Here is a 144,179-nt window from a genome sequence, read left to right as displayed (position 1 = left end):
AAGCGGACATCTAAGGGCCTTTTCAGTTCTGAAGTCAATTAAGTTTGTGAAAATAGTTATATTAAACTATTGTTTCCATTGTTTCTCTAACAAGCTTCCATCTTGTGAGGAAAAAACAGAAAAATGGAAATAAAACAATTTGGAAGTATCTAAAGAGCTGGATTATGCTCTTATACCTGGTCTTTTTGAAGGCCTTTTCTGAGATGTGGATCCCTGTGTGTTGATGTCCCTCTAGTATTAGATCAACTGCATCTGTTCAATTGACCTTCTCCATATTGCCTAAATTTCCTGCATTCATATCAGAATTTCTGTGCATTAAAAAATATATGAGTTTGAATTTTATTATTGTCACAGATATTCAGAAATGTATTAATTTATCATGTTTACAGCACCAAGCATTCTGTGCTGCTTCATGCATTCTGTTGGCATATTCACAACAATTATAACCCATTTAAACATCAAGCACTTAAAAGAAATAGTTTTCTAAAGAAATGATTTATCTTAAATCATTTTTTGTTCAGATAATTCATAGTGTGATCTCATTTGATTGAATTTATATATTTCTGCAGTTATAAAACTGTGCTCTTTAACACTATTTATGTGTATAAGTTATTTCTATATTATAGCAAAGATTGCATGAAATGGAACAATTTTCTAATACAACTAACTGCTCAGTCTTTGGGGAAAAAAAAGTATGTCAGTTTGCCAGTTTTAAAGACAACAACTGGATTCATTTGAAGAATGCATAATTCTAATATCAAATGAATTCCTAAAAAACACTCAATTTGTAGTAGACTATATTTTTTTTTTTAAAAAAAGGAATATAGGTTATTTATTTCTTTGAGATATTTATATATTGGTGTCTTTCAATAATTCTGTCCTTGGATATCATGTCATTGGTTTATGTCAAAAAATAATCTCTCAGGTACTTCAGGTGCTAGACCCCTCAGTTAAACCTAGAAGAAATTACTATCCCTAACCATGTTTTTTCTATAGTGTTATGAGAGTAATAAATGTACGAGTGTGTAAGATAAGTTCTCCCAGATCACAAAAGAGCAAAACCCTCTGTTTCAATGTAATGTCTTGAGGAAACATAACAATACAAGTATCTGATAGTCAATTAAACATTTTGTTTTCTCAATCTATTTACGTGAAAATTAATTATTTATAGGTAAATTATTTCCTCTCCTTTAGATTTCTTACTGGAGTTACAGATTTCCTTATGATGTTTTGAAGAAGGAAATTAAACTATTCACTAATTAAATTAATCTCATTGTAGAATAACATTTTGTAATAAGGAACTACAGATTCTATTTTTTTTTGGCAATGAACCTTTATTTATGATGGTATCTTGCCCTAGTCTATGGGGAAAATGGGTAGCAGCTGTGCTGGATAAACCACACATAATTATCACATAGGATCTCCTTGCCAATGATATCGCTGGTTATGTAAAATATACATTCTTGGTGTGTATTTTATAAATGTGTCATATTTCATATTACTTTTAATTGTATTTATGTACATGGAAACAGCCTCAATATTATTAGCCCTATTTATACAAGTATAGAGAAAAATCATGTGATTCAAGGTACTTGAGGCTTATGTGATTCCTCTCCTTCTTTCCTTTGTAAGACTCAATTTTAAGAGATTTTACTTAATATTCTTTCTGTCTTTTCTACTTTATTTTTATAATTTTATGATGCCTGAAAAAATACTTTTCTTTTGGGGGAATATTCAGTTTTAAGACCATAAGTTAAGTACTGCCTATAATATGTCAATGTTAATAAGTCAATATCAGACACAGTTAAATTTACATCTTAACATATTGTACAATTCATATGTGAAATCGATCCATTAATGAAATCAAGCTACCTAGCACAATACTTCAGCTCCCTCTTTTGGTTGGCCCAGATTGTAATATGAAAATACAAGGAAATGCCCTAACATGCTTTCATTTCTACTGGCATTTTATGGTATTTGAGGCAGTATTTATTTCATTATTACTGCATAAAATTAATCATCTAAATCACTTTTCTAATAAAAATAAGTCAAATCTACATCTGGACTTTTTTTACCAGTTGAATGCTAAATTATTGAACACTTCATTTTAAAGTTAAAGATGTATTTTGACACAGTTTAACTACATATTATTTAAAATAAATTAGTATTTACTTAATTTTATGAGGATTTTCAAATATGATTTCTCCAAATAAAGTACGAGCATATATGTCACATATATCTGTTTCTCACACTCTATCAATATCTGTATCTCTAGATCTATATTCTCAACTGTAGTAGCAGATTTTTCCAGCCTAATTTTTCCAGTCTTCAAATTTGTTCTTTCCTTTTGTAACCAAATATTTAACTCTAGTTCCAGTTTGCATGATAAAACACACTGAGTCCACCCCTCCAAATATTTCGTTAAAATTTCTAGGAGTGTTTCCAAAATTCTGGATTTCACCTGTTACTACTTGCTTAGGATTCCTCTGCAAGTTTCTCAATTGATCTCAATGCTCAACCTTAATAGGTTCCTGCTTGTTTCCCTGAGCCCTACTAATTCTAGGACAGAATGACAATTAATAATAATAATTACATTGAACACCCTTTACAGAAGGATAAAATAAAAATGATGTTAGGGAACAGAAGACATCAGGAAAGAAATTTACAATACAGTATTTCACTGCGAAATCCAAATAGTCCAGGCAGTTTCCCAGGACTTAACTCTCGGATATTTCCATCCTTTTCTCTCAGCTTTGCTGCCATGAAGCTGCAGGGCTCCTCTCTAACCAACAGGTGTTATACCTTGACACTAATTGTTACTTGGGAGCCCAGAATCCTCAATTTTTCTCAGACTATTGGAAGAGATTAACAAAAAATAAAATAATTTACTCTGATAACATTATCCCAGAGATGCCAACATTTTAAAAAATTTACATTATTAAAGAGTAAGCTTAATATACCTGCATAACACATGAGCACTTGGATTTTTCCATTAGAAATCACAAGACCATTACTTAACCTATATCTACATGATTTATAGGGCCCCTGAGAACAGAAAGCGCTTTCATGAGGACAAATCACACCTTCTAATTATAGAATCTAAAATATAATTCTATTAACTTTGTCAATAATATTTTGTCACTAATAACTACCCATGGGTCAGAAATATTTTATACTATCTTTCTCTTCTAATTTTGGGTAGATATAAAACTACTTAACTTTTTTTATGTTTAATATGTAGTTCAGTGAAGGTGATACATATCTGATGAATTTTCTGTGTATAATATGTGAAAACCAAATTTCTTTTGCTCTTCCTATAAATAAACAAAAGCCCAAATCAGTCTGAATGGCTTCCCTTTTTTTCGGTTACCCCTGTTTATGAAATATTCCACTTGTAACATAGGAATTGGTTCAAATAATTTTGAGAAAGATAATGGGCCTTAAACTGTTTCTTTTAAAAAATGAATATAAATTAGAATGAATGTCTTTCGGCTTATTATGAAAACCAAAGATAATATGATCTCTCTCACATGCATGTCATAATTGGAAAAGAGCATGTGTTAAGAAAGAGTGGATCCCGAGGTTGAAATGGTAGCATGGGTTAGATAATGGAATTCTGCAAAGTAAGCAAAGGAACTTGAACCTGATGTAGGTGGCAGCACCAGAGACTAGTCTAGCAAGTAAATGAGAATTTACAAGACTGCGCTCTGAAATGAGATCATGGAATATGGTTTCATATTCCAACCTAGTCATGTTCTAACTCCAGTCCTAGAGGAATGATTTGATCCTTCTGAGCCCTAATTTATTTCTCTATAAGAGACCCATACTAATTTTTCATATATGTTCATTTGTGAGGCTCAATGAAATATACCTAAAAAGTGTCTATTATGATAAAAGAAATATTAGGCAGAAAAATATTTTAAGAAAAGTACTTTGACATATGTATGTCAGAAATCAAAGAAAAAAGGAATAGAAAGAAGACATGAACAGTTTTGAGGTAATGAGTTCCTGTATTTATCAAGCTTGAAGCTTCTCATGTTGAAGAAGAGGAGACAAAGAAAAAAAAAATAATGAAAGAACTTGATAACACCCTGGTACTGAAACTCCAAATGATCTTAATGCAACCCTTTCAAAAACTATCAGGGATTAATTTAAATGAATAAAAATATGTCTTTTCTCTCCGTGGATTAAGGAATGGTGTGTTCTTTGTAACTTTCTGCTTCCTTAATTTTCTCTCAATTTCACCAAAAATTTCATAAATAAAAGTTATCATATCCTAAGTTTTATACTCTTAAAAGCATTTTTAACAGTCGGTTGAAGAAAACAGAATTTTATTTCATGAGTAATTTCCACATTGGACTTAATTTACTCTTGGATTTAAAACTACTACTCAGGAGAAAATTATGTGGCCAATCATGACACATAAACTTTCTCCCAAAATGGATAGAACCAAATCCTCAGATTTTTTAATGCAACCACTGAAACATTCAAAGTTCATAAATAGCTAAACCTTAGATAAGCATTATTATAAGGTAAATAGCATATAGTTTTTAAGTCTCCTGGCCAAATGAATTCCCCTTCTGAATTGATGGCAGACTCAAAAAATGCACAATGATTATACTTTTTGTATACAAATCCTCTAATTGTTTGTGTTCACATAGTGGCATTTTGTGATGAGTACTGTATTTTTTCATCGAACAACGATCTTTCTCACCTGCATCTCTCTCCTCAGCCTAGTACAGTCTATTGATTTCAGCACTGTATTGCAGAAATGACTTGTGAACGCATGGCCAAAACCCATACTTGATATTCCATCAGTGTTCTGGAAAGTCCAAGATAAAGTTTGTAAATAATGGGTATTCATATGCCAGTACTGTCTGTTAGAGATATATTGAAATGTTACAGTATCAATTTCTGAGGATGGTTATAATTAAGGAAAAATTAAACTGTTCAAAACCAGTAAGATATGTAGAAATGTTAAAGGGTAGATTATCTCACTAATAAAAATTATATAAAATGTCAGTACACATTGCATTTGTCTTTATCTATTCAGTCCCTCTATTTACCTACATTAGTTCTGATGATGATGATGTCTTGTTAGATCAGGATGACAAAATCATGAACTAGAAATAGTTGTTGACTAAGTTATTATTAGGAGCTAATAACATACTGGATGTTCTGAGTTGCAGTGTTGACACAGGTGACCCTTATATGCTTAATGAGCAGAATCCTTTTAGAAAAGACATCTGTGTCAAGTGTTTGGCAGGGTATATGGTTATAATATTATGCAATGGAAACATGAATTAAAGAATTCCGGGAATCACTATTAATGTTCAGGAAACCAGAGCATATATTCTAGAATTTATATGTGTAATAGGTATCTTCCTAAGAAGCAAACATTTGAGGGTTTTTTGGCTTTAATATATTACATTTAGTATTTTGTATCTCTGATGCTTAATGATGCCATTTAAGCAGCAATCATCTGTTCCCTTGGCAAATATATAGAGAAAAAAATTAAAATTAACTGATCTTATCCTACTGCAGACTTAAAAGAGTTTCCTACAGAGAAGGATCCATAGCAAGAGGTGTAAGGAACCTCAATAAGGCCTGATTTTAGAAGGTTAATTATGATGCATTTTTACTTCTTAGATTTCCTCTTATAGCAAAGAAGAGATAGCCTAATGGGGATTAATAGTGAGAGCATGATAATTTAAAATGAAAATAGTAAATACTCTCCTTTGGAATTCAGTGGGTTAATAGAGATATTTCAAACCTTTATTAATCTCGTTGGCTGTGCAGTATTTCTAACTAAATTTTAAGCATTTTTAATGTTACAGTGCCTTAAAAAAGAGATCCAATTATGTGCAATATGTGTAAAGTGAAAGATAACATGTTCAAATTTTTGAAACTGTCTGCTACACTTAGGTGTTCCCATCTTTTAATGCACAGACAGTGTATTGAGTCCTTTGATCTCTTGGTCCATTAGTCCTCCTCCAAATCAGACCATAATTCTATACTAACCTCTAGGTACATGATGCAGATAATTAATTTTATTGTAAAACACTTTTGATTCACAGGTACTTATTTATTGAAATATCCTTAGGAAAACTGGGGGACCTGAGAGTGGCGGATGGGGATAAAATAAAAATAAATCAAGAAACAAGAGACGGTCCTTGTATGACCCAACTATTATTACAGCCCATGAGCTGGGAGTATAATTGATTCAACCCTCTACACATGATGTTGGGCAGTGGGGTGGGAACTGAGTCTATTCCTTAACAAATTTCCTTATAAATTCATAAGTGTGTGTTCACACAGACACACACACTCACACACACACACCAATAAGTCATATCAGTGCCAATTTTACTACAGTTCTTTGACATATTGTTTAAATCATATCCCTTGTTTTGTTCAGTAAAAATTGTCTATCATGGAATTACTTTAAGAAAGGAACTAATTTATGTTAACTAATCTTATTAATTCTCAAAATTCACACTGCTTTATTTAGATTACAGCATAGTGGTTGTATTATCACTGAAAAAGCCCAATGCCCAAAAGATGACCAAGAAAAAAGTTTTAGTCGAAGTTAGGTGTATTAACTTCCTGCAACAAGGCATGTTGCCCATCATGGGGAAATTGGAGATATTTTGGTTGGAGAGAGTTCAGATAGGTTTATTATAGAGTTTGGGAATATGCTGGGGCATTTGGGAAGTGCTTCTAAAAGCAGGAATCAGCACTTGATTGGGTAATATCAGGAAACTGGGGCAATTCTGTACAGGTATGTTAATTTCTATATGGAAGCTGGAAAAACAGTTTGAAGTTGTCTTTGATAAAGACATAGTAAGAGAGGAAGATATTTGGTCACTTTGGGGGTGCCTAGTGGCCATGATTTTTGCCTTGTTCACTCATAGAGGGAGCTCGTCTAATGATGATATTCTGTTAAATTGTTTGTGCTCATCAGAAGAAACAATAACCTAGCTCTTAGTTGCCAGGCCAGGTACCAGCTGTCAGCTCTCAGAGCTGATTTTTATTTTCTCCCTTATCACCTAATGGATGTTTAACTTGGGCAATTTATTTAAGCACTCAAAACTTTCTTTTTTTTTTTTTTTTTGTATAAATGGGAACAATATAGCACTTCATCAAGAGGATGTTGACACTGTTATATGATTTAAGGTAGATACATCAGTCCTAAAGGACTAGGGTGTTCAGGGAGCTTAAAACAAACAAAAAGTTTAATTTCCTCTCCCCCTATATTTTCATTACAGGAGCCTAGTGGGGGTATCAGGGAGCTTCTTGTGGTCTTCATTTTGGGTCTTTGGGAAGACTTGATACTTGCTATGGCAAAGGGAAAAAGATAGTGGCAGGATTATTTAGCAGTTTGTAAATCTTCTTCCCCAAAAGAGCATAGATCACATCCACTCAAACTTCACTGGCTAAATAGCTAAATAGATGGCAGTGAAGCACAATCCTAGTGGGCTAGAAGAGGGATACATGGGCTGTTTGTGAACAGAACAGATGATAACCAAAACTGCAAGGAACTTAGAACAGTGCTTGGTCTGTAAGATGTGCTTCATAAATGCTAGATATAGCAATAATAAATGACATTATTATCATCTCCATTTCCTTTCCCTCCATAAAATTTAATAATAATGACTTATCTATCATATGTGAGCTTATTTGCAAATGAACTTTCCAGATGAAATAAACACTGGATTTTTAATATCTGTTAATGAGATATGAAGCGATTTCTTTGTAACTGTGTTGTGTTTGAATAGGTGATTTGCAGAGGAAACCATGCTAATATATTCTTACACTAGACTATTTGTAAAGTTTAGATAGAGAGTATTTGAAATTTAAAACTAAGAATAGTTCATGGTTGATGCTTTTTTCATTTTGGGGGCCAGTTTAGATTTTATTTGACTGGTGAAATTAAATAATCTGTAGATCCATTATGAAATTGCCAAATGGTATACTAGACTCACATGCTGTGACTGTGAACACTAATTGAAAGCATTACCATGGTGATTGCTATAGTAACATTTAAATTGGCATCAGTGCCAAGAAATCTTTATTATTGATCTGACAGAGATTTTTTCACAATAAATTTCAAGAATACAAATGAAAATTTGCTGGTATTTTCATTTGTATAGACTGAAAAAAGGAGCAAGTATATATGTTTTAAAGTAAAAATAGATTTTTAATAAAAAATCATTAAATGCAAATGTTCATGCTTTATATACGATTTTATATTTTAATGATATCAGAGTACCTCATGCAGTTTTCTTCCATATCACATTATATTTTCAGCTTGAATTCTAAAAGAAATTAAGATATATACTATGTAATTCAATATACTAAATATTAAGTATTTAAGTCTATTAAGTTATTTAGTCCCTCAACGCATATTTCTAATCTGCTCTGTGCAAGATGATTTAATATAAAGATAAAAAAAAAGCTTATTCTGATTTTGAATAATAGTCTGGAAAAGAGAGAGTCATAAGTAATTTAAAGATAGCTAACCTTAATTGAGCATTTTTGTAAGCCTTTTATGAGAATTAGCAAGAAGCTCATGAATATTATTATTTTAAGTTTTACAAATTAAGAAACTGAGAAATAGAGAGAGGTTAGTGTCTTGCCCAAAGTTATACAACTAGTAGAGAGCACAGCTTTCTGAAACATTTCCAAGTTTGTGGTCTTAAAAATGCTTCATGTTAACTTCCTGACCTAAATATTATGTAGTCAATGATGCTGAAGCATGAAAAAGAATCTTTTACCTTTACCAGGTACAGTCAAGAAAATATTACAAATTGGTAATAAATATTAATATTTAATTAGCACTGTATTAGTTTCCTAGGGCTGCTATAACAAAGTACAGTAAACTGGGTGGCTTAAAACAACTGAAATTTATTATCTTACAGTTATGGAGGCTAGCTGTCTGAAATCAAGGTGTTGGCAGGTTGCTACTCTCCATAGACTCTTCCAGCTTCTGGGAGGTTAATTTGTGGCAGCATAACTCCAGACTGTACATCCGCCTTCACATGGCTGTCTTCACTCTACATTTGTTTCTTTTCTTCTTATAATCCAGTAATATCAGATTAAGGCCCACACTAATTCAGAATTACTTCATCTTAACCTGATTACATCTTCCCAGACCCTATCTCCAAATGAACTCACATTCATATGTACCAGGGGTGAGGAGTTCAATATATCTTTTTGGGGACACAATTCAACACATAACAAGTACTCTCATATACTAATTAAGCAATCATCCAAACTGTTGACTGAATATTTCTGGATTTCTTTCTTCCAAATATATCATAAGACTGTTTATCCTTCTTCCCAACATCTGAATTTAGACATAACCATGGGATGTGTTTTGCACACTGAAATATGAGTGCAAATGAGTATGTCTCTTCTGTGTGGACAGCATAAGGGCCAGCACGAGGTGCTCCATGTTCCTTCTGTCTTCTCTTGGCAATCCTGGGACACAGAGATGGGACTTAACTTGCCTTGGGTTCCTGGTGATAAGATTTATCACAGCCTCCCAGGAAAACCACAGTGATTATATACCCTGAGCAAGAATAAGCATTTGTTTCCAAAGCCACTGAGAATTTGAGAGTTTTATGTTACCATGGAACAATGTGACTGGTGCATAAATATCTATTAGGAGTCATATGCTGTCCTAACAACAACAACAACAACAAAACCCATAAAATTTGTAGCACTGACTTAAGGCCTGGCCATCCAGCAGTCAAGAAAGCCTTGTCAGAATCTCAAAAGATGGAAATTCATTTCATACAGGGGTGTAATATTTGGTAAAACTATCACCTGTGATAACTTGGAAGGCAGATTCTGGGACCAATGAGCTTGTAGGGGAAAATGTGGAAAAACAGACTATCAGTAGGGTGTACTTGTCACTATGGCTGTGTCATCAAAGTACTATAAAAAAGAGATAAATGTAGAGAGCTATTGCCAGTTTGTTAGCAGGAATATAAGGAAAAGGAGATGGCATGAGTGGGGTACCAGCAGGGTGAGAGGAAGAGGCAACTTTTTTGATGCTTTCTCATAAAAGAGAAATAGTATTTGGCGTGAAAATGGCTGATTAAAACTTTTGTAGCAAAAAGCAAATCAAGAGAATGGCCATCACTTCTATTTTTAAACTTCTGAATGGATTATATCAGCAAGTGTTGGGCTACACCCTGCAGGCCTACAAGGCCTGTACATGCCCAGCTTCAACCCCAAAGAAAGAGCCCGGAGTCAGCAACAGAGACATCGATGGTTTAATGGATGAGGGATCTTACATGTCTGAAGCAAGGTCCTGGAGGACACCTCACCACATGTTGCAGAAGGCGGGCAGGACCTGGTGGCAGTCTTCGCTCCAGGGTGGGAAGGGGAGATTGCCAGTTACAAGGGGAATTGAGGGCAGGTTGGCTCATGGGTTACCAGGGAAAACAGCAGAGAGGGATGCCCCTCACTGCCCCTTTGATAAGCTATCATAGTAGAGATGTTATGATCTAAAGCTAGAACAATCATTAGCTGGGGCCTGGAGCTAATATGTATGAAGTTCAGTAATGTGAGTAGGGTATAAGTGAAGCAGGCACTGGTCTAGCAAGGAATGTACAGAGAGCAAGTGAACAGGCATCTTGCGTGGTCTGCAAATAATTCAGGACCCAGTTAAGTGTTCCCAATAAATCCTTTTACTTGGACAAAATTTCTCATGTTAAAGACACTAAAGCTGTGGTTTGTCCTGTAAAGCCCAATAAGACTAAGGAACCTAAAATCAAGTTAATATAGCAAGACCTGTGGAGCAGTGGTAAGAAAATAAGTACAGAAAATCTAAGTATGTATCAGTAGAAAATATTCTATGGAGTGTCTCTTGACACATGAAACTGAAAAGAGAAAAAGAGGATTTAGTTTTTAAGAGTAGTACTGCCAAAAAACCACGAGCCCAGACCAAAAAACCTGGGTCTCATTGTTAAAATGATCTTTGAGCCATCAATTTCCACAGCCAGTAAACTGGCTAAGAATTTTTTTCAACTCTCAAGGAGTCATACGGCCTTCTTCAGCTGTGGTCAGAGAGATCAATGAATATGAAAGAATTCCAGAAGGTGAAGAGCTACAAAGAACAGTGGACAAGGGAGACCCTCTCAGGAACCAGACTTGAAGAATAAGGTCTAATTATGGCCTAATTCTCCACTGCCAGGATAGTAGGATATGCAAACATGATTTCAAAATTGCCATGGATTTCAGAAGAAAAGCATTATGTTTATATTGCCCGTCTCAACCTATTTGTTGTATGTGTGGGGAACAGATAATACTATTTTAGTTCATAGGTCTCAGGTCATGTGAAGCTTCATCTGGACTAGATGTACAGACTACTGCACGCTATCCCCTTTGTACAATCCCTCAATTTGAACTTCATGACAAGTCTGCATGTGACCTGTGAGTTGTATTTTGGTATATTTTTCTCCAGGAGGAAGAATCAGCCTTATATTTGGTAGCTAGGGCTTTAATTATAATGATCATCCTTGTTATTTACCAAATATTTCTGAGTGTTTTGTAGGAAGGTACTTCACCAATACCTTTGAAGTTAGGCAAAGCAACCTGATTTGGTCAATGAAAAGTTAATGGAATTGACCAAATGCCAAAGTTATTTTTTTCCTGCCTTGGCAAAGGTAGAAGCAGAGATTGGAGCATGTCTCCCTCAGCCTGAAATTCTGATAAAGATGAGGTAGAACGACCTTCACTAGCTGACCTATGATAAACTTGCTGTGTGTGTGAGAAATATACATTATTGTTTTAATATAATGTTATCATTGTATTAACTAACCCATTCAAACTTGTATAGTCAGGCACTATTCCATTTAGTTTATGTGTATCAACCAGTTTAACTCAAAACACTAAAAAAAGCAACAATACTACAGGCACATCAAGGCAACCAGGGAACCAATGATTAAATAACACGTTCAGGGTCACCTAGCTAGGACTTGAAAGAGCCAGAGGTCATGCCTTAAACAGTGACCTGTAAGAATCCGAATCTTAATATTTGAACAGTTTTCAAGGCTTACTCTACAGAAAAATGAAATCATGACAGATATTAGAACATTTGCAAATATATTTGTCACTAAGAGAGATTGTGGCATCTTCTAGGAATTAAAAGCTAGACCATTTGATTTTTTGAACATTTAGAAACCACTTGAATAATCCAAGTAAAAGACAGTCTATATTTGTTCATAAAAGCATTGCAATGTATTAATTACATAGTGAAGGTTATGGTTTCAATTCAATGGTCAACTTCCAGTCCCCACAGTTTTGATCACTTGGTTTGATGTCACTACCTCCTCCTTCATACACTTTCCTCTCTGGGGTACAAGAACCCTCTCCACCCACCACTCCTTCAGTTGCTCTGTCCTGCTTCTCCTATACTCTCTCCCTCACTTCTATCAGATAGACACAACTGCAACAAACCAGGCACTCTATTGCTGTAGGACCCTTGATCTAGCTTTTACTATGACTGAAAGAACATCCCTCACATATCTAATTGGATGGCTCTCCTTTCTTCAAGTATTTACTCAACGCTTTCTCAATGAGACCAACCTGGGATTTCACTTCCCTTCCCCTGCCCAGCCCCTATATTCACATCCCACTGTATTGCTCTAAGTTTTTTTTTCAATAGCACTGAATACTTTCTACTATATGTTTTTCATATTTATTGTGTTTATTGTAGTGTTTCTCTTTCTGCATGCTTTGTTTGCATCCCAAGCACCTAAAGTGTGCTATATGCCTGGCAATAGTAGGCACCAGACAAATATTTGAAGAATAGGTGAATGGCTCCCTTCTAACAGACCCAATGCTCATTCAGACCATATAGATAATCTTAGGTAATTCTCTAGAATCAGTCTGAGACTTGGATTTGAGTACAGGTGATTGACTGAAAACGTGCTTCTCAGGAGGAAACTGTAAATCGGGAATGAATCAGGAGAGAGAAAGCGGAAGAAAACACCCTAGTTTAGTGGTTCTCATCAGTCCAGAAAAATTCTCAGAAGAAGGGAGAGGCTATAGGCACTTAGCAGGCAAACCTCAGAGCAGCTGGCTGGTAAGTAGATTAACATGGTAAATGAGATCAGCATGGAACACAATAGAGTCTACTACTACAGATTCCAGATTAGGATTTAGGGTAAACCACGGATGTGCTTATGCCTGTAAAATGGTTAATGTAATAGTTACAACCCTCTCAAATCTCATTATAGTTTTCTAGGCAAATGCATAATGTTTTATTCCACAGTAATAGAATATAATTATATAACGACCTAATCAATAGGTTACTTTGAAGGAAAGGAAGACTTTAATTATGTGTCATGGATGTACTATATTTCAAATTCTTTTTATACACATGATTTTATTTAATTATTATATCTCCTGTTAAGGTAAGCTTATGATTCCCATTCTAGATATGATGAAAATAAAGTCTAGTTAATAAACTCACCTAAGCTCATTAAAACAGTGACACACTCAGGATATTGACCCCTATCCCTCTCTCCATATTTACTATTCATTCCACTCTTCTGCCTACATCTACGATGTCAACGTAAATACATTTTTTTTTCAAATTTTAAGTTCCTTTTATTTTGAAACATGGAGTCCATAAATTTAAACTGAGAAACATTACATTAATATCTGTACTAATCTCTAATTGAAGTTTAACATATCCCCAAATTATGTTTATGGGTATCCATCTACAGAAGTATTAGAGCTATCTGTGACTTTATCATTAGCAGAAATAAAATATCATACTAAATATCTTGTTTGCTCATTTTTTCTTTGCAATTTTGGAACTAATCAGATCTGCTACTAGGTCTTGTTATTTATTGCATTACTTAAGAAGCATAGGTATTATTTTATAACAACCAGTTTCTAAAAATAATTTGATAGCTATATTTTAATAAAATTGATTTCCTTTTTAATACTATATATCTTATTTCTTAATTCATGCATTAAAAATATTATTCTGTCATCAGACTGACAGATTCATGAAACAAAAAAGTTAAAATTCTTGTTTAAAATCCGTAATACTCTCTTGATTTTTGATAATAATATTAACTTGTCATCTGTACTGTGGTAATTATTATAAATGCTTGCGTATTTGTTTTGTAATTTGCCCTTTCATAGCTATTTAATTTACCCTCCTCTCCTCTGTACTGCCAAACACATCCTACAACCCACCCACTTGTTCCCATGCTCTCCTGCTCCACCCTAAGACATAAGCTGGCCAACAGTTTGGTCTGAACTATTGCTTTTTAGAGCTAACTCAGGAAAAAAGCTATGTCAAATCAAATACAGTTTTAAATATGGACAATTTTTAGCACTATGTGCTCTCTGTTAAATGAGAAACAGTGTAGGCTGATGCATGTGGGACATTCATTAACTTGCATCTGACAGGCTCTGATGCTCATTTTTGACACTGAAAGCTGACATGAAACCACAGGTAGAAAATCCATTTACACCTTTCTCCACTGATTAAAAATTTGAAATATAAATTTTTCTTTCATTTTCCTGATTAAGTATTATTCAATAAATGACTTATAATGTCAGTAACCTATTCAGGGATGTGGCATAAACACTCTCTTGTTATACATGTAGAACACATTCCTAGAATATAAACTCCTTAAAGAAACTGCTATTCTGTTCAACTAGAAAAATGTCTAGAAAAAGAGTAGGCACTTTATATATATCTGGTGAAAGAATTACTACATGAATTTTTTTGTTGACTTCATGATATGTCCTCATATTACATATAAATTGCATGATTTATTTACCATTTTCCTAGTCTTAGACATTTAGTTCATTTTTACATTTTCCCCAGTGTTTCTGTCAGGATATTTTCAGTAAACAGATGACATACTGAATGATTGGGAAGGACTTAATGGAGAGTGTGGGCAGGGTTAAAGGGATGGTGTAGTGTTTTAGGGGTGTGTGTGTATGTGTGTGTGTGTGTGTGTGTGTGTGTGTTAAGCACTGCTTCACTGCTTCTGGCACTATAAGATGCTACTGCCTCATCTTGTATACTTCCTGCTCTAGTCCTAGAATCAGACATTTCTCCAAGGAACCCTGTTCCTTTAATTAGAAAATGGTATTAGAAACAAAGATCTGGATGCTAGGTGAGTTCACTGGTACTGGATGGTATTGCTGCTAGCCCATCTCAGCTAACAGAGCAAGGAAAACATATGTGTGTAGACTACCTTGTACGTATACACATACCTATAAATATTTCAATATATAGCCATCTGTAATTATATTAAAGTACATGAGTTTTCATTGACTTCTCCAACTCTAATCCATTACCACATGGATCAGGCTGTCTTCCTCCCCTTGCTTATCTGTAAATTCTCACAACAACAGCAAGAAATGTAACTCCCAATATCTGTCATCCATTTACTTATTCAATTTCAGTATAAATGTAGAACAGCATAATTGTTAACCTATACCCTCAGAAGAAACAACTTTATTAACTAGAATGCAGTGCATACATGTAATTTCTTTCCATTTAGTCTTAGAGACTTGACTCATTTCCAGAGTTATTTAGGGCAGTACCTTTCCCTCCTCCTCCTTTCACTCAGGTTGTGTCATACAATTTTAAAGTTAGATTATCTTGTAAGTAGTCTGCATTCCTTCTTGGACCTCACCTCTCCAGTCTCCAATTCCTAAATGATTTTTTTTTAGTGTGCATATATTAAAGTTTATTCTGTGCTGTAACACTATATGGGTTTTGGCTAATGTATAATGTCATGTAACCAGTATCATACAGAATTCACTGCTTCAAAGTTCACCTTTGTTCACCTATTCATCCCTACTATCTTCCTCTCAAACCACTGCAACCACTGATCTTTCTATTGTCTCTATACTTTTGCCTTTTCAAGATTGTCATAGTGTTTGAATCATTATCTAGCTTTATCGAACTTGAAATGTGCATTTTAGTTTTTCACTTAGCACTATGCATTTTACTTTCCTCGTTTTTGTGTGTGTGTGTGACTTGATAGCTCATTTCTTTTTATCACTGAATAATATTATATAGGTATACCACAATTTGTTTACCCATTGATCTACATTTTGTGCTAGTCTGAGCCTACTGATAAGCAATGTCGTGGCTAGACAAGTCCTTGTGTTTCTTATGATTGCAAAACACCCTCAGCAATAACCATCAGAAAACTCTGGAGAAAAAAACCAGAAGGTTTATTACTCACAACTCCTGGAAAGCACATGGCACACCTAGGAGCACACATGTAGGTCCTGGGGAGGAGGAGCTGGAGAGAGAGAGAGAGAGAGAGAGAGAGAGAGAGAGAGAGAGAGAGAGAGAGAGAGAGAGATAGTGCATGGGTCTGGGATTCTATTTTTACTGGGGTTGAGAGTGGGGGCCTAGGGTTTCTCACTCTTTACTGGTGAATTTAAAAAGTAAGAGCAGAAATTTAAGGTGCAGGAAGAGAAAAACAAGTGGCTCACAGACTGCGAGAAGTGTTGAGACTGGGAAACTTTAACTTCTGTACTAGCTTAATTATTTTTTCCTGTGGAAAGCCTTCTCTTTATCTGATTTCCTACATCTTCATAGACTCTCTGTTGTGCTTTGTTTTTTCCCTCAGATGAAAGTGTAACTGCATGTGCTTATGCTAATAAAATGGTGTGCAGTCCCCTTAGTTTTATTATAGCCCAATTTCATGTTGCATATTATGTCATTTTGCCACACCAACTTGAAAAACTTTTTGTCCAGTTTCCAGAGTTTCAGAACACACAGACTAAAAATATCCCCATTTGTGATAATATCAAATTCCACTTGTTCCCTACATCAATAATGCCTTGATAGCCAACCTTCTTAAAGAAATTGTGAACATAGCTCTCTCCTAATAGTTTTTCCATAGCTGACCCTAAGATGATTCACTTATAAGGCATATCTCCAAATTAAAATATGTCCAAAATAATACCCCCTAATGTGTCCCATTTTTTCTTTGTCCTGTTGTATTATAGGGGGTGCCTTAATTGAATAGATATAGTAGTATCTTGGCCAACTACAAAGGGGGCATCTTTGTAATAGAGGGTCTTATGGAAGTTTTGACCCCTTGATTCCCATTCAGGGGACTGATACTGGGAAAAAACCTGCTTTGCCTAACTCCTTGTGTTTGAAAGTGATATGTTTTCCATAAATCATAGAGAATCATCCACCATTATTTATTGTTTAATCTAGCTCCACTTTTCTTACAGTGTTTATTTTTCTCAGATGCTGGCAATAAGTTGTTTACATGTCTTTATATTCTATAATCTTATATGTATATATTTATATTGTTATGTATAATGTTATTATTGTTATTTTGGTAGGATATTGGCAAAACCTGTTGTAGAGCTTCTCTGCTGACACCGGTTGACACTCTCAGATTTCTAGAGAAGACCTTAAGCTAAATTTTTGAAGTTTAGTTTAGTGGTGGAAACTATTAAGGATGCTTATAGAAAGCTGGCAGCTCATATTTATTCCATTAATGTCTGTTTTTCTTGAAATAGTTTTATCACATTTAGTTAGATAAAGATAGAATCCCAAATTATAATGTGATAATAATTGGACATGAAATTCTTCCAAAAATATCAGTAAATTATTTTAGCAAACTTATATATAAATTAAATAAATATAACAAAAAATGATCAATTTCATATATATACACATATATTTATATAATAAATGTAAGAATTATCAATTACTATGAAAAATAGATATGTTAAAACATATATCCCTAAATAGTTCCTTGATTACAAGACTTAAAAGACTTGTAATTTTGGTGTCTGTTCATATTCACAGAATTGATTCTTTGTATATGTGTCATTTAACTTGCTGAAATTTCAGACTTATCTCACCAAACAGTATAAAAAAATACAATAGTGTGTTGGAAAGATCAAACAACATATGTATGCGTTTTGCCAAATCCACAAAATAACTGCGTAATCACAAATAGCTTTCTTTATCTCTCCAAACCTTATGTATCTCATCTGGAAAAGGATTCAGAAAATATGCCTATAGCCCAGAAGTTTTTTTTTTTTTGATAAATACGTTAATGTATGTGGAAGTACTTTGCTGACTACAAATCTTAAAATGATAATATACTAAAATCAATCACATACACATGTTTTGTATGTACATTTTATCTGAGAAACTTTGCCTGAAAAACATGATTGGGATAATGAAAATACTTTATCTGAGTTTAAACTATAGTGATAAGAAATAATGATATAATTCAATTTCAGATGTGGATTTTATATGCTGAACATCCTACTTAATTACAATAATTTACATTTTTTCTTGGTTCACAAATAGCCAACAGCCATTTTTTATAAATGCAATTGAAATATAATTAAGAGAACAAGGGAATTATAATAAAATAATTTTCAGTTTTTAAAGTTAACAAGATTCAAGTGAATTCCCTGATTACAAAATCAAAATTAAACCAAACTTGAAATATTACACTTCATAATGCATCTGATGGTATTTATTTATCAACAAAAAATGTGATTAAAATGCAGAGCATTTAAGGCTGATAGAGATAATTAACCATAGAAAAATTTAGTAATCAGCTTGTTGCTACTGAATTAATAAAGGATATGAAGAATTTTTAATAAACCCTATGGGATAAGAGCTTGCTAACTTTAAAAACAAATGCAACAAAAATCCTTTATAATGTGCACTTTTGTCTAAGAGCTGAGGAATGTATAGGTGTTAAATTGGCCCGGGAGGGATACACTCATTTTTCCTAAAGGTGAAAGAATTATGCCTAGAATTATGAGGAAAATGAAGGTATTTAATAAAAGGGCTTCACTGTTAAAACACTGTATAATTTATACCAATCACTTTGTGAAGTTCATACTTAATCCCATGTTATGCAAACTTTTATGATTATTACTCTTACTTCACTGCAGACTGTATTTCATTTGGTAGAAAAAACACCAGAACTCTTTTAAAAGGCACATTTCCTCCCAGTTAAACTCTTTCCATATCTCTAACAGCTTGCTTTTGCAATTGAATATTGTCAATCTCATATGTGATCCTAGGCTCAAATTAGGATTATCCATTTTAGGCATGAATTAACTAACCAATTAATTTTACAAATACATTTTTAATTACTTATGGCATGTCAATAATTGTTTCATGTAGGACACAGTGATTTACAAAATATCTCACCACCATACAAGTTACATTATAATTAAAGGAAACAGTCAACAAACATAATCCACTAAATGAAAGGTATAATTAAAATCATTGTAAATTATATGAAGGAAATAAATGGATGGTATGAAAGAAATCAGTAGAGACTGAAGTTGGGTAAGCTCTTTTTGAAAACGTTGTTATGGAAGACTTTGCAAGAAAGCAAAATATGATATAGAAACTGAAAATAATGAGGAGTTGACTATGGATGAGCCAGGTAAGATTGTTCAAGGTCAGAGTATAAGTAAGGCAAAAAACTTGATCTGGGCAAGCACGTAAAGCTCCTGAAGGAGGGTTCCAGGTGGGTGAATATGGAGGAATATTACTTAACAGCAGTACAATTAATATCAGGAGCACTGACATCAGTCTGACAGAATTCAAATCCTGGATGCCTTCCACTTTCCCACAGGTGCCTGCCATTCTGTGATTTTAGCAAGTTACTTCAACCCCAGTTTACCCCTCTAATATGGTCATACGTTCCTTATAATATTGTTACAAGGAGTGTTAAAGAAACGGTGTCTGAAAAAAGACTTAGCACAGTGCCTACAACACAGAAGGCAAGTTAGAATAAATGTTGGTTGCCAGCATCACAGATGTTAGTAGGCTATTTCTAGAGTAGTAGAGCCCAAGTGCAAGGGAGTGCCTAGATTTAATTTTCAATCTTTCTGTTGCTATTTATATGAACTTGTGCAGTCATTTAACCTCTCTGTGCCTCAGTTTCCTTATAATAATATGAGGTATATGAAGGATTATAAAAGGATCTATTTTAAAAGGTTGCCATAAATATATAAATTAAATTACATAAAATCAGTAGACCAGTGAATCACTGTGCTTCCTATTGTTAATTATCTGAAATGTTAGTAGTAGCAGTATAAAAATGACTTCATTTTGACCAAAAACAAGAAGAAAAATGATTATTTTTCTAATAGATTTTCTTTTCCCCTGATATAAATGACAACTCAAAAATAACTCAATCGGGCTTCCCTGGTGGCACAGTGGTTGGGAGTCCACCTGCCGATGCAGGGGACACGGGTTCGTGCCCTGGTCCGGGAAGATCCCACATGCCACGGAGCGGCTGGGCCCGTGAGCCATGGCCGCTGGGCCTGCGCATCCGGAGCCTGTGCTCCGCAACGGGAGAGGCCACAACAGTGAGAGGCCTGCGTACCGCAAAAAAAAGTAAATAAAATAAAAAATAACTCAATCATCTACCTAGTTCACAAACTAATAATCTAGGAGTTATATTTTATTTCTCCTTTATTTAACCCTTTATAATCAATACATGAGAAAGTAGTATTTCCTTTTCTGAATACTGACTATGAAGATCTTACTCCGGTCTTAGGTCTGGTTCCTCAGAAACAGACCTTGAGGCAAGGATTTGGGTGCCAGTGATAAGTTAACAGATTGCTTCTAGGTCAGGAAGTGAGGGAGAGAGTGGGAAAGCAAGACAGGAAGAAGAATCCAAGTGAGAGTATAATTTCAGTCAGTTCCAGCCTCAGCATGATTCTTTTTTTCTTTTATTTTATAAATTTGTTTACTTATTTATTTTATTTTTGGCTGCATTGAGTCTTCGTTGCTGCACGTGGGCTTTCTCTAGTTGCGGAGAGCAGGGGCTACTCTTCGTTGCCGTGCACGGGCTTCTCATTGTGGTGGCTTCTCTTGTTGAGAAGCATGGGCTCTAGGTGTGCAGGCTTCAGCATTTGTGGCACATGGCCTCAGCAGTTGTGGCTTGCAGGCTCTAGAGTGCAGGCTCAGTAGTTGTGGTACACGGGCTTAGTGGCTCTGCGGCATGTGGGATCTTCCCGGACCAGGGATCAAATCCATGTCCCCTGCATTGGCAGGCGGATTCTCAATCACTGTGCCACCAGGGAAGCCCAGCACGATTCTTTAGGGGAGCTCTGGGATGCAAATAACATGTTGGTTTTAATACTTCTATTCCTGTTAGACAATGGCTCAGGGATTCCAAAGGAGACAATTGTAAACTTGCAGGCATTTAGGCTCTCTGTGCCTGTGAGCAAAGTGGCTCCAGTAGCCAAGGGAAGGCCTTCAAAGAGTTGCAGGTGCAGGCCATTAGAAGCAAAGCATACAAAAATTGTAGTGCATGCAGTGTGTGTGTGTGTGTGTGTGTTGCCCATATTAAAGAATCAAAGGAAACCTGAGTAGAATAACAGTGTCCACTTCAAACTTCTCTATGAGCCATCATCATCTCTTTCTGCCCTACAGTGATGACTTTAACTGTCTCCCCCTTAACCAAAGCCTTTCCTATCCTCTAACCTATTTTCTGATCTGTAGCCAGATTGACCTTTTCTAAACATGGCATGTTAAAGTCTTCCAACTGCTTGCACTGGAAATGAAAACAAATTTCTTACTATAGCTTATAGTGGCCTATGGGATCCTGGTCTCTGCCTAAGTCTCTGGCTCCATCTAATATACAGCTAAACTTTTCACTTAAAGGCTTACATTCTACCCAAAGTGGACATCATAGAACAGGCCACAGGAAATGAAGAATGCTCTTCAATTTCTCTTGCAAGTGTCATCAGCAAGGACGATGGCCAAAGGAAATTTCCCAGTGGGAAGAAACCAGGTTACCCAGTGTAGTCAACTAAGGAACTTGTTGTATTTCATTAAAGTGAATTAACAGTTATTCTTGAGATTCTCTGGCTGCTCATTTTCTACTGCACCATCCCTGATCAATAAAATGCAGGCATATTCTAATCTACTGGGCATTAGATATTACTTTTCCATTACACTTTTTGTAAGCATTATTTGACATTGTAGTGTTCTGACATTTATTTCAGAGTTTTACAGGTTGTGGTTAAATTTACCAGTTTCCAGTAGTTTACAGGATTGGTAATAGCCACATAAAATTGATGGAAATAATCAATAAACAATCTAAAATAAGGATGTTGATGGAAAAATCAATAAACAATCTATAATAAGAATAAAAAGAGTTTTATTTGGGCCAAGCTGAGGACTTTAGCCCGAAAGACATAGATTCAAGAACTTGAATTGTGTTCCGCCAGACTATGAAATGAAGGAGGATTACAAGGGCAAAAACCTTTATACATTAAAAAATTACATAAGCTGTTTGTCAAGAATTAGGATTGGAGCTAGCAAGAACAACAATCCTTGTTAATCAAGGATTGGTTGGGGTCCAAAATGGTTGCATAATTTCAAGGGGAGACCTTGACATCATAATGTTGCAGCTGCTAGGAGATGTTGTTTAGAGAATGCGGGTGGTGTCCTTGAGTCTGATACAATTTAGGAAATTCAAGTTCTCAGTGATGCAGGAAAGTGTCTAAAACCATGTCCTCAATGGCCACGCATCTCCAGTTTGGATGACTGAACCACAATTACTCCATTTTGGTTTTTAAATGCACTCTTTTCTTAAATGGTTAAAGCAGATGTACAATGCATGTTCAATAAGCCATGGATATACTCTTTTAATTAGCATAAAGTTCAAGTTAAACAATGTATAAGCCAGAATGACTTCCTCATATCTCAATATGTGAAAATTTCTCCCATCAAGAATAATTACCATTGCCCAAGATTTCAGAGTAAAAGACAATAACGTGACTTTGATTTCTCTCATTCCGAATGAGAGATTTGTGGCCACATATGTGTATTTTGTTAAGTAAGAACATTTTTTTAAATAATAGGTATGGAAACTAGGGTACATATAGCTGGACAAGCTAATAGCTCTGTACCAATAGCAAGCATCTATTCTTTACTGTTATGTTGGTGATAGATTAGTACATATATATGACTATATTGGAAGCAAACATGGCTGATAATGGCGATGATGATGTTGCTAATGAAAACACTAACATGTTGAGAATTTGTATGCTAGCACTATGCTAACGTACTATAAGCTACATGTATTATCTTATGTAAAAAATATTGTTTAAAGCTGTGGATCTAAAAACTAGCTCCAACACTTACTATCTGTATGATCTTTGTCAAATTACTTAAATTCCTCACACCTCAGTTTTCTCACAGGTATATGCTGCTGTAAAAATTAAATAAATCTTTGTATTACAAATAACTATGACTTTGTGATAAAAGTTCAAGTAAAATTAATAACAATACCTTGTGAATCAGGTATTGATTATTCTCTTTTTATACAAGAAGTAGTTGAAACATAGTGATGTGGGTAAATATCCAAAAGTCTCAGATAATAAGGGATAAAGCCAAGCTAGATGCTTATATTTGACCTTTATGACTTGATAACTGCAACTGAATCCACAGATATATGGTCTAGCATTGGACATCTGGCCTAAGCCATGTAAATTAGAGTCCATTTCCAGACTTTTTTAAACTCAAGACAGAAAAGACTATCAGTTGCTTTTTGGATTGGATGATGTTAAATCTGAATTTCATGTATTTGTATATTTCATCAGGTTGAGAAGGCTTAGGTCAAAGCCATAGAGAAAAGAGAGAGAGACAGAGCTCAAGTACTCAAGCCCCTAATTCTAGTTTTCATAAGCAGGAAATGCCCAGTTGCTTCTATACTCCTTTCATTCTTTCCTTTCCACAACTTGATATTATAATCCAATGAATTCTTTTTTTTTTGCCTACACTAGTTGGAGATGGGTTTTTATCAAATCATTAACATCAGCAGCAATATCTCACATCTTCTAGATTAAATCCCTTACTAATTAAACAAATTAATAAATAAAATTAAATTTGAAATACCCAATGAATTATTTTTACTTCAAGAAGAATCAACTTACTATCTCAATAGAAAAACATTGTTTATTTCAAAATTCTGGATCAATTATCCCATAGGTAAGACCTCATATCTAATTTTGCAATACCAATTTTGTGTGCTCTGTTTTTTTTTATTATTTTAGGAACTATATGTGATGTTGTTTTTAATTATCAGGTAAAATGTTCCTGAACATGAGGAGAGCATGTTCTCCTCAGTCTCAAATAAATTTGAGTGACTTACTCAACTGATTTTTGGGAAAAAATGTTATTGATTGTAAAGGATCAACATGGTACAGTGCTAGGTAATGCTAGACACAATCCAAAGTATATTTGGTATCATTTAATTTGCCTTGAGGCAACAATCTCAACGTATTAGAGAAGAATAAGGAGGAGGAGAAGAGGAAGAGGTGGAGAACAGCTTGCAAATGTTGGTAGATTGTGAACAGAAAACAGTGTTCTTATTCATATATATGTATATATTAATAAATATTCTACTTTTATTAGTCTTGAGGACTTTAGGAACACTTGATATGATCTTTGGTGTATTTTGGAGCTTATCTTTTCAAAATAATGAACATTTAAATTACTAATATATTCACATTTACATGCTGTAATACAGTGGTAGTAAAGTCAGCTGTTAAAATCCTATTTAATTTATTTGTATTATATATGTCTCCCTACTTATCTGTATGATATATGAGTTTTTAATGACAGTTCACTGATGTAACATGGAAAAATAATGTATTAATGATATATTATTTATAACATTTAAATAACATTCAGAAAAGTTTTATAGTTTACAAGTTATGTGAAAATGAAACACAACCTAATAAACCATTTTTCTCACGCTACTTTTCAGGGGAAACAGACAGTACACTGAATTTGATTTCCTGCTGAAGCCGCAGATAATGAGGACTTATCATTGCCTACCACTATTCATCTGGACCTATATGTTTCATACAATTGATGCTATCCCATTTCAAGAAAAAGCTAACAGTGATTTACCAAGTGAAAGGATAGTGGGTCTGACACAAGATGATGGTAAAACGCTACATCGCACCAAGCGTGGCTGGATGTGGAATCAATTCTTCTTGTTGGAAGAGTACACAGGTACAGACACACAATATGTAGGCAAGGTAAGAATTTTTATATAAGTCTAGAAGCTGAAAGTGACAGTTATTTTTTACAGCAGCTTTCCACATCACTAATGATTATTTTAAAATATTTGACAAATGGCGATGTGCACAAGGCATCATGTAAATTCTTTCGGTAGGATAGTGTGGGGAATGTGATTTATTCAGGTAGTTAGTTTAGGTCAGTAACCATAGTAAGCCTCAAAATAAAAAAACTAATTTGTGGACTTAATTCCTTATTAATCAGCTAGATATGATTTAATATTATGCGTGTGCACCTAAATGATTAAAAAAAACTTTCTTTGAAATTTAAAGTTATGGGTAAATAATAACTGTGTTATATGAAGCAAAGCAAAATGCAATTGCAATATACCAAAAGTTACCAAAACGTATTGGTCTCTGCTGATGAATTTATCAAAAAAGTTAAATTAAAATGTCATTAAGATTTCTTAACTCCAAATTTCTGATATTTTCTAGGATTGTGGAGGGAGCTGGGTCTGTAGGTAGGAAGTGCTAGTAAAAAAATTAAAAATTGCACGTGGATAAATCCAAGGTGGTGGGATTACATATGGCCAGAGAAAAGAAACACAAATATACATGCGCACACACACGCACACATCTACACAAATGTTAGTCTAATGGGATGAAGTCAGACCCCTACTACGAAACACCCAAACATGCTGAGATGTTTTTACACACAGCATGGGATGTGAATCTGTGTTAAACTCTCTTGTACAAATTCACTGTGGGTGGAGCACAAATCTGGGATGATCAATTTGCTTTCAGTGTCAGGGTGTACCAAAGGACCAAGAGGATGAATTATCAGGATTTTTTATAAGGAAATACTGTAGAATATTTTATGTCATTTCAGATGTTTGCAATATAAGAGAGAAAAGTCAGAAGTGTTGAAATTAAGAGCAATTTTTGTTTTCACAATAATGCAAACTGAAGTTTACTAATTCTGTTTTCTATAATAAGGGACACCTTTGGTTCTTACTCAGGAAGATTACAAAGTAATAACAATTGCCATGTAGTTTCACAGTAATTTGAACAGACACATGTGACTGAATTACTTGGGCAGAATAGTAATACTGCTCAAGAGAAGAATTAAATTTAATAAGAAGCATAGCAAAGTCTCCTACTATTCTGTTAGAGAAACTTCATATGCAATTGATTTTTTACACATTAGATATAGATCTTGAAAAATCCATAGCTATCATGGATTAATAATCGATTGCTCACATGTCTATAATTATTGAGAACTGAGCAGATTTAAGTATTTTAATATCTGGTTGTTAAAACATATTTATTACATGAAGAGATAAACTTACAGAGATAGTATTTATTAATTCTAAAGGAAACAGTATTCATACAATAATTCTGAAATATCAACTTAACTGAACAATACATTTTAGTTAAAAGACATGTATTTTTTAAAAATTATTTGGCCACTTCACGTGTCACGTGGGATCTTAGTTCCCTGACCAGGGATCAAACCCGCACCCCCTGCTTTGGAAGCACAGACTCTTAACCACTGGACCACGAGGGAAGTCCCAGAGGTATGTATTTGTACTTGATTTGCTAAGTACAATTGTCGAACTGCCTATAAATAGTCACCATCTAAATTCAATAAGGTATCTTTTTTACAGAATTAGCTCTCATTTTTTCATAGTTTTAATTCCAAAACGTTTACTATTCCATAGCTGAAATTATCCAAAGTATAATCACAGAATTCTGAACTGGAAGAGAATTCTAACATTCATGAAACTCTTGGTTACAACTGGATATTACTGGTGTAGGTGTTAACTAAAATGATGAGAAACAGAAACACCAGTTGCCAAATCGTTAGGAATCTGGTTTATATTTGATTATCAAATGGTGGGATGACTCTCTCTCTTGAACTTTCATATGTTGATGTGTGCACTAAATATGGATATTTTCCCCAAGCATATATAAAATGATGTTCTTGGATAAGTGATTTTCTCTTAGGCTTTTAGAGTATGGCAGTATGATTTGTACAGAGATAGAAATAAAGTCTGAAATTTCCTGAAGGATATTTAATAAGTTTTTATAGCACATTATAGTATTTTTCAGAATCTAAATAAATGATCTTTATAAAGGTTTTAGAATGTCATTACTTATGGTACAGTACATGTACCAGCTGCTTCTGATTTATGGGCACACTGTACCCCAAAATGCTCTTTACAGTTTCATTGTTTAAAACTAAGAACATATGAGAAAAATATTAAGCATTAAGGCTAGGTGCTCAGGACAGTCTACAAAAGCTTATTTCATACTGAATTCTACAAAATCTACTTTTACAATAGAGTGTTATCATTTCATTCTTTCTGCCAATCCCCTCACTGCCAGTACTGTAATACCACATCTCTGCACCATTGCATCAGCACACTAAATACAGTCTTTTCACTTGACTTTATTTAATTTTTAATTCTCAAAAATATATTATACACTGTTTCTTGAATGATATCAATCTCTTGGACAAAATGTATATAGAAAAATAACCTAAATTTACTTAGGTAGATTTCAGCGTTCAGTATCATTGTGTATTCCTGCCTATGTTCTATATTCCCATAATTAAGTAGCCTTGGCTCCTAAAACAGTGAAAGCTTTCCTTTTCCAAATACTTGACCTCTATCTGATCATGTTCACAGGTACTTTTCCACAGAGTATCTAACAACCTTTTCCATAATCTCATCTCTTCTCTGCTTTAAGTCCTACATCAAGTATATCCTCCTACATTAAGCCCATCTTCATTCTCCCCAGCTAGAATTTCCTGTCAAAGTTATAAAATCATCTATCAAAACCTTATTTATGGCACAATTTTAATTATCTTGGTCTAGTAATTTATCTCCTAGAATCTGTGACATTTGGGATTTGAATCAGTGTTAGATTTAAGGTTTTTTTCTTATTTTCTCAAAATATTTGACATATTTACTCAAAATTAATATTCAGTTGATATCTCAATAGATCTTTACTGGGTATTTATTAATCTGGGTCCTGAGAGATCGACACTATAAAGCACAGAAAGAGCAAAATTAAAAGAAATATATTTCCTGTTCCTGACACGTTACACCAAAGTTGATTCCCTTTCTATATTTCTGTTATACTTGAGGGCCCTAATTGTAACCAAGCCCCTCCCATTTTGCTCTAGGACCTCAAAACAGCACATACAGTTTAGAATCATTTCACCCCAAAATAACTACCACAAGTATTTAGAATTAAAAGTTAAATAAGTTCTGATGGAATTAGGAATTATAACTACTTGTAGGAAAATTTTCATTTAAAATATATTAGTGAGCATATTTTTTCTGGAATATAAGTTAAAAAACATTCAAAAAATATTAGAATGTGGTAGAAAATGTTTATTAGTATGATTCCCAATTATATGTGTGACTTTTCCTGATATCTTCTACCAATTTCGCTGCTTTTGAACTGTTTCTAATACTCCAACATTCTCTTCCTCTACTTCCAAACTTTCAGAAAATCAAATGCACCCTTACATACACATCAGTGTTAAAAAAAGAAGAAAACAAAAGAAAAAAGAAAGAAATAGAAGTAGTAGATTCTTCAGGAGGGTACAGAGAGAGCGATAGGGGAAAGTATTTAAACACAAGCATCATTATTATTAGTAGTAGTAATTATCATTATTATCATTATAATAAAAGGAATTTGTGCTACCTACAAAAAACAGGTCTAGAAAATTAAAAATTAATTAAAAAAAATCAAAGATAACTATAAGCATACCACCAAGACAAGGTAAATTGTTTACATATTTCTACTTATTTACTAGTTGTATTTTCTTAACATTCTTGATTTTCTATTGTTTATGAATATTTTATTTTGCCTTTCTCATTCGATGTTGTGTTTTTGGATATTGTTAAAATGTCAATATTAGCCATGTCATATTATGTCGTATACATAATCATAATCATTTAAAAAATTTCCAAATGTTCTATTTAGACTGTCTGGTTTTATACATGTGTGTGCGCACGCACACACATACACACACACACTCACAGCTCTCTGTGATAAAAATTTTGTACCTGATAATTTTTAGTGTGTTTTAAACTATCTTTAGGATGAATTGGGAGATTGGGGTTGACATATATACACTAATATGTATAAAATGGATAACTAATAAGAACCTGCTGTATAAAAAAATAAAATAGAATTCAAAAATTCAAAAAAAATTATCTTTATTTAGGATAAATTATTGAAAGTGAATTTCGCAGAATCAAAGATATGAATGAGTTTAAAGTTCTGGATGTATATTAGTCAACTGCATTTCAGAAAATTTATACAACTTCTCTTTCAACAACATAGGATATTTGTATGTTGGATATTTATTTGTAAATTTATCACTGTATTTTAATATGGATGTTAACCCTGTGCATTACTGTTCAATTAGCTTGAAAAACTGAACACCTACAATGTGGGACGCTATGCTGAGTCCTAAAAATAGGAGTCAATAAGATGAACTGGTCCTTATATTCGAAAGAGATAGAAATAGCTTATTGTAGATAGGAAATTCTCTATCTATAATAAGCAAAATGCTATTATTGCTGGCCTGCTAGGAGAAAGACCCAATAGAAGTCTCAGTTTAGGGGAAAGATGACACATTGTTTTTCTTATCCAATGGACTGAATTCCTAATACCTAAACTTTCACCTAAACTGGAATCATTCTCTAAATTAATAATGTTTGTTTATTCATTACTTTAGGAACTGCCATATTTCCCTGTTCCAGTGAACACAGACATTTTTACCAGATAATCACAAATATTCAAACTTTCCTCGTGCAAACATTTTGTAATTTGTCTACAATAAATCCTAATAACTCACGTTAAGGATCTTATAGCTATGATGGTGGTGTTCATGGGAAAGGTGTTAGAAAGTTATTCTAAAAACTGTCTAGCCTTCTTTACACTGATTTTAATCATAAAGTAATTGTGGTCACTCTAGATATGCTATTAAATTTATAATTAGTGGAATTTCCTCAGTATATATTCTGTTTCTCAGTCAGAATTTCCTAGTGATGTGATTGCTATAAATCATCATAATTAGAAGTATAAACTAAAAATTAGAGGCAAAAACAAGGGTTCAAGGTTAATGAATAAGTAACTTGGCAAATCTAAGGGGAAAGAGGCCTTCTTCTACAGTGGGAAGGGATATGTTTGTTATTTTGTGAAGTTTCAACTCCCTCAGTACTTTCTAACAACAAAAAAAATTTTTTTAATTAAAATTACATTCTCCCCCAGTGTATATTCTATTTTTCCTCTATGAATACAATCAAGATTTGTTGCTATTGTGTGTTATTGATTTTAGAAAAAAACTTCATTTTAAAAACTATTTTGGTAAATGTGTCTTAATACTTGAAAAAAATGTGCATTGCTTAGTTACAGAGTATAGTATTCTGCAATCTTAGGTAAAGATGATGACGGTATTTTTCAGTTCTCTGTCATTACAATTTGTGTATCTCCTTTGTCCAATTCTTACTGTTAGAAGAATATTAAACAGTTCCATTTAAAAAGTTCTCTTCTTACGTTTGTCGATTTTTTCATTTATTTCTATGCAAGTATTAGGTGCATGGCCAATTATCTGTTTCTGATTAATTGATGTTTCATTATTATGAAATATCACCTTTATCTTTGATAATACTACTTGCTTGAAGTTTACTTTGCCTGATCCAAATTTATCCATGCCAACTCACTTATGTTTGTGTTTTTGTTTTTATCTTTTTCCACACTTTTGTTTTCAGTCTTTCTGTGTAATTATAGTAAAAATGCAGCTCTTATAAACAGCTCAGAGTTGGTTTACGCTTTTTTATCCAGTCTGATAATATTTAACATTTAATTGGAATGATAAGTCCATTCATATAAAATGCAATTATTGATATACTTGGATTCGAGTCTGCCATTTTCTTATTTTCTTTTGTCCCATTTATTTTCATACCTTTGTTTCTGCTTTCCTACCATCTTTTTTGTTAATTGCATAATTTTAAATATCTGAATTTATGTCCTTTATAATTCATCCTTAACCTATTATACTGTGAAGTGAATTAATATTATATATTTTATAATTGTTTATAACATGTTTACAATTATTACAGTAAACTTTCAATAATATAATTTCTCTTGCCTGTAGGACTTCATCCTATTTTTGTCATATATTTTCCTTCTGTATATATTATAAACTGCATCATACATTGCTAATGTTTATTATTTAGGCATTTTATTTATTTAAAAGCAAAAAATTAAAAAAAAAATTATGTTATATTACATGATTACCACTTCCAGTCATGCTTTTCATTCTTTCATGTAGATCTTAATTTCTGTATGCTATCATTTCCCTTCAAACTGAAGACTTCCTTTAGCATCACTTGTAGTGTGAGTTTGCTGGAAGCAAATTTTCTTACCTCTTTTTAATGTGAAAATATCACTATTTGACTTTTAATTTTGAAAAATATTTTAATAGGTTATAGAAATACATACTGATTTGACAGTTTTTATTTATTTTTTCCTTTCAGCACTTTAAATTTTTGTTACATTGCATTGTGGATTCTATTACTTTTAATAAGTCAGTCATTATTCTTACCATTGTTGCTCTGTATATAATTAGTATTTGTCTCTGGTTGCTTTTAAAGTTCTCAATAGTTTGTCTTAGCAAGTATCTTACTTTGATACTAAATGTGTTTTATTAATCCTGCTTGGTATTCACTGGCCTTCTTAGACCAGCAGATCTTTTTGCACCAAATTTTAAAATGTACGATCATTTTATTTTTGTGGCCAGTTCTACAAAATTAATAAACAGCATGGACATGTAGATTTAAACCACTCAAACACCAGAATGACCAAGAGTAAAATGACAGAAAATCCCAAGTGAATGTGATATGAACAAGCTGGAACTCTCATGAATTCAAGTTGAACAATGAATGCTAGAAACATTAGAGGAGACCAAAATGGAGAAATACAATATGCTTAGGGATTAGAAGATTAAAAAATAATCTAAAGATTAAATGCCATCATAATCAATATCCCCATGTATTTCTTTTAACTTTATTTTGAATTAATTTCAAACATTTTGAGGGTCATTCAAATTGTACAAAGAACTATACAGCATTCAGCAAGATTTACCAGTTATCAACTTCTCACCCATTTTGTTTTATCACTGTTTTTATTTATACAGATTTTATATTGTGGCTGAACCATTTCAGTTTTGTCATTACTTCTAGGACTTGTCTCTTTCTGAGCTCTATAGGAGTAGTTGCAAACCCACAATAACTTGGCAAGATTGAACTCTAATTTCTGTTTCCTGCTGATGAAATTCATAACTCCTTAGCCTTCTTGCTGACATTTTCTACTAAGTTTCTTGGCATTGGATATTGTGCATGTGAAGTTTAGACATCAACTTGGAGATGTTAACAGAGACTTGACGGTTCCATTCTCTGTGACCCTCTCCTCCCTAAGATTTTGCTCTCCAGTTTCTATCTACCCTGGCAAACCCAAACTCCAATCAGTGTCTCCTCAGCCCAGTAATACTGCTTCTTCCTGCTTGGGCTCTAATTATATGTTCCTAACTGTATCAGGAAAGTACCCTTAGAGGAAAAGTCTGGTAATGATATTAGGCCACAAAAATTTAACTCAAGGTCATAGGCTTTGCAACACCACCTCTTTTGATTGGTGTTTCGTGTCATCAAGCAGTTTTGTCTGTCTGTATATCCTTTATTTGGGTCATGCTTCCATAATTATTCTCAGTGGATATATTTGTCCAGTGAAATTACCTGTGAGGATAAAAACCTAAACGTTAAGACTGCTTTTGAGAAAACACATCATGATGTGACTATGCACATTTCATGAACCAGTAAGGCTTATTACAATATTGTAAGATTTAAAAATGTTTCAAATGTGCTAAGTCAAAATAAGCTCTATTTTTTCCCCAAAGGTATACTTATTATTTCTGTTTCATGGTTTATTATATCAGGTAGGACTTTCAGAGCGTTTTATATCATAAGTGGTAGTGAGAATTAGTTCCTTACTGTGATATGTTACTCTAAACAATACGATCCTTGGTATTTTAAGGTTCTCTGGCATGTTAAGAAACATTATGGCGCACTGTTTTCTTCCTAACAAAGAACTCAAGACCTTCAAATGGAAATTTGCTGTGGCCATTTGTAAATGTTTTCTATTCACTTATTGTCTGGACCAGCAAGCCTATTTTAGAGTCACATTTCTGCTTTTCCATTCCTATCTCAAATGCCCACTGAGAACAATGATAGATGTCCCTTCTTTCCAGGGCAGTTTTGAACACCACCACTCAATCTACCAGTACATCAGTGAGAGCATGAGGGCAGAAGTCAGGTGTCACTAGTTAGCCTGCCTCTTTTGAACTATCTACTCTTCTACTATGTACATAATAGGGTTATATAAAATAAACATAAAGAGCATTTCATAAAAATACTTCCATTATATCCATCCAGACTGGCTTATTCTTTGAAAATATAGATTATTCCCCCTAGTTCAGTGTCTGGCATTTATTAGCACTCAATTCAATGTTGAAAGTAATCTAGGTTTTTGAACACAAGAGTGTGATGTTATCATCACTATTATAATCACTGCACTGATTAAGCACAAGATAGAACTGAAAATGAACAGGCGGATGTCTTCCAAACTCACTGAACTGCTTTAATGGAGTTTTGCAAAAGGAAAGAAATATCACATATCGTGATGTTTTACGTATTAATTTTCATAAGTACAAAAATCATTATTTTGCTCATTAAAGATGGCCTTTCTTTAACATCAAGACGATTTTAACAAAATGGAGCAGAAGAGGGAAAAATTGTCTTAAAATATATTATGCAAAATAAGTTGGTAAAATTGAGCCACATTAAATATTATAAGCAATACATGTTACTTTGTTAATTTGTAATGAGATTTAAAAAGTAAAGATGCATTATAAACACTGTTTTAACCTTAAATTCATTCATGATATTAAAGCAGAGAATGAAATCACAGTACAAAAATGAAAGTCCATACAAAGAAATATTTATTGACACGTTTCTGAAGATACATTACGCTAGAGAGACACACACTCAAATCAGTGCAACTTCTTGCTGTTGGTTTTGTTGTTAGAATTACTTGAAAAGCCTTGGTCATGGAAGGAGTTGAAATTGGATATTGTTTTACAGTTATATGTTTGTGATAAATTTAAACTCAGTCTCAAATGTATATCAATAGTTAATATGATTTGCACTGCTAATCTGCAAGGAAACTTTGAAGTAAAGAATACAAACAAAAATAGAGGCTATAAAGGTGACTGCAAGCTAAAGTACAAAAGCAAGTGATATAATTATGTAATCAGATATCTAGCAGGACTTTCCACAGGCTACACTGAACTTCGTAACTTAGGTTTTCCAATTTCTTAGGCCATTAACTGAAGTCACAGTATAGAACTAATATGGAAAGCACATCAATTAATTTTAAAGCCCCATCTCATTATTAGGTATCACTTCAATGATAAAAATATAAACTTTTTTTAACTTAAAAAAATTTTTTAACATCTTTATTGTAGTATAATTGCTTTACAATGATGTGTTAGCTTCCACTGTATAACAAAGTGAATCAGCTACATGTATACATATATCCCCATATCCCCTCCATCTTGCATCTCCCTCCCACCCTCCCTATCCCACCCCTCTGGGTGGTCACAAAGCAATGAGCTGATCGCCCTGTGCTATGTAGCTGCTTCCCACTAGCTAGCTATTTTACATTTGGTAGTGTATATATGTCAAAGCTACTCTCTCACTTCATCCCAGCTTACCCTTCCCCCTCCCCGTGTCCTCAAGACCATTCTCTACATCTGTGTCTTTATTCCTGTTCTGCCACTAGGTACATCAGAAACTATTTTTTTTTTTTTAGGATTCCATATATATGTATTAGCATACGGTATTTGTTTTTCCCTTTCTGACTTACTTCACTCTGTATGGCAGACTCTAGGTCCATCCACCAAACTACAAATAACTCAATTTCATTTCTTTTTACGACTGAGTAATATTCCATTGTATATATGTAACACATCTTCTTTATCCATTCATCTGTTGATGGACACATAGGTTGCTTCCATGTCCTGGCTATTGTAAACAGAGCTGCAATGAACATTGTGTGACATGACTCTTTTTGAATTATGGTCTTCTCAGGGTATATGCCCAGTAGTGGGATTGCTGGGTCATATGGTAGTAATATTTTTAGTTTTTTAAGGAGTCTCCATACTGTTCTCCATGGTGGCTGTATCAACTTACATTCCCAAGAGAGTTCTCTTTCCTCCACACCCTCTCCAGCATTTATTGTTTCTAGATTTTTTGATGACGGCCATTCTGACTGGTGTGAGGTGATACCTCATTGTAGTTTTGATTTGCCTTTCTCTAATGATTTGTGATGTTGAGCATCCTTTCCTGTGTTTGTTGGTAATCTGTATATCTTCTTTGGAGAAATGTCTACTCTTTGGCCCATTTTCGGATGGGTTGTTTGTTTTTGGATATTGAGCTGCATGAGCTGCTTGTATATTTTGGAGATTAACCCTTTGTCAGTTGCTTCATTTGCAAATATTTTCTCCCATTCTGAGGGCTGTATTTTCGTCTTTTTAATGGCTTCCTTTTCTGTGCAAAAGCTTTTAAGTTTCATTAGGTCCCATTTGTTTATTTCTGTTTTTATTTCCATTTTTCTAGGAGGTGGGTCAAAAAGGATCTTACTGTGATTTATGACAAAGAGTGTTCTTCCTATGTTTTCCGCTAAGAGTTTTACAGTGTCCAGTCTTACATTTAGGTCTTTAATCCATATTGAGTTTATATTTGTATACAGTGTTAGGGAGTGTTCTAGTTTCATTTTTTACATGTAGCTGTCCAGTTTTCCCAGCACCACTTACTGAAGAGACTGTATTTTCTCCATTGTATATCCTTGCCTCCTTTGTCATAGATTAGTTGACAATAGTTGCATGGGTTTATCTCTGGAGTTCCTATCCTGTTCCATTGATCTATATTTCTGTTTGTGCCAGCACCATATTGTCTTGATTACTGTAGCTTTGTACTATAGTCTGAAGTCAGGGAGTCTGATTCTTCCAGCTCTGTTTTTTTATCTCAATTTTGCTTTGGCTATTTGGGGTCTTTTGTGTCTCATACAAATTTTAAGACTTTTTGTCCTACCTCTGTAAAAAATGCTACTGGTAACTTGATAGGGGTTGCATTTAACCTGTAGATTGCTTTGGATAGTATAGTCATTTTGACAGTAATGAGTCTTCCAATCCAAAAACATGCTATATCCCTCCATCTGTTGTGTTACCTTTGATTTCTTTCATCAGTGTCTTATAGTTTTCTGAGTACAGGTCTTTTACCTCCTTAGGTAGTTTTATTCCTAGGTATTTTATTCTTTTTGTTCCAGTAGTGAATGGGATTGTTTCCTTAATTTTTCTTTCTGATATTTTGTTGTTAGTGTATAGGAATGCAAGAGATTTCTGTGCATTAATTTTGTATCCTGCAACTTTACCAAATTCACTGATTAGCTCTAGCAGTTTTCTGGTGGCATCTTTAGGATTATGTATGTATAGTATCATGTCATCTGCAAACAGTGACAGTTTTACTTCTTTTCCAATTTGTACTCATTCCATTTCTTTTTCTTCTCTGATTGCCGTGGCTAGGATTTCCAAAACTATGTTGAAAAATAGTGGCGAGAGTGGACATCTTTGTCTTATTCCTGATCTTAGAGGAATGCTTTCAGTTTTTCACCATTGAGAATGATGTTTGCTGTGGGTTTGTCCTATATGGGCTTTATTATGTTGAGGTATGGTCCCTCTATGCCCACTTTCTGGAGAGTTTTTATCATAAATGGGTGCTAATTTTTTTCAAAGGCTTTTTCTGCATCTATTAAGATGATCATATGGTTTGTATTCTTCAATTTGTTAATATGGTGTATCACATTGATTGATTTGCATATGTTGAAGAATCCTTGCATCCCTGGGATAAATCCCACTTGATCATGGTGTATGATCCTTTTATGTTGGATTCTGTTTGTTATTATTTTGTTCAGAATTTTTGCATCTATGTTTTTCAGTGATATTGGTCTGTAATTTTCTTTTTTTGTAATATCTATGTCTGGTTTTGGTATCAGGGTGATGGTGGCCTCGTGGAATGAGTTTGGGAGTTTTCCTTCCCCTGCAATTTTTTGGAAGAGTTTAAGAAGGATAGGTGTTACCTCTTCTCTAAATGTTTGATAGAATTCACCTGTGAAGCCATCAGGTTCTGGACTTTTGTTTGTTGGAAAATTTTTAATCACAGTTTCAATTTCAGTGCTTGTGATTTGTCTGTTCATATTTTCTTTCTGCCTGGTTCAGTCTTGGAAAGTTATACCTTTCTAAGTATTTGTCCATTTCTTCCAGGTTGTCCAATTTATTGGCATAGAGTTTCTTGTAGTAGTCTCTTATGATACTTTGTATTTCTGCAGTGTCCATTGTAACTTTTCATTTTTCATTTCTAATTTTATTGATTTGAGTCCTCTTCCTCTTTTTCTTGATGAGTCTGCCTAATTGTTTATCAATCTCTTTTAACTTCTCAAAGAACCAGCTTTTAGTTTTATTGATCTTTGCTATTGTTTGTTTCTATTTCAGTTATTTCTGCTCTGATCTTTATCATTTCTTTCCTTCTGCTAACTTTGGGTTTTGTTTGTTCTTCTTTCTCTAGTTCCTTTAGGTGTAAGGTTAGATTGTTTATTTGAGATGTTTCTTGTTTCCTGAGGTAGGCTTGTATTGCTATAAACTTCCCTCTTAGAACTGCTTTTGCTGCATCCCATAGGTTTTGTATCATCATGTTTTCATTGTCATTTGTCTCTAGGTATTTTTTGATTTCCTCTTTGATTTCTTCAGTGATGTCTTGATTATTTAGTAATGTATTATTTAGCCTCCATGTGTTTGTGGTTTTTACATTTTTTTCCCTGTAATTGATTTCTAATCTCATAGGACTGTGGTCGGAAAAGATGTTTGATATCATTTCAGTTTTCTTAAATTTACAGAGGCTTAATTTGTGACCCAAGATGTGATCTACCCTGGAGAACATTCCATGTGCACTTGTGAACAAAGTGTAATCTGCTGTTTTCAGATGGAATGTCCTATAAATATCAATTCAATCTATCTGGTCTATTGTGTCATTTAAAGCTTGTGTTTCTTTATTAATTTTCTGTCTGGATGATCTGTCCATTGGTGTAAGTGAGGTGTTAAAGTACCCCACTGTTATTGTGTTACTGTTGATTTTCTCTTTTATAGCTGTTAGCATTTGCCTTATGTATTGAGGTGTTCCTATGCTGGGTGCATATATATTTATAATTGTTATATCTTCTTCTTGGATCAATCCCTTGATAATTATGTAGTGTTCTTCCTTGTCCCTTGTAACATTCTTTATTTAAAGTCTGTTTTATCTGATATGAGTATTGCTACTCCAGCTTTCTTTTGATTTCCATTTGCATGGGATATTTTTTTCCATCCCCTCACTTTCAGTCTGTGTGTGTCTCTAGGTCTCAAGTGGGTCTATTGTAGACAGCATATATATGGGTCTTGGTTTTGTATCCATTTAGTGAGCCTGTGTCTTTTGGTTGGAACATTTAATCCATTCACATTTAAGGTAATTATCAATATGTGTGTTCCTATTACCATTTTCTTAATTGTTTTGGGTTTGTTTTTGTAGATCTTTTCCTTCTCTTGTGTATCCTACCTAGAAAAGTTGCTTTAGCATTTGTTGTACAGCTCGTTTGTTGGGGCTGAATTCTTTTAGCTTTTGCTTGTCTTTATAGCTTTGATTTCTCCGTCAAATCTGAACGAGATTACAATTCTTTTAAAACTGTTAACAGTTGAATATTCACTATTATTCACAGCATAATCACACTATATTGAAAGTGCCCTTTAACCCCCATCTCTTCACAGTTTATATCCTCTCCAATCAATTCTCTATTAGATCTTGTTCAATTTAAAAGGTCTACATTTAATATCACTCTTTACGATTCATTTATCCATCTGCCAGTTAGCAGTTGCTGTTTTCTCTGTGATGTTACTGTATATTTTATAGGGTTTTTAAATGTTCTTATCACACAGTTGTATCTGTGTGTGTATGCAGTTATATGCATGCTGTGAATAAAAACAAAGTCCTTTTCAAATTCAATGCCCCTAGTACAGTGCAGGCATATGCACACACACACACATCAGAGCAATAAGAATAGCTTTCTTTGTAAGGAGATTAAACTTTGCAAGCAAATATTCTAAGACAAATACTGTTGTTAAAGTACATTTCAACCATGTAGTTGATTTTAGCAACATATACAAATACTATGATGCATGATAATGATTCACTCTAAACTCCCTTCTTTTTGACTTGCAGGTTTTTATATTTAATGAATTTTGTGTATTGAGATCATAATGGATAATACTATTTAAAGTTGTTCCTACTAAACAGTTATTTCTCTAAAGTTGGAATAAAATAGTGAGAGTGATAATACATTGCCAAAGTTAGCACTCCCCAGAGTATAAAAATTGACTTTTTAAAATGATGTGTTGAAGGCTATAACCTTCATTTCTATTCTATGAGATATAATATGACTGATAAATGAATCCTAATTTTCTCTCATGTCATTTCACTCCTTGTAATATGTGCTTCATCTTGACCATTTTTATGGTGAACAATGCTGGAATCATACAGTACACATTGTCTTTTCTGACTTTTGGTCAAAGCTAGAAATAGAAGCTCCCTTTTTTAGCTTTGCATAAAGCTGAAAAGAAGCAGAGTTGGCATTTATGTTACAAGGAATTTCATAGAATAAAAGGTAGCTGAAATGTGTGAATTGTGATAAGAATGGCCTCTTCTGTGTCAGAAGCCTTTTTGAACTTTTTACTGCTAACATTCTTTTCCTCACTATGGATCAGAAAAGTTAGAGGAAATGAAAGTTTATGTTGGTATTCAATTTGAATTATATGTGAAGATCCCAGGACTGTTCTTACTGTATTCACAGTAGACATCTGAATTACTGTAGGACTTGCAACATTTATGAGAAATATCATCTTATTTATATGTATACTAGTATACAAGACAAGGGCAACTTTGCAAAGTGAGTTTGTTCTCAAATAAATAAGATGTAGTCTATGTAAATATATGGAAAAATTCAGTGAAGGCAGAGAAATGAAGATTACTAATGAAAAACCTTCAAGGTATACTCAATTATTCTGTCATACTTCTTTGGATTGTAATGACTTAGTTATTTTCTATGTTTATTTTAGCTAACTAGCCAAGTAAATATGACATAACTTGAAAAGTGAAGCTTGGTCATAAATATCCAAGCAACACAATGTTGGGAAGATTATTTATATGACATGTGGAGCCACGTACATCATGTATATGTATATATATTGATACAGTGAGTTTGTTTTTTCTCATATATTTCTAAGGTTAGGTAATTTGTTAGAAAAACTATAAATAAATCTATAAAGATTATTATTTACAGTAAAATAATGTGCCTTATGGTCACTCACCTAGCTACTTGAAAAAGTTTAACTGATTACACAGAAGAGTAATTTAAGGTCAGTAACTACATAATTTCAATTTTATGTATAAAGAAAAAGTCAATGACTATTTAATTTTGTGACATTTCCATAAAAACAAAAACCTCACATCACTCAAAATATTAGAATTCAGGATTTACTACTATATTTTAAACATTCATTTTAATTTAAAAATCCAAAGTGTCATTAAAAATGCTCAAGAACTTAAAATTGGTTTTGTTATGAAGAAAGTTTTAGACCCATGACTTACCTTGAAAAAGATACATATATATATAACTTCACATATATATATATATATATATATACATATAAATTTTTAACCCACCCATCAGTAGAAGAAAAATAAAAATATAGAATTGTTCAGGTCAGTTAGCAATAAAACAAGAAAAAGGGAATTAAAAGAAATAATAAGCATATATATCAGGCAAAGGAAATTTTGAATTTTAAAGTATTAATACAGTATAATTAAATGCTACAACTATGTATTGTTAGTTCTAGGCACTATGCTATATGACATCTAAGGTTTACAATGAATGTTTACAAAAATCTTATAGCCCAGTGTCATGGGGATCAGGAGCATATACCCAAGGGAAAAAGCTAAATTTATTTTAACAACCCACTTAATTGGAATCTCTGCTTTTGCTTACTTCCATGCTCTAATTTATCACAATGTTATTTCCAAAATTTTAAATGATAATCATCCCGAAAATCTTTTTCTGGCCAATTTACATAAGAACAGATTCTCTACTTCACTCACAATAACAAAAATAATATCCAAACAATTATTAAATGTAGTTCTTTTCCAATGAGCCTTGTAAAAATGAAAAAGTTTGAGACTTGGCAAGGGATTTTGAAGTGTATTTTAGCTATAAGTATCCAAAAATGACAAAGATAAAATAATAGTTAATAGTTGATACTGTGACTCTCCCACCAGAAATGTTCCCATTAGATACAAGCTCAGAAATATCTGAAGCTATATGTATGTATTTATTATTCAATATATCACTCTATATTATAACCAACAACAACAACAAAAACGATTTAAACATCCATTCACTGAAAATTGCTTAAATAAGAATGAACAATACCTTCACAGAGAAAAATGAGTATAGGAAACTACTGAAAATGATATGAGAAGCTCTCCGAGGAAAATTATTTAGTAAAAAAAAAAAGAAAACAAAAACAAAAGTATAGGACACCAAATTTTAGGAGGACAGACAACACCAGTTAATATTGCATATTTATACCTCTGATATATTAGACTGTATTTCAGGTCAATGAGGTAAGACATATGGGATCTTTATATACAGTTTGTAGGATATCTTAATTCTTTATCATTGTCACATATTGCTTTCATAGTAAGGAAAAGTACTAACACTTAAATTCAACTTTCCCTGGCATGAGATCCTGTCCAGACTTGGCCCCATCATTCTCTTTAAATACTAGGCTCTTCCCCTACCAAAGGTTAGACTGCCTAATCATACCAAAATCATTATTGTCTTTAGATTGGATTATGCTTCTTATACCTCCAGCATTTTATAAATGGTTTGTTCTTTTTTAAGTGTCCTGAACCATCTCTCACCTCTTTTGTTTGCCATCAACTGGATATAACACCTATTCATCTTTCAAAATTTACCTCATATATCACCAATTCCAGAAAAGTTACCCTCAAATCTTCCCTGGGTTTCCTCTTCTCTGAACATATTTCTATGTATACTTTAATAACACCATTTTATATTTCCTTTGTTTGGATGTTTTGCATTCCACTAAAATGTAAATCTATTAAATTTATGTTTTTTACCTCTGCAGATACAATGTAGTGCATAGTTCCTGGTACAGAGTAGGGTCTATAATTTGCATCTAATGAAAAAGTAAAAGAAGACTATAAGAAATAACAAATAGAGGTTTAAACGGCTGGGTGTAATTTCAAAAAGATAGTGTGAGTACCTTTCACTGTTTCACCATTTCTCTCTATAGAATGTAAACTCAATTCAGCAGGCATTTTCACTCATGTATTTCATTGTTATATTCCTAACGCCTAAAAAGGTGCCTGATTTTATATATATATATATTCCAGTGATCTTTGGGGAACACTTCACAATGTCCAGTGAAATACTGTATTATTTTAAAAAGGAATAATTACCAATCTGCACTAATGTTCATATGATATATGGTTAAGGTCAACTTGCATTTGTACCCATCACTCTAGAGTAATATCTACAATAATGAAGTAAAAGCTCCTGGGTGTTTCTATTCCAGGAACTTTTAGAAGAAGGCTAATGGTGGCTATTGATTGATTGATGATTGACTTGGTGCTCATTTCACATCTTGGTAGCAAGCTATAAAGTATTAATCTGTAATGCTCTTGTTGGGCTCAAATGTCAGCAATGAACAGTTGCTGTCACCACAAACAAGGAAAGATAGAACTGACATTCTTTGTACTTAGCCTTATTTTCTCTATATATTTTGAGGGAGTCTAAGACCTAAATGGCTTATCCAAAATAGATTTAAAAGTAGTCTAGCAGGGAGCACCCCAAAGTGGATTGGAGCCAGAAGCTCGATTAGCTGCTATCCTACAAAGGAATGTAAATTACTTGGGTACTGTTTTATGTTCTACATTTTCCTCTAGACAAAAGAAGCACTATTCCTTTAAAAGGAAAAAAGTCTAAATGCTGTAGATTGAAGATTATATAATTACCAGTAGTTCTAAATGATCAATTCTAATATGATTTAGTGAGTTCTGATCAATTATTATTCAGTACTCACATGTATCACAGTAACTATATTTGCAAATAATAGTAACATGAGTAGTTTTTTAACTTTTATATCCTCATGAAATCACTGCAGATTAACTTGTTGAAAGAGAATAGATTTTTTTTGTAGGAAAATATAATGTCTTAGTTTTTAGGAAGGTTATTTATATTAAGAAAATAATTCTTAGTTAGAAAAAAATTGTTAAACAGATTAGAGAGTGAGATCTTTAGAGCAAAATCAAACCCAACACAAAATATAGTAAAATGAGAAAGTTTAGGGCTTTTTGCTCCTATTGGTGGGTAGTACAACAAAAGAGGACAGAGGTAAGGAGACTACTGGCGACAGGAGGCTAACTGCTTTGATGAAAGGTCAATAAAAGTTAGTAATAACACCATGCATTTGACAGCAGAAATGGCTCTAAGATAATGAACACATAGTGCTAAATTTCTGTATAGTGGTCAAGGTGACACTGTGCTAGGGCTTTCATATAATAAAATCTCCTACAACAAAATTAAAATTATGTATGGATCCATTAGTAGTTATGTTGGTTGGTTCATTGATTGGCTTGGATAGAAATTGTCAATTAATTTTTTTTCTCATTTTATTTACTTAAAAATATTATAAATGGGATGTTCAGCTAGATGGAGAGGACTCTGCATTTTAGTAGAACATTAAAAGAGGTTAGTGCAGTTCTATCTAAAATTTCAAAAGGTCAGAATATGCCAAATGATACACCAGTTTACAACTGGGAGCTATAATGTATGTTTGAAAATTAGTGTCACTTAAATGACAAATGAAAATACACAAAGCTTCAAGATCATATGAATTTTCTCCTCAATATCTACTAGTCATTAAAATCATGCTACTCTTTAGTTTGTTTCTTAATTGAACTATTGATACTTTACAGAGAATTGATTTTTTTGTGGTAACTGATTAGTCTTTTTTATGTTGACAAAATGTATGAATACCATTCTCAACAGGAAACCTCCAGTGCCACAACAATATGATTAATTGGAAAGTCTAATGTGATGTCTAACTCTTCAGTTGTTTGATAATGGCATATGGAAGGTAAACTGTGTCCATGAATGAACTGTCTTGATTTTATTCTCACGTTTAACTAATAACTTTACTGAGTATAGAATTAATTTTCAAAATTACTTCAACATGAACATGAGTAGCATTGATCACTCCTTTGTCTTTTAATGTCCAAAGCTGTTCATAAGAATATTCCTGGGCTGGTGATCTCCTCATTGGAAGCCTAGGATGCCTTCTCTTTATGTAGTGTTGTAAAACTTCATGATAACAGAAGAGAAAGAAATTCAAAAGTAAAAGGATCCAAATTCTTATGTTTCATCACTTTATCATTTTTTAAACTTTTATGGAAATATTACTAATATAAAATTAATCATTTTGAAGTATATAATTCAATGGAATTTCATACATTTTCAGTGTGCAACCATCACTCCTAGTTCCAAAACATTTTATCACCCCTCATATAAACCCTATATTCACTAAGCAATCATTACTCAGTCCCCCTACCTCCAGCCCTGTCAACTACTAACTTTTTTTCTATCTTTAAGTATTTACCTATTTTGGATATTTCATATAAATGGAATCTATACAATATCATCTTTTATTTCTAGCTTCTTTAACTTAGCATAATATTTCTAATGTTCATACACACTGTAGCACATATCTGTCCTTTGTTTCTTTTTATAGTTGAGTAATATTCATTATATGAATACACATTTTGTTTATCTATTCATCCAGTAATGGATCTCTGGTTCCACTTTTTTGCTATTGTGAAAAGTGCTGCTATGAACATTCAGGTATAAGTATTTGTTTCAATACATGTTTTTAATTTTGGAGGGTATACAATTAGGAGTGAAAATGCTGGGGCATATGATAATTATATTTTTCACTTATTGATGTTACAAAAACCTTTTCATGTTTTATTGATATTTTGTGTATCATCTTTGGGAAAAAACTATTCAAGTCCTTTAACCATTTTTTAATTGTATTGTCTTTTGGTGTTAAATTGTAAGAATTCTTTATGTATTCTAGATACTGGACACTTATCAGATATGTGTTTTGAAAATATTTCCTCCCATTATGTAGGTTTCTTTTTCACTTTCCTGATAGTGTCTTTTGATGCACAACAGTTTTTGTTTGTTTGTTTTTGTTATTTCTATGACATCCAATTTATCTAAGTCTTCTTCTGTTGCTTGTAAGTTTGGTGTCATATGTAAGAATCCACTGCCAAATCCAAGGTCATAGAGATTTACCTTTATGTTTTCTTCTAAGAATTTTATATTTTTTAGCTCTTAAACTTAGGTCATTGATCTATCTTAATTTTTGACACCATGTTATTTTTATCCTTACTTTTGACCAGTCACTCTTATTAATATTTTTGTAGAGGTTCTTATTATATAGATTCCTTCTGGATTTCTAACTGCCCTTCTTTTAGAGTGAAATATTTTACTAGGGTGAATTATGTTCTTCCTGGATATAATAAACATACAATTTAGAATTTTTTTAAAGTAAATTTGTCTTCACTGTACTGATGCACTATCTTCTGGGTGCAGTTTTTTAATTTTAATTTACTTACCTTCAAGTCACCAGTTTTCTTCAAACCAATCATAAGCATTTTTGTCTGTTCATATCTATGTCTATTATTATACCCCCTATTCCATAATTTGTAGGTGACCTTTCCCTTTGTGCATATGAGAGATCTCTACAGAATAACAGACTTTATCTCAGGAGGCACATATGGGAATCACGCAGGCAAACAAGGAGGACATTCTTTCCTTAAATAAACAAGGGAGACTAGTGTAAGAAAGATTTCTGAGTTTTTAGAGAGCCTTGTTTCAATCTCTTGTTTAGATCTCCTGTTTCAATCTGAAGGTAAACTGCCTCTTTCCCCCATGTTGGTTAGGGAAAAAGGGTACCAAAACTCAATCAACCAATGATGCAATTGCTTAAACCATTCTTGGATTAACTTCTTCAATTTTCATCTTTCTTCTCATTTTCACTTTCCTTTTCTGTTAATCTCAGGATTTGGTATGTAAAAAATAAACAAAACAAACTTCTCCATTCCTCTCTAGAGTATTCTTCGTTGTTGCTCTCTAAGTTTTGTGTCTCTTTTCTCAGAATCACGTGTTAGTAAATCCTCCCACCCATTTGCTCCACTCCAGGAATTGGCTAGAATTAATTACTGTATTCATCTTTGTTCTCAACATTATTCTAAATTCATTCACTTGAGTATTTTTTTCATATTTCATTTGGCTTGTGAGAAAGAACAGAAAACTAAATGTTTCCTTAATCTGTCTTTTTAAATTAGAAGTCTCAATGACTTTGAGGTAAGCTTTAAATAGAATTCACATATAAAATACTGGTAATTTGTTTAAAATAAGAGAAGTGCCAGAATGTATTCATTAATTTAAAGAAAGCATAAAGTTGTATAGCATGGAATCTGCAGCATGCCTATTGTTGTGCATCAAATTTGCCAGCACCAAACCTGATTATAAATTTCAAAGAGACGTTTATTTAATATTTGATATGTGATATTTAAATCCACTAAATATAAATAATGCAATATTAAAATTCAACTAAATAAATGGATATTTTTGAAGGAACAAGTTAATGAAATTTAAAAATCAGATGTACAGAAATTATTCAATTAATCCCACTATAATATTTTAAGGAAATATTAAAAGCTAAGTACTAAGGATAGAAACGTAGTTAAATGTCTTCAGATAAGTGAAAAAAGCACATGGAAGGACAACTTCATTGAATTATGCTAATGATCATGTCTAATGTTCATAGAGCACTAACCATGGTCTAGGAATTTTTCTAAGTTTTTTATATATTTTAACGAATTTATTCCTCAATTCTAACAATGACTGCTATTGTTAGGATGATTTTATGGAGGTACAAAAAAGTTAAATCACTTGCTCAGGTCACATAATATCAATTTGCAGACCTAGGATTTGGATCCAGTCAGTCTGCCTCTAAGAAACATATTTTAAACCACTACATTATACTGATGCTCAGTTTAGCTTAGTGTATGGTATATAACTAGTATATCTGCTAACTGTAGAACAATTAGTGTAAGGAACTGTACCTGAAAATATGAGATAAGCAGAATGATGGTCCCAAATATGCCTATATTCTAATACCCAGAATCTGTGACTTTGGTACATTATATGGCAAAAGAAAATGGAGGTTGCTAATCAGCTAATCCCTCTGATGGCCAGAGGGAGAGGGAGAGACAAAGAGAGAGAGAGAGAGAGATGTAACCACAAAAGAAATTTCAGAGAGATACCATATGAAAATCATTTGACTTGCTGTTGCTGGTTTTGAAGGTGGAGGAAGGGGTTTACGAGCCAAGGAATCAGGCAGTCCTTAGAAACTTAAAAAGGCAAGAAAGTGGATTCTCCCTTAGAGCTTCCAGAAAGGAAAGCACCCCTGATGAAATCTTGATTTTAGCCTAGTTAGACCTGTCAGACTTCTGACCTAGAGAACTGTAAGGACTGGAAGATAGTTAATTTGTGTCACTTTAGGCCATTAAAATTGTGGTAAATTGTTACAGCAGCAACAGAAAACGAATACAGGGTATAACTATGGGCTTCTCAATAGTGTAACATTTAACCTGAGCCTTGAAAAACAGTCAGAAGTTAACGCTTCAGGGAAGTGGGGAGAAGACATTCCAGAGAGTGGAAGCTAATGTCTGTAAAGAGAGAGCTAACAGCTAAAAAGGAACAGAATAATTGTGGAATGATAGACTAGTGATGTTTGGTTTTAGTTTACAGTGACTGTTTAACAGCTTGTTATGATAATATTCTAACAGCCCATTTTAAGTTGTTATTTAAATTGAAGTTTATAATGACATACATAACAGTCAGCATTTGATTTTATGAAGCTTTGTCAAAGTTATTATAATTTGAAAACTGTCATTTTTTTTCTAAATTATCATTGTATTTTTCTACCTTCACCTCAGGAGGTGGGTTTTTAAGATGCAAAGAGTGGTGATTTAGTTTTTCAAGAATGGGAAAAATTGGGTAGTTACCAAAAAGAAAACGCTCTAAATTTCTAGAAATCTAGTTAGGTAGAGAATTAATGTTCATTGATAATTAATCAGGAATGAAGGAAGCTGTGGAAAGTGTTGTTGTTAATTGGAATTTACATATTTATAAAAAGGCGTGAACAATGATGAGTCAGGAAATCTTGGTTTAAATACATTTCTGCAATAAAATGCTAGCATGACCTTGGACACAGTAATTCATCTGTCACTCTCAATTGAAGGGGCTGTGCTCAATTATATAGAGATCCATGGTGAATAAAGCAAGCTAATACGGTTATAGTTTAGTGAGCAAGGAGGAAAATAATGTCTAGATAAATTTGGAGAGGTAAAAGGAGTCAAGGCCATGGGGGTTCTTGGAAGCCATGGTAAGCTTTCGCCTTCGTGTGTGCATGTATGTGTGTGTGTGTGTATATGTGTGTGATTTAGCACAATGAAAATATAAGCCATGGATGTGTTTTAACCAAGCGACTTTTACATAAATTGATCCTATTTTGGAAAGAATCAGTCTGGTTGTTGTGTGGAACATGGTTTCTAAAAGTGACAGATTCAGGGAGACTGATTAGGAGTCCACTGATTACTTATAGGCGATCAACAGTGGTGGCTGGAACTAAGATGTTAACAGAAAAAGTGTGATGATAGGACTACTTGCAGATAGACTGGATAAAGGGGATGAGAAAAAGAGAGGAAATACTTTTGATGTGATCAGTTGAACAATGGGTAGCACTACTGGCCACAATGGAGTCTACTGGAAAAGGCAAGGTGAGGGGATGAGCAGTGGATGGCTTAGAGAATTCTTTTGGGACTATATAAAGTTTTAAATGGCTTATTTGACAAACTGATGGGTATGAAAGGCAGGCATTTAAATGTTAGGTTTGAAAAGGCAGTGGAAAAATTAGCATGGAGATGTCACATGTGGTATCATTCACAAAAAATTTGTATGTAGACATCTGAATAGGTGAACTGCTTAGAGACAAAGTATAAATAGAAGACAGGGATAAGGGCTTTTCTTATTGTGTAATAATAAATTCTTTAAGGCAGTATCCATGGAAAAGTCTAGGAGAAAATGCTTTATGAGCACACTTGCAGTGCACGAGGTGCATAAGTTTTATTTTAAAAAATATTCTTGAAATATAATAAAGAAAAATTTAATAGAATGATAGTCAAATTTTCAAATTCCCTCTGTAATAATTTAATCAAAGTTATGTATTGTCTGTATATGTCAAATTACTGTCTCATTAGGTTTTTTAAGGAAGAATGATATATTACTAAGTATGAACTTTGTTTTCCAATAAAAATGAGGAAATGTGTAGCTTCTATAAACACTGAGGTTACACTGAAGTTGGTGTGAAGAATCCACCGCAGGCAGTCTGTTTTATGCTGATACCACATAGAATATTAATTATATAACATGCTTCCTAATTACATATTTATTTTAGTTTCCTTTACTGTTTTGAAAACAGCCTCACTGTTCAACTTTGACTATTTTTTCTTAAACTGTTTGTTCCTTAAGGAATGGAAACATTTTGGATTAATTCCATGAACATTAGTTTTAGCACAGCAAAATTCCTAAGGAGAATTGTTTTCTTGTGTTTTTTTTTTTACTGGACCTATGTGTTGAAGATGGAAGTTTCGTAGGCACATTTGAATCAATAAAAGTGGAATCTGTGAGAACAGCATTGTGATGTCACTGATTAAGAAATGAAAAATGATTGTCCTTTCCTTCCAAGCTAAGACAAATGATAGAGAATTGTCAGATCAGACTCACATAAATCAGAGATTATTGCCCAGCAGTAAGCTTTACTAATGGTTTCAAGGACACATACAATCTATGGAAAAATAGGAAGGAGGGAGAGGTGCAGGATATTTAATGTGGCTTCCCAGATCCCTACTTGGTGCATCTCAAGCCCACATCTAAAGAATAGGTCTAAGTAAGAAGGGCACTCACTTGCTTTTTTTGTATTTAGATTATGAAGCATCTCCATTTTATACTCATATAACTTAACATGGTATTTTCCAGACAGCATGCCTCATTAATCACAGATTCTTGATTTAATTACCAAAGGCAACCCTAAACAAGGTATAGTCTACTAAAGCATTTTGAAGGTAAGTATTTTCCTCCTACTAAACACCATTAGTTTCTTTTTAGGACATCTATTCTTAGCATGTTTGCAATGAGATTAGATCATGTTCACCTCTCTTCTTTCAACCTAAGGAGTGTCTCATCAGTAATGCAAAGAAAACATTTTATAGGTGAACTATTTCCTAGTTTATCCTCTGTCCTCAGTCAGTATTCCATACTGTATGCTTCACAGACACATTTTCATTTTCTGTCTTATATTTTGTGTTATATTTTCTACAAAGTTTAATCTTACTAACGTGATGACAATGAACTGGAGTTTTCAGTCATACACTAATAAGAATTTCCTTTGCAAAACTTGTTGTACATGATGATATGTCTTCAGAGTTGTTTTAGTCTTCTTTTGTCAGTGCAATTACTCTTATTCCTTCAGTGACCAAAATCATGTGAACTTTTTATATGTGTTAATGTAAGCATTTACTGAATGTTTAATTTTCATAAGGCCAACTTTACTTCCTTTTCTGGACAGTTTTCAGAGGGCTTTCATCAAGTGGCAGCTTCAATTCAGATCATAAAATATTTTCTCATCCTGATGAATTATCATTTACAGAAGTCTGGTTTTAATTTAATTCTATAAATCAATTTTCAAAGCATTTGTTCATTGTATAGCTTTGTCAGAGAGGTTAATGTAGAAATATCCCTATGTATCATACTTTTTGACTGAGATGGTAACCGAAGAACATTATACTGTGACTTCTGGGTTTCACTTCGTTTGTGAACATAACATATTCCAGTGATAATAGGAAAAGGTTTAGGACACTGGAGCCCAAGTGTTAGTGTGTTACACAGTCCATCTATATATACCCAGTAGTGATGACACAGTTTTGCTCCTCTATTTATTCAAACCCAATGAATTGAATTGTTGCAATTTTTTAATTTATGATATTCAGGCCATTAGAAAACAATGATAAAAGCCACATATTTTTGCAATGATCCACTATTCGTTTAAGTTTAATATGGTATTCATACAATTGAACTTCCTTTGCTTGGCTCTCTAAGACACACAGTTACTGACCTTTAAAGCCATCAGGGATTATATCTGATTCCCTATGCTTGTAATGAATAAGCCCTCTGTCACCATTGTTGACAGCTATGCTAAAGTTATTATTAAATTAATCCACATAATTAGAGCTTTGTTTTCTTGTAAGACCAATTTCCAGCCATTCCCAGTCTCCTGGAAAATAGCTTTTCTAATGCCTTTATTTGTGTAAAGACTTTTTCATCATCTTGACAACATTCTAGGAATATTATTTCAATCCTACTGAGAATCTCCAGACAAGCTCCTAACATACCCACAGTATATTTGAAACAATGGGGCTGGTGCTTATCAAGCCACCACATATGTTGTTGCCATGGAATAATGAGCAGGAGTTCAATATTCTGTGGCGATAACAAGTCCTGTGGTTTCTCCCTTTACTTGCCATTGGTCATCATTAGATATGAGGGGAATAACTAAGAGTATTACTCTCTTGTGCTGAGATGCTCATTTGGAAATTGCATAGTTGCACCCTCCCTAGTATTTAAATCCTTTTATGAGTATCTTTTTCGTTTGTTATGTCTCCCATTTCTATTTATTGCTTTTTTTTCCACCCAAGAATGACTTTTAAGCTTAGCAGGCTTACGTACACATAGAGCTGGTAATAAAAGCAGCCTTATTAATACTTGACTTCTCCCACCCTTATCTCTAGGCAGATGAGGGATTTGAATAGGACAAGCCCTGCTGCTTGGTAATGGAACCACATTTTATAGGTAGGCATAAGTAGGCCACAAGGATTGATATTATGACTCATCCCTAAATACCTTCAGAAATATGCACAGTAAATTTAATGACATCTAAATCAAGCCTTAGGCATTCTTTAGATATACAACATTGTTAAATGGGTCTGGCATCACTGGAGAAGGAATAATGGAAGAAAAATGTTCTTAGATGGAAAGATGGAGTGTTTCATAATTGCATTCCTCCACTCCTCAATTCCTACCTCTAGATTCTATAAACAATTCCAGGGAGGATCTCACATTACTTCCTCTCATACTCAAACTTAGGACATATTCATTTAAATGATTAAGACAAACCAGTCTTTTTAGCCACACATTTTTAATAACAACTGTTTCTATTGTCTATTGAATAGAGCAGTTCTCTACGTGTAATAAGTGTTGTGATATGTTCAAAAATTTTGTTTCCCTGATTCTTTCAGTATGGCAATAACAATGTAAAAAAATGTGTAACTTGAATAGAAGAATTATACCCATGTAGGCCACATTGACAGAAAACTGCCGTTCTAAACCTCTCTGTGTATTTTTTGACGTACATCTACTACGTGATTAGCAAAACTGAAATAAGAATTGGTGTCAGGCCTGGATAACACATATTTGTAATCCTTAGGGCTACCAGTAGAGGTCATGTGTTATGAGCTATATCATGTCCTAGTTCTTAGGAACTTTAGCCACAGCCATTTTCAAGCAATTCCTTTTCTGTTGATACTGGATGAACTTCTGGACACATAAGATATTTTGCAGGGTACTAGGAGAATTTGTTATCTCTCAACCCATCAGTGATTGGCTGAGCCCCAACATGTCCTTTCATTTCATTAATGAATGAAATAGCTAGCTCTATAAATCTAACTAGGGTACTGCCCTAGCATTCTATTGCCTTTCTGAGCTGTCATCTGTTTTTAATGTTGTTCAAAGAACATCATTTTATAGTGACTTAAGTCACAATTTACATACAACAATAAACTATTCAACTATTCTTAAGAACTTGATGTCATCATATATGTTTGCATGTACTCACACACACACATACACACACATTTGTGACCACTTCTCAGAACAAGGTATAGAGTCTCCATCATTTCTGACCTTTCCAATCGATATACTGATATTGTGATTTATTATCCTCTAAATAAGTTTTGCTTGTTTTTGACCTTTATATAAATAAAATCATACAGGATGTTCATTTGTATGTTTGATTTATTTTAGTCACTGTACTGTATTTGAAATGCATACATGTTGCTGAATGCATCAGCATTTTTTTTTTTTTTTTTTTTTTTTGCGGTACGCGGGCCTCTCACTGTTGTGGCCTCTCCTGTTGCGGAGCACAGGCTCCGGACGCGCAGCCTCAGCGGCCATGGCTCACGTGCCCAGCCGCTCCGCGGCATGTGGGATCTTCCTGGACCGGGGCACAAACTCGTGTCCCCTGCATCGGCAGGCGGACTCTCAAGCACTGCGCCACCAGGAAAGCCCCAGCATTTTGTTTTTTGATGCTGAGTAGTGTTTAATTGTATGGATATACATAATTTGTTTATCAATTTTATTGTCAGGTTATTTTGCATAAAATTTATATGAAAAATTTGATACAATAAAAATTAATATGAATAATACAATATAAAATTTTTATACAGGTGTTTAAGTGTGCATTGTCATATATGGGTACATACTAAGGAGTGCTTATAGTTGGTCTTTGGGTAAGTAGTATATAATTGATTTTATTAAAAACTGCAAAATAGTGTATCAGATCTGTAAAATAAGTTACCCTTCAAACTGGACAGTGTTTTGCACAGCCTATCTTTGTCAATTTAGTTTTCAATTTCAGGTATTCTGGAAGATGTGTAGTATTTCCCATTGAGCTTTCAAGGTTGAAGCATTTTGATGAATAGCATTGTTGAGAACGTTTTTATGTTTATTGACTATTCAAGTAGCTACTTCTATGAAATGCTTGTTGTTCTTTTACCCATCTTGTATTGGTTGGATTCTTTTTCTTTGGTTTACTGATTTGTCATATTTTCATATTTATAGAGATGAGGCCTGTCCTAATATGTGTACTCTGCGAATATTTTATTCCAGTCTATGGCTTGATTTTCACTCTCTTTACACTGATTTTTTTGTGATTTTGCATTTTTTGTTTTGTTTTTAATTAACAGCCTTTATTTTTTAAAGCAGTTTTATATTTACCAAAAAATGGATCCAAAAGAAGAGTTCCCTCTCCATATAGCTTCTCCTATTATTAACAACATGCAATAATGCCATACATTCGTTAAAATTGATGTAACAAATATTGTAACATTGTAATTAAAGTTCATAGTTTACATTAGAGTTTACTCTGTGTCATACAGTCCTACGGGTTTTGAAAAGTGGATAATGTCTTGGATCCACCATTACTGTGTCATACAGTGTAGTGGGCCCTAAAAATCCCATGTGCTCCCTCTGTTCATCTTTCCCTTACTCCCCCCAAGGCCCTGGCACCATTGATATATTTTTATCTCTTAAGTTTTGCCTTTTCCAGAATATATATTTAAATCATACAGTGTATAGTCTTTTCAGACTAGCTTCTTTCACTTAGTAATATGAATTTAAATTTCTTTTATGTCTCTTTTTTTTTAAAGAATTATAATTTATTTGCCAAGAGTAGGCAGAAAATGTAATCTAGAAAATGTTTAATAAAACCAGAAAAGGCAGAAAAAGATTAAACAAATAAGAAAAGAAACAAAGAACCAGGGTGATGAATAAAAATAATTACAAATATGGTAGATATTAAACCAACTATCTCAATAAAGCCTTTAAGTGTGAATGGTTTAAATACACCAATGATAGAGAATGGATAAATAATGTAAAACTTCACTACATGTTGTCTAAATGGACTGACTTTAAATATAAAGATACAGGAAGATTAAAAGTGAAGAGATAAAGATATTCCAGGCTAGGAGTAGTCGAATGTTGAAGGATCTACATTAATTTCAGTCACAGCCAATATCAGATCAAAAACACTTATCAGGAATAAATAGGTACAATACATAATGATAAAAAGGTCTGTTCTCCAAAGAGGCAAAACAGCACTTAATGTGTATGCACCAAACCATATAACATCAAAATTCCTTGTCGTTTGATGAGTATATTTTAATTTTTATTAAATCAAAAATATTGTTTCATTTTCTTTATTGTTAGTGCTTACTGGTTTTGTATAAGAAATATTTGCCTACCTTTGTATCATGAAGTCATTTTTTTTCCAAAATGTTTTGTTCCTGCTATCACATTTAAGTCGGTAATACATCTCAAATTAATTTTTGTGGATGATGTGAGGTATGGTTGAAGTTTCTTCATTTTTAAAATACTGATATCAAGTTGCTTCAGCAGGATTTACTGAGAATTCTTTCAAAATGAAATTGTATTGGCACTTTTTTCTAAACTCAAGTGACTGTATACCTGTGAGTTTATTTCTAGATTTTCTGTTTGTCCTTGTTTGTGTTTCTAATACCTCACTGGCTTCATTATTGTAGGCATACAATAAGTTTTGGAATACAGAATATAAGTTCTCTTACTTTGTTTTTCTTCGAGATTGTCTAGGCTACTCTAGGCCATTTGTATTTTCATGTTAATTTTAATTTTAGGTTGTCAATGTATTATTAAAAATACTTCCTGGAATTCTGATAGAGTTTGCATTGACTCCATATATGATATAAACTGTTAAGTATATATTTTGGGGAAGGGAGAGGAAAGACGTAATACAGATCATATGTAAACAGGCTGTGGGCCAGAATTTTGGTCAATCCCAGCCCAGTTTAGTACAGAGCACATTGTGGTGAATGTTTCATGTGTAACTGAAAAAAATATGTGTTGTGCAGATGTTAGTTTTTGTGCTATAGAAATATTATTGGGATTGATTTGGTTAATAGCATTGTGCAAATATTTTATAACTTTACTAGTATTTGTCTTTTTGTTCTATAATTATTAAAATTAGTATATTAAAATATCCAAGCATAAATATAGAATGAACTTTATATTGATACAGCTACTTTCATATAGATATATGTATATACCTGGATTAGTATACACCCACATATAATTTCATTGTTCTATCAATGAACTGCTGAGCAGTTCTAAAGGCAATACTCCAGTAGAAATTCCTAGTAGCAACCTAGCATCCAGATCTTGGTTTCTAATGCCATGCTTCAGTAAAAGGAACCAAGGCTTACTGAATAAATGGCTGATTCTAGGACTTGGAAAGGAAATACACAAGATGGTTCTGGAATATCTTGTATTGCTAGAAACTGAGAAAATGCACACACACAGAAACACATAGTGAAGATGAGGGTGTGTCAAAAGGACACAAGAACTGACTGTGAGGGTTCCCAAAGGGCAAAGATGGAAACATTGGAGTAATAAAATAAAAATCCAAAGAGACCATACTGATATTAATACATAATCATAAATAAGTAAATGGAAGAGAATAAACAAATCTTCCACGTAGAGCAAATCCAAATAATTTAGGAAGATACTCCTCCTTCAAGGAGGTGAAGCATAACTCCTCACTCCTTAAATGTTGGTAGAACACAGTGACTTCCTTACAAGAATATACTAAGGGAAGGGAGAAAACAGAGTAACTTTACAATGGAGACACTGGGCAAACACTAAATCAACTAAGTTAGCATCAACCATAATACATCATGTTGAAAATAAATACCCTTGATATGATGTAATGAAATGGCACTTGACCCCTGTGGTCTTTCTTCCCCAAACACATAATCCTAGTATAATCCTGAGAAAAATAATCAGATAAATCCTATTTGAAGGACGTATTACTAAATACATGACATGCACACCTAAAAACTTTGGAGGTAATAAAAAAACACAGAGAGTCTGAGAAACCATCACAGTATAGAGAAGCCTAAGGAATATGAGGACTAAACGTAATGTAGAAGAGATAAAAGATATTAGGCTAAAAGTAAAGGACTCCAAATAAAATACAGACTTTAGTTAATAATAATATTTGTCAATATTGGCTCATTAATTGTAGGAAATATGCTATAATAACGTAAGAGATTAATAAAAGAGAAACTGGGTGTGAGGTGTGTGGGAACTAACTGTAGTATCTTTGTATTTTTCCTGTAAATCAAAAAATATTCTAAAAACATTATTAATATGCACATACAATATTAAGTGAACCTATCTGCTTTTTGTACTTAAATTGTTAATTTGCTGTTTTAATTATATGTGGATAGTATAATGACTCACTGTGATCTATTCTAAAATCTCATAATTTCAGTTATATATCTTAATGTATTAGTTTCTTATAAGAAATAAAAGCTAATCATCTCCATAATAAAATTCAACTGTGATTTGGATTTGTCTACTATAGTTTTATGAAATGTGCTTCATGTATTTTAAAATTTATCATTGTTCCATCCACAATAATATCAATAATTGTTATATCTTTCTGAGATAATGCCCCTTTTTTCTTTATAAAACATTCCTCTTTATAATTTCTCAAAGTTTATTTTGTCTGATATTAATATAGCCCCATATGCTTCCTTACAATTATTATTTCCTGTGTTTTTTATTTCTTTACTTCAGATGTATTTGTGTTCTTGGCTATATTTAAATCATGGCTCTTGTAATCTACATGTAGTTAATTATTTTTTAGTATATTCTCAAAATCTCTTTATTACTTGAGGTTTTAGTCCATTAATATGTACTGGACTATTTACTTGTATTACATTTGTTCTATTTATTTTTTTAGTCCTTTTTTTATTTCTTGCCTTTCTTTATGGAACAGTGTTTCAATTTCCCCATCTTTCTTTCTCCCCTAATTAGTATTGCATTTTACTCTATGATCTTTTCAGCTTTATCTTCTTGTAATATTTACCAGCTGTGCTAAGGATTATGGAAGGATTATAAAGATAAATATCCATCCTTAATTTACGTAAGTCCAACTGGAATATGATGCCATATTGCAAAATGTTATACCTTTGCAAAAAGTACAATCCATTTACCTTTTACACACTTGGCGATAATTGCTATACCATTTACTTTTACTATGTTGTATAAACCTCATAATATATTGATATTATCCTAGATTTAAACAGTCAATTGTCTTTAAGAAATATTTTTAAAGTCTCATATTTAGCAACTGTTTTGCCCTTTCCATGGCTCCTCATTTCTTTCTTTATGTCAAGGATTCAATCTAGGATTATTTCTATGCAGCCTAAAGATATTCATTTAGTATTTTTTGAAATGAAAGTCCTATTACAGTGGATTCTCTCGTCATTCTTTTTCTCAAAATGTTATTATTTCTTCATTTTTGAAGGTTATTTTACTGAACAATTCTGGGTTTTATTACTTCTAATGTGAATTCAGCTGTCTTTATTGTTATATTTTTTCCCTGAATATATGTTTATTCCTTGGATGCTTTAAAGATCTCTTTGTTCACAATAGAATCAGATTTAAAACTGATCAAAAAATAACTAGAAAACATTAAAATTTTGGAAAATTAATAGTACACTTCTAGATAATCAAAGAGGAAATCACAAAAAATGAAGAAATATGAATATTTTCTCTAAATCATAGTTTTCATCGATTTGACAATGATGTGCCCAGATTTACATTTTTTCTAATTATTTTGATTGAAATTCACTGAAATTGGATATATGCCCAGCAGAATCACTAATCTCTGTATAGGCTCCACTTCCCTGCAGTAAAACTCTTCACAGGCAGGATGCTAGGCTAGAGTGAATTTATAGTTCATCTTGTTGCTTGCCCTCTGCTGTTCAGTTCTTGAAAACATTGGCTCCATATATTTTGTCCAGATTTGTAGTTGCTTACTATGAGAGGGTAAGCCCACTTAACCCAGGTTAGCCCAAACTGGAAATCTTTATGGTGTAAATATATTGCATATCAGTGGCCTTCTATTTAGGTTTTATCATAAAACTCGATATTAATAGAACAGTCATGAAACCCATACCTAATATAAGTAAACTTAAAGATAATAAATTGTTTTATCTGAAACAAACACAAAAAATATACTGTTAAGACTGACACAGAATATATTTCCAAATATATTGGAAATGCATTTTAACATTACTAAAACATCAGAAATATATTGTAATTGTTATTAATGGTTATTTTTAGCAACTGTCAGCAACAGCTCTATGGCTTTCCTCATTAAAAATTGAGCAAGATGTTAGAAAATTCCAAATATAATTTTAAGGATGTGTATTGATTGTTCATAATAAGAGTTGGGCAATATGGCATACTTTTGCAATTAAAAACACTTTAAACAAAAATTAAAATAAGCAAAAAAAGACCCTTATTTCTAATTTTTAAAGGAAGATTGATTAGAGATGAATTTACTTTGATTTTGCAAACTTTACTCTGAGTTCTTCAGAGAAACAGAACACATATAACATGTTGAATAGGTTATATATATGTTAACATATTTATATATTTATGTACACACACACGTATATATACATGCACTGCTTAAAGTTCTGTCCACTGAGAGGATTTCTCTTCAGCGCTGTCCTTCAAGGATGTCCCAGAAAGGGACTGTAGTATTGTAGTCCAGTTTTGAGTGATGCCTGAAAATCATGCAGAACTCTTTTTAAACCAGACCCAAGACTTTTCTTCTTCCGTCACCTGAAGAAGAAACTCCTCATGAGGCTACAGGTGCAGACTGGGGAGAGAGAGCAGTGTAGCAGGAGTGGGGACCATGGGCATTTGGGCCACTACTTCCTGTAACTTGTGTTTTCAGGGCATGTCCAGGCCTGATCACATATGAACCAGTTCCATTTGATGATGGAATGCTGTTGTGCACACTCAACTTTATGGCTTGATAGGTCAGATAACATGCAGTTCATGATGAGCATCTCAGATTGCATGGTAACTTGGTACCCACGGTTAAGCAATCAGTTTGTAGGCCAAGAGGTTTTTCTCAAAAGGAGATTAGTTATCCACAGAGGATATCAGGGCTTTGCTCCAAAATTAGGAGGGTCTGCACTGCAATTCACCTATAGGGGCCTGTCACAGGCTCCAACCAGCATCTCTATCTGCCACTGACACTTTAAGCACCTCTGGATCTGTTGGATTATATGGTCAAAGTGATAGAGTAGCTCACATACCAGTCCAGACTTGTTGCAGAGACTTCTCAAGTTCTTAAAGCCAGAAGCTTTTCAGGTGACTTGGTAAATGGATAGGGATGAAACACCCAAATGAGGAATATGCTGCCTCCAAAGTCCAAAGAGGCCCACTAGCCATTGTGCCTCTTTTTTGGTTGTAGTATGGGCCAGAAGTGACAATTTATTATTTACCACAGGATGGGTTTAGGGACCCTCTGAGCCCAGTATGAGATGAACCTCAGGTAAAACTCCATCCGTCACCTGACTTTCATATGCCTCTACTTGAGTAGGCAGATCACACTGATATTTTAGATCTCCTGGAATCAATATTAGTTCAGAGTCAGTGTCCAGTAATACCAAAATGTCCAATTATTTTATTTTCCTCACTGCACAGTTATCCTGGTAAAAGGCATAGGTTTTTTAGGGAAGGCTGGGAAAAAGACTAAGAGTACAAATTTTTGGTGGGTACTGGGGTCCTTCCTCAAGAAGACTTGGCATCCTCTTTATTCAAGAGATTCTGAGTCTGTAAACTGGCTCAGGCCTGGGAACTGACTGACTCTTTTTATGATTTATGTTGGTGTTTTGCTCTCTTGACCTTGAACTTTTCTGCTTTTACGGGTTAAGTACGGATTTAGTAGCCTTCCTATCTACTTCTAGGAACACTGTAATCAATTAGCCAATGCCATACGTCTGTGCGAGTCAGACTATTCTGACTGCTGCTTTGACTCTGCTGTCCATTATGATAATCCTGCCACCTATCTTTTGGCAGGTGAGTGCTGAACTTAGCCTCTGTCACTCTGGGATCCAATTACTCCCATTGCATACAGGTTTCCCAATTCATTGATAGCAGTTCTCACTATAAGATCTGGCCTACAGAAAAGAGTGATCACAAAGCTCTTCAAGGATGCCTGGGCTCTCTCACTATTTGTTTCTCACCATAGTGGTGAAAGATGTCTTCTGGACCCTCTCAGTGTGGGTGAGTAGATCTTAAATGACAAAGCTACTCTCCTTAAAGACTATTGGTTTTCTTTCTCTGGAAAACCCAGACTAATACAGATTTTTTTTTAATAAATGGTAATTATATATATATTTATATATACATTATGTATATATATTATAAATACACACAAAATTAATTGTTTCTCTGGAAAAATATATAAATACATATCCATTACATTATTATATACCAATACACATTTATATTATATTATTATATAAACATATATATGTAAAGAATTGGCTCCCATGATTATGGAGCCTGGAAAGTCCTAAGATCTGCAGTTGGCAAGCTGGAGACCCAGAATGCTGATGGAATAATTCAAGTCCAAGTCCAAATGCTTGAGAACCGGAGACTCAGTGGTGTAACTTCCAGTCTGAACCACAGACAGCAGGCAGAAAGAGTGAATTCTCCCATTTTCAGTCTTTTTGTATTCTGGCCTTTAAAGGATTAGATGAGGCCTACCCACTTTAGGAAAGGACAATCTACTTCACACAGTCTACAGATTGAGTTGTGAATCTCTTCCAGAAGTATCCCCATAGACACATTCAGAATAACATTTAACCAAATATTTGGACATTCTGTGGCCCAGTTAAATTGACATATAAAATTAACCATCACAGTTTAAATTCTTAGCCTATTTTGCATGTACATATTTACTTTTTCAAATTTTCTAAAAACAAAAATATTGTAGCAGAGCAAAACTAAAAATGTAATGTTGGAAAATAATAGTTAGCATTTAAAATATTTACCCATGATTTATTTTGCTTTCAGTGTATTAATTCAAGTTCAGAAGAGGCAACTAAGTTATGACCAGGAAACGAAGACTATTTGGTTTATTGATGTCTGAAGAAAATAATTACTTTTTGCTACTCTTATTTCTTAAGGGATTTTATGTGGGCTTTGTTCTATAATAGATAAACAATATTTTCAAGATTTCTATTTTTTTATGATACTACAAAATGCTGAATTTTGGGTTTATTTTTTAAGACTTTCGTTTATATTTAAGTTATTGTATAATAGGTTTTACTATCAGTTCTAAATGTATAATTCAAAATTAATAATGTACATAATAGAGAAATTCAGTATTTTAAGCTAGTAGTTTTCATTTTTGTTATATTGCACCAGAAAATAACTATTGGGAGCTTTTGTTCTTAAAATGAAATTGTGAATTAAAGACAATGCTTTAAAATGTGTTTGACTTTGTGTAAAATAGTACTTTTAAAATGGCATTTTAAATTAACAGAATAAGGAATATATATGAAATATTGGGACAGGGTTTAAAACAGGTAGAAATAGAATAAAAATCTAAATTACAATGATTTCAATACATGAATGACTAAAATAATATTACTGTTTGTTGCAAAGATTTAGTAACTAAAATTTAATATATTCAGATAACATACTTATTCTGAAAGTCTTGTAATTCCATAAATATTTTAATTTCCCTTTGGACATAATCCTCAGTCCAAGCACCATATTATAATAATGAATTTTCCTTGAAATTTTAAATATTGAATATAAAACCATTCAGAGGAAAGTATAATTACTAGGATTATTATTATGTTTGACTAAATACTTTTGTAGACTTCAACATATTTTGAATGAGTAGAAGATCTCTGAGAAGTAAATTGTTTCCACAGGTGTTTGAATCCAACATGTAGAATCATATATAATTTAGTGTGATAGACACAGATTCAGTTTCCTGCACATTTTAATAATCACAATAGAATGTTAAATCTTTATTAAATGAAGAAAATAAAGATATAACAATATTTATCATAGTGTTATTATGTTAAATATATGGAAAGATAGTGGGGAGGGATATAGAAAATTTTAAACTAATTTTCATTTGTGTATACATATGCAAATTTCCACAGAAATTCTGTAACAGTATAAATGCGTTCCTGCCTTTTATTTTGGCTACTTAATTTCCATAATATAAGCATGGGATAAGGACTCCTGACAATACACAATCTTTGCCCCACCGCATTTAATATTCCACAATTTTCAGTAAATTGCAGCATTATCCCTGGATTATCTTTGTTTCAGTCTGACAATATATTTGACAATATTGATAACTGACTAATCTCTCATGTTTCTTTTTCTGTGTATAAATGTGAGAACACTAGACTACACGTTGTGGGAGACATCGTGTAGTTTATTTCCTATATCTCTCCAGACTAGTTTTATTTAGTTTTCCTTTATTTTATGGAGAAATTAATACAAATTTATTCATAAAAATGTATAAAACATGTACAACTTAAAAACAAAGGGAAACATTTTAAAACTATACAACTGCTTGCAATATTATGTATATGTTAAGAGTATTTTTATGAAAAATAAAGGTATAAAAAGTTGAAATTATACGCTAGACATTGTATTTTAACATAATATCTCATTTAAATGATTTACATCCAACAGTATATATGTAGACCATAATTTTAATGACTATAAATAGCATTGTACACATTCTAACATTAATAAGGTGAATATTTTAGTTGTCTCAACATTTTTTGCCAAATTAAATAAAGCTTCTAATACATATAAATTATCTATCTATACATCTATCTTTTTCATATTTTCCTATTTCCTTCCATTAAAAGTATCTTCTTTTTCTCCTCTTAGAAAAGTACTAGCAATACAAAGATAAATGTACAAAAATATTTATTATAAAGTAGCTTGAAAAAACTATTTGAAAAATGCAATCATTAAAATAATTTTATTTACATACAGAGATTTCTAAGATGTAATTTTAGTAAAACAAAGGCAAGTTTTATGTTATTTATAATCTGATTTTTCTAATAATCACTGACAACTAAACCTGCTTTATACATGTAAAAACATATTGTTAAAAAAAGAAAATATTTGGTTTTTAAGAACTATGTGTTGAGGCCATAGAAATTTTATATATATATATATATATCAATCTTTCTCTTTTGGATTTTACAGTTTAGTGGGCACAACAAACAATTTTACCAAATGGGGTGAGTATCATGATAGGAAAGCGAAATGTGCTTTATAATTACAGAGCAGGAATATTTATTCTAGTCTAGAGGGTTAGGGAAAGTATCCTTAAGAAAAAAAATTTTTAATGAGATTTGATAAATATTTAGTTAGGGGAAAATACAGAGAAGAGAAAGGGTGTTAAAGGGTGAGAGAAACATCTGCAAACATCAGGTATGAAAGCTAGAACAGGCCTTCTGAGAAATGAAGAAAACAAAACAAGCAAAACAAAACAATTGGTATGTACAGAGTGTATAGCAAAGTGGATAAAGGTGACAGAAAACACATCTGGAGATGAGAACAAGATTATGGATAATGCATAAATAAGGCTATAGAGTCCAAGGAAATAGAATAACAATAAAAGTAATGATTTTTTAAAAAAAGAATATTATCCCCTTTTAATAGAAGTGGCTTAGATTAAACACACACACACACACACACACACACACACACACACACACAATTTGCCCAATATAACAGAAATTTGCATGAGACCAAGCCTGGTTTATAAGACTTTAGATTCATGGTTCTTATGCACTGTACCTGGTTGAAGATTTTTAAGCTAAGAAGTAATATGACTCAATTTGTGATATAGAAAAATATGCTTCTTTAGTATGGAAAATTGTTTGGAGTAGAACAAGAGGGAGGTAGACATCAATTAGAAGATGGTTGCAGTGGTACAGATAAGATATGATGAACAAAACCTGGGTGGTAGCCATAGAGATGGAGACGGATGGGTGGGGGAGATATTTCAGAGAAGAAAAGGCTGCATATGGTTATTTTAACATTGGGTAAAGGAGGAGTAAAGTATGAATCTCAAGTCTGTAATTTTGGCTACCATAAAAATAGATTCAAATAGTCAAACTGTTCAAAGATGGAATGGGACGCTAAAGAAATAGATGGGAGTAAGAATGTATTGGGAATTGTGAACTATATGATGGAAGAAAACAGAGCAGGCATAGGCTAGTAAAGACTCAAGTTTCAGAATAGTGTCAGGTTTGCAAAAACATTAGGATTTTTTCCAACTCAAAATTTCTGTAAATACGTGATCCGTTTGTCTGTTTTAAATAATCAGTGAAAAATCTTCTATACTAAGAGGTTTACTTTTAAGATGGGAATGAATAGAAGGAAGATAATTTATGAAAAAAATCCTAATATTTTCATCAAATTATTTATATGACCAATGGAAAAGCCCTGTGTGTTTTATATCACTTGAAATTTCAAATGTCTATAAAATACATCAACTTCCAAAAAGTGAGAACATCCTGGTTGAAAGAGTACTCTCCCAAAGTCATGTAGAGAATAATCTATGAGATTAATATTCTGTCTCTGGTTGGTCTCTGATGACAGAGCCTGTGCATCTGCAAGTGATATTATACTGAAGGGAGGTAAAATCATTTAAAATTATGGTATATATCCTAAACTTATCATCATAATAAGGTCAGAAATTTCTCACATCACCTCTTTGAGTTTAGTGATTTTAGACGTAATCGAGTATATTAATATTTTACACTTAAGATTTATTAGACCAATGGATGTTTTTTGTTGTTAATGTACTAGACATTTAAATCTTGGTAGCATTCTATTCAAAAATGTCTTGGAAATACTGTGTTTTGAGAAATATATATATATACTTTTTATTTCAAATGTAGTCTCATTAAATGTTTAAAAATTTTGAGAATGATCAAACTAAAATGTTTAATCTCTCCACAGTGAAAATTAAGATAACCATTGCAATCACTGTTTCAGTGATGTCATGTAGAGATAAATTAATATTTGCCAAAATTATTTTTTCTGTAATAACAATGCATATATTTATAGAACTCTTCTTTTCTACCTCTCTGAAGCTTCACACTGACCAAGATAAAGGAGATGGAAATTTAAAATACATATTAACAGGAGATGGGGCTGGCAGTCTGTTCGTAATAGATGAAAACACAGGAGATATTCATGCGGCAAAGAAATTAGACAGAGAAGAAAAGTCCCTGTACGTTCTTCGTGCCAAGGCTATAGACAGAAAGACCGGGCGGCAGGTGGAGCCTGAATCTGAATTTATAATTAAAATCCACGATATCAATGACAATGAACCAAAATTCACAAAAGACTTGTACACTGCCAGTGTTCCTGAAATGTCTGGAGTCGGTAGGTATATGTTAACCCATGTAAACTAAGTTTTTTATTTTATTTTATTTTTTGCTAAGGTAGTTATTATGGACATACAGTTAGATGTGATCTCTTTCAAGATAAGAACTATAACTGAAACTACTATTTAGTGTTAGCTATCTCACTTCTAATTATTTTCGGTTGTATGTTTCTTAATGTTTCCTGCTATTTTGTAACTGACATCTAAAATGATTACTGAGAACAACTGTTCCATTGCATTTCAACAAACGTCTTTACCTTTACTCAAATGCCATTCAAATGGCAGTCAAGTTTAATGTATTTTGGCCTGAAATGAAAGGAATATCAAATAGTGTCAGCAGTTTTAGACAGTTTTGTTTGCATTATTTTGCATAAAAACAATTAATGCTTGTAGTTGATAAATTTCTTTTGATCATCTCATTTGATCACTGAAACAACTTGATGTGGTAGGCATGGGAAACAGAACTTTAAATCCCCATTCTGTTAATTAGGAACCCTGGATTCAGAAAGATTAAGTAACTGAATTAAGAGCAAATAACCTGGTAGCATAACAACAATATCCCAAGTCTTTTTAATATTATTTTAGCTATGTTCCATCCAGCAATGGTTTATCCTGAAAACTGAAAATAATCATTTCATTTTTTAAGGCTGCCCATAATTTTAAATGCCATTTGTTATTATGCAATGTTTTTATCTGTATATTTAACTACATTTAGCTATAATTATATGAAAGGTTTAGATTTGTTAATGAGATAAGAGCTGACTCTTAAATCATATTTCTAAAAAAATAAGTGATATAAACTTACTATAATATCCCAAACATGTAACTGATTTTGAAAAATTGACATTTAGCTGAATATTATTTCAAAATCAGTTATAAGTATATAACTTTGACATTATTGTAATTAATACATGGGTAAGTCAAATAATTTCTTAAAGAAGAAAAACAAACATATCCACCTTTACTGATTGATTGATATTAAATATGTATACACATAAAATATATGTCTAAATAAAAAGTATATGTATTTATATCCTGAAAATGTATTGTTCTTTTGTAACTCTCCTACCTGATTTAAAGGAAAATAAACGTATTATAGTTTTATAGATGTGATTTTCTCTGCTTTTACCTATACACATAACCATTTACAGAGAAATGTAAAGGGTGATACTTAGGAACTTTGTCAGGCTATGTGTAACCCATATATTAACAGCTAAAGCCTGTGCATAATCATAATAAAGAATGCCTCCTCTCTAAATGAAGTAATGTACCATTATTGAATTCTAACCTTATTTTCATTATATTAGTGATTTTAATTTAAATCAAACACTTGAAAAACTATTATTAACTTTGAGGGTAAATGAAGTCCAATGGAATAAAATATAAAAATTCTTTATTCCCATTTTATCCTTCTTTCCAACATTGTAGTCCAATGTTCTCCTTTATACTTCCCCCCCTACGTGATTATTTTTGTCTTAATATATTTGTCTTTTCTTTTTTTGTCTCACCAAATCCTCTCCTTGCTTTTTCCCTCTGCCTCTGCTTCTTTCTATCAAATACGCCATATTTCATTTTGGTTCAGACATATTCCTCCCCATCCCTTTTACTGGTAGTTAAAATCAAATGACTCCAATGAACTCTTTAAATCTGAAACACATTAGCATATTCTGATCAGAACACTTAATCTGGATGATACATGAGAATATATAGTGAAAGAAAATGAGATACACTTTGAATTAGGTATTTATAGCAGATTCCTACACTTTGTTTTCCATTTTTTGTGGTCATTATACTTTGATTAAAGATTATCTATTCTTTTTCTATATTTGCATGCATTCATCTCCCTCAAGGCAAATTCCTATTGTGCAATTTTGGAGGTTTCTCATTGACTGGGTAGGTCCCTCAAAAACTGATTCAGTTCCCCTCCCACACTGTCTGCCCAACAAGGAATCTATCTGTAGTTTTTCACAGATCACACAAGTAACTCACCATTGAATGCTTCATGTCCTAAACTAGGCCCTTTCTTAGAGGTACACTGCCTGTAGATTCAAATATGTGTCTAATCATATGTCTAGACAGGCCATTTAATACAGTATTTAGAATGAAGCTTCTTCATACTGGCTAGATCGAATCCCATCCTATCACCTACTAGCTGTGTAATCATGAGCAACCTCTATATGCTCCAAGGCCTGCATCCCATGTTTATCATGAGGATAAAATAATAATACAAATCAACTGCTGAGAACTCCGCCTAGTCTACGTTAAGCAATTTGTAAGTGTTAGATCTTGTTATGACTTTGAACTAGAAACTCTACTGGGCTTTAGAGATAAAGTGTTGAACAAAAGCAGACATAGCCCTTTCCTTTGGAGAGTTTACATCACACAAAACCTACATATAACAAATGACATAAATTTGTCATTCAGGCTTCACTATATTTTACTTAATATTTGTTTAATTAAAAAGTAAATACTGGGCTTCCCTGGTGGCGCAGTGGTTAAGAGTCCACCTGCTGATGCAGGGGACATGGGTTCGTGCCCCAGTCCGGGAAGATCCCACATGCCGCGGAGCGGCTAGGCCCGTGAGCCATGGCCGCTGAGCCTGCGCATCCAGAGCCTGTGCTCTGCCACGGGACAGGCCACAACAGTGAGAGGCCCGCGTACCGCAAAAAAAAAAAAAGTAAATACTTCTTTTAAATTATTTGAGAATAAATGAAGCATATATAGCTCAGAAAATTTAGAGGGATATAAAAATCAAAGTAGTGTATTTCCTTTTATTCTGTCTTTATAAGCAAATATTTATAAAATTAGTACAAAACACATAAACCATTTTCTATCTAATTTTATTACTAAATAGTATGAACTGTAAAATGTCCTTATATTTAAGGAAAAATCTAGTCATTCCCTAGAGTTCAACACACTACATATTTTTTTTTCTCATTTTGCTATTATAAATAACGTATCAGTGATATGTACCAGTGTTCATTAGTGTTTAACAACATTCTAATTATTACCATGATTCTGAGAGGGGGAACAGTATTTTATATGGGTATTTGTAGCACTTTAGCCACATTATAGGATTGATTTCCATTCTTTAATTTCTTTATTATTTTTAGGCCAAGTATTTTCAGGTAGGTTCGAAGATCATATACCCATGATAAAGAGCAAATGATCAAAACCAAATTTAACAACAAAAATATTATTAAAAGTGTCAAAAAAGGATAAAGGTGTGTTTTTACCTGTGCCCATTATGAAATGATAGCCACAGTCCAAGAAAAGTGAGTCTGGTAACAAAAGAAATGTCATGAAATCAATGAATTAACTACTTGCATTTAGCATCTTGGTTATGCTTAGTAATTCATATTTCAAATAACCTTCAAGTATGAAAACAATTACTAATCTATGTTCACATAAGGTTATATAAAAATAAATATAAATCTGAAAACCACTCTAGTTGAACATTTGAACATTATTGTGGGATGGAAATCTCTTTATGATTTCTGCTTTGGTCTAACTGGGACATGAGTGGATGTTTTTTAAATGATAAAACAGTACACCTGGGACTGACTGAGTAAATTGTACTGTGTCCTCTCACAGGACATATCAATTCTATTGCAGCTGAGGAAACAGAGGCTTCAAGAGGAAGAGCTCAAGTTCTCATCTTATACTAATTAATTTTGAGAAAACATAAAAATACTTCCTAAATTCATATATTCAAATATACTGATGGAAAATAAAGCTGTTAGTTTAATCTTAATGTTCAATATATTAATTTCTAGAATCTGCATAAGCAAATATATGCAAATTTTGAGAAACATTCATTACAACTCAATTAGACAAGCTATGAGTGTGTAATGTATGCTGGATATTAAAGTAGGTTACAGAGCCAACGTGGAACTCACTTTTTCTAAAGAATTTTAAAATCTATGTAAGTATCAGAGTCAACATTTTGAAAAATTGTGTGTACTATACTAGAAAATGTCCTATAAACTCATTTTGCTCAAGGAATACATGGTAGGCTTTAGTTAATGGTAGTTTTAGAATCATGCCTTGAATCTTTATAGAGTTCTAAAAAATATAAGAAAGGTCCATCAATATATTACATTACCTTTAGCTCCTAAAACTAGCTCCTTTAAAGCTCTTTTATCTTTTAAAACATAATTATATGTGACAAAGTTAAGAGAAAATAATTTAATTTTTATAAAATAAAATTAAACTGAGAGTATTGGTAAATTATAGTATTGCATGTGAGACAATTACACACTTTCTTAACTCTGGAGGGGTATATCTGCTGATCTAAATATGTGTAGCAAATAATACACAGCATATCAATAGGTATATTTATATATGACTACGTTAACTACATTACAATGAGAAGCACAGATACAATAATCATATATATCTTGCATACCAAAAATTTTGGCAATTTTACCTTTTGTGTCTTGATAAAAACAGGGCCTCTTTATTTTCAATTTACATTATTTAGTTAATTTATCAGAATAAAAAGCAGCAGAGTGCTTTCAATGTTGGATTTATCTTTGAATTCACATTTCCAGTTAGCAATAAATGTATTAACTGAAAATTGTATGTGCACTGTATTCAGTGAAAAATTGTTTTCTGTCACAGTATTTTCAACCAGTTAGTGCATATTCATCTTTATGATAAATTTTGCTTTTGACTTTTTTAGATAGCTCAATAATAGTAACAATATTATTAAGGAATATTTAAATTTAAAAAAATGAAAGACAAGTGATTTCTAGCAGCATAATTTAAACAAATTTCTTGAAACATGTACCATGGTTTAACACACCACATTCCCAGTAATATGGTTTCATAAAGATAGCTTCAAATTTCTAAGTACTTAAGTGTCTGTGTTTGGGTGTGGATTCATGTAGGTACATCTGTTATACAAGTGACTGCAACAGATGCAGATGACGCCAACTATGGAAATAGTGCCAAAGTGGTCTACAGCATATTGCAAGGACAGCCATATTTTTCAGTGGACCCAGAATCAGGTAACAACATCTAATACTTGGTCTCTTTCTCATTATGCAATACATCTGGATGCACATTTATAGATTTTCTATATTTAAAAAGCTATTAAGTATCATGTTTTTATTTATTCCTTATATTGATAGTTATTCCATGGATACAGAAGCAGAATTCCTATTATTTAAAAAGATTTGAATCCTTAGCCCTTTAGACTAGTATTTATTGAGTTTAAATTTATTACATTAAATACAAAATTTCACAGAGATTCAACACATTACATGTCTTAGGAAATACTCAAAACCAAAAAAAAGTGACAATCATCAAAATTAAGCTTATTCATCTAAAGACTTCTGACTAAAGTTAGTTTTTCTAGTCAAAAGGATAATTAAATTGATCTAGCAAAAATTTTTTCCTGAACAACAGCCCATGGAAGAATTTTTTTCTGTTCCATGAATTATGTTAAATTGGTTACGTATGGATTGAAAGACTTATCTAGGTACACTGACACCTTATCATCTGTTTGTTCTGATTAATGTCTGTAAAATGGATCTTGCATGGCTTAATTTTAAAACACAATGATTGAACTGCAAAATATTTGTCTATTTTTTCCAAAAGGCATAATAAAAACTGCATTACCAGACATGAGCAGAGAAAACAGAGAGCAGTACCAAGTGGTTATACAAGCCAAAGACATGGGTGGCCAGATGGGAGGCCTTTCTGGAACCACCACAGTGAACATCACTCTGACAGACGTCAACAACAATCCTCCTCGATTTCCCCAGAGTAAGAGAGGTTTCAGTGATACCATGTGGAAAATTTCTCAAACACACTATAAACAGTTTAATACTTTTACTAGTAGTTTCACTACTAGTTTATGGATAAAGATGAATCCACAACCCCTCCTCCCATAGAATATCACAATTTCCCACAAATTAATTAACAGTGACTAGGATCATTTCATCATTGAGTAGGTAATGGAGAAAACAAGGAAATGAGGTTCTTTTTGCAACTTTAATTATCTTCTTCTACCTTTTGAAGAGTTATAAAATTTTCCGGACTACCTTTCCCAACATTTCCTATGATCATCTAGTTCTTTTTCTTATCTATTTCCTGGCTATGAGTGTGGACTCTCAAGTCTGACCACCAGGCTGCAAATCCCATGTCTATCACTTGTCTTGCCTCAGTTCTCTTGTTTGTATGTAAGAATTATAATCCCTTATTTAATCAATTCTAAAACACAGGTTTGTTGATGTTTTAACGTCTCTGAAATCAGATACTATATTAAAATCAATGCAAGTTAGTTTAATTGGCCACATTTTTCTTTCTTATTGGCCCATAGTCTCATGAAATAACTTGGTTGTGATGGCATCTGAGATATGTTAGAGTTTTCTGGTATCTGTTACCTACCTGTGATGATTAAATCAGTTAATAGCCTTTCAGTTGTCACGATTTCTATGTTAAACCATGGATTCTTTGCAAGCCATGAGGTCCTACAAAAACAGACTAATTCTCTGCTGAAAATATTTCTATGTTGTAGCAAATAAAATTATAAGAAGTCCTATCTTGAAATGTTCTGTTAAGGGCCCTGAAATTTCAATTTATAACATTGATTCCAATACAATAAAGCATTTTTTTCAAGCTAATCAAATTTGAAATACTTGATGATACAGCTCTAGATGGTGGACATGTACAAATGACAAAATTAAAAAATAAACTTTGCTGAGAATATAAATAATAAGACTAATTAACATAAATCTAAACTTTGCATTCAGGTTCCTTAAACATAAACTGAAAAAGTATGATGTGATGAATTCTCAAATGACTTGCCACTCTATAATTTTATGATCTATTATAATCTCAGCAGAAGGTTTGGAACTCTAACAGTAATAGTAAAAATGTTCTTGAACTAAGAACTGGGCTAAGCATGTTAAAGATGTCATTTCATGGAATCTTCATAACAAACCTATGAGTTAATAGCTATCATCATCTCTATTTTATAGATGTGTAAATTAAGGGTTAGAGAATTTAACTAACTTGCCTAGTGATGAAAATTCAAATCCAGGGCAGTTGGATTTAGAAGTCCCTCTTCTTAACCACCAAGCAAATTGGAAAGAGAACAGACTTTGAAGTCAGGGAGACTTAGTTTTGCCTTCTGCTTTTCCCAGCTTTAAAGGATGATTTCCTTGAGCCTTATCTGAGGATAATACACCTGCCTTCATTCTATAAGGACTAATGTTAGAATTAAATAAACTAACATAGAGGGCCTTTGGCCTTATATAGATTTCAACATACAGTAAATGTTTAAAAACATTTCTACCTTTCATTAACATTTTTTGTGATATTTTCCTATCATCTCTTAAATAAATCCTCACAAACTAAAATGCTTTCATGAACAGGACGATGTAATGGCTGAAACTGCAGGAGACAGAAACATTCATATCCCACTTAAAGACATTAACAAGCAAAAAAAAAAAAAAAAGAAAGAAAGAAAGAAAGAACTTGCTGTGTGTGGAGTTCTTTTTTTCTATCCCTGAGTTAGAATATAAGAATAATGAATGTTCTAAATCATTTAGTATAAGTAAAGATGTGTAATGACAATGTTGAATGCTTCAGATAAGCAGTAAATAATTGTTGTCCTTGCCCTCTTAAGTCAAAAGTTCTGGATTCTAGTATCAGGACTACCATCTATTATCTAAATAACCTTGAGACATTCACTTCATCTTTCTGGAACATATATTTCTCATTTACAAAATGAGAGTACTCTGCCTTTATAAATTATTTTTCTAACTTAATAAATCTATAATTTTTTATGGCTTACAATTCAATATGATGAAAAACTCTAATTTGAAATTAATTTATTTAAGTAAAAAAGGCAGAGGAAATGAAAGATTTTTGTTATCTAAAGATGAAACAGCTTTGATTTAATTTTCAGGTACGTATCAATTTTATTCTCCTGAGTCTGTACCTCTTGGAACTCATCTTGGAAGGATAAAAGCCAATGACCCTGATGTGGGGGAAAATGCTGAGATGGAATACAGCATTGCTGAAGGAGACGGAGCAGATATGTTTGATGTCATCACTGACAAGGATACACAGGAAGGGATTATAACTGTCAAACAGGTTTCTTCTTGCTGTCTTCATTTCCTCATTGAGTGCTTTATAGTTTATTTTTGCTTTTCAAGGAAGAAAAGCCTAGGATTTATTTTTCCCATCCTTTACATGCTTCTATCCTTCATATAAGTGGGAATAGTTGCAATTTCACTTCAAATAAGTTAAGCATCTTTATCATTGACACTTAAAAACTGATATAAAACCTCAACAGCTTGTGCTTATAGTAGACAACAATCAAACAAGGATTAGATACTCTCAAAAGTCTTTGTTTTATATTTCTCCATGGTATTATTTCATTCACTGTTTAAAATATTTAAATTGTTAAGTGTGATGGTTTATTAAAATAGATGAAGCCTGAAGATGCTTGATTTTTAAAGCAGTGGAGAACATTATAAAGTGTTACACAGAATAATCAAGCTAAATACTGATTACTTTATATCACCCTAATTTCCCTGCTTTCATTCACATCTTTTTTTCCACAGTGGTCAGATTAATAATTTTTTTTTTCTTTTTAAAACAGTTTTAGAACTGTAGGACTTAAGGAAGCAACTTATGTGAATGGTTTGTTAAATCTCAATTTTATGTTTCTGCTGATTTAAAATTTTTATAACTTTAATAATAATAATATAGTAATAAATAGCCTATGTATTTACTAGCTAATACTTCATTTACCTATGACTACCAAAATGTAAAATGCATTACTAAGTGTGAATCAATCTTAATGTGTATACTATTATATTGAATTACTCCTTATAAATGTGTAAGGCAAAAAATATTTCCTAATTTATTTGTTATACCCATGAAGCAATAATTGGGAAAGTTATTTAACCAGAATTACTGGGACTATTAAGAGAGGTGGTTATTAAATTTTGAAATTGTCTTCCATTTTTATGTCTGCTATATTATACTAATTTTTCTTATTTTATTTAACTTCAGAATTTAGATTATGAAAACAAAATGCTGTACACTTTAAAAGTGGATGCAAGTAACATTCACCCTGATCCACGATTCCTGTACCTGGGACCTTTCAAAGACACAGCTGTGGTCAAAATATCTGTGGAAGATATGGATGAGCCTCCTGTGTTCAGTAAAATTTTTTACTTGATAGAAGTAGATGAAGATGTAAAGGAAGGCAGCATCATTGGACAGGTTACAGCATATGACCCAGATGCCATAAACAATTTAATAAAGTAAGTATTTTGAGAAAACTTAAGTTTGAAGAAAAATGATAACCTCACTATTTATAAGCTGTGTGAAAAAAAAATGTACCATGTATGATCAAGTACAGTAATACAACCAAACACTTCCATAGCACAGACTTTTAGCTGGGCAGTCTTCTAAGTGCTCTGGATATATTATTTCATTTGACTCTTATCACATATTACAAGGTAGCTCCGGTTATTATATCTTTTGTAAATGATAAGACTAAGGTACCGAACATTTAAATAACTTGCCAAATAATTAGTCACTGGCAAAGCTGGGTTTGAGGTTCAGGCTGTCTGGCTCCAGTGTCCATGATTCTAATCCCTTAGTTATTGATGTAATTCTTGTCTCATTGCCCTTCTTTGATAAATCATAGTTCGAATAATAAGATATCTAAACAAATACATTTGAAAAGAAGTTCTTCTAGAAAAGCTTAAGAGATACCTTGAAAACTGATGAAAAACATCTTTTGAAAATAGTCCCTAGGCACAGTTTACATCAAAATTTTTGAGAAGCAAAATATCAATTATATTCCATTAATAAAACAGAGAATTGGTAAAATGAGTGATATTTGAGAACAGTAAAACTATTAAAAATTGGTATACTGCAGAATAGTGTAATACTTTCCCAAAATTTGAATATTGTATTAACCATTTAAAAGTTTTCAAATATGCCAGAAACTATGCTTAAGGAGAATATAAATATAGTTGTGACATAAATGGATGAATAGGATGGGTGGATGAAGATGGGTAGGTATGTTGATGAAGACAAAAGAGACAGACAAATAATATATTGTCTGTTAATGTGTGTGGCTAGTAAAATACCTAAAATTATGCTTTGTTTAAAATTTAATTTTTTATCCAACAAGGACCAACTGTATAGCATATGGAACTGTACTAAATATCTTGTAATAACCTGTAATGGAAGGGAATGTAAAAAAAATAATATATATATTTATATATAACTGAATCATTTTGCTGTATACCTAAAACTAACACAATATTGTAGTAAATAAACTATATTTCAATAAATTTTTTGATCAAATTTAATTTTTAATTAAGGAAAATAAATGGTTAAATATTTATTGGGAATGCCCAGATTTCCTGGAATTCATGTCATACCATCACATAGAAAATCAGTGAGCACAATACTAAGTATATAAGTATTAAATTTAGTTTAAGATGTAATAACTATTCATGTTAATTTACAAAGCAACGTTTGTTGAACTAAATATGCCCTAATTTATATTTAATTTGTTGGTCAATTAATATATTTTTAAAATAAAGAAAGTTTGTGAAATTTTAATCTGTAGTTAGTACTCAGAGTTTAACTTGAAATATTTGGTTAGTTTTAGGTTAATTAGAATAGAATTGACTTAACTTTCTCTTTTAAATAAATGTTCAGGTTTAAATTATATATTTTGTATATTGTTAATTAATTTAAAAACATGACTTATAACGATACCAATGCATAAAAGATTATTTTACTGACACTTTTGTATCAGCATACATGAAATGGATTAATTTAAAATTTTCATATTATATAAAACAAAACTCCTAAAATGAAAGGAATAAGTAATCTAGTTTTCCAGTGGTCTACACATATGTTCCAGCATTTTTATATCCAAAATGTTTGTTTATTTTTTACTGAAATTGAGTGTGGCTGATTGGTTTTGGCAACTCTTATATGTGCATTTTTTGTGTGTTCTTTGCAATACTGCAATAGAAATAAATCACCACTTATATTAAAAACGGATAAGGGAATGTCCATACCAATAGCTATAAATGCTCAGTAAGTATCTGTTCTTGATAGATTTTGCAATTTTCAAAAAATAGTAGTCAATGTCTTTTCTACTTCAATTGTGGCACCAGATTCATGACATGAGACAAATATTTTGCCTATCCTTTCCTCTATAAAATAATTATTATCATTTATTGAGCCCTTGCTATGAGCTGGAGACTATCCAAAGAGCTTTATATTTATTAGATCATTTAAACCTCATCACAACATTATAAGGTGAGTATAACTGTTACCACCTACATTTTTTAAAAGTTTTATTTTATATTGGAGCAAAGTTGATTAACGATGTGTTAGTTTCAGTTGCACAGCAAAGTGATTCAGTTAGACATATTTATGTATCTATTATTTTTTCAAATTCTTTTCCCATTTTGGTTATTACAGAACACTCAGCCAAGTTTCCTGTGCTGTACAGTAGGTCCTTATTGATTATCTAATTTTAAATACAGTAGTCAGGCTCACAGACTTAGAGAACGAACTTATGGCTAAACAGGGGGGAAGCGGGAGGAGGAGGGATAGATTGGCAGTTTGGAATTGACACGTACACCTACATTTTAAAAAAACATAAATTGAGATGCAAAGAGTTTAAGGAACTTTACTAAGGACACTGAACAAATAATTAGCAGACTGAGGTTTAAACTACTGATGATCTGAATGCACAGCCAATATATCTTTAGCAGATATATTTTGCTTTCTTATTGACCAAATTATTAATTAGAGATAATTAATATTGTTTCACATTCATAAACTGCTTTGACCGACCTCAGTGGTACAAAGCAAAGCCTCAAGGACAAAATTATACAAAAAGCAAAATATGGCTTTTGTCCCTCAGAATTTGGTCTAGTTTTTCATCATTTTTTCCATTTCCCACAATAGGCAATTTCTTTTTTTTCCGTCCAGCTTTATTGAGATATAATTGACATATAGCACTGTAAAAGTTTAAGGTGTACAGCATAACGATTTGATGTGCATACATCATGAAATGATTAATGCAATAAGTTTAGTGGGCATCTATCATCTCATATAGATACAAAGTTAAAGAAACAGAATTTTTTTTCCTTCTGAAGAGAACACTTAGGATTTACTCTTTAACAACACCTATATATAACACACAACAGTGTTAATTATATTTATCATGTTGTGTATTGTATCAATATCACTAGTACTTATATATAACTGAAAATTTGTACCTTTTGGCTGCCTTCATCCAATTCTCCCTCCACCTAGCCCCACCTCTGGTAACCACAAATATGATCTTTATGAGTTTGTTTTTGAAGTATAATTTTCTTACAACACTATGTTTTTTCCTGTTGAGCAACATAGTAATTCAAAATGTCTATACATTTCAAAATGATCACCATGGTAAGTCTAGCTACCATCTGCCACCTTACAAAGGTATTACATAGTTATTAACTATATTCCCTATACATTTCATACCTATGGCTCATTTATTTGCCAAGTAGAAGTTTGTACCTCTTAATCTCCCTCACCTACTTCTTTCCTCCCCTATACCTTCCCCTCTGGAAATTATCTGTTCTCTGTATCTGTAACTGTTTCTGTTTTGTTATGTTTGATCATTTGTTTTGCTTTTTACATTTCACATACAAGCAAAATCATACAGTATGTGTCTTTCTCTGTCTGACTTATTTTATTTACTCTAGATCCATCCATGCTGTCACAAATGGCATAATTTCATTCTTTTGATGGCTAAGTAATATTCCATTGTGTATATATGCATATATACCACATCCTCTTTATCCATTCATTTATCGCTGGGAACTTAGGTTGCTTCCATATCTTGGATATTGTAAATAATGCTGCAATAAACGTAGGGGTGCATATATCTTTTTTAATGAGTGTTTTCTTTTTCTTTGGATAAATATCCAGGTGGAATTGCTGGATCATATGGTAGTTTGGTTTTAATAGTTTTGATGAATCTCCACACTGTTTCCCATATTGGCTGCACCAATTTATATTCCCACCAACAGTGCATGAGAGTTCCCTTTTGTACACATCCGGTCAGCCTTTGTTGTTTTTTGATAATAGCATTATGACAGTTGCGAGGTGATATCTCACTGTGGTTTTGATTTGCATTTCCCTGATGATGAGTGATGTTGAGCATCTTTTCATGTGCCTATTCACCATCTACATGTCTTTGAAAACACGTCTATTCAGAACCTCTGCCCATCTTTTAAACAGGTTGTTTGGTTTTTGTATATTTTGGCTATTAACCACTTACTGGATCTATTTTGGCTATTAACCACTTACTGGATCTATCATTTGCAGATATCTTCTTCCATTCAGTAGGCAGCCATTTCATTTTGTTGATTGTTTCTTTCACTGGTCAAAAACTTTAGTTTGATTAAGTCCCATTTATTTATTTTTGCTTTTGTTTCCCTTGCTTGAATAGATATATCCAAAAAATATTACTAAGACCAATGTCAAAGAGCTTATTGCCCATGTTTTCTTTTAGAACTTTTATGGTTGCAGTTCTTACATTTAAGTTTTTAATACATTTTGAATTTATTTTTATGCATGGTGTGTAAAAGGAGTCCAGTTTGATTCTTCTACATGTATCTGTCCAGTTTTCCCACAACCACTCATTGAAGAGATTATCTTTTCTCCATTGTATATTTTTGCCTCCTTTGTGGTAGATTAATTGCCCATGTAAGTGCAGGTTCACTTCTGGGCTCTCTATTCTGTTTCAATGATTTATGTGCCTGTTTTTGTACAAGTACCATACTGTTTTGATTACTGTAGCTTTGTAGTATAGTTTGAAATCAGAGCTCATGATACCTCCAGCTTTGTTCTTCTTTCTCAAGATTGTTTTGGCTATTCAGGGTCTTTCATGTTTCATACAAATTTTAGAATATTTCTTCTAGCTCTGTGAGAAATCACTTTGGTATTTTTATAGAGATTGTATTGATTCTGTAGGTTGCCTTAGGGAATCTGGATATTTTATATACATTATACACAGAACTGATTCTTATAATCCATGAACATGGTATATCTTTCCATCTGTTTGTGTATTCTTCAATTTCTTTCATCAGTGTTGCATAGTTTAGCAAGTACAGGTCCTTAACCTCTTTAGATTTATTCCTATTTTATTCTTTTTGATGTGATTGTAAATGGTATTGTCTTCTTAATTTCTCTTTCTGATAGTTCATTTTTAGTGTCTAGAAATATAACAGATTTCTGTATATTAGCAATAATTTTGTATCTTCCAACTTTACCAAATTATTGATGAGTTCTAGTATTTTTTTGGTGGCATCTTTAGGATTTTCTAAGTGTAGTATCATGTCATCTGCAAACAGTGACAGTTTTTATTCTTCCTTTCTAATTTGGATGACTTTTATTCTTTTTCTTGTCTGACTGCTGTGGCTAGGACTTCCAAAACTATGTTGAATAAAAGTGGTGAAAGTGTGTATCCAGGTCTTGTTACTGATTTTAGAGAAACTCTTTCAGCTTTTCAACACTATGATTTTAGCTGTGGGCTTGTAATATATGGCCTTCATTATGTTGAGGTATATTCCATCTAAACCCACTTTGTGGAGAGTTTTTTTCTTATATAAATGAATGTTGAATTTTGTCAAAAGCTTTTTCTGCATCTATTGAAAGATCATATGATTTTTATTCTTCAATTTGTTAATGTGGTATATCACATTGATTTGCAAATACTGAACCATCCTTTCTTCCCTGGGATAAACCCCCATTTGATCATGGGGTATGAACCTTTTAATGTATTGTTGAATTCATTTTGCTAACATTTTGTTATGGATTCGTGCATCTTCATCAGTGGTATAGGCTTGTAATTTTTTTGTGTTATCTTCATCTGGTTTTGGTATCAGGATGATGCTGACCTCTTATCCTTTTTAATTTTTTGGAATATAGTTTGAGAGATTGGTGTTAACTCTTCTATAAATGTTTGGTAGCATTCATCTGAGAAAATATCTGGTCCTGGATTTTTGTTTGTTGGGATTTTTTTTTTAATTACTGATTCAATTTTATTACTGGTAATAAAATAATTTTCTATTTCTTCCTGGTTCAATCTTGGGAGGTTGCACATTTCTAAGAATTTGTTCATTTCTTCTAGGTTGTCCATTTTCTTGGTGTATAATTGTTCATAATAATCTCTTATGATCCTTTGTATTTCTGTGGTGTAGGTTGTAACTTCTCCTTTTTCATTTCTGATTTTGTTAATTTGGGCCCTCTCTCTTTCTTCTTAAAGAGTCTGGCTAAAAGTTTATCAATTTTGTTTATCTTTACCAAGAACCAGCTCCTAGTTTTATTGATCTTTCCTATTGTGGTTTCTTTTTTTTTTGGTCTCTATTTCATTTATTTCTGCTCTTATCTTTATAACTGCTTTCCTTCTACTAACTTTGGATTTTATTTTTTCTTCTTTTCCTATTTCCTTTAGATGTAAAGTTAGGTTGTTTCTTTGAGGTTTTTCTTGTTTCCTGAGATAGGCTTTTCTTGCTATAAACCTCCCTCTTAGACCTGTTTTTGCTGTATCCCAAAGGTTTTGGGTCATTATGTTTTTTTCACTTAGTCCATTTACATTTAAAGTAACTGTTGAGAGGTAAGTACCTATTGCCATTTTGTTAATTGTTTAGGGGTGGTTTTATAGTTCTTTTTTGTTCCTTTCTTCTTCGTTTTCTCTTCTCCTTTTTGATTTGATGGCTGCCTTTAGTGTTTTGCTTGGATTCCTTTCTCATTTGCATGTATGTATCTGCTATAGATGCTTGAGTGGTATCAGGATGATGCTGGCCTCTTGGTATGAGTTTGCAATTATTCATTCTTCTTTAAATTTTTGGAATAATTTGAGAAGGATAGGTAATAACTCTTCTATAAATGTTTGGTAGAATTCATCTGTGAAGACATCTGGTCCTGAACTTTTGTTTGTTGAGAGTTACCGTGAGGTTGTTACCATGAGGTTTATATATAGCCATCCATATATATATGATTATTTTAAGTTTCAGATCTCTTAAACTCAAACTTTAACAACCCTGCATTTTTTACTCCCCAGCCCCACTCCACATTTACTGTTTTGACATCATATTTTACATCCTTTTGTTTTGTGTATCCCTTAATTATTTATTATATATATAGATGATTTTACCACTTTGGTCTTTTAACCTTCCTACTAGTTTCATACATCATTGATTTACCACCTTTACTGTATACTTATCTTTACAAAAGAGATTTTTCCTTTTGTAATTTTCTATTTCTAGTTCTGCTTTTCTTTTCTACTCAGAGAAATCCTTTTTCTTTAAATTTGGTTTGGTGGTGCTGAACTCTTTAGTTTTGGCTTGCCTGTAAAACTTTTGATATCTCCATCAAATCTGAAACCTTGCCCGGGTGAGTATTATTGCTTGTAGGTTTTTCCCTTTTCATCACTTTAAATATACTGTGTCACTCCCTTCTGGCATGTATAGTAACTGCTGAAAAGCTGACTGATAGCCTTATGGGAATTCCCTTGTACATAATTTGTGGCTTTTTCCTTGCTGCTTTTAATATTCTCTCTTTATCTTTAATTTTTGTAATTTAGTTACAATATATCTTGGTGTGGTCCTCTTTGGGTTGATCCTGTTTTGGACTCTGCTTCTTAGCCTGAATGCCTGTTCCCTTTCTCAGGTTAGGGAAGTTTTCTGCTATAATGTCTTCAAATATGTTCTCTGCCCCTTTCTCTCTCTTCTCCTGGACCCCAAAATGTGAATCTTAGTATGCTTAATGTTGTACTAGAGGTCTCTTAAGTTGTCCTTTATTTTATTTTTTTTTTCTTTTTGTTGTTCAGCTTCAGTGATTTCCACTACTCTGTCTTCTTCTAGCTTGCTGATCTGCTCTTCTGTATCATCTAATCTGTTGATTCATTCTGGTCTATTTTTTATTTCAGTTATTGTATTCCTCATGTATTTTGGTTCTTCTTTATATTTTCTTAACTCTTTGTTAAAATATTCTAACTTGTCACTTTGTTCATCCAATCTTCTCCCAAGTTCTTTGAACATTTTTATGATCATTACCTTGAACTCTTTATTGTGTTGATTGCTTCTCTCCACTTCACTTACTCCTTCTTGTGGGGTATTATCTTGTTCCTTCATTTGGAACATATTGCTCTGTCACCTCATTTTGCCTAATTTGCTGTTTTTATTTCTATGTATTTGGTAGGTTGGTTACATTTCCTGACCCTGGAAGTGACCTTTTGTAGTAGATGTCCCATGTGCCCCAGCAGTGCACTCCCCTCTAGTCACCAGAGCTATATCCTCTAGGGGTGCCCTCATGTGGCCTGCATGGTTCTTCTGTTGAGGCAGATTGAGTATTGCAGATGGTCTGGTAGGAGTGGCTGGTCCCAGGTCTAGTTGGTTACCAGGCTCTGCCTTGTGTGGAGGCTGCAGGCTACTGGGTCTCAAGGGGCAGGGTGACATGGTAGCTGGCTCTGGGGCCCCAGATATCCTGGGGCTATTACTGGCCCACAGGTGGGCAGAGTTGGTGACTGGGGTGATTGTGGGGCCAGGGATCCTGAATTTCATGTCAGCCTGTTGTTGGACAGAGTGAGGTCCCAGGGGATCCCTGGACTGGTGTCTGCCCACAAGTGGGTGATGTTGGGTACTGTGGCTAGTTCTGGGCACTAGTGGCAGAGCTGGGTCTTGGAGTCTCTGGTTTCAGGGACCAGGGGCTCCAGAGTTGGTGCCAGCCTTCTGTGGGGTAGGGATGGGGCCCAGGGGGTCCTAGGGCTTGTGCCTGCCCACTGGCTGATGAGGCTGGTCCCAGGGCAAGTGCCAGCCCACTGGTGGGTGAAGCATGTTAGTACACCTATTAAAATATCCCCAAAATCATCCCCCAAAGTTTCCTAATTCCCCTTTGTAATACTTCCCTCACATACATCCTGGAACCAAACCCTGTTCCCAGGCAAACAATGAACTACTTTATGGCAATACAGATTAAATTTGATTGGATTTTCTTGACTTTATACAAATGAAATCATACAGTATTTATTCTCTTCTGTCCAACTTCTTTCATTTAGCGTAACTATCTTGAGATTTTCCATATTGTTGTGTGCATTAATAGTTTAATTTTCTAATTGCTGAATAGTATTCCAAAGTGTGGAAATACCACAATTTGCTTATCTGTTCATTGCTTATCTGTACTTATTCATTGATATTTTGAGTTGTTGCAAATACTTGGATATTATAATACATTTATACACATTTGTATATAAGTACACATACAAATATTTGTGTATCAGTATTTGTATAGTTACATGCATTCACTTTTCTAGAGTAAATATCTAGGAGGGTTATGATTGGAACATGTGGTGGTTATATGTCTAACTTTTAAAATGGTTATACAATTTTAAATTCCTATCAGCATGTGTGATGGTTCCAATTTCTCTACATCCTCACCAACCCTTGGTACTGTCAACTATTTTAATTTTAGCCATTCTAATAGATGTATAATAATATCTCCATTACCTTTATGGCTAATGATGTTGAGCTTTTTTTTCATGTTTATATGTCACCAATATATGTTTTTTGATGAAGTGTCTATTCAAAATTTGCCTAAATTTTACTGGGTTATGTCTTTGTTATTGATTTGAAGACACACACACACACACACACAAACACAAACACACACAAACACACACACACTGGATACAAGTCCTTTATCAGATATATGATTTGCATATATATTCTCCCCAAGTCAGTGGATTGTATATCCATTTCCTTAAAGTGACTTTCAAAAAGCAAAAATTCTCAATTTTAATAAAATCCAGTTTATTAACTTTTAAATTTATGGATGAAGCTTTTAGTGTCTTATATAGAAAGCATCTGCCTAATTTCAAAATTCTCATTCTATTTTTTTTTTATGTAGGAGATTTATTGCTTTTAGTCATATTTATATCTATGATTCATTTTAAGTTAATTTTTATATGGTGTGAGTTATGAATCAAAGTTTTTTTTTATATATGGTTAGTTTACATTGGAAATGCAATGTTTCCTGCACCATTGGTTGAAAAGACTATACTTTTCACTGAATAAACTTTGTACATTTGTTAAAGCTCAATTGTTTACATAAGTATGAAACTAACTCTGGACTCTCTCTTCTATTCCAATTATATATTTATCTATGTTTACAAAAATGGCACACTGTTGTATAGCTTTATAAAAAAATACTGTAAATTAGGTAGTATTCGTCATTTAACTTTTTTTTTTTCTACCTGAAGTTGCTTGGTAATTCTAGGCCCTTTACATTTTCATATATCAACTGCTATAAAAGAGTCTCCTGAAATTTTCATTGGGATTGTGTTGAGTCCATTGATCAATGTAGGCAGAATAACTTAATGATATTGAATATATTAATCTATATACAATGTGCATTTCTCCACTCATGGAGGGTTTTTTCAGCCATGTTTTGTGGTTTTATGTCTACATATCAAGAACATATTTTATATTTTTTGTTGCTTTATTGCACTGGCAAGAACGTCCAGGACAATGCTAAATAGAAGTGATAAGAAGAGAAGTCCTTTCCTTCCTCCTTGTCTTATGAAGAAATTAGTTTTTCATTATTAAGTATGATGCTTTTGTATTTAAAATATGTTCCTTATAGAATCATATAGCTGTGTTTTGCTTTATTGCACAGTGTAACATTCTGTTCCTTTTAATTGTGATGTTCAGACCATGTATATTTAATGTGACTATTGATACTATTAGGTTTAATTAATCATCTTGCTATTTGTTTTCTTATTGCTCAATCTTTGTTTCATCTTATTTTCTGCTTTCTTTGGATTAATACTGTATTTTATTTTGCATTACTTTTTATTTCTTTTTTTTATGTTATCACTCATTTCTTTTTTTTTTTTTTGCTGGGTATAGAATTTTAGATTGAGGGTAGTTTTTTTTTTTTTTTCTAGCTCTATAGTAAAGATTTTTCACTGCCTTTATGTTTATTTTTTCTCTTTGTAACTTAGTTGTTCCTTAGGATGCATTTAAATTTTGTCACTGGTTTTAAGCAATTTGATTACGATGTGATTTTCTATAACATGCTTCATATATTTTGTACTTGAAGTTTATTAAGCTTCTTGGATCTGTGAGTTTATGAGTTTTCTCAAACTTGGAAAACTTTTCAACCACTCTTTCTTCAATAATTTTACCCTACCCTCCTCTCTTTTAGATCATTTAATTATGTCAGGTGTCTTGAAAGTGCAACACAGCTCACTGGTGCTCTAATTTTTAATCCCCCCACCTTAATCATTTAAAATATTTCCCATTCATCTTCAAGTTTACTATTTTTTTTCTTGCAATATCTAACCTGCTTTAATTCCATCAGAGTATAATTTTCAACTCACAGACTGTAGCTTCTCCTCTAGAAGTTCTATGGAAGATATATATCTATATCTATCTATTTATCTATCTATATCTGTATTATTTCCTTAACCTTTCCTCTAGTTAAATATAGAGAATGCATTTTAAATAACTTTTAAAATACCACTGTCAGCTAATTCTGTCAACCGTGTCATTTCTGGGTTAGTTTCTTTTTTTTTTTGGTGGTACGTGGGCCTCTCACTGTTGTGGTCTCTCCCGTTGCGGAGCACAGGCTCCGGACGCTCAGGCCCAGCGGCCATGGCTCACGGGCACAGCCGCTCCGCGGCACGTGGGATCTTCCCGGACCAGGGCATGAACCCCTGTCCCCTGCATCGGCAGGCGGACTCTCAACCACTGCGCCACCAGGGAAGCCCTGGGTTAGTTTCAATTGACAGATTTTTCTTTGCAGTCACATTTCCCATTTTTGCTTGCCTGTGATTTTTGATTGCCTGACAAATATTGTGTTTATGCTGTGTTAACTGTGTGATAGCTTTTCATTTCTATAAATACTATTGATCTGTGTTCAGATGTGTGGCTAAGTTACTTGAAACAGCTTAAACCTTTTGGCCCTTGCTTTAGCGGCCCTTTGTCTAGATCTAATTTTGCCCCATAAATCAAGTAAGACATTTCTGAAATTCTACCAAAGCCCCATGAGTTATGAGTTTTCTACTTTGGCTGATGGGAATTATTATTTCCAGACACAAGCCAGTTCAATTGTGCTCCCTCTGGCCCTTATAATTGGTTACACCTATGGCTTCATTTTATCTGCTCTCATGCATGCTCTGATTAGCACTCAGCTGAATAGTTGAGCAGGATCCTCTTAATATTTCTGTGGCTCTCTCTCTGTGAAGTCCTCTGCCCAGCAAATTCTACCCACCTTGGTCTCCCTGGACTCTCAGCATTATCTCCTGAATTCAAGGGATTGACAGGCTCCATCTGGGCTCCCACTTCCTGCATTATTGTTTAGAAACCCTCCCAGGCAGCAGCCAGTTTTGAGGATCACATCATTTCTTCCTCTTTTCTAAGGAATTACCCTCTCTGTCTCCTGGTATCCAATGCTTCAAAAATAATTGTTTCATATATTTTTTTTATTTGGATTTTAGTGGGTTTTGGCAGGGTGTGTGTGCGTGTGGTAAATCCAGCCCCTGTCATTTTATATTTGAAGAGGACATTCAAAATATCATTTGAACATGTTTTTGATAATATAATTGTAGCCATTCATTTTAGAAAAAATGGATTGCATAGGTAATTTTGTAGCAAATAAGACATCTATAATTCTCCCCTCAGTAGATACTCCAGTGCTATTTATTCTACTTCCATCAAGTACTTCATCTTTTAAACAGTTTGTCAATCTATTTTTTTAATTAAGTAGAGCTTATATAATATATATGGGTTTATGTATTTTACTAATTGTGAATATTTGCTAATGTCATTACAGTTCTTGATAAACTTCTATTGTATAGATAACATACTATCATGTAGGTAATGCATCACTGATGAAAATTTAGATTGTCTGGAGATATATATCTGACAATTTCCTCATGATACAATTTTAGGAGAAAAATTTCTTGATCAGAGACTGATAGTAAAACTTGCAACCTTGCTTTATGGTATATAAAAGTGGCTAATACCTTTTTAAGTCCATAGCTCTTCCAGAAATATTTACTTTTTATAGGGTACTCAAGTCTTGAAAAAACAATGAACAGTAGTTTTACCTGTAAAATCTCAAGAATTATGACACAGGGAAGAAAAATATTTGGAGAACAAATGAATCTGAAATTATGTTCCTAAAATTATACTGTCAGGTCTGACAAAATATAAGGCCATGCCTGAAAATATAACATTAGACTGATTCCTGTTAGCATAAAAATGTATGCAAAAAAAAAAGCTTCAGATATTCAATTATAGTGTGAAAAACAGCAATAATTCAACAAGGAGACAACATTATAATATTTAACTCTTTCGTTTGCTCTGATAGCATTTAGAAGGATGACTGATCCCCAGAGCAGAAATAGGCTATGATAAACATCATGGAACATTTTCCAGGGAAAGTTTGGGAAGTAATTCTCACCCACCAGTAAATCTGTTCAACAAACATATTTTCTGAAACACATCTGCCACTTGCAACATAAGATTATAGTTACAATTAGCAGCTGTTGTCAGCTCCACTTCACCTCATTAGTAATCATGGATTTCCTAAGTTATAGGGTTGATTATAGCTTTACAGGTTCTGAAAGAACATGTCTCATTTCACACCAATTTTATGCTCAACATATTTAAAGGTTCAACGAATTTTAGAAGAAATCAGTTCTACCGCAGTCAAATAGAGAAGTAAATACAAAACAAACTTGCTGGTGAGAAATTTAGTTATGTCACCATAAAATGTACATGATTCCACCATAAACTGGAATAAGTGCCTTCATATGTACCAGTACTTCTTTAATATTTGCTTGATTTTATTAGAGTAAAATAATAGTAATTTTAAAATCATGTCAATAATATTTGGAAAAAAATAAAGGTTTGAACTATTTGTTGAAACAGTATAGCCATTCTCAAGGAAGGTTTCATAGTTTGTAGCTAGAAAACACATTTATGGAAAGCAGTAGCTGGAAAGGAATGAGCAAACTCATAGCCTAATTATATTAACTTAGTGGAAGATGTACCTGGAATTCAGGAAAGGAAAAGGAATACTATCTTTGATGTATTCCTACATATTACTGATTTGTTCTGGTGTAATTTAATTTACATGTTTTTTTGTAGTAGGTGAAAATATAAGGATCTGCTATGTGTTTAATTCTTAATTGTAGAGCTTAAAAAACAAACAAACTAGAACCAGAGTTCAGCTTCCACAGTGTCAGCTCACTTGTGATCTTTTTACCTTGTTATTTTTGCTGCCTATGTGATTGGCTCCTGTTTCTGCAAAACATATTCATTCAAAAAATTATGCCAATGATCTTTTTTAAAACTTATTGTTATAAATTCAATATAATGAGATCAATAAAGTATTGTTTTAATAAGCCATCTGCTGGGATATAGAGACAGTTTTGTCTCGCGTTATGTGTTTATCAGCCTCTTTTTGGTCATTTGTTGTAATCCAGTGTACTTATTATTAATAGGTAAACCAGAACATCCTATTCTGTGTTGAAAATAGAGCACTGGCTGATAAATAAATGAAAATTATCTCTGGGCTTTGAAAACCTGCAAGAAATCATTTGCAGTGGGGCAAATTTATAAATACAGATCTGGAAGTTTGCAGTGTTAATGTTAAAGTGAACTATTTAAAAATCATCAAAGTGACTCTCCTTCATGAATTATTAACTTGAAAACAGTGCTTTTCAAGGTTGAACCTAAGAGTAGGGCAGCCAGAAACACAGACCTATTTTGATCCCACATAAGCTCAAAGTGAATCAAAGCTAGATTTGTATAATGTTAGAATTGTTAACTATTCCTCAATCATAGAAATCTCCACGCTAATCTCTAGGGCATGTAGCAATGGGTAAAAAGCGATTTTTATTTTACTTCTGATCTTTGATGCAAGTGATAGGAAGGAATCCAAGATCTATTCAGCGATAAGCAGATAATGGTTAACTACTGACCTTTCCAACAATGGAGATAAATATATACAGGTGAATATTATGAATTGAGATTCATTCAACACATAGATGTGGTTACGTGGTTATGCTCTTTTATTTGCTTTCTTTGTGTTCCTTTTAGGATTGTTTGTATTCATAAGCAGAATTTGGTGTAAGTACTTCAGGAAAAAAACCCCATTTTTTAAATGTTCCAATGTTTAATGTTTAAATGTTCCAATGTTTCTCAGGCCACATTAGGAACTAAATTGTAGGAGGATTGAAACCTAGACATAGGAAACACTCTATTATCTTTTGTCTTAGCACTATTTAGGCAATAAAAATTAAAAAGAGAAAATTTCATATGACTTTTATTCTTGATCTTAGTACACTAATGAGTATTTTAAAAAATAAGAACTTTCTCAGATCCTTGTCTGACAATGAATGCTTAGTTAAAACTCAACATAACTTTTGCTTCTAGGAAATATATACACTACTATGCATTTTTATATAATTATTTTTATATTCAGGTTTAAAATTTTTCTCTATTTACTTAGGATTTCCCACCCCAGAAGGATAGTTAATCTTGGGCAGCGACCATATGTCACATGAGTTTTTTTTTTTTCTAAATCCCCAAATTCTTTTTATAGCAACCATGTAGAAAAATTACAATCATAATTATTGCAAAAATAAGGGAATACTACCATTTCCATGTAGCTCTATTGTACACTGCACAACACTTCCAAAGGATAACAAGGTGAATGTCCTGGTTTCATATTTTGGGAGTGAGGTACAGGAAGAAATCTGAGACCAACTATGCTAAGATTTTAGCTATTTTATCTTTGAGATGAAATCTAATATATACACATGTAATATGTATATTTTCCACATGCCCAAATACTCACTTTGAAGCAGTATTTTTGAGTTTGAAACAATAATTTTACAAAATTTAGCAGAAAGTAAATTAGGTAAGCACCATCATATACTATATTAAGTTGTTAAAATTTTTGAAATCTGAGTTTACTAACGGATCCCTTAAATTAAGCACAGTCCTTATAATAATGGACTAAGTCATATTTTATTAAAATAACCCAAAGAAATCATCGAATTTAGATAAATGTACTTTTATCCAATATTTTAACAATTGCCAATGTTTCACAATGTTTAGAAACCTAAATGTCTATTTTTTGTCCAAGTCAGTGCCTGATAGTGGATATATTTTGGATTTATAATGGGAGTCGTTAATTCCCAATTCACCAGATTAAAAGGGAGTTCATTTGCTAAGTGTCTTTAATAGAAACTTTCTAGAAAAATGAGGATGCCACCAGATGCTGATTAGTCTGTTAGTTCTCTTGTCATTGTTGCTCCTTCGGCTGTCCTTATTCTAACCAGTTTATCCCATGGTCTTAACCTTGCTATACAAAGCCTTATCTATGGACTTTACAACATGGGATTCACCTAAGAGTTTTTTAGAAATGCAGAATAACAGTTCCCACACTAGACTTACTGAATCAGAATTCCCATGTGACTCATCTGACTCATCTGAACATTAATGTTTGAGACACAATTAGATTCCTACATGGCTCAATTAAACACTCAGCAGCAGAAATCTCAAACATGCAAAAATGGTAGCTAGTACATCTGTGGTTCTTTGTCATTTCAGTTTTTATTTGGAAAAGGCTAAAGGGAGAGATTGGAGGAAGACCTTTGATTCAGCTGAAATGATCTTTGAATAGAGAACCATTCAAGAGCCATGTATTTTACAACAGCCTCTGCATATTCACTTATAAGGACTCTGTGGACACATGTTTTTATGTGTTATTTTCAACATAATTTCAATTTATCCAATGCAATTGACTCTATCAACTTTAATATGACTTTAATATGTCTCAAGCACTGCAATAGGTCTATGATAGGATAAATTAATCAAGTGACAATTAAAAACTCACTTAAAAGCTGCCACAAGGATTCATGAGTATAACTAAGGACTCTGAAGTACACATATCATAGAACAGTAATAATGAAAACAGCCAACTACATCAAATTATCTAAATGACAATTACATTAAATAAAAATTCAAGAAAATTATCGGTATTTTACTTGTCATATTTATCAGACCATCATGTGAACTGCCTATAACTTTAAGAAAGGGTAGATGAATTAATAATTTTAAAACAATGCCTGAAATTATGAGTCTCTTTTCTGCTAGATACTCTGTTGATCGGCATTCGGATATGGACCGGATTTTCAGTATTCACTCAGAAAATGGTTCTATTTTCACTTTGAAGCCTCTTGACCGGGAGTCAACCCCTTGGCATAACATCACCATTACAGCCACAGAGATAAGTAAGTTGGAAATACATCCACCTGAACACATTATTTTTCACCAAAATAGTAAAACAATAGCATTAGGTAGACTCTTTTACTTGAGTGGAATGAATTTCCACTCTTGCTGAATTAATTCTCTCAGCAAGAGCTGAGAGAAATGATTTAGAATGTGTTGGATTTTTAAATTACTTTAATGATTATCAAATATTCATTTTATTTTAAACTTGATTTTCTTTTACATCTCACTGTAGGATAAAAATATAATCTAACCTCATAAAAATAATCAGTCTAAGAAAATTATCTCTTACAAATAATATTCACTCTCAATTATATTCTCCTCTTTCTGTCATGCTCTTCATCTGAACCATGTAAGAAAGCTGAGATATCCATCAGCAATCCAATCAAGAAGTGAACACCCCAGAAATGATCTGTTGCTAAGTTACAAACGGGGCAAGCAATATCACTACTACTCTGTAAATGAGACTGAAATCTTACACATGTTCTCATTGCAGATAACTCAAAACAAAGTAGCCGCATTCCTGTTTTCATCAGAATTCTGGATATAAATGACCATGCTCCAGAACTTGCCATGTACTATGAAACATTTGTCTGTGAAAATGCAAAACCTGGGCAGGTAAGTTATTATAAACTTAAAAAAAAATTTTCTCTTCACAAAGGCAGATGACACTACATTAATTTACTTGCACATTTTTTTCATGCAAACTATTGTCAGTCTTCCTTGTCACTTGTTTATCTCTCCTTACCAAAAAAATCACAATAATCTTAAAAAGATGATTTTTTAAATATTTTATAATCTATGATATAATAGGAAAAATTATATGCTTTAATTTATAGACTAGGTACATAATGAATATCACATATATAAAAATTTCCTACCTGGATTCATAATCATACTGATACTGAGCTATAATCTTGAATAGAATGAACATACATTATTAAATAAAACATGAAGTATGAAAATAAAATTGTTGTGTTAATATAAAGGAAATCATAATACTTGTCTTGCTGATTACATTTTGCTACTTTGAGTTGCTCAATCAGGACATTTTGGTTTGAGACAAGTTATATTTTGTTTCTGATTTTTTGACTTTAATATTAGTGAGATAAAAAAGTGTACAAGAGTTAAAAACTCCTCTTATAAAGTAATATTTCAGGTATCTCTAAAGTAATTTTAAGAAAATGCAGAATATGTTCATTTTTTACACTAATACAGTATTTTACAAATACAAATAATGTATTTTACAAATACAAACTACTTAAATGTTATTGAAAGAAATTTTAACGAGTTATTTAGATATTTCCTTGAGGAAAAAGTATGTAGATGGTAAGAATCATATATAATTCTATCATGTTCTTTTAATATAGAAAATAAAGTGAAATATAGTCTTTCTTCTATTCCAGTAGAGATTATAATGAACTGAATATTTCTGCCCCCTCAGAATTCATATGTTGAAGCCCTATCCCCCAGTGTGGCTGTATCATCTGAAGATGGGGGTCTCTAAGGAAGGAATTAAGGTTAAATGAGGTCATAAAGTGGGGCTCTGATCTGACAGTATTAGTGTCCGTTAAAGAAGAGACACCAGAGAGATCACCCTCTATTGTCATACACATGATCAAAGGAAAGGCTATGTGAAGATGTAGCAAGAAGGAAGCTGTCTGAAAGCAAGGAAGAGACCTCTCACTAGAAGCCCACTATGCTGATACACTGATCTTGGTCTTCCAACCTTCAGAATTGTGAGAAAATAAATTTCTACTATTTAAGCCATTCAGTATATGGTGTTTTGTTATGGCAGCTCAAGCAGACTAAGAAAGAGGTACATACCACATTCCACTTACATACACAGAAATACAAATGAAGTTTTTATTCTCTTTTCACCAGCAAAGAATCACTACACAGTTATTTGGATTAAAAATTGTTTTCCTGGGCTTCCCTGGTGGCGCAGTGGTTGAGAGTCCACCTGCCAATGCAGGGGACAAGGGTTCCTGCCCCGGTCCGAGAAGATCCCACATGCCGCGGAGCGGCTAGGCCCGTGAGCCATGGCCGCTGAGCCTGCGCGTCCGGAACCTGTGCTCCGCAACGGGAGAGGCCACAGCAGTGAGAGGCCCGCGTACCGTAAAAAAAAAAAAAAAAAAATTGTTTTCCTTTTTTCACTTCGTAACAAGTAATGGGCATATTCTCAGTTCGATTATTTTTAATTTGCTGCTTACTTTTCAGAGCATAGCTACACATTAGTTAGCTTATTCAACTACCCATTTATTAATGGAAATTTGGTTTACCACCAAAATGTTACTCTAGCAGACAGCACTACAGTGAGCATTATAATACATGTATAGTTGTATACCACCTGGAATCATTTTTCTTTGATGAAATCTTCAAAGAAGAAATAAATTTTATCTATAAATACTCATCAATGCTTCCAAATAGTGCTCAGAATATGTTATATACCTAGTAATAACTTCCACCAAATGTGTATAATTGCTCATTTATTGGGCAACACTAAATTTTAAATACTATCTACCAATATGTAAAATCTCATAATAATTTTTTTTTTTTTTTTTGCGGTACGCGGGCTTCTCACTGTTGTGGCCTCTCCCATTGTGGAGCACAGGCTCTGGACGCGCAGGCTCAGCGGCCATGGCTCACGGGCCCAGCCGCTCCACGGCATGTGGGATCTTCCCAGACCGGGGCACGAACCCGTGTCCCCTGCATCGGCAGACAGACTCTCAACCACTGCGCCACCAGGGAAGCCCTCATAATAATTTTAACATGAATTCCTCCAAAATTATTGAGGCTAAACATTTTATAGCTATGTTAGTTTCCCAAGGCTACCATGACAAATTTACACAAACTAGATAGCTTGAAACAACAGAAATGTATTCTTTGACACGGTTCTGGAGGCTAGAAGTCCAGAATCAATGTGTCAGCAGGTTCATGCTCTCTCAGAAGGCTTTAGGGGAGGATCCTTCCTTGCCACTTCCTAGCCTCTGTGTTTGCTGGTGGTTCTTAGTGTTCCTTGGTTTGTGGACCCAAATTACTCCCATCTCTGTCTCCATTGTTATATGATATTATTTCTGTATCTCTATTTGTGTCCATATTTCCCTCTTTTTGTGAGAACTCCATTCACTGGATTAGGGTCCACCCTAATTCGGTATGACCTCATCTTAACTTGATTACATCTGCAAAGAGCTTATTCCAAATAAAGTCACAACACAGGTACTGGGGATTAGGTCTTAAACATATAATTTGAAGGCACACAAGTCAACTGATAATAGCCTGTAGATATTCTTTACTTATTTATCTATTAGCATGCTTTTTTATTGTTTCATGTGAGTTATTTATATATTACAAAATTAATATTTGATGATAAAGTATAATTGATATTAACTAATTAAAATTCTTTTAATATATACTACTGCTATTAACATGTCTATGTCATTGTTCATATAATCGGAAAACAATTTTCCTGTTAAAATTAACAAGGTTAAAAATAAAACATAATATAGATGTCAAGCTACTGATATATATTCTCTCTTAAAATATGTTTAAACAATGGCTCATCTAATCATTTCAAGAACTCAGAGTCATACAATGAAAGGATCAATGATGTTTATGATTAAAATATTACTAAATATTTGTTACATTATTGCTATTCTGGAACAGAAGTTTGAGCAAGAATATTAGATCTTATATAAGTTTTTCTATGTCATGTGCCAATCTTGTAAGGAGAAAAATCATATCAAGTTTATATTAATAATTATGCACTTTCAGAAGTATTGTATAAAGAAACATAAGGTTACATGTGTCTCTGTCAATAAAATGAACAAAATTATGGTTAATATCAAAGAGGAAAAAGTATTAACTAGTGAGTATGCAGGTTGGTATGGCCATAGAAGATACACAATAACCAAAACAATGGATACATTAAACTACCGTGAAATTCTAATAATTCTTCATCACAGAATGTTAGACTATTATACCTGGAAGTGGTGCCACTATTTGTTTTTGTAGAAGAGAAGTTTGAAAGTAATGGTAATTAAATGACTGTAATTATAAATCACACAGACGGCAGACCCAGGACTGGAAAACAGGCACCCTGATGTGTAGCTCTGTGTTTTATCCACAATAAAATGCTCAATGGAATTTTTCTGCCCAACCTGTCATTTGCTGCTCCATCTTCACACTATGGTACACCTCTGACCTACAGGGAGCACAGCGGAGAGGTGCTATAATTTCTCAAATTCAACAATGATTTTACAAAACTTTAGAAGCATTTATTTGTATATTCTTCTAAACTTTGCAAATACCATTAAAAAGAAGAGCAAACAATTTGAATAAAGTATTCAATATGATTGTAATTATGGTGCCCCACAGCTTTAAAATCTTCTCCTTTCTCATATTATATGGCATATTGCTCATATTCCCAAAGCTATATTTATAGTTTCCTTAATCTCCAGGAGTGGTTGTGCTAAGCACTTTTGTTTTTTTTAAAAAAAAAACACCTCTGTTATGTCCTTTGCCTTTGAAACAATCATTATCTCGGGGAGGCAACATATTGGTAACCAATTCATAATAAAATGGGCTGGTAGTATATATTAACAATGTTAAAAGACAAAAGACTGGCGTGATCAAATTTTTCTTTTCTTCTCTTGGATACTACAGTGGCCAGGAATCAGATAATGATCCATAGAGGTGCTCTGCAAACTGATACTTGATGGGCATTTTTCATTCTTCATTAAATAAGTTACATTAGACAGAACTACAAAAAAAATCTTGGCAAAATTTTCTGAAAATGGAATTTTTTGTTTAATTTCAGTATTTAATTTCAGTGATATATTTAAAGCTCAAACACTGATTTAAAATGTCTTGTAATAACAAGAGTTGATTTGTGTGCTCTATTTAATTAATTTTTCTTTGGTTTTAGTTGATTCAGACTGTCAGTGTCATGGACAAAGATGATCCTCCCCGAGGCCACAAATTCTTCTTTGAACCAGTGCCAGAATTTCCCCTCAATCCAAACTTCACCATTGTAGATAATAAAGGTACAGAACATTTTTGAAGACAAATATTATGAAACCTTAAGAGGCAAAATTTTAAAACTGGTCTGACTTTTTGTTTTTGCAGATAATACAGCAGGAATCATGACTCGAAAAGATGGGTATAGCCGCAACAAAATGAGCACGTATCTGCTGCCAATTTTAATCTTTGACAATGATTATCCAATCCAAAGCAGCACTGGCACACTCACCATTCGTGTGTGTGCCTGTGATAATCAAGGTAACATGCAGTCCTGCAATGCCGAGGCCTTGGTCCTCTCTGCTGGCCTGAGCACGGGAGCTCTCATCGCTATCCTTCTCTGTGTCGTCATACTACTTGGTAAACTATGCCCCTGAAAGATATGCCCCTGAGATATGCTCATTCAACTCAAGGAATTCTCTCCCTCATTACCCAGTGATTGCACACTGAAAAGCACTCTTCTTTAGAGCTAACGGCTGAAAATTTTAACTTGTTATTAAAATTGTTCTTCCAATTGAAAAACAATTGAGTTTTTGACTGTGGATAGTTCTAGCTTTAAAGAGACCGAAAACAAGGATATAATAGTTAGTGATATATACGTATATTTTAAAATATGTTTTATATTTATAGTGTTTAGTGTTAACCAAGATCGTCCCATTTCTAAGGACATTTCATTTAATAATTGATTTAATTTTCATATCAACTCTATAAGGTAAATGCTTTTATTCTTCTACAGAAAGGTTAGATAACTTATACAAAGTCACTCATTCAGAAAGTGTTTTAACTAGCATTAAAACCCAGATTATTCTATTTCAGAATCCACCTTTCTAAGCATTATCCTCAAAACAAAAGACTACTTTACAAATAATATTCCTAACAAATACTAAGTTATGTATATCATAAATGGAATTGGCCAGTGCATTTAACTTGTCACAGTAAGATAAACTTTTTTTTCATAAAATTTGTTAAATGTAGGCACAACACACCAAATTAAATTTTAAGCTCATTTCTTAAAATATCACTATGGCATTGTGGTCATACCTACTCCAGCAATATTTTCTAAATAAAGTCATGCTTCCAAGTGCAAATGCTTTCTTTGAGCATGCCCTAACAGGACAATGATTTAATTCAATTAAACAGTTGTTCCACTGTAACACATTCCCCCCAAACTTGTTTCCATCAAATATTCATCCAAAATGAATGCTTAGGGCAGGAGAGCTAGCCAAATTTATGTCCCAATACTCATATGTGCTGGCTCCTTTTCACTGCAAATCCTCTCAGGCTATCTGGATAAAATCCCTTTGGCCAGATATTCTTGCAGGACTTCAGTGGGGAACTGATGAAAGTGAGGGGAAAACATTTGTCTCAGTTATGATGATCCAACTATTTAGAAAAACATTTTTCGTAAGATGGTTTAGAACTTAACACACTACTACCATCAGCAGCAGCAGCAGTCCACATCTCCACCTGCTGCTAGAAAGTTCAACTCCTCCATAAAATATTTTTGTATCCTCATGGAGATTAAATGTTGGCTTACGCTTTTAACTAAGTGCTACTGATATCATATTGCTTTATTTGCTCAAATAGTTCTACTTTCCTAATTTAGGACAATATGGAAATATGTATATTTCAAATTTGATTTTTTAATTTCAATATTAATATAACACATACTAACACATAAAGACATGCATGCATACATGAGGGAACATAATCCACCCAAAAAGATAGGAATAGGTTTAGATATTATAACATTATCCAACTAAATTAGATAATACTTTTCCCTACACAGAAATCCTAGAAGGCTTCTTTTATTCTGAAAAGTCTGCCATCTTTCTGCCCCAGGAAATATAGAAGGCACACAATTCCTGTATTTTACCTTCTCAATTTATTGCCTAAATGTGGAATGATTTTCTATTATTTTAGTTAAAATGGGTTTTAACTCATAAGGTTTCATTATAAAAGTTCTTTAAGCATCCTTGCTGTTATTTCACGTCTTTATACTAATGGCTGGACATAGTTTCTATATCTCTGAAGTTAGAAGAGTCTGCTTTTTGCAAAATGGTGATATAGCATGGACAATAATATTTTAGACCTATCCTGCTATACAGTTTGAAGAAACGTAATTCATAGTTTATATCTATGTTACAAGGCAAAGTAGTGGGTTAAAACCTAGGGCAGGGCTTTTTAATCTTTTTGGTTCCTTGGACACCTTTCATAGTGAAGATGAAGCTATGGACCTATTTAGAATAATAATTTAAATTTATAAAAATAAGACATGTAACACAAAAGGAAATACATTTATCCAAATTAAACAAAATACATAAAAGCAAAACGTGTTTAATTATTGTCATATGTGCTTTGTTCTAGAACAAGTCTAATGATTATTTGTAATATATCCTAACTATAATACAATATAAAGTATCTGATTTCTATTGGTTTAAAAGTCACACATACTGTTACTATCACTACAGTTTATGCTGATATCAATAGAAAAAAATGTTAAATTCAAGTTATAGTGAAAATATAACTTTCTATATTACAGAATATAGCATTTTTTTCTACTCCTTACCTTAGTCTCTTTGAATTCTGTTCACATACACCAGATTAAAAACCTCAGTCAAGGGAAAAGAAGCAGATAATTTTGGCCTGACAAAGCAGAAAACCCTCAGAGCAGATTCTGAGGACCATTTGTGAAAGTTCATAAACATTATATTAGTTAAGAAACCCTTAAAACGATTTGACTATATGGTTGTTCTTCTATGCATAGAGAATTTATAAATTAATTCATTCAGTATTAAACTTAGAAAGAACCCTGTTTTTCTACTGCATGGTTCACTAGATTTGTGGATTTCAGGTCTATGTTGGACTTAATTTATGATCATCCTTTAACAGAAGACAGTATAGATATGTCTCATTATTAATGAAAAGTTTTTTAAAATGTCTTCAACATGATTTTGAATATAGCTCGGCACCCAAAGCCTGATCTGCAGAGGTTAGTGAAGATACTTCTAATGAATCTTTTGTTTTCTTATTACCAATTAGTAAGAGCTGAGGAAAATGTATTGGCCAATATGACAATAGCATTGTATGGGCCTTAAGTGTAGTTACAGGGGCCTCAAGGGCCATGGTGAAGTGCAGTCTCAATGGAAATGAGTTTGTGTAATCTCAAAACAAAGACTGAGAAAATGAATGGTAGGTTTCTGAGGCAACATGTTCTTATTTTTCAGTGAGACTTCAGTAGTATTGACAAAACATTTAACTTCCATAAAGTAAGGAAAACCTGGTTTTTATTTCTCCCCAGAAATGTATAAGTATGCTTTTGGAAAATATCCTTTAATTCTTAACTTTCTTATGTATAAAATTATGTACTTGGTTCATTTTCTATGGAAATGTATTTTGTTGGAAATCATGTGATCTTTCTTATTGTTTTAAAATGTAATTTTTAATTTCAAAATATATTTATATTTCAAATGTTCATTGTCAAATACATGCATAATAATTTAAATTCCAGCAGTATAACAAGAAATAAGGAAGTATGTCATATGTGGGGAAGTTCATAGTTAACTTGATAACATAAGCATGTAAATAATAATACAGCATATACAGGGAGCACAATTAACATTTCAGCCCCAAAGTTTGAATGCAACTATATATCAAGGAAGTCCTCAGAAATAGGGTAATATCTGTAAGATGAGAACAAGGTAAGGATGAGTTTGAGTTTTAATTTTATATTGTAGCTTATAGAGTTATATTTCAGATTTTAAGCAGGCTTTCAAAACCAGGTCAATAAAAGAAATTAACTAAACAGATGTGACATATGGGAATAGATGAGATTAGTAGCATATATGTATGTGTACATATGTATGATATATATACACATAACATATATTATACATACATATACACATGACATGCATATATGTGAGCAATACTTTGCCTGTATTCCCTTGAGTCCTTAAGATAATATAAAATTGGTACTGAACTTCTCTTGGGATAATAATGATTGTAGCTTTAGAATTTTAGTATTTTGAAACAAACATGCATTGGGGAAGAATGAGGTATTACATACTTACAGTTGGCTAAATGCATTCGCCATAATTGAAGATTTTCAGTGCCAGAGCCCCATAGGAGATTGAGTCTTGAAAGTAAATAAATGGCATTGCAATATCTGTTTCTTTATCAATATAGTACATCCAGTCACTGGCCCAAATCATCCTGTATTTGTGTAGGATAGTTACTCTTTATATCCAAATGAACTTAACACTTCTTACACCACACCAAGATCACAAATACAAAAGTACGCTATATTAATTTAAACCCGAATCATGGAATCTCACAATTTTCTCTCTGGTTTTTTCTTGTTGTTGTTGTTGTATTTTTTTGTTTTTGTTTTTGTTAATAGTTTTAGTTGTGCTGTTTGTTGCATTGAAGAGGCAAAGAAAAAAGGAACCTTTGATAATTTCAAAAGACGATGTCCGGGACAACATTGTGACCTACAATGATGAAGGCGGCGGGGAAGAAGATACCCAAGCTTTTGACATTGGCACATTAAGGAATCCAGAAGCAAGAGAAGATAGTAAATTTAGAAGGGATGTAATGCCTGAAACAATTTTTCAGATAAGGAGGACTGTACCTCTGTGGGAAAATATTGATGTGCAAGATTTTATCCATCGAAGATTAAAAGAAAATGACTCAGACCCAAGTGCACCTCCTTATGATTCACTGGCAACGTACGCCTATGAAGGGAATGATTCCATAGCAGATTCACTCAGTTCTTTGGAATCTCCCACAGTAGATTGTAACCAAGATTACGGTTACCTCAGCGACTGGGGGCCTCGTTTTAAAAAACTTGCTGATATGTATGGGGGTGATGATAGTGACCGAGATTAAGAGTATGGTATGACTTCATGGACATCAGTGGAAGTACTCTCTTTGTTACTAGATGGAGTGGCCTGCATTCTCTTCCTTGGAGGAAAATTTTTTAAAAATCAAAATTACAAACAATACTTAGGTGTTGTCTTAGTAAAAGTTTGCTTAATCAGTAAGTTTCTGTGAATGAACACGAATGACATAGATTTTAAAAAGTAATAATAACCAGTTCACCCTCTTTGACTAACAATCTCTGAAGGAAAGTATATCACATCAATAACCGATAAAAAGTACATAAAAGGCTTTTTGTGCCTTGGCTTAGATATAAGAACTTTATAAATAATGTTTTCTTAACTGACTGACAGTCACCTTTACTATTAAATGAAACTTTGTGCAACTGCTTTGTAAATTAATATGAAAAAATATATCTCTAAAGAAATAGGAATGACTATTACTGCCATATTTATTTAGTTGAAGAATGTCTTTCTGTTAATTCATTCATATTTTTATAAATGTATATTTATATTTTTATATTTTTGTGAAATAAAATAGTATTTATAAAAATAAATTTCACTTTATTTAATTCCTAGAAGCAGTTCTAATCTCACTTATAACATTTTTTAAACATCTTTAAAGGTAAAACATGATTTACTCAGGGGAAAAAGCAGCTAAATTATTGCATGTAATTTGGAAATAGAATGTGGTAGGACTATAGTGAGCTTTGGTACAAGTTGTGATTTTCTCCTGCAACCACTTGAATATGGACAAGTGTTTATTGAATCACTGATGTCTACCCATCGATAAGGATGTGAGACACATTTACAATACAAAAATATTATAAATATACTTGTGAACAATTAAATTTTTTTGTACAATTCTTTCCTATGGGATCAACCAGTAAAATTTACTGAGAGTAAATGAACTATGTGTCAGTGATGTGTAGATGAAGAAAAAAATCTAAACCACTCTTCCTTCATCAATAGTATAGTTTCAGAATGAGAAATGATAGTTCCAACTTTTCTCTTTATGATTAGATAATTGATGAAATATAATTTGGGTAACATTTAAAATGTGCATTAACAAATTAGTGGAGTTTTTTTTTATTGATAATTTTGTTGAGGATGTTGGAAGCCATTGTATTTGAAGAAATCTTGAAAAAACTAGTGACAGGTAGACTGGAGATAAGGAACCTTAAGGAATTTTTATTAATTTTAGTTTTATTAATGACTGGGACTGTCCAGAAAACAGAATATAGACACCCTAAGACATAGGAAATAAGAATAGAGAGGGATAATTGTGCATAGTAATCATTTGCAAATTTTGAAAGACTGCAATGTAGAAAACTTGCCCTGGATTAGCCTGGAGAATAAAACCTAAACTGAGAGACAGAAACTTCACAGGGAGATTACATGATATCCATTTTCTATGTCATGAATTATCCTCTTTTTCTCCTGTATTAATGTTCCTTTGAGGAACAATATCTTGCCCAGGGTAATTTCTAGGTGGAATTTATATAGAAATTTGGCTCTGACTAGTCTGTTAGCAAGCCTTTTAAAATAGCAACAACTTATTAACTTATAAATAGGCACTTATGTATTCTGTTACTATGTTGTAAAATATTTAAAAGACCAAGACTATTTCAATAATTTTACCACCAGTAGCTAACACATATTAAAGGTTTAATTTAATGCTAAGAAAACAAAAACATACTGGGTATTTAAAAAATAATCGAAAATTTCTTATCATTGGAATTGCCCAGAAAACAGAAAATTTTTAGTTTTAGTTAAGAAAATATTAGTTTTTAACCTTAAGTAATTAGTTTCTCCATTGCTAGAAATCTTCCTGCATAAATCAGACAAATATTTGAGGAGGATTATATAGAGTGGCTTAAGGTAGTAAGAAAAAATGAGTTAGATGCCTATTAATGCCTCTTATAATCATTTATTCTATAATCACCAGGGGGATAAGTGACAATAAGTAAACACATTCTAAGAAGGCCCATAATTACCATATGAGTAACAACTATTTATAAAAGAAGAGATTATGTCAAATCAGAAATGGGGGAATTGGTAGTTGCATCGCCTGCCTGAGTTCACCATGCCATAAATACTAAGAGCACCACAACAAACCAAGCTTCAGTTGTAGACCTATAATTGCTATGAGAAAATCATATTGATACCAGATAAGGCATATTAAGTTTTTAAGCTCGATTATGAAGAATTGTTAATTTAACTACCATTTTTTGGCAATTAAATATTGAATTTAATTTCAGAGTTACTCCTTTCCTTCATCTGGAAATCGATGTACTACTGGAGTCTTCATAAGGGCAGAGTTAACAGATTTCATACTTAATAGGTACATGATTGTTTCTGCTATAAACTGGAGGGTCAGATTTGATCAAATAAATTACCAGATCTGTGTAATACTGATACTTCCCATAATTTTCCAGTAATGCTTGAAATTCCTTCAGTGGAAAAATGTATTTAGGAGTCAGATGAGATTTTATTATTTCCTTACTGGCAAGTAAAAAAATTACCTAACTTCTCCAGAAAAATAGACTTGAAAATATTTACCCTATTGGGTTTGGTTAATTTTATTTCACTAAATGCACACAATACACTCGATAATATTAGTTTCAATCACTTGATTCTCTTTGACTGTGGAGTTGGTAATATCTGAGGAAAATTAATACTTAATGTGTGCTTACTTTTCAAACAAAATAACTTAATTAGCTTTGACTGCTTACACTTGAGATAGAATTAAATTAAAGCCATTTGAGTAACCACTGTTCCAAATATAATTAAAACAATCGTTTTATTTTGCATGTTCAATAATTTTCAGAAAATATAATATCTGTCTATATTCATATCTGAATATTTTTCATTGAGAGGAAGCTACCTATATTATTAGAACTTTAACACACAACCTGAATGTTATTACATTCAATCCTGCTCTCAGACATATGAAATAGATTCCAATGACTTAAAAATCAAACTTAGTAAAGAAAACTAAAGAGCATTAACAACAAAAACAAGCCAACAAATACAAAAAAAAAAGTAACAACATCTTACCTTAGCCAGTGGTTGAACTGACCTCAGTTGATTATTCCTTTTATCCTGGCAAAAGCACAATTGGCTTCCAGGATTCTTCATTCTTCTGGTTTTTCTTTTATTTTACTCAGTTTTCTTTACTGGCTCCTCTTCTTCTTCCTAACTCCATATTTTGGAGTAATCCAGGCTCTAATCTGTTTTTTTCTCTATTTAAATCCTGGCCCTTGATGATCTTACTTATTCTTTCAGTTACTATACATATCTATATCTGTATCTTGATATAGATATAGCAATAATTACAGACATAAACTGAAAATTTTGAAATTTAGACCTCCCATCTTTACCCCTTTCTTAAAATCCAAACATATATACAACTAACTATTCTAAAATTCCACTTGCATGTCTAATTAAGTGGGATATGTCCAGATTTTAACTTTTAATTTTCACCCAAAATTTATCCTATTCTCCACCTGTTTTATGTAGGTTGATGACAAATCGATCTTTTACTTGCCCAGGCCAAAAACCTTACAGTCATCCTTCATTCCTCTCATTCATATCCAATATTTTTGAAAATCGTGTTGACTGTACCTTCAAATTTATCTGATATACAATGACTTTTCATCACGTCTCCTGCTACAATCCTGGTCTAAAAGTATTACCTGGATAACTGCAATATGCTTCTAAGTGTTCTTTCTTACTGGCCTTTGCCCCTACCATCTATTTGAACACCAAATACAGAGCGGGTTGCGTTTCTTTTTTCTTTTAATTAGATAAGGGTGAGCATCTCATTTCTTGACTCAAAACTTATCAACTGTTCTTCAAAATTAGAGTCAGTCCTCCCAAATGATCTACTAGATCTCGATCATATTATATCTTTGATCTTATTTGCCTCTATATCCTTAACTCATGTCACTTCAGTTATTCTGGGTTTCTTGTTGTTCCTTAAAGATACTAACATTTTTCCCTTTGAACTGACTGATCACTCTCTTTGGAACAATCTTTCCCCAGATATCCATGAAATTAACTGTGTAACTTTCTGTAAGTCTTGGGTCAGATGCCACTTTCTAGATGAGGACTATATTAAACAATCTATTTAAAACTGCAATCCTCCAAACCCATTTCTCTTTTCCACATTTATTTTAAAATAAATATTTTCTCAGCAAATATCACTATCCAACATTATACATAATTTGTTGGTCATCTAATTGTTGTCTGCCCACTTCTACTAGAATTCTTTTTGGTTCTTAAACTGGACCCTGTACACACAGGACAAGGAGAGAAGAGGCAGGCTACCCCAGATTAATATGTGGCGGTTTTAATAACCAAGGAATCTTACATGTGAGACCTGCCTTTGTGGCCTTAAGACAAGTAGATCTCTGCAATCTCCCACCAAAATCTTAAAGGTTTATATAGAAGCCTTACCTGGGTCCAGTCACGTATTCAATCCAGATGGTCTCAACATACCTTACTCTCTCAAGGCTGTGTCTTTAAAACAACTCCTTGGTGTGGGAATGGTGGGCAGAAGGTGCTTCCCAAGGGCGGAGAGTGGGTGTGGAGCCTCCAATTGCCCGGGTCCAGTGTGCAGGTTAACCAGCAGTCACGTCCTCCGATAACTTCCTCCAGCAATGACTGGTACCTCTGGTTGACAATTTTCAGATATTATAATCTTTTCATATGCTATATTAACTAAAATTCCCATGTGTCTAGATTAGTGCCTAATACCTTGTTGAAAAGCAGCAAATATTTTACAAATGGGGAATGGAATGTGCAATATTTAGATATAATAATTTGGTAAAATATTATGAATACATAGGAGATTAGAAAACAAATGTAAACAAAAATAATTATACTCAAATTTATAAGTGTGCATGCCTTCAATATGATATTGATTATAGCCTAGATTTTAAATCAAAATATTGTTTACTGAATTTTGGTTAATCATCAAGTTACTATTTGAAAAGGCCTTTTCAAAATTACAAAAAAAGCATGAATAATTTTTCCAGTTTTTTTTTAAAGCTTCACACTGAACTAAAATTACACTCAATGATCTTTCTTCTCAAAGAATATAGTAGTGAGAGTTACTAGATTTCAGGTCATCAGTTCCAAATGTGAGAATCAAAACAGAAGCCAACACAAAGGAGGAATAAAATAAATATCTTTTGCTTCTGCTGTTTTAATTATTTTTACAATCTTCTAATCATTAAACTGTTCTCAGCCCACAATTTTCTAGTACTTGGATAGTAGAGTAAGGGTGAAGGTAACTGACCAAATCTAAGAAAACATTTTCTTACTTAAATATGTTTAAATAAATTTCAGTAATAATATGCGCTTATTTTTAAAGAATATTATTTGATGATAATTTATATGAAATAGAAACACCCATTATTTAAATCTATACATTCAAAATAGCAATGCACCAACATTATCTGATTTGCAGTCTTTGTTGCTGTTGTTTGATGGGATATTGTTAGCTAACTTAGGGTTAATAACATGCATAAAAATCACCATATTATTGTCAGCATTTAAAATTCAAGATATCTTACTTATAAATTATTTCCTCTAGAATTTCTTCAAGAATTTACTAGTGAAATTAAGCATTTTTTTCTTATGTGTGTCACTCAGTTAATTTCACAAATTGCCAATTCATGTCTGGAACAGTTTTCTTTTAGATATTTTTATTTTCTTATTGTTTCTAAACACATAATTATATAATTTTGATAGCAATAATTTTTGAGTGATGTATATTACAAGTATCTTTCACAAATATGTGGCTTGTGTTTTCACTATAATTTACTTCAATATAACCAAAATGATATATGCTATGGTTTATCGTTTCGCTGCTATTTCTGGCTTGGTTTTCTGTGTGTCCTTATTGCTAGTTTAACTCCAAACTCTGTGTCAATTGTCTAAATTTTCTCTCTAGAAATTTAGAAGCCCAAAAATGTTGGGAACCAATTTCACTCCTTGAAGAAATCTTTCCTTCAGTCACTAAACCACTCAACTGAGACATTAATTACCCTGTACGCCAACTGTATCCAGGTACCTCCTCCCCTGATCAACCTGGGCTTTCCCTGGATCTCTCCTTCAGAGTTACGTCCTGATTCCCACATGTCATGTCAGCTTGCTTTCCCTGATCCTTCTCCCCATCACATTGAAAATAATTTGGTCTACATATCTACCTAGTGATGGCACTGCTTATTTGTGTATAATATTGTAGTCCATTATATTTTTTCTTCCAATTTTATTGAGATATAATTGATATATAGCACTATATGAGTTTAACATGTATAGAATAATGATGTGACTTACATACATCATGAAATGATTACCAGACTAAATTTAGTGAACATCTGTCGTCTCATATACAGAAATAAAGAAATAGAAAATTTTTTTTCCTTGTGATGAGGACTCAAAATTTACTCTCTTAACTTTCATGAATACTGTACAGCAGTGTTAATTATATTTATCATGTTGTACATCACTAGTACTTTTTTATCTTATAACTGGAAGTGTGCACCTTTTGACTACCTTCATCCTATTCCCCATCCCCCTACCTCCCGCCTCTGGTAACTACAATCTGATCTCTTTTTCTATGAGTTTATTTGTTGGTTTGGTTTTGAAGTATAAATTGACCTGCAACACTATGTTAGTTCCTATAACACAACACAGTGATTAACATTTCAGAATGATCACCTTGATAAGTCTAGTTACCGTCTATCCCCGTACAAAGATATTACATAAATATTGACTATACTCCCCACACTGTAGATTTCATACTCATGACTCATTTATTTTGCAACTGGAAATTTGTACCTCAATCTCCTTCAACTATGTCTTTCCTCCCCACCCCAAACCCCTCCCCTCCGGCAATGACCTCTTTGTTCTCTGTATCTGTGATCTGTTTCTGTTAAGTTATATTCATTCGTTTGTTTTCTTAGATTCCAGATAAAAGTGAAATTATACAGTATTTGTCTTTCTCTGTCTGACCTTTCACTTAGCCCGTGGGTCCCCAACCCACGGGCCGTGGACTGGTACCAGTCCGCGGCCTGTTAGGAATCTGGCTGCAGAGCAGGAGGTGAGTGGCAGGCGAGTGAGGGAAGCTGCATCTGCCGCTCCCTATCTCTCCCCATCACTCGCATTAGAACACCCCCCCACCCCCGACCCCACCACTGGTCTGTGGAAAAATTTTCTTCCACGAAACTGGTCCCTGGTGCCAAAAAGGTTGGGGACCGCGGACTTAGCTTAATACCCTCTAGGTCCATCCATTTGTTGCAAATGGCAAGATTTCATTCCTTTTATGGCTGAGTAATATTCCATTATATGTATGCGTGCATATATATATAAAAATATATATTTATATATATACATATATATTCTAAGTGGTCTTTCAAAGGTTTTGAAAAGTTCTACCCACAACACAGTGAGGCGTCTGATTCCAGAAGTTTTAGATAATAATAATATCTGAAACTGAAGCCATCTAATAATAAATAGCAAAGTCTAACAGAACTACAATATATTAAAACAAAGTATTAAAAATGTATACTCTGCTATAGTATAAAGCCGTTCAGGGGAGCACATACAACAAAGATTTATTGTGTTCTTAGAGTGAGCCAAGGACTGAGTGCTTCATTACCATTCTTTAATGGCATGAACATCAAGCATAGGCTGGATGGAGCAATGGAAACTTTCATCATTAAAATGCTTACTATTAAATAACATATATAATAATCTCTAAATTATAGAAAAGAATCAGAGTCAATATATATTTTTTATTATTTAAACATAATAAAATGTTAGGATAGTGTCCAAACAATATCACTGACAGCAAAACTAAGATGCAACAAAATGAACAGTATTTCTGTTGGTTATTTTTCCTTAGGTGGGAAAATTACCTGTGATTGGAGAAATTCCCATAGAATTACGTATATTATTACTTTGCCTTGAAAAATAAGTAATATGGAAATACGTATAGAATTATATATGTCTACTTTTCTTTAAAAGCTAAAATAGAGTTGAGTTTATTTTGAATCTTCTGTTAAAACTAACAATAGGTATTCATACCTTGAAGGTGGGTAACAGTGGGAAGCTTGCCCTGTTTCCTTGCACAGGATTGGGCAGAGAAAGCACAATGAAATAGCAGGGATTTGAGGTCAGAAGTGAGACCTTACAGTCTGAATTTCCACATGATACTTTAAAACGTTTGAAAGACCTCTTTGAGTTAATCTGTGGAGCAAGCAATGAAGATGGGGCCTAGCAGCAATTAAATCTAATTCCAAGAAGGGTTATTGTACATTATACCTGTCATTAGCCATATTAATTCTAAAGAGGACAATCTGGAACTTGGGCATCTCTAACAAGGATGAAAGAAGGGAAATGGGCAATGGTGACAGTAGTCCCATTACCTCTTTCTCTGGTCACTGAATAAAATATACGTATTTATTTTTTTGCCATGTGTATTCAATTAAATCAAATCACAGGTAAGCCAAGGTATCATTTTGATGGCCCTCCCCTCTGCCCCACACACACCCATTCCCCAGCATGATTTTAAATGTCTAAATCCAAATATATCTGAAGTGCTGAGACAACTTTTCAATGATGAAAAATTCGAAACATTGCCAAGGGTAAAACTAAAATAATACTGTGCTAAACAGGTTCATATACTGATTCCTAGTCATTGTTGGCATCTACATAATGAAATATTTTGAAAATGTAGAGGACAGTTCATGTTATCTGAGTGTGTTTTTATACTCGATTTTAAACATTTATAGGAAAAAAAATACTTTAAATTACAACTATCCAAACAACAGAGAAAAACTATGTGAAGCTTATTCTATATATCCCCTTGTTTTCCTGTATTGATGCCATCATGCTAATAAACTACAAAACTTATAAAAAATGGAGTTAACATTCACACTTGTTGCACTTTCATAATTGTTGATGTATTTGCTTAATGAAATAAGGCATCTTATCAAGAAATAATCATGTAATATGATCTGGTTCTTACTTGGGTATTATTTATTGAATTATATTAACTTAATGAACTGATGGAAATGTCGATCTAGTGTCACTAAATAAGAGAAGAGACATGCTCTGAACAGGGGAGTTGATTATACTTATCTAAGCATTGGTTAATAAAATAGTGGGGAAGTTATTTCCATTTCATGGTCTGTAAAATTAATTCCTTAACCTTCCAGCTATAATGACAGATCATATTCTGCATTTTTCATTAATAATCTACTCTCATACATATTATCATGAAATTATATTAAATATTCTCAACCTTTATTCCTTAAAACTTTAACGCAATAACCATCAGTTTTGCTCACTGAATAACAAATAATTTAGAAACAATGTTAAAAGATATTTAAATGCAAATCGATGTTAAATGGAAGAGTGATCTGAATTCCTAAAAATTTTTATTTAAAAACTGACTTTAATTCAGTTGAAACTAATAGAGTTAAATTCCTTGCTGTTAGTTCATATATGACAAATTAATTAATTAGCATGATTTGTTATTTTCAGCAGCTTAACAAAAAATGTTCTATTTATTCTCTAAATACTATATTCACCTTCCTTTTAAGAATAAATATGCATGCCACCAGGCAACAGAAGCCTATGAATAAAGTAATATTTCAGAAGAAAAACAAATGTGTACTTAACAATTTTGGGCATCTATTGTTGATAAATTTCTGCATATGCGGTAAAAACACCTTTGTGAATTGGGATCAAGGATGTGAATTTAAGATTAAGAGGAAATTCTACTCATCTTTGAGGGAAAATCTCTTTTTACAGATTCATATGAGGGAAAGCCAGTGAAATATAAGTGAACAAAAAGAAAAGCCCCAAGCTAAAAAATATGTTCAAACCTCAAAAGGTAGTTGCATTTTCAGAATTTTTCTAAAAGGAGAATACTGTTCTGAGAAAAAGGGAAGAAAGTTTATCCTTATTCTTCAATTATGAGGGAAAGGAAATTACCTCATTAAATTTTAACTTAAAATTAAATCCAAATAAAATAAAATCAATCATAGAAAAATGAGTTAAGTTCTAATCCACTGAGAACCAAGATGACAATGATTTAAGCAATAATATGCTCATATGAAAGTTTTCATGTTCTCTTATAGCATTCATCAACTTTCCAGACAAATGTTCTTTACTAATACAAGCCTCTCAACGCATATTGACAGGAGAAAAGTAAGTGGCCAGGGAGACAGTAAATAAGAAGAAAGGCCATAAATCTTCCCCTGGTTTATCTTGCTTATCTTATTTAAATTACGTTTTTTACCATTTCCATTTTAGGATTTGTCAAGTGTCCATCATCATTAGTTTACTCAGTAATATACATTGCCAAAGGAGAAATCTTCAGCTCTGAAACTGTTTATAATGAATAGGAATATGCATATGAGTATATTATGACTGTCAAGTACAAAGGGGCAAAATAAATTCTGGAATCAAAATCTGGATAAAAATTCTTAGAAAACTTACTTCTTTGGAGAAAGTATAAAATTTCAAATGGGAAAAGAATCAAGTGTAAACATACAAATATATATACATATATATATATATATATATATACACACCACAGAACATGCATTTTATTATATTCTGATTAGCATCTCGTAGGTAGTTTCACGGGAAAATAAAAACAAATGCTTACAAACATAAACATTACAAAAATTACTGTTAAGGTCATTACACTAAAATCTGTTCTATACTAAGCTGGAGACTTTTGCATGGACACAACATTTAATTGCTTTGCTGTGTACATGTGTTTTAAACCCAGGCACTGTGCTAGAAATTAATTGAGCACAAATGACAATAGGGTTTGAACCTCTGTAGCTTAATGTCTGATACAGAAGTATATTCCCACTAGGACAATGATGGTCAAATTTTTGTGCTAATAACACAATTTTAAATATTAAAATTTTGATAGCACACCTAATGGAATTAAAAAACTCAAGACAACATAAAAATTTTTACCATCAAATTCTAACAGTATCTGTAAAAAAGTCACCTCCTTGCCATTAGGCAATTCTGTATAGTACTATTTACTGACTTGACCAGCTGTCTTCCCACTCCCAGATTTAAATTTTCTTGTTTTCTAGGGATCATTAGTCTTTTTACTTCAGGAAAATTCTCTGTGCTTTTTGTAGTCCTTCATATGGAATTTCAAAAGTTCTAAGATACTCTTAAGGGTCATGGAGAAAGTGGAGAAGGGGGCAGGATTGAGAAATTGAGAGACAGCTTCCATCTTTTCCACAGGCAGTTATTCCTACTTTGTTCTCACCCCAACATCATGGGCTATTTCAGTATAATAGTTTTAAGAATACAAGCAGTAGTGGAAAGAGCCTCCAGAATTTTGCTCACCGTTCAAAATCAGGAGATACATGTTGGATTTTCCCTAAAAGGTATTCTGGTCCATTTTCTCTATTCTGCTTTGACAGCACTAGAGCAAATCACCTATTCAGGAGCTTAGAAAGCATCTAATTACGAAGAAAAAGTCAGATTTTATTTTTAACAGATATCCTTGATCTGTTTATGTGAATTATGCTTGATTCTCTTGGAGTAACACTTCACCTGACTTTGGGAGGTAGGACTATGGTAGACTGAAAAAATGGACATAGATTCTCTTTACAACTCCTCAGACCACAATAGTAATCTATTTCCCAATACCTTGAATCTGGACTGGCATTTCAACTTGTTTTAATCTAATAGAATGTGGGAAAAGTGATTTGTACAAGTTCCAAGCCTATACCTCAAGAGGGAGGACTTGCAGCTCTGCCCATTCCCTGAGACCTATTCCTCCCTCACTTGAACAAGCCTGGCTAGCCTTCTGGAGGATAAGAGATCACACTCATATGAAGAGAGCATCTAGCTATTCCAGCAAATGCCCCAGAATTGTTGATCAAGTCCAGAAAATAATATCCAGGCCAATATGAGAAGGACCACACACCTGAGCCTAGTCTAAACTGCCAACCCATTGAATGGTGACCTAAATGAAAGTGTTTTTGTTTTATAGCACTAAGTATTAGGGTGGCTTATTATACAGAAAAAAATAGTGAAAGCACTAAGGAAGAATCATTTCCTACCCGGCACATTGAGGAGGCAAGTTAAAATGTCAATTTTCCATGAACAAGATCCTTCGTAAATCTGACGTCTCATGTTATCCCTCTGCTTCCCTGTAACCTTAAGCACATAAAATTAGATGAAGAGTAGGTGCTTGGTGACTGGAGAGCAAAGACATTTCAGGAATCTCTTAGTGAGCTTCAGAGAAGTATTTAATAACATATTTTTGTCCTCATCTTATATTTAATTTATCATAAAAGAAAGATGTCACATCCAACATGTTCCATGTGTTTAACTGAAGAAAGGGATTATATATGAAAGAGAGAACAGAGTTAAGAGAACCAACAAGAGAGAGTGAAGCACCCAGTGACCAATGACAATGAGAAGACTTTCCACCAATTCCAAAAAGAATACGGATTAAAGCAATGTGACAGGAACAAAACTTGGAATAAGGTTCCTAATCAGGATCTGGATCGAGAAATCTGTCTAATACCACACTCAAAGCAAGGGGAGAGGGGTATCAATATTTTGACATCTCTCTCTTCTTAGCTGCTTCTGGTGTCTTCCATGGGCTAAATGCTATAGGAAGCTAAAAGACATGGAAGCCCAGTGATGTAGTCACACACTGTTAGATTTTAGCATCCTGCAGCACAGAGCAGGTCAACACAGCAGATCAGAGAAGCTTGGAAATTTTATCTGGAGAGACAGTAAAAAAGGTCTATCATGAGATCTTAGTGTAAGTCCCATCTAACACACATAAAACTAATGCTTCCCGAATGAACTTATGTGCCAGGCATTTTCCTAAGTGCTTTATGTCTCTGTATGCACTTATTCCTCTCAAAATTACTATAAGATTTGTATTATTATTGTCCCTATTCCTCAGTTGTGGAAACCAAAGCACAGAGAGCTATTTTACCAGAATCACATAGCTAAAAGGAAGAAGATTGAGGATTCAAACAAAAGACACTGGCTCCAGAATATATGATTTTGTGCACTTCCCTGCATTGCTTTCAAAAGATTTTATAGTATCATCACTGGCTAAATAAGTAATGTTGACAGCCCTGGAAACCTAGAGCTAAAAAGCACCACTGAATTAATTAGCAGAAGTTAAAACAGGTTTTTCAAAAGGAACCCGAATATCTAGAGGTATAAGCACTATATCCCTATCATTTCCCACAAACATTGAGCAGACTCAGCCAGGAGCTATCCCTATAAACATGCTCAGTCCAATTAGAAGAGACAGTCACACTCATTCCACCCCTGGGGATTCCATAACAATTCTCCCCTAACACCTGGAAGAACACTCTAGCATAGTGCTTTGTACTAAAACTTGTTTAATACATACCTAGTAGCTGTTCAGTCAGATCACTCAGTCAATTGGCCTAAACCTGTCTCCTACAAATCTCCTAAGGGGATTCTGAACAAGCTGAATAACTGTATGTGTCAACTCTTTCCAAAGGCCCCAACCCTGGTGAGCATTCTTATAACCCAAGGCAGACAGTATCTCCTATCAACCTGAACACATTACGGGACTGTGATTTGCTTCAGAGACTTTATAAGAAACTGTCATATCAGTTATAAATCAAATGATAATCTGAAGAGCAAGTGATTTCAAATTATTTTTGAAAGACAATATTATCAGAATAGTCAATCCATATTAATTCTATGATTTCAGTTTTGATAAGAAATTTGTCAATTTAATTTACATCCAATTCTATATGTCTGGGATGGCATTACAAACTTCTATATTAGCGGTAATAACATTCCAACTAATCATAGTTTTGGTTAACCTACATGTATAGAAGTCTATTATTATAAAACACTCTAAAGGTCAAACTATGATTATGCAATTATTCCATACTCCAAAAAAATACTACACCAAAATCAAAAAGATCATTTGGAAGTATTAGATCTTAGTGTTAAAGCAATAACTTCTTGATATTAATATACTTGCAAAAATGTAAAGATTACTGGATTCCTAAAGTCTGAAGTTAATAAATTCTCAGAAAATATTCTTTTTGATTATTTAGTGGGTTATTGTACTTTATTCATCTTAGCACTATTTCAGCAGAAAATATGTGAATGATCTTATATATCTAAAATAAATAATTCCTATTTCTTGATAATAGACTGTCTTAAAATATAGTAACTGACAGTAAAGTAAGGCACATTCATGAAGTTCAAAAGTTAACCCAATTAATATCCCAGGTGAGATGTATACATTTCCCTTTGTTTTTAAAAATTTAACAAATTAGATCCCTTTAATATAAGCTTTAAATGCACTAGCTACATTTCTTACTTTTATTTTTCTACGGCCGTCTACTGTACCAGTGTGGCAGCTCCAGAATAACACAGATCAAATCCTACTTATTCACTTATCCTTAGCACATAGCACATGCCAACACTCTGGAATTAGTTTACATATATTTGTTGGTTACATGAATGAAAATATTTGGGATGAATATATCAATTACATTAAACCATATTTTGAGTTTCGAATTCTTTGTGTTAACAAATATAAATGATGTAAGATATTTTAGTGAAATACCTTAAAATTTATTAACCCAAGAAACATTTTAGTGCTTACTCCATACCAAGCTTTTTGGGCACTGGAGATAAAATAGTAAACAAAAGAGACAACACCTTACCTTATTCCTTACCCTACTTAAAAGTGCTTATTATTTTAGTTGACAGTATTCAATATTACTTATTGAGTATTGACTATGGCTTTGCTACTATTCTCAGCTTTTTAAATCTATTAATTGATTCAATCTATCATTGAGGTAGGACTGTTATTACATGCATTTCTTTTTTTTTGAATTTTTGAATTTTATTTTTTACACAGCAAATTCTTATTAGTTATCTATTTTATACATATGAGTGTATATATGTCAATCCCAAACATGCATTTCTGATATAAGTAAACAGACACAGATTAGATAATTCGCTTAAGTTCTCACAGTTAATAAATAACAAAGTTGAAAATATTCCCCAGTAAGTCGGCCTCTAAATCCTGCAGATGTAACCACTATATAATAATCCAGGAGTAGTTTACCAGAGGGCTATCATAGCTTCTAAACTGCTTATTTTAGTCAACCCAAATATCTGCTCCCTTAAGGATAAATAATGGAGTCTAAAGATGGAAAAAATTCTTGAATAAGTTAAATATTATAGTTTATAATAGGAAGATACACAAGCCTCAAATATAAGCCGGAATTCATAAGCTGGAGATCATAGAGAACAGAGCCATGCCTGTGTGGAGCACAGCTATCAGCTGACTGTAACACTGACCTTGATTTATAACACGAAAGAGAAAGAAATTCCTATCCTTTTTTTTTTTTTTTTTTTTTTTTTTTTTGCGGTACGCGGGCCTCTCACTGTTGTGGCCTCCCGCTATTGTGGCCTCTCGCGTTGCGGAGGACAGGCTCCGGACGCGCAGGCTCAGTGGCCATGGCCCACGGGCCCACGGGCCCAGCCGCTCCGCGGCATGTGGGATCCTCCCAGACCGGGGCACGAACCCGCGTCCCCTGCACGGCAGGCGGACTCCCAATCACTGCGCCACCAGGGAAGCCCTCCTATCCTTTTTAAGTAACTAAATTATTGTTGTATCTCTCTGTTACAACATGACTTTACCATGACCAAAAAAAGATGATTAGTAAATAATTTAACTCAAGTCTTCTCATTAGAAAAGGGTATAATTAACAGTACCAAATAAGTCATGTGTTTGGAAGAAAATTGAATTTAGCTTATCTATTTGCTGTCCTCCAAATATAGAATAGGAGCCATTTTAGATTTTCAGACATTTACTAAATATTATCCTTAGCAGCACTGGAATCCTCATGCCATTTATATGATATGCCCCATACTTAGTAAATTCTATCTGGAAATCCAGCGTTAGTATCCTACTCGTCACATACTCACACATGCATGCACACACACACACACACCAACCAGGCAACAAGTGGCTGGCTTATGTTCATTTTATCTTTGTCACCTTGACAGCTATACACAACAGCTATAACACAGGAAGGTTATAAGGAACAAGAGCTGGAAACAAGAGATTTTGTTTTGCTTTGTTTTTATGAGTGTGGTATCAGTAAAATAGTGTCAGCAGAACCATGTTACTGTGAATTAAAGGATGAGAGGTCAAGAAAAAAAGACGAAGGCAGAAGATTCCATCTAAAAATTGGGGAATTGATAAAAGAGGGGTCTTTTATTTATTTAGTTGGTTTCTTTTCAGGTTTTCTTTTTTTTTGGTACATGTTACTAGTATATTAAAGAAAGGTGCCCTGTGGGATATAATACAAATGCAATTGCTTCTTTAAAATTAATTTAGTAAAACATGGTAGAAATTGCTGGGTTTTATCTAATATCTATTACTGTCTTCCTCCAAAGTAGTAATACTTTTTGATTAGCAAACGGTCATGCAAAATAAATATCATACCTCAGTGTCCCTTGCAGCAAGTGTGGCCATATCACTGATACTGAATGTGAGGAGGATTCATGTGTTCAACCACTGTAGTGGTGCTCTTTGCCTCTTGCACTGCCTTTAATGCAAGAAAGTTCGAAATATATGTATAAAGGTAAATTACTAAGGATAGTGGTGAAAGAAATAGATGAAGCAGAGCGAAAACACTAGCTCAGACTTTTATATGATAAAGAGATACATTTCTAGCTTGCAAAAAACTGCCAAAAGTTATTAAATGTTGAAAACATGGTGTCTATAGGTTTTTGGAATGTTCTGTGGATTCTTTGTTTTGGAGTTTAATTCCATCATATCTCTTGATATTTCCTTCCTCACTGGGTAGCTAATATTCCTGGCCTTTCCAGGCTTGGATCACAAAAAATTAAGAAGGGGAGGTAAGAAGGCTGCTATAAAATAGCTCAGTTCTTTCTCTGTGCGGTCCACATCTGGTACTTGTAAACAAACATGCACATATACTTGGAACTTTGTCTACAAATATTTGTTTTCCAGATGTAGCAGTATGCTTCCTCAATACAGCTCTTTCAAAGTATCTCATCGGTATAAATCTTAAGCCCTCCAAATTTCTTAGGCAAAAATTACTTCTATTAACCAATAAGGAAGAAACAGCCTTCATGTCCCAATGGCTTAATATAAGTGACGTTTGTTTTATGCTCATCCATTAGTTCAAAGTGGTTATACTGAGGGTGATTTTCCATACAGCCATTCAAGAAATAAACTAGGCTCTTCCATTTTGCAATTGTATCAGCCTTTGTATTTGGCCAGACAGGAGAGAGAGAGAGAGTGAGAGAGAGAGAGAGAGAGAGAGAGAGAGAGAGAGAGGGAGAGGGAGAGGGAGAGAGAGAGAGAGGAGGGTCTTTGGGGGAAGGCTTGGAAGTATTGTATCTAACTCCTTTCCACATTGCAGTGCCCAGAATATAAACATACAGCCACATGTAAGGGAAGTGGGCAACCGTCATCTATATATAGTCAAAGGAAGAAAGATAAATTATTTTAGTGAATCAGTAGCCAAAATAATAGCTATTCTCTGAACAAACCCCAGACTTCTGTGTCTTGCAAACTTCAGTGATACCTCTCAGTCCCTTCTACTGGTCCCACTGAAGTTTTTCCCTCTAGACAAAGCACCCCAAATGTGTCTCCAGAAAAATCATTGCTATTAATTTTTCTTTGTAATTTTACTACTTCAGGTTTAGCGTAAGGTTTCTATCCGAGAGATTCCAGACTCATGCTACAGGGTCTAGGGCAACAATTTTGACCATTTGTCAATTTGTATTTGGGACTGATATCACGGCATTAGTCATATCACTGTGTCTCTGATAGAATTCCACTTTAACATCTTAGAGAAGAGTAAACACTTAGAGAACAAGAGTAAAAGTAAGTAAAACTGGAGAGGTTGAAGACATAGGGAAGAATTGGGATGGAAGAGAATGGTAAAATGATTGGCCCATTACATTTCAGAGTGAAAGAATGAGGGCCAAAAGTATAACTCTTTGAGGTTCACATGATTTTTATGGCTATTTATTGAAGTAAAAGTTCCAGTGTATTCATTTAAGAAGACAAAAGAATTCTTCAAGTCTGCTGAAAGAAAAGTCTTCCCCAAACCATGCAGAAGTTACTGCATAGGTCAACTCAGTAGAATCATTTCCAATCTCATGTAAAATTAGCCTTTTTGCATAAGCCCATAAACATTTTTCATAATATCATTTAAGGCAATTATCCTCCTCAGAAGTGAATGTGGGAACCTGTAATATTTCTCTTAATATTATCATCTGAAATTCTTATTTTCTTCTTCTGAATTCTTAGAACTATATGATATATCAACTAACACTGTAATCTTGGATCAAGTTTACAATAAAACACTTGGATCAATCTTACAATAAAACTCCACTTTGATCTTTCCAGATGGCTCCCTGACAATCTGTGAACATAAAATAATTATTTAAAAATACTAATTTACAATTACAGAAAAACAGGAAGAAAGCATATTAATTTAATTAATCAACAATTCCAGGGCTGAAAAATTGTACAAAACTAAACTAAGTTGTTATTCATCATAAAGGGTTTATTCCATGACAACTATGGACAATAAGGAAAATAATACAAAGTTATTTACTCAGCTTACCTCATCTGACATGTGTCCTCATTTTAAGTCAATCAAAACATACTGTATTATTTACCCAATATAGAATGTGGCATAAAGAACTTAGCTTATGATTAAATGTATATTTAAATTTATTAAGTCATTACATTAAATACTATATATTTCACATAAATAAAAAAATACCTATCATAGCAAAAGTGTATTCAATTTTGTATCAAGGTATTCACTAGGTAGTTTGTAAAGCTCTCTACTTTGGGATGGATTTTTAGAAATTTCTTACTTCTTTCTGAGCTATCTTCATTCAAATTGCCTTCTTGTCCTCTATTGACTTTTACCTGTTTCAATGTACTCTGTAAGCAAGAGATTTCTCTGAAATGATCCAATGTGTAAAAAGGTTTAATTTCATTAAACTTTCATTTTACTTATTGAGAAAATTTATAAATTCTCTATGTCCTTTGATCTTTTTCACACTTTTTTCTCTCTGAAGATTTTGCTTCTGTCACTTATCGTGACTCTCTTCTTGTCATTCTATCTCACTTCATGTAATAATAATATCAATGCAAAATAGCTTTCCATTATGTAGTGTGATCCCTTTATTTTGGAGGATGGTTACTTTACCACTTTTTGCACAGTAGGAACATTTTGTATTCTTAGGAATCCGTTCAATATATTTGGATTTAAAAAAATATGATCCTTGGCAAAATACCAAAAGGATGATCAGCACCTCAGGAAACAAAATTACTCACTTGCAAATGAAACTCCTGGTTAGGTCACTCTAAAGTGTCCCAATTATAGCTGCTGAGCAAAATCAAAGAAGACACTGGAGTCAGGGAAAGTAGGAAATAGAATGAGTGCTTTCACATTTAACTTTTTATGGTCCACCACGTGTAGATTGAAATGATCCAGCAAAATTTTAGATCTGCATTGGCAGATGTCTCTATCCATCAGCCTTCAGTGGTGCTCTTCACAGTTTTTAGGTAAATATAGTCATAAGCATTAAGCAAAAGGCTCTTGTACTGAGTGTATGGTGATAAAATTAAAGATGTAGGCTTATCCTTAGAAAAATGTGTTTAAAGACTTGCAATCTGTGCCACTAGGACAATTGAGGCAGTCTTAAAACTTCTTGGAGGTCTTTATTGGCATCAAAAACTTTAATAAGTTTATTTTTTTAACTGGTATACCTGCCCAGCTGGTGCTTTAAGTAAACAGTTTATCTAATGGCTAAATCTTCAAAGCCTACAATAAAGACCATGTGAAAAGACTCTGCTAAGTATACTTTAAAACTACTCTCTCCAATCATAGCACTTATTTTCCTATGTAGAAACTGTATGATGGTTGCTCTCCCTAGTCAATGATATCTAGTTTTCTTCATTTATTTTTGTCTATCAGTTACGTACTGTGATGTCAAACACATGATAGACACTCAAAACTATTCATATCAGGAAACCCTGAATAAAACTGAGTTATAAGGTTTTATAAATGAACATAGAAAAATAGTTATTAATTGTTTATCTGGAAAAACAATGATCAGCCATGTTAATTTTTTCCTACACAAATTCTAATTATATTCTGAAATCGTATTTTAATGTTTGCATATTTCTAGACACACTTGGGTTTTCTGTAACCTCTGAGATGTATTCACGTTATTCCTTTCATTTATTCATTTGTTTATTCAATCAATTGTTTATTTAGAAAATAGTGTGGGATTAATATGTGCTACCCTCAGATTTCTGCATCATTAATACAGCTGTGAATAAAAACAGAAAAGTTCACTGTAGTCATATTCTAGTGGATGCAACTTCTATTTTAGTGAAGAATAGACAGAAACAAATATATAGACATTAAACAATACAATACAGAGCTGATTAAGTCTATGAAGAAAATAAAGTAGGTTAAGCAAGACAAGTATTTTTTAATAAGTGTTTATTATTTTATATAAGGTGGTATATGATGTGGTAATATTTGAGCAGACAGATACTAGGCAAAAATGGGAGAAAAAAAGTGCTTGAAAATCTCAGAGGAATATTTCCCAGGCAGAGAGAAAAAAACACAAAGCATCAAGACAGGAATTTGCTTGGCATGATCTCTGGAGCAAGAAATCCAATGTGTCAAAATGAAATTGAGAAAGAGGGGAAGAGGTAAGAGATAACGTTATAGGCATAGCAGTGGCTCAGGTAATGGTCCTAGAAGAGGACCATTATATGGAATTTAGATTTTAGTCTGAGTAGGATTGGGAAACACTGGAGAATTTTGAGCAATATGATGTGAAATATTTTAAAAGGATCAAATTTGGTGTCATAGTCAAGGATGGCTGCAGTGGAGGTGGTGAGAAGTGGTCAGACAAGGTATACATTTCAGTGGAACAATCAGTATTATTGATGTGTTGGTATGAAATATGATGAAGGCTCAAGGATGATTCCCCAGATTCATTCAGTCTGGGCAAGCAGAAGAAAAAGGGTCTATTTTCATTAGATTGGAGTACTGTAGAAGATGTTGGTTTAATGGGAAATTACCAAGAGTTTCATTTTTTACATATTAAGTTTGAAGTACTTTTTAGGCATCTAAGTACAAGAACTTAGGACATACTTTTATGGAGTTAAGGAGTAGACTCTGGGCTGGGGATATGAATTTGCACTCATCAATGTATAGAACATTTTAAAAGTTTAGAGACTGAATAAGATTATCTAGAAAAAGATCAGTTTGTCAAATGCTGCTCATGGTTGAGAAAGATGTTTTCAAACTGTCCACTGGATTTGGCATCCAGGGTCTATTTGTGATTCCAAGAAGAACTATGTCAATGGAGTCATGCGAAATGAATCATGACTGAAGTGTTTTTGAAGAAAGGGAAGACTAGACCAGAGGATTTAAAAATTCAAATTTAAATAATTTCCTCTAAGTGACAAGCCAACAAAGTTTATGCTAATTGGAAGGGGTTCAGAGTCAAAGGAGAGTCTTGAAGTTGGGAGATATTAAAGCCAGGTATATGTTGATGAAAATGATTCAACAGAAAGAAAACTGCTGGTACAGGAAGTAGAAAGCAGGGATAATTTCTGAAGTGATGGTAAAGAAGGGAAGGGATAAAAAGCACAAGTGGATATTTTTGCCTTAGGAAAGAATCAAAACAGTGATCCACTGTGATAGGAAGAAGACAAAGAACAGATTCAGATAGATCTGATAGATTTGGTGGTAGACGCAGGGAGAAATTTTCTTCTCAATTTTTCCATTTTCTCAGTGGAAAAGAGCTAAACTTATCTTAGAACAAGGCAAGAAAAGGAAGTCTTAAATGAAAGGAAAGGAAATCCTTTCCTTTCTTCTTAAAGGAGAGAGGAGAAGGTGTGACATAGGTATCTAAGAGAGTACATCTCTGCTATCAATTGTACTTAAATTAATTCTATCCAGAATAAGAGCACTTACTCCCTTTTACCCTTTCAAGACTCTGACCCCCAGTAGAGTAGAAATGACCCCAGGTAGAATTGACTACTCTTTCTTCGGGGTTACTACTTGACTCTGAGTTTTGTTCTCCTTCTGTAACACTCTCTGGTGTTTTAGTTTTATCATGGTCTCACTCTGATACACTAAGTGGCTCAAAGGTAAGAACTCTTATCTTACAGTTCAAAGTATGCCCAGTGCTTTTCACATACTATTCTCTTACTATATGTTTCATTAAAGGAACAAATGATACTTTATACACTAATGAAGTCTTAATTAAGAGATACAATTTGAAGCCCTCATCATAAGCTTAAATATCAGACAATTCCCACAGCATGATAAATAAGGAATATTCCGGAGAACTGGGAAGATACACCAGAAATACATCTACACGTGGAACAACTCCTACAGAACACCTACTGAAGGCTGGCAGAAGACCTCAGACCTCCCAAAAGGCAAGAAACTCCCCACGTACCCGGGTAAGGCAAAAGAAAAAAGAGACAAAAGAATAGGGATGGCACCTGCACCAGTGGGAGGGAGCTGTGAAGGAGGAAAAGTTTCCACACACTAGGAAGCCCCTTCGTGGGCGGAGACTGCGGGAGGCGGAGGGGGTAAGCTTCGAAGCCGCGGAGGAGTGCACAGCAACGGGTGCGGAGGGCAAAGCGGGGAGATTCCTGCACAGACGATCGGTGCCAACCGGCACTCACCAGCCCGAGAGGCTTGTCTGCTCACCCGCCGGGGTGGGCGGGGCTGCGAGCTGAGGCTCGGGTTTCGGTTTCGGACGGAGCGCAGGGAGAGGACTGGGGTTGGCGGCTTGAACATAGCCTGAAGGGGTTAGTGCACCACGGCTAGCCGGGAAGGAGTCCGGGGAAAAGTCTGCACCTGCCGAAGAGGCAAGAGACTTTTTCTTCCCTCTTTGTCTCCTGGTGTGCGAGGAGAGCGGTTTAAGAGCGCTGCTTAAAGGAACTCCAGAGACGGGCGCGAGCCGCGGCTAAAAGCGCGAACCCCAGAGACGGGCGCGAGCCGCGGCTAAAAGCGCGGATCCCAGAGACGGGCGGGAGACACTAAAGCTGCTGCTGCCGCCACCAAGGGGCCCGCGTGCGAGCACAGGTCACTATCCACAACCCTCCTCCGCGGAGCCTGTGCAGCCCGCCACTGCCAGGGTCCTGGGATCCAGGGACAACTTCCCCAGGACAACGCACGGCGGGCCTCAGGCGGGTGCAATGTCACGCCGGCCTCTGCCGCCGCAGGCCCGCCCCACACGCAGTGCCCCTCCCTCCCCCCCCCCCCCCCGGCCTGAGTGCGCCAGAGCCCCCGAATCAGCGGCTCCTTTAACCCTGTCCTGTCTGCGCAAAAAACAGATGCCCTCCAGCGACCTACACGCAGAGGCAGGGCCAAATCCAAAGCTGAGCCCCTGTGAGCTGTGAGAACGAAGAAGAGAAAGGGAAATCTCTCCCAGCAGCCTCAGAAACAGCGGATTAAAGCTCCACAATCAACTTGATATACCCTGCATCTGTGGAATACCTGAATAGACAAGGAATGATCCCAAATTGAGGAGGTGGACTTTAGAAGCAAGATCTATGATTTTTTTCCCCTTTTCCTCTTTTTGTGAATGTGTACGTGTATGCTTCTGTGTGAGATCTTGTCTGCATAGTCTTGCTTCCACCATTTGTCCTAGGGAGATTCTATCCGTCCATGGTCTTTTAAAATATTTATTTTCTTAATAATTAATTTTAATAACTTTAGTATACTTTACCTTCGTTCTTTCTTTCTTTCTTTCCTTCCTTCCTTCCCTCCTTTAGACAACGAATCATCCCAAATTGAGGAGGGGGTCTTTGAGAGCAAGATCTATGATTTTTCCCCCTTTACCTCTTTTTGTGAGGGTGTATGTGTATGCTTCTGTGTAAGATTTTGTCTGTATAGCTTTGCTTCCAACATTTGTCCTAAGGTTCTATCCGTCCCTTTTTTTTTTCTAAATAAGTATTTTTTAATTCAATAACTTTATTATACTTTTTTTATTTTTACTGTATCTTCTTTCTTCCTGTCTTTTTTCCTTCTTTCCCTCCTTCCTTCCTCCATCCCTCCCTCCTTTACTTCTTTCCTTCTTTCTTTCTTCCTTCCTTTCCTCCTTTCCTTATTTCTTTCCTCATACTTCTACTAATTCTCTCTACGTTTTCTCCCTTTTATTCTGAGCCGTGTGGGTGAAAGGCTCTTGGTGCTCCAGCCAGGAGTCAGGGCTCTGCCTCTGAGGTAGGACAGCCAACTTCAGGACACTGGTCAACAAGAGACCTCCCAGCTCCACGTAATATCAAACAGTGAAAATCTCCCAGAGACCTCCATCTTAACACCAGCACCCAGCTTCACTCAACGACCAGAAAGCTACAGTGCTGGACAACCTATGCCAAACAACTAGCAAAACAGGAACACAACCCCACCCATTAGCAGAGAGGCTGCCTAAAATCATAATAAGGCCACAGACACCCCAAAACACACCACCAGACGTGAACCTGCCCACTAGAGAGACAAGATCCAGCCTCATCCACCACAACACAGGCACTAGTCCCCTCCACCAGGAAGCCTACACAACCCACTGAACCAACCTTAGCCACTGGAGACAGACATCAAAAACAGTGGGAACTATGAACCTGCAGCCTGCAAAAAGGAGACCCCAAACACAGTAAGATAAGCAAAATGAGAAGACAGAAAAACACACAGCAGATGAAGGAGCAAGATAAAAATGCACCAGACCTAACAAATGAAGAGGAAATAGGCAGTCTACCTGAAAAAGAATTCAGAATAATGATAGTAAGGATGATCCAAAATCTTGGAAATAGAATGGACAAAATGCAAGAAACAGTTAACAAGGACCTAGAAGAAATAAAGATGAAACAAGCAACGATGAACACCACAATAAATGAAATTAAAAGTACTCTAGATGGGATCAATAGCAGAATAACTGAGGCAGAAGAACGCATAAGTGACCTGGAAGATAAAATAGTGGAAATAACTACTGCAGAGCAGAATAAAGAAAAAAGAATGAAAAGAACTGAGGACAGTCTCAGAGACCTCTGGGACAACATTAAATGCACCAACATTCGAATTATAGGGGTTCCAGAAGAAGAAGAGAAAAAGAAAGGGACTGAGAAAATATTTGAAGGATTATAGTTGAAAACTTCCCTAACATGGGAAAGGAAATAGTTAATCAAGTCCAGGAAGCACAAAGAGTCCCATACAGGATAACTCCAAGGAGAAATACGCCAAGACACATATTAATCAAACTGTCAAAAATTAAATACAAAGAAAGCATATAAAAAGCAGCAAGGGAAAAACAACAAATAACACACAAGGAAATCCCCATAAGGTTAACAGCTGATCTCTCAGCAGAAACCCTACAAGCCAGAAGGGAGTGGCAGGACATACTGAAAGTGATGAAGGAGAAAAACCTGCAACCAAGACTACTCTACCCAGCAAGGATCTCATTCAGATTTGATGGAGAAATTAAAACCTTTACAGACAAGCAAAAGCTGAGAGAGTTCAGCACCACCAAACCAGCTTTACAACAAATGCTAAAGGAACTTCTCTAGACAAGAAAACACAAGAGAAGGAAAGGCCTATAATAACGAATCCAAAACAATTTAGAAAATGGGAATAGGAACATACATATCGATAATTACCTTAAATGTAAATGGACTAAATGCTCCCAACGAAAGACACAGATTGGCTGAATGGATACAAAACAAGACCCTTATATATGCTGTCTACAAGAGACCCACTTCAGACCTAGAGACACATACAGACTGAAAGTAAGGAGATGGAAAAAGATATTCCATGCAAATGGAAACCAAAAGAAAGCTGGAGTAGCAATTCTCATATCAGACAAAATAGACTTTAAAATAAGGACTATTAAAAGAGACAAAGAAGGACACTACATAATGATCAAGGGATCGATCGAAGAAGAAGATATAACAATTGTAAATATTTATGCACCCAACATAGGAGCACCTCAATACATAAGGCAAATACTAACAGCCATAAAAGGCGAAATCGACAGTAACACATTCATGGTAGGGGACTTTAACACCCCACTTTCACCCATGGACAGATCATCCAAAATGAAAATAAATAAGGAAACACAAGCTTTAAATGATACACTAAACAAAATGGACTTAATTGATATTTATAGGACACTCCATCCAAAAACAACAGAATACACATTTTTCTCAAGTGCTCATGGAACATTCTCCAGGATAGATCATATCTTGGGTCACAAATCAAGCCTTGGTAAATTTAAGAAAATTGAAATTGTATCAAGTATCTTTAATGACCACAACGCCATGAGACTAGATATCAATTACAGGAAAAGGTCTGTAAAAAATACAAACGCACTGGAAACTAAACAATACACTACTTAATAATGAAGTGATCACTGAAGAAATCAAAGAGAAAATTAAAAAATACCTAGAAACAAATGACAATGGAGACATAACAACCCAAAACCTATGGGATGCAGCAAAAGCAGTTCTAAGGGGGAAGTTTATAGCAATACAAGCCCACCTTAAGAAGCAGGAAACATCTCGCATAAACAACCTAACCTTGCACCTCAAGCAATTAGAGAAAGAAGAACAAAAAAACCCCAAAGATAGCAGAAGGAAAGAAATCATAAAAATCAGATCAGAAATAAATGAAAAAGAAATGAAGGAAACAATAGCAAAGATCAATAAAACTAAAAGCTGGTTCTTTGAGAAGATAAACAAAATAGATAAACCACTAGCCAGACTCATCAAGAAAAAAAGGGAGAAGACTCAAATCAATAGAATTAGAAATGAAAAAGGAAAGTAACAACTGACACTGCAGAAATACAAAAGATCATGAGAGATTACTACAAGCAACTCTATGCCAATAAAATGGACAATCTGGAAGAAATGGACAAATTCTTAGAAATGCACAACCTGCCAAGACTGAATCAGGAAGAAATAGAAAATATGAACAGACCAATCACAAGCACTGAAATTGAAACTGTGATTAAAAATCTTCCAACAAACAAAAGCCCAGGACCAGATGACTTCACAGGCGAATTCTATCAAACATTTAGAGAAGAGCTAACACCTATCCTTCTCAAACTCTTCCAAAATATAGCAGAGGGAGGAACACTCCCAAATTCCTTCTACGAGGCCACCATCACCTTGATACCAAAACCAGACAAGGATGTCACAAAGAAAGAAAACTACAGGCGAATATCACTGATGAACATAGATGCAAAAATCCTCAACAAAATACTAGCAAACAGAATCCAACAGCACATTAAAAGGATCATACACCATGATCAAGGGGGGTTTTTTCCAGGAATGCAAGGATTCTTCAATATACGCAAATCTATCAATGTGATAAACCATATTAACAAATTGAAGGAGAAAAACCATATGATCATCTCAATAGATGCAGAGAAAGCTTTTGACAACATTCAACACCCATTTAGGATAAAAACCCTGCAGAAAGTAGGCATAGAGGGAACTTTCCTCAACATAATAAAGGCCATATATGACAAGCCCACAGCAAACATCATCCTCAATGGTGAAAAACTGAAAGCATTTCCACTAAGATCAGGAACAAGACAAGGTTGCCCAGTCTCACCACTCTTATTCAACATAGTTTTGGAAGTTTTAGCCACAGCAATCAGAGAAGAAAAGGAAATAAAAGGAATCCAAATCGGAAAAGAAGAAGTAAAGCTGTCACTGTTTGCAGATGACATGATACTATACATAGAGAATCCTAAAGATGCCACCAGAAAACTACTAGAGCTAATCAATGAATTTGGTAAAGTAGCAGGATACAAAATTAATGCACAGAAATCTCTGGCATTCCTATACACTAATGATGAAAAATCTGAAAGTGAAATCAAGAAAACACTCCCATTTACCACTGCCACAAAAAAAATAAAATATCTAGGAATAAACCTACCTAAGGAGACAAAAGACCTGTATGCAGAAAATTATAAGACACTGCTGAAAGAAATTAAAGATGATACAAATAGATGGAGAGATATACCATGTTTTTGGATTGGAAGAATCAACCTTGTGAAAATGACTCTACTACCCAAAGCAATCTATAGATTCAATGCAATCCCTATCAAACTACCACTGGTATTTTTCACAGAACTAGAACAAAAAATTTCACAGTTTGTATGGAAACACAAAAGACCCCGAATAGCCAAAGCAATCTTGAGAACGAAAAAAGGAGCTGGAGGAATCAGGCTCCCTGACTTCAGACTATACTACAAAGCTACAGTAATCAAGACAGTATGGTACTGGCACAAAAACAGAAAGATAGATCAATGGAACAGGATAGAAAGTCCAGAGATAAACCCACACACATATGGACACCTTATCTTTGATAAAGGTGGCAGTAATGTACAGTGGAGAAAGGACAGCCTTTTCAATAAGTGGTGCTGGGAAAACTGGACAGGTACACGTAAAAGTATGGGATTAGATCACTCCCTAACACCATACACAAAAATAAGCTCAAAATGGATTAAAGACCTAAATGTAAGGCCAGAAACTATCAAACTCTTAGAGGAAAACATAGGCAGAACACTCTATGACATAAATCACAGCAAGATCCTTTCTGACCCACCTCCTAGAGTAATGGAAATAAAAGCAAAAATAAACAAATGGGACCTAATGAAACTTCAAAGCTTTTGCACAGCAAAGGAAACCATAAACAAGACCAAAAGACAACCCTCAGAATGGGAGAAAATATTTGCAAATGAAGCAACTGACAAAGGATTAATCTCCAAAATTTACAAGCAGCTCATGCAGCTCAATAACAAAAAAACAAACAACCCAATCCAAAAATGGGCAGAAGACCTTAATAGACATTTCTCCAAAGAAGATATACAGACTGCCAACAAACACATGAAAGAATGCTCAACATCATTAATCATTAGAGAAATGCAAATCAAAACTACAATGAGATATCATCTCACACCAGTCAGAATGGCCATCATCAAAAAATCTATAAACAATAAATGCTGGAGAGGGTGTGGAGAAAAGGGAACACTCTTGCACTGCTGGTGGGAATGTGAATTGGTTCAGCCACTATGGGGAGCAGTATGGAGTTTCCTTAAAAAACTACAAATAGAACTACCATGTGACCCAGCAATCCCACTACTGGGCATATACCCTGAGAAAACCAAAATTCAAAAAGAGTCATGTACCAAAATGTTCATTGCAGCTCTATTTACAATAGCCCGGAGATGGAAACAACCTAAGTGTCCATCATCGGATGAATGGATAAAGAAGATGTGGCACATATAAACAATGGAATATTACTCAGCCATAAAAAGAAACGAAATTGAGCTATTTGTAATGAGGTGGATAGACCTAGAGTCTGTCATACAGAGTGAAGTAAGTCAGAAAGAAAAAGACAAATACCATATGCTAACACATGTATATGGAATTTTAGGAAAAAAAATGTCATGGACAACCTAGGGGTAAGACAGCAATAAAGACGCAGACCTACTGGAGAACGGACTTGAGGATACGGGGAGGGGGAAGGGTGAGCTGTGACAGGGCGAGAGAGAGTCATAGACATATATACACTAACAAACGTAAGGTGGGTAGCTAGTGGGAAGCAGCTGCATGGCACAGGGGTATTGGCTCGGTGGTTTGTTACCGCCTGGAGGGGTGGTATGGGGAGGTTGGGAGGGAGGGAGACGCAAGAGGGAAGAGATATGGGAACACATGTATATGTATATGTATAACTGATTCACTTTGTTATAAAGCAGAAACTAACACACCATTGTAAAGCAATTATACCCCAATAAAGCTGTTAAAAAAAAATAAGGAATATTCCAAATTGCACTACTTCCACAGTCTCAGAATCTAGGGTTTCAGCATAAGTGCCTTCAGTAATCTACTTGGAGTACCTAAAATGTCTTTGGTGCTTCTGAAGCCTAAATCTTCACTAGTAAAGCAAATCAATCCAATGACATTGTCTTGGGTGAGGGACTTTATTTTGGCCTATACTTGAATCTGTAAGTATATAGGAGTATTCCATTCAGATACCACTATTTGTTTTGTGTCTATTAGATTGTAATTTTTACTTGAAATTTAAATATGTTCCTAAGTAGTAGTTTAAAGATCAGCACTAATTTAAAAATAGAGGAGATATTACTCATTTGCATAACAGTCATATTTGAGAGTGGATTTTAGGGTATGATTGCATTAAACTGGGTTGGGATGAACACAATTTTAATAACTGTTCTACATTGTCAGCCAAAATTACTTTAAAAAAATTACTTCTAGGGCTTCCCTGGTGGTGCAGTGGTTGAGAGTCCACCTGCCGATGCAGGGGACACGGGTTCGAGCCCTGGTCCAGGAAGATCCCACATGCCGCAGAGCGTCTAGGCCCGTGAGCCATGGCTGCTGAGCCTGTACGTCCAGAGCCTGTGCTCTGCAACGGGAGAGGCCACAACAGTGAGAGGCCCGCGTACCGCAAAAAAAAAAAAATTACTTCTAGCCAGGTCTGCTTCCATATATAAAACTCTTTATCACAAAATACTCTTAGTTGTAGACCTACAGTCCACATGCCTTCTTGAATCACTCCCCGGCTGACTCAAAGGCAAGTTAAACTCAACAAGATCAAAATGAAGTCATGATCTTTCTATGCTCAAAAATGATTATCTTCCAGCATTCCCTATCTTAGTAAATGACAACTGATTCCACCCAGTAATACAAGCCAGAAACCACAATATAACACTCTCCTGCAGTCTTCCTTATCTAATCCATCCTCACATTTCTGTCAATTTTTCTTCTCCTATACACTGTTTAAATTTGTCTTCTTTCCACATGCAAAACTACCTTGTTTCTCCAAGATGCTGCCAGATCATTCCAGGATTTCAGCAATGGCCTTTTAATTTGCCTCCAAGTATCATGGCCTCTTTCAAACCATTTTATTTATTCTGTATTCAGGAACAGTTTTACAACGCTTGCATCTTATTTATGTCCCTCCATATCCTTAAAATTAAAACTAAAAACAAAAATCAGTGCATTCCCATTGCTCTCAAACTCTTTAACATGACACAGAAGGTCTGGCTCCTATATGCCTCTCCAGTTTTGCCTCAGATACACCCCCCCTTCTCTCTGAATACCAGCTATTTTGTCCTATTTTACATTTCTGCAAATGTGACATGCTTCTGTTCAAAGACACTTTCAGTTGTTGTCTCCATTGCCTGGGACACTGTTAACTTTGCCTCACATATCATTCCACTTTGCAAAATTGTACTCTTCCTTCCAATTTAACTTAAATCACATCTCCAGAGAAGATTTCTCTGGTCTATTTGAAACAATCAACTCCTCCTCTTACACCATCTCAAAGTTATTCATTTATTTTATATTTATTCAATGTTACATGTACTGTTTCATCAGAGCTATGGTATTTTACATGTATTTGTATATTTTGTGATTATTTGCTTGATTACTGTCTATCCCATTAAATAGAGACTCCACAAGGTTCAGCAGAGCCTGTGTGCTTTGCTCACAATTACTTCACTAATGTCCACTTCAAAAGGAGCTCATAGAATGTCCTTATTAAATATTGCTGAGAGAACAGCTAAATAAAAATACACAGACACACTTATGTAGAGAAATAGTGCTCCACAGAATATATAACTTCCCAAAGACAGAGCCATTATAGACTTATTAGAAACATTCTGGTTTTAAACTAACAAAAACATGCTTTTTTTTTCTTTTTCTTTACAGAAGCAAGGTGCCAGAAGCAATTCTGAAATTAATTGTTAAGAATTGCACAAGCTAAAAGAGGATTCTGCAAACTTTTTGTTTGTTTGAATGGATGGCAGGCGCTCATGTAAGAAAATACATGCTATATAAAAAAATAAATAACCAAATTAAAATCAAATAACAAAATATATTTAGGTTAATGATATATCTATCTATAGAGGAAACACTTATTCTTCCAATGACTGTTCATAAATCATTACTCAATTTTCAAATTTTCTTGGTCTAATTTGAAGGAAGTTTCTTTTACAATTGAGGACAACCTAATGATTTTCTTATACATAATTATTCTGCTGTGTTTTACAAGAAATAACATATATAGTGTAATATTTAAAACTCAATTTAATATACATTAAAAATTATTAAGTATCAGTTCTAATCAATATGAATTTTAAACATAATATTAATGGGAAAATTTCATAAAGGAAGTATTTTATACTTTTATACTCAAGCCTTTTTTTAAAAAATAATATATGTTGTATAATTCCTAATTATATGGATGACTCCTTCCATTTATATTCTGTATTTGTTACAGTTTAAGTACAATAGTCCCTGAAAAGGAATAGGGAGAGTTGTATTTCCCTGGAGGCTCTGCCAGTCATTAGCTACTTGGCCTTGGGAAATGCACACCGGCATCCTGGAGCTTGTTTCCTCATAACTCAAATGAATGTGCTACTCTTGATTATTTCTAAGGGAACATTCAAAGCCATGATTCTGCAGTTTGATTTTCTAATTCAAATAGAATGCAGCATTAACGTAGTCATAGATTTTTATCCCTGGAGTTTAATGGGGGAAATTAAAATAGCTTAAAGAAAATCACAAAAGTAAAAGTAAAAAGGGTAAGTAGACCTGGGGATTATTTCCCAATTTGGATTTTGTTGCCGAGAGATTGTTTCCATGGTACACATTCTGTCAAAATCCCTTAGAAAAGATGTCTATATTACCATTATTTGCTCTGACAATATCAGCTGTTAACAGTCTTATACCTCCTTTTCAAAAAAGAGATTTAAGCAAGGACAAAGAATGAAATGGTGTAAACTCATTATTGGGCCAAAATTTAATTCAAACACATTATCATTTAAAAACTATAATCTAGTGCTCTCTTGAGATACTCACTCAGGGATACTGCATCATTATCTTTCCTCAGAGACCATTAAAAAAATTCTCTGCAGGGACGTGAAGGCCAACAAAAATCACCATCTCATCAATTTAAAACTATAACATATTTCATCTTTCTACATATTAGATTTAGAAATTAAATAAATTTTTAATTTGAAAAGTTAATTTTATATAGCAAATCAGAAATAAATTACATGCTTATATGTATGTATTATATAATATGTATGTATATATGTATTTACATACACACATTACAAAGTCAGAACATGTATGTTTAATAAAACTGCCCTCCGACATACTTTTCTAGCTAATAATGAATCACAGATACCCATCAAGTAAATTAAGATCTAACTTACTCTTTTAAACAGCTAATTATTCTTCATATGGAGTTGTTGTTTTTTCAATTACATGCTTGGAACAACTAACATTAGGTAACATATTACTCAACATATTTTTGTATAATACATGTATCAGATTGTTGAGTTCTGCTGATCCACCATTTTGTTAAAGTTAATCATGTAATGAACTTTGTCTTGCCTTGACTGTTAATTACTTTTTTCTGAATTTGTGTTTTTCTCATATATTTTATATGAGAAATATATTACCATTTTATACCTGGGGTATATACTGGAATAAAGAATCTGAAACAGAGCAAGCAGTTTGCTTTAGTATAATATTTACATTTTATACAATAACATATCAAATTGTACATTGTGTATATTAATATTGCTAATTCTCTTCTTTATGTGAGATATCTGAGACCTCATAATTAATTTTGATTCAAAAGTATTTTTCAATGATAAAATTAGTATATACTTTTAATGCATTTAATTTAATCTAAAATAAAATATTTTACTTAATGTTCTACTCCAGATTCTTTAAATTAATTCAACCGTATACTACGTAGCAACTGGGAAATATTGAATTTTTTTTTAATAAAAAATACACAACTTAAGTACATGCATTTCTTTCCATTTGAACTTAGACTGAAATTACCTTTTAGGAACTATTGTGAATGTTTTTTGGTTTGTTCTTGATCTGCTAATTTTTACTCTTAATCTGTGGTTTTCATAGCTCATCACTTGTACTTAGTGCTTGTATATCCTTCTGTCGCATCTAATTTATGCATTATCCATCCTGACCCTTGTTCTGACTTATGTTTACTTTGGTTTACCCCTGCATTCATAGCTTTACTTGATCCATGATTTTGACATTCCTCTAAGGTCTTGAGTGGGAATTTCTCTGTTCAAGGTTTTGGACAAACATAAAGGCACTAGCTATTGAAAACCCTAGGTTTCACATGAAGGGAACTGATGTGACAATTTGCCATGGTTCTTGTAAGAATTGGCCATAAGAATTGGAGACCTGGCTGTTCTCCATTCTCACTCCCTGCATCTAATACAAATGGTCTGTGATTTGTGGCTTAGCTCAAAATTCAGTTGATATAACTGCACTTCTAGAAGATTTAAAATATTCCATCTGGTGCTCTTTTCATCACCAGAGACTGGCAGATAGGATAGCAAATTTCAATAATGTTTCTCAAGTTTCTCTACAAATATATCAGTACAAAAATACAGAACTCTTGGTTTGTGGCTGATAAAGAGTAGACAAATTTTCTTATATCTGTTTTATAAAACAAGAAGATTTATACTCTTGTAATGAGTAAAAATCCTATTCTTAGAGGATTACAATATACTAGTTCCTAACAAGTGGTTACTTGCCTCAGGGCAGTAACCCTGAGTTTCCATAGGCCCCTGGGGGAAGGGCATTGCTTCTTAATTACATTTCACCAATTAAATGTTTGTCTGAAATTTTGAGACAATCCACAGAAAGAACTGCAGATCTTTTCAGGCTTTAGATGCAAATTCTGAATTTTTATCTCTAATTAAGATACTTTTACTAATTGATAAAATTATAATGAACTAAAAGATCAAGAACACCTTTTTTCCTTCCTCTTTTCATGCAGCAGGAGTGTGAAAAGTGACAACTCTCTTGTAAAGAACAGCAATATTGTTTCCTTCTTCTCACTCTTTCTGCCTTTCTATACCTCCTATGGCTGAGAAAGTGGGCTACAGAATTAACCTTTTTCCTGCTGGATCAGACTTCCAGCCAGCAATCTGTGTCTTCTGTCTCTTTTTGTAATGATTATTTCTTCAGTCTCTTATCTTTGCAGGTGGTAGTATGATGCTGTTATGGGTTGAACTCCACCCCATCCCCACCCCCCCCCCCCCCACCGTAGTCCTAAACCTTAGAAACTCAGAGTGTGGCCTTATTTAAAGATGGGGTGGTGCTGGGAAAACTGGACAGGTACATGTAACAGTTAGGGAGAGATTAGATCACTCCCTAACACCATACACAAAAATAAGCTCAAAATGGATTAAAGACCTAAATGTAAGGCCAGAAACTATCAAACTCTTAGAGGAAAACATAGGCAGAACACTCTATGACATAAATCACAGCAAGATCCTTTTGACCCACCTCCTAGAGAAATGGAAATAAACACAAAAATAAACAAATGGGACCTAATGAAACTTCAAAGCTTTTGCACAGCAAAGGAAACCATAAACAAGACCAAAAGACAACCCTCAGAATGGGAGAAAATATTTGCAAATGAAGCAACTGACAAAGGATTAATCTCCAAAATTTACAAGCAGCTCATGCAGCTCAATAACAAAAAAACAAACAACCCAATCCAAAAATGGGCAGAAGACCTAAATAGACATTTCTCCAAAGAAGATATACAGACTGCCAACAAACACATGAAAGAATGCTCAACATCATTAACCATTAGAGAAATACAAATCAAAACTACAATGAGATATCATCTCACACCAGTCAGAATGGCCATCATCAAAAAATCTAGAAACAATAAATGCTGGAGAGGGTGTGGAGAAAAGGAACACTCTTGCACTGCTGGTGGGAATGTGAATTGATACAGCCACTATGGAGAACAGTATGGAGGTTCCTTAAAAAACTACAAATAGAACTACCATATGACCCAGCAATCCCACTACTGGGCATATACCCTGAGAAAACCAAAATTCAAAAAGAGTCATGTACCAAAATGTTCATTGCAGCTCTATTTACAATAGCCCGGAGATGGAAACAACCTAAGTGCCCATCATCGGATGAATGGATAAAGAAGACGTGGCACATATATACAATGGAATATTACTCAGCCATAAAAAGAAATGAAATTGAGCTATTTGTAATGAGGTGGATATACCTAGAGTCTGTCATACAGGGTGAAGTAAGTCAGAAAGATAAAGACAAATACCGTATGCTAACACATATATATGGAATTTATGAAAAAAAATGTCATGAAGAACCTAGGGGTAAGACAGGAATAAAGACACAGACCTACTAGAGAATGGACTTGAGGATATGGGGAGGGGGAAGGGTAAGCTGTGGCAAAGCGAGAGAGAGGCATGGACATATATACACTACCAAACGTAAGGTAGATAGCTAGTGGGAAGCAGCTGCATAGCACAGGGAGATTAGCTCGGTGCTTTGTGACTGCCTGGAGGGGTGGGATAGGGAGGGTGGGAGGGAGGGAGGCGCAAGAGGGAAGAGATATGGGAAGATATGTATATGTATAACTGATTCACTTTGTTATAAAGCAGAAACTAACACACCATTGTAAAGCAATCAAACTCCAATAAAGATGTAAAAAAAAAAAAGAATTACAAAAAAAGAAAAAAAATAAAGATGGGGTCTTTACAAAAGAAATCAAGTTAAAATGAGTTCATTAGGGTGAGCCCTAATCCAACCTGACTGGTGTCCTTATAAAAAGCAGGAATTTGGACACAGAAACAGAGGAGCATAAAGGAAGATGATGTGAAGAAACAGAACAAAGATGGTCATCTACAAGTCAGGGAGAGAGGCCTGGAACAGACTGTTCCCTCTGTAAGAACAAATAAAAATTAAAAATAAGATTTTAATTCTGCCTCATAAATAAGGATACTTTTCCTCCACCTCTCTTTTCTCAGATCATTTACTTTAGAAAACTTGCAAGTATAAGTTCTTTCTCTGCCTCTTTGAAATGTATGTAAATATTTTTAGAAACTAAATGAACTTTTTGTCAGCTCTATGACCCAGGAATGTCTTTTTTAAGGAGCTGGGAGCCATCTCTTTGAAATCTAATCATCTAAAATGACAGCACTCCAACCTCCCAGTTTTTGTGGGACGGTAGGAGCTTAACCTCTATGGGTAATTTTTCTGAATTGCAAAACTGTATCCTGTTACAAAAAAGATGAGAAGTTTGCTTTTTCTCTTCATAAAGCCAGTTAGATAACAGAGGTGATCACCCTACTTACCAGATGAGTCTAGAATAAGCTATGTGTGAAAAATGGTGCTGTCAAGTACTCTTACCTCAGGACTTATTATTGTTCATCCTGAGAACATGTAGGTAATGGGTTGTATCTGCTTGATTATATAAAAGGATGAGAGTTTTTTTCTGTCTTTGCAACCTCTTAGGGGATTGCCTGTTAGAGCATCCCATTCTGCTTTACTGCTTATTCAATAATAAAAGTATTTTCTTTGTCTACTTACCTTTATGGGGCTATTTTCTTGGATAGGTGAGGATTTTGTTTTTAATTATATTTCCCCAGTACTTCACATCCCTCGGAAGGAACCAACATTGCCAACACCTTGATTTTGTACTTCTAGCCTCTACCATCTTGAAACAGTAAATATCTGTTACTTAAGCCACCCAGTTAGTGGTACTTTGTTATGGCAGCCTTAGCAAACTAATTAAATGTTAAAACTATGGTTTGAGTTTAAGGCCTAGGAACATTTTAAGACATTAACCCAGTTTGTTAGACTTCTATTCATTGGTCTATGTTATGCTAAATACACACTTCCTTTAAGATTTCATGGGAGTGCAGAAGGCTGACAATGAGAAATCTGATATTCTTGGGCTTTAACAACATAACATACATTCTACCATTATTTGACACAAATTTGATACCATTACATTTTTCACCTACTGTATTAGAGATTAATATCTCAGAAACATATCATTGACTTCTGTAAAGGAATTCCCTACTTAAATCTTCACATGTCTATATGCCTGCATGATTCTTAAACCATTCCAGAACTTGTTAAGAATACCCACCCAGCTGAGCCCCAGTTTAATACCCACCCAAATAATGTCATGATGAAAAATGATCAGTCAAAAGAGAAATGTTTAGATTTTTTTTAGTAACCAATCAAAAAATGTCGTGAGAAGCCTATCATATTTTAAAGTAACAGTTTGTTTTGGTCCTATATCAAGCACCTATGCTGCAGAGTGAATCGCTGAACTCTCTCCAGAGTGATATGACTCTCTCTTTCTTCGCAAGTTAATAAATTCAGACTTGATACAAACTATTTTGTTATGGTGGTTGTTTTTGTTAATCTTCAATGCCTCTGTTTATGAAGATAAATAGGAAGAGATAGCTTGTTTACCTTTTTATCCATGATGGGGAAGACCACAATAAAAATAAATAAGTTTTGGCTAAGGCTTTTCCACAAGTTTTCACTGTTAAATGAGTTTTTACTCCAGTGCTAATATGGAGAGGAATCCAAGCAATTCTCCATCTGCCCCAGCTCTCTAGGCCCATGGAAGGATGTATCACAAATAAGGGACAGGTGAACATGTATGGAAATCAGCCTGGATATTTTCTCAGAACAAATAATTGGTCCTATTGGTTCCCAGGACGAGCTGACAAGGGGCATGAACCACTCTTTCAGCTCTTGCTTGGGGGAAGCAAGAAATTGGGGGAAGTTAAAATTCAGAAACTTGTAGGAAGGAGAAAAGCCTGACTAATGTTTGTTCAAGACAAGGCAGAGTGTATGAAATGGGCAACCGAGAACATTTGGTCAGTGGGGGATGAAAACCTCTACTCCAGGAAATGTGGTTCCTCTGTTCAAAACTAGACCATGATGAACAGGGGTTGCTTGGTAGTTTTGCAGACCAAACCCAATTTTATTAACACCATCTCCTCCGGTAATCCAACCCCTTTCCCTACTGGGGAAGCACTCCCTTTTAGACATCGTCAGGGCGAAAGCCCATTAACAATTTCTAGGAACTAAAAATAGAATCTGTAATAAAATAAAGTCTAACCTTTTTTTTTTCCTTTGTGCTTGCTCATAAGGTGACGCTCGCAGAGGCCTTGCAACTGGCACTTCAGGTCAGAGTTTGCAAAACCGCGGTGCCCGACAGCTCACCTCTAACACCTTCAATTCAAGATGGCGGCAGCGGGCCGTGTGCAGAGACGCCGCGCAAGCGCCCTGCAAGGCACTGCAAGCTGGAGCCTGAGCAGCACAGCTGCGCCTGCCTGGAGAGAACTCCGCCCACTTCCCTCCCCGTTGATGGAGACCTAGAACGCAATCCCGCTCACAGCCTGTTCGCAGAGCGTGGACTCCAGTCTGAGCTCACACCTCCCCATTCTCTGATCAAAGATTAAAGCTTTCCTTAGTTTCTGAACCGAACTTGGTCATGTTCTATTGGTGCAAGCTACACTGGGCAGGAGGACGCTTGTTAGGATCAACTTGGGAGGGTTGTAAGAACTTCACTAAATCACTTTTTTGGGGAATCACTTATAACATCCTCTACACTTGGAAACCGGCAAAGCTGTGAAGTCTCAAAACAAATCTCCAGGGAAACACTGTTTTTTGTTTTTGTTTTTTAAACTTAGTATATAGGAGCCTTTAATCTCTGTTAAAAAAAAAACGAACAAGCAAATGTATCTTTAATATTAAATAATTATTCAAATATACTATTCTTTAATGATGCTTTATTTTCCATGTATCTTGAAGTTATTTAAAAACAGTGCATTTTATAAATTGAAGCAACATAAGAAAACAAATTACAGAACACTTTAAACAAATACTCATCTCTTATCAATAAATGTCAATTTGTAAACATGAAGTTTTATTTTTTTTCTGAAACAGTGGGGGCTAAAGATGATAAAGGTGATAGAACTATATAAGAAATACATTAATGATGCAATAGAAAAATTAAGTAATTTTACTAAAACAAAGGACAGATCTTACCAATGTCAGAATTTTCTCAGCAATGTTTATGCTTTATAAGTATATATTCATAATCATATAACTTATGAATAAATCCTTCAGGGTAGAAAACATTAATTTAACTCTGAAAATTGTTTAGCCACTGACTACTGATTTCTGTTGAAATGACTGAATCTATGAAATCATAATTTTCCTATTTTTTTTTTGCAGATTTCCTGTTCTCAAAACTCTCATTATTACCCTCTGGATCCATTTTTCTCAGATAGACTATGTGCTTTGCTTCTTATATTCCCAGAAACATTGGGCTTAATTGCAGGTGTTGTGGGAATACATTTATGAAATTTAGAGAAAAGCCATAAGGGAAATGATTCACTTGGTAGAAATCCATGTCAGTAGTTTATCTGGAATGATCCACATTACTAACTTGGAGTACAAACACAATCACCTCACTTTTATTTACTCAGTTTATTACATGAGCACCCAACTGCCCTCAGTGATGGGAAGTCCCCTTATTCCCCAAAGCCTCCCCCCACCACCCTACTCTGGCAGGAACACTAGGGACTTAGTTCAAAGAAGATAGGTCCTGCAGCAAGAAGCCAGAAAGAGAAAACTAGGAAGCGTGACTAGTCCACTAATGCCGTGGCTCGGGTCTCTGCCACGTGAGGTTACAGGTGGTCCTGCACATTCTGATGGCAGGAAATTTGTTCATGTTTACTACAATACTACTACTGATTCAGCTCTTTTCTTCCCATCACCCCAGCAGCATCCCCCTGAGCTCTGAGGACACTTCTCTTTTAGATCACACTCACATGCTCAGCCTTGTCCCCCTAATGCTTAGCACAGTGCCAGGTGGACAACACTGGAGAAGAACCCAGCCCCAGTCTCCTCAGGTGCTGGAATAAGTCTTCCGCATGGAGCCTGGTTCGCTCCACCTGCATGGGATCACCTTGGCACATCCCAACAAGGGATCTCCCCATTGCACATAAAGGGGAAAGGCAAATGTTGTTAAGCAATAAACATATACCCATTTTACATACCTACACCTACACACAAACTTTCACTGGCAAGGATTTCCTGTTTGCCTTAAATTTTCATGACTTAGAGGGTCTTTATGTCCTTCTCTGCAATGAAGCAATATCCTCCAAGGGACTGTTCTTGGCTATACAGTAGAAGTGGCA

The 144,179-nt window shown here is 33.8% G+C and overlaps 1 protein-coding gene across 2 annotated transcripts; it reads left to right on the top strand.

Annotated features, from left to right (window-relative positions):
* Positions 1-24,852: 24,852 nt before the first annotated feature.
* Positions 24,853-102,966, top strand: CDH9 (cadherin 9). 2 transcript variants are annotated; one of them, XM_065874104.1, is made up of 11 exons: positions 24,853-25,080; positions 66,390-66,684; positions 71,578-71,697; positions 72,290-72,457; positions 74,607-74,794; positions 75,722-75,975; positions 92,923-93,059; positions 93,554-93,675; positions 97,985-98,102; positions 98,185-98,436; positions 102,479-102,966. In XM_065874104.1, the coding sequence occupies exons 1-11, from the start codon at positions 24,853-24,855 to the stop codon at positions 102,964-102,966; spliced, it is 2,370 nt and encodes a 789-aa protein (XP_065730176.1). The 2 variants fall into 2 exon arrangements, with proteins under 2 accessions (XP_065730176.1, XP_065730177.1); XM_065874105.1 differs by lacking the exon at positions 71,578-71,697 and having other exon boundaries at positions 25,012-25,080.
* The last annotated feature ends 41,213 nt before the right edge of the window (positions 102,967-144,179 follow it).

The sequence above is a fragment of the Phocoena phocoena genome, chromosome 3 (genome assembly GCF_963924675.1).
Source record: "Phocoena phocoena chromosome 3, mPhoPho1.1, whole genome shotgun sequence".
Taxonomy (NCBI): domain Eukaryota; kingdom Metazoa; phylum Chordata; class Mammalia; order Artiodactyla; family Phocoenidae; genus Phocoena; species Phocoena phocoena.
The sequence above is the reverse complement of the archived record's forward strand: the minus strand, read 5'-3'. Positions and strand labels throughout refer to the sequence as shown.

Coding starts and splice junctions, on each gene's coding strand:
- CDH9 (XM_065874104.1), top strand. CDS start 24,853: ATGAGGACTTATCATTGCCTACCACTATTCATCTGGACCTATATGTTT. Junction 25,081..66,389: donor ACACACAATATGTAGGCAAG/GTAAGAATTTTT, acceptor ACCTCTCTGAAG/CTTCACACTGACCAAGATAA. Junction 98,103..98,184: donor CACCATTGTAGATAATAAAG/GTACAGAACATT, acceptor TTGTTTTTGCAG/ATAATACAGCAGGAATCATG.